Source organism: Nomascus leucogenys, chromosome 12, assembly GCF_006542625.1.
Source record: "Nomascus leucogenys isolate Asia chromosome 12, Asia_NLE_v1, whole genome shotgun sequence".
Lineage (NCBI taxonomy): Eukaryota > Metazoa > Chordata > Mammalia > Primates > Hylobatidae > Nomascus > Nomascus leucogenys.
Window position 1 is genome coordinate 89676446 of NC_044392.1, and position 144179 is coordinate 89820624.

A 144179-nucleotide genomic window follows, 5' to 3' on the forward strand; every position below is an offset into this window, starting at 1 on the left:
AAAATTGGATTCTAATATTCCCTATCATGTTTCTATTATTTTTAAATATTAAATATAATTTATATGGAAAATTACGTTTCGCATAACACAAGTTCGTGGCCATGGAGGCTGCTGTTGAGGTGGCAGCTGCTGCTGCTGTGTCAGAGCTCGAGGTGTCACTGACCTGCTGTTGCTTTTGCTACTGTCGTTGCTTTTGAAACGTTTCATTTTTTGAATCCTAAAAAACCAAAATAATTTTCAAGAATATAATAGGACACAAAATCTTTTCACAGAATTTACAGAAGTGCCACTAACAGTCTGGAAATGTTTCTCTGACACAGTTTGTGTGTACGAGTGTGGGTGTTTTATTTTTAAAGCTTGAGAATATAATCTCTTATTTTGAAGGAAGACACACTCCTCAAAAATAATTGGGGTTTATTTGATATAAGATCAAATCTTTGGGAAAGGTTTTTTGTTGCTATTTTTTTTTTTAGATTTTAAGTTCAGGGGTACATGTGCAGGATGTGCAGGTTTATTACATAGGTAAACGTGTGCCATGGTGGGTTGCTGCACGGATCATCCCGTCACCCAGCTATCAAGCCGAGCAGTCGTTAACTATTCTCTCTGATATTCTCCCTTTTATCTTCTCCACCCTCCAACAGACCCCAGTGTGTGTTGTTTCCCACAATGTATCCATGTGTTCTCATCATTCAGCTCTTACTTATAAGTGAGAACATGTGGTATTTGGCTTTCTGTCCCTGCATTAGTTTGCTGAGGATAATGGCTTCCAGCTCTACCCATGTCCGTGCAAAGGACATAATCTCTTTTTTTATGGCTGCATAGTATTCCATTGTGTATATATGTACCATATTTTCTTTATCTAGTCTATCACTGATGGGCATTTAGGTTGATTCCATTTCTTTGCTGTTGTGAATAGTGCTGCAGTGAACATATGCATGCATGTGTTTTTATAATAGAATGATTTATATTCCTTTGGGTATATACCCAGTAATGGGATTGCTGGGTCAAATGGTATTTCTGCCTCTAGGTCTTTGAGGAATTGCCACACTGTCTTCTACAATGGTTGAACTAATTTACACTCCCACCAACAGTGTAAAAGCGTTTCTTTTCTTCCACAACCTTGCCAGCATCTGTTGTTTTTTGACTTTTTAATAATAGCCATTCTGACTGGTATGAGATGGTATCTCATTGTGGTTTGGATTTGCATTTCTGCAATGATCAGTGATGTTGAGCTTCTTTTCATGTGTTTGTTGGGCACATGTATGTCTTCTTTTGAGAAGCGTCTGTTCATGTCCTTTGCCCACTTTTTAATGTTTTTTGTTGTTGTTGTTAATTTATTTAAGTTCCTTGTATACCTTTGTCAGATGGATAAATTGCAAAAATTCTCTTCCATTTTGTAGGTTGTCTATTCACTCTGATGGTAGTTTCTTTTGCTGTGCAAAAGCTCTTTAGTTTAACTGGATCCCATTTGTCGATTTTTGCTTTTGTTGCAATTGCTTGTGGAGTCTTTGTGATGAAATCTTTGCCCATGCCTATGTCCTGAATGGTATTGCCTAGATTTTGTTCTAGGGTTGTTCTAAGATTTTTATAGTTTGGGGTTTTACATGTAAGTCTTTAATCCATCTTGAGTTGATTTTTGTGTATGGTGTAAAGAAGAGGTCCAGTTTCAATTTTCTGCATATGGCTACCCAGTTCTTCCAGCACCATTTATTAAATAGGGAATCCTTTCCCCATTGCTTGTTTTTGTCAAGTTTGTTGAAAATTAGATGGTTATAGGTGTGTGACCTTATTTCTGGATTCTTTATTCTGTTCCACTGGTCTATATGTCTATTTTTGTACCAGTGCCATGCTGTTTTGGCTACTGTAGCCTTTGTAGTATAGTTTGAAGTTGGGCTATGATGCCTCCAGCTTTGTTCTTTTTGCTTAGGATTGTCTTGGCTATTAGGGTTCTTTTTTGGTTCCATATAAATTTTTAAATAGTTGTTTCTAATTCTGTGAAGAATGTCAATGGTAGTTTTATTAAAGCATTGAATATATAAATTGCTTTGGGCAGTATATGGGCATTTTCACAATATTGATTTTTCCTATCCGTGAGCATGGAATGTTTTTCCATTTGTTTGTGTCATCTCTGATTTCTTTGAGCAGTGGTTTGTAGTTCTCCTTGAAGGGGTCCTTTACTTCCCTCGTTAGCTGTATTCCTAGGTATTTTATTCTTTCTGTGGCAATTGTGAATGGGAGTTCATTCATGATTTGGTTCTCCACTTGCCTGTTGTTTGCATATAGTAATGCTAGCAATTTTTGCACATTGATTTTGCATCCTGAGACTTTGCTGAAGTTGCTTATCAGCTTACGAAGTTTTGGGGCTGAGAAAATGGGGATTTCTAGATCTAGGACCATGTCATTTGTAAACAAAGATAGTTTGGCTTCCTCTCTCCTTATTTGAATAGTCTTTCTTTCCTTCCTTCCTTCCTTCCTTCCTTCCTTCCTCCCTCCCTCCCTCCCTCCCTTCTTTCTTTCTTTCCTTCCTTCCTTCCTTCCTTCCTTCCTTCCTTCCTTCCTTCCTTCCTTCCTTCCTTCCTTCCTTCTTTCTTTCTTTTCTTTCTTCTCTTGCCTTATTGCCCTGGCCAGAACTTCCAATACTATGTTGAATAAGAGTGGTGAGAGAGGTCATCCTTGTCTTGTGTCAGTTTTCAAGGAGAATACTTCTAGCTTTTGCCCATTCAGTATGATATTGGCTGTGGGTTTCTCATATACAGCTCTTATTATTTTGAGGTATGTTTTTTCAATACTGAGTTTATTGAGAGTTGCTAACATGAAGGGATGTTGAATTTTATCAAAGTCCTTTTCTCTATCTATTGAGATAATCATGTGAGTTTTGCCTTTAGGTCTATTTATGTGATAAATCCCATTTATTCATTTGCATATGTTGAACCAACCTTGCATCCTGAGGATGAAAGCTCCTTGATTATGGTGGATAACCATTTTTTTTTTTTTTTTTTTTTAAAGACAGAGTCTCACTCTATCACCCAGGCTGGAGTGCAGTGGCGCAACCTTGGCTCACTGTAACCTCTGCCTCCTGGGTTCAAATGATTATCCTGTCTCAGCCTCTTGAGCAGCTGGGATTACAGGAGTGTGCCACCACTGGGACAGTGTCTCACTCTGTCCCCCAGGCTGGAGTTCAGTGGCACAGTCTAGGCTCACTGCTACCTCTGCCTTCCAGGAGCAAGTGATTCTCATGCCTTACCTTCTGATTAGCTGGGACTACAGGCACATGCCACCATACCCAGCTTTTTTTTTTTGTATTTTTAGTAGAGACAGGGTTTTGCTGTGTTGGCCAGACTGGTCTCGAACTCCTGGCCTCAAATGATCCACCTGATTTGGCTTCCCAAAATGCTAGGATTACAGGTATGAGCCACCACACCTGGCCTGCTTAAGCTTTTTGATGTGCTGCTGGATTTGATTAGTCAGTATTTTGTTGAAGACTATTGCATCAATGTTCATCAAGGTTATTGGCCTGAAGTTTTCTTTTTTGTTGTATCTCTGCCAGGTTTTGGTATCAGGATGATGCTGGCCTCATAGAACGAGTTAGGGAGGAGTCCCTTGTTTTCTATTTTTTGGGATAGTTTCAGTAGAAATGGCACCAGCTCTTCTTTGTACCTCTGGTAGAATTCAGGTATAAATCCATCTGGTCCTGGGCTTTTTTGGGGGCTGATAGGCTATTTATTACTGCCTCAATTTCAGAACTCATTATTGGTCTATCCGGGGATTTGATTCCTTCATGATTCAGTCTTGGGAGGGTGTATGTCTCCAGCAATTTATTATTTTTTTCTAGATTCTCTAGTTTATGTGCATAGAAGTGTTTATAAAAACAACTCTGATGGCTGTATTTTTGTAGGGTCAGTGGTGATATCTCCTTTATCATTTCTGATTGTGTCGATTTGAATCTCCTGTCTTTTCTTATTTAGTAGTCTAGCTAGTGGTCTATGTAGTTCATTAATTTTTTTTTCAAAAATTAATGGATTCATGTATTTTTTTGAAGGGCTTTTCATGTCTCTATCTCCTTCAGTTCACCTCTAATCTTTGTTCTTTCTTGTCTTCTGCTAGCTTTGGGGTTTGTTCGCTCTTGGTTCTCTTGTTCTTTTAGTTGTGATGTTAGGTTGTTAACTTAAAATCTGTCTAGCATTTTTTTGAGACAGTCCTGCTGTGTCGCTCAGGCTGGAGTGCAGTGGCACAATCTCAGCTCACTGCAACCTCCGCCTCCTGGGTTCAAGCTTTTCTCCTGCCTCAGCCTCCCGAGTAGCTGGGACTGCAGGCGCCTGCCACCATGCCTGGCTAATTTTTGTATTTTCAGTAGAGACAGGGTTTCACCATAATGGCCAGGTTGGTCTCGAACTCCTGACCTTGTGATCTGCCTGCCTCGGACTCCCAAAGTGCTGGGATTACAGGCGTGAGCCACCAAGCCCGGCCGAAATCTGTCTAGCTTTTTGATATGGGCATTTAGTGCAATAAATTTCTCTTTACCCTGCTTTAGCTGCATCCCACAGATTCTGCTATGTTGTATCTTTGTTCTCATTAGTTTCAAAGAATGTCTTGATTTCTGCCTTAATTTCATTATTTACCCAAGAGTCATTCAGAAGCAGGTTGTTCAGTTTCCATGAGTTCGCATTTGATTGTGAGAACTCAGTCTCTCAGACCAGAGAGACTGTTATGATTTCAGTTGTTTTGCATTTGCTGAGGAGTGTTTTACTTCTGATTATGTGATCAATTTTAGAGTAAGTGCTGTGTGGCAATGAGAAGAATGTATATTCTGTTGTTTCTGGGTGGAGAGTGCTATAGATATATACCAGGTCCACTTGATCCAGAGCTGGGTTCAAGTCCTGAATGTCTTTGTTAATTTTCTGTCTCAATGGTCTGTCTAATATTGTCAGTAGGGTGTTAAAGTTTCCCACTATTATTGTGTGGGAATCCAAGTCTCTTTGAAGGTCTCTAAGAACCTGCTTTATGAATCTGGGTGCTCCTGTATTGGGTGCATATATATTTAGGATAATTAGCTCTTCTTGTTACATTGAACTCTTTGCCATTATGTGATGCTCTTCTTTGTCTTTTTTGATCTTTGTTGGTTTAAAATCTCTTTGTCAGAAACTAGGATTACAACCCCTGCTTCTTCTGTTTTCCATTTGTGTGGTAAACTTTCCCCCAGCTCTTTATTTTGAGCCCATATGTGTCTTTGCATGTGAGATAGGTCTCTTGAGGGTAGCATACCAATGGGTCTTGGTTCTTTATCCAACTTGCCACGCTCTTTTAATTGGGGCATTTAGCCCATTTACACTTAAGATTAGTATTGCTATGTGTGGATTTGATTCTATCATCATGATGCAAGCTATTCGGCAGACTTGTTTATGTGGTTGCTTCATAGTGTCACTGGTCTGTGTACTTCAGTGTGTTTTTGTAGTGGCTATAATAGTTTTTCCTTTCCATATTTACTGCTTTCTTCAGGAGCTCTTGCAAGGCAGGCCTGGTGGTAACAAATACCCTCAGCATTCTCCTTTGCTTGTGAAGCTTAGTTTGGCCAGATATGAAATTCTGGGTTGGAAATTCTTTTCTTTAAAAATGTTGAATATTCTCTCCCTACTTCTTCTGGCTTGTAGAGTTTCTGCTGAGAGGTCCACTGTTAGTCTGCTGGGGTTCCCTTAGTAGGTGACCTGGTCTTTCTCTCTGGCTACGTTAAACATTTTTTTCTTTCATTTTGACCTTGGAGAATCTGGTAATTATGTGTGTTAGGGATGATCTTCTTGTGGAATATCTTACTGGGGTTCTGTGAATTTCCTGAATTTGAATGTTGGCCTGTCTTGGTAGGTTGAGGAAGTTCTCCTGGATAATATCCTTAAGTATTCCAACTTGGTTTTTCTCCCCATGTCTTTCAGGTACCCCAACCAATCATAGATTCAGTCTCTTTACATAGTATCATATTTCTAAAAGGTTTTGTTCATTCCTTTTCATTCTTTTTTTGCTATTATTGTCTACCTGTCTTATTTCAGAAAGATAGGCTTCAAGCTCTGAGATTCTTTCACCTGCTTAGTCTATTCTGCTATGAATACATTAGATTGCATTATGAAGTTAGTGTCTTTTTCAGCTCTAACAGTTCAGTTATATTCCTCTCTAAACTGGCTATTTTGGCTCTCAACTCATGTATTACCATGATTCTTACCTTCTTTGCATTGGGTTACAACATGCCTCTTTAGCTCAGTGAAGTTTGTTATTACCCACCTTCTGAAGCTTTCTTCTGTCATTTCATTCATCTCAGCCTCAGCCTAGTTCTGAGCCCTTGCTGGAGAGGTGTTGTGGTCATTTGGAGGAAAAGGGGCACTCTGGCTTTTTGAGTTTTCGGTATTTTTGCATCAATTCTTTCTCAAATTTGTGGGCTTATCTACCTTCAATCTTTGAGATTGATGACCTTTGGATGAGGTTTTTGTGGGGTTTTGTTGTTGTTGTTTTCCGTTTGTTTATCTTTTAACAGTCTGGCCACTTCTGTAGGGCTGCTGTGGTTTGCTGAGGGTCCACCCCAGACCCCAGCTGCCTGGGTTTTTCCAGTATAATGATCACATGAAGGACTCTGAAGGCAGGTAGACTCCTTTTGGAAAGCAGAGGAATTGAGCAAAACCCAGTATTGGAACCATATACAGCATGATTTGCATCATTTGGCCCAGGTTTATTTGATAAAGCCCAGTTGTTCATCCTTGCAAGGTAAGTACCTTACCATATGGTGGTTATTCACAGATTTAAGAGGATGGGAAATAGGGCCCATTTAAATTATGTATCTAATTAATGAGAACCAAATGACAAAAAATCTCTTTGGTATGGATGAAAAAAATGACATTTTTAATTGTTAATAATATGTTTGTGATCATTATTATATCAATAATAGCAACAGGTATGAAGGGAAATGTCACTCTTGTTCCTTGAGTTGCCAATATCTCAAATGTGTACTTTTATGCTAACAGAGCAAGTTAATTTTCCTGAGCAACATTCTTTTTGTGAATATAGCAGGGTCCTTCACCAGTTTATCAATGAATTTATACAACACATTTCATGTGCTGACAAGATTTCTCCTGAATAGTTCAGGGAAGAATGTGTGCCACTAGTTTACAGGAAACAGATACATCTGTGGGCTCCCTGTAGTGAAATGGGTGTGTAAGTTGTCTTAGATTTTGCAATCTATAAAAATCCCACTTGAGACTTAGGTGCAATGTCAGGTAGGGGCACAGTGGGCAAGATAGCAATGACTACTGCCCTGGACCTGACCTTGCATTACCTTGACTTCCTCAGTTACCCCAAGTTGTGAGCCTCGGAAGGACTGACTTATGCAATGGGTGAAGAACCCGGAACCGGCGCCGTCTTACTGTGCCCATGTTACCTAACATAAAGAATCCAGGCAACAGTACCAGTATTTGCCAGCTAAATATTAGCCCTGCACCTGCACTCCAATAGCTTATCTGGTCTCTTCCACAAGCCTCTCTGTAATCATCTTTTATACACCAGTCAGAATGATCTTTTAAAAATGTAAATCAGATTAAGCTACTTCTCTGCTTGAAACCTTCCAAAGGTTTTCTTCCCATTTCTCTCAGAAAAGAAAAAGATAAAAAAAATTAAATAAATGTTTAAAAATGTACTTAGGTCTTCTTTAATGTCTTTCAGTAAGTTTTAGGATTTTCTCCATAAACATTTGCACAGATAGACATGTCATATTTGTCCCTAAGTTCCACATATATTTAGCTATTATAAATAGTAGCTTTTTAATATTAATTTTATTTGTTTGTAGTGCAATTGATTTAAGTTGACTTAATATACAGCGACCTTGCTAAACTCTTACATCTAGTAATTTATTAAGGATTCTTTTATCTTTTAGGTTTTCTATATAGTTATTTTTATCTTTGGTGAATAATGACTGTTTCTTTCTTTTCAATGTTTATGCCTTTTCTTTCTTTCACTTGTGTTCGCTGGTAAGTACAATACTGATCAGAAGTGGTGATAATGAGCACCTTTACTTGTTCTTGATTTTAAGGGGAATGCTATTATGATATCCCCATTGAGTATGATGTTTACAAAATGATTTGGGTTCTTTTTCTATTGTTCCTTCTATTCTCAATTTACTAAGAATTTTTTTGGTGAACCAATACTGAATTTTATCTAATGCCTTTTCTGCATTTAAGGGATACCATGTTTCTATGTGTAGCACATACATTCATTCATTTCCATGAAGCAGAGCTGCTGGTTCATAGAGGATGTGTATCTTAAAGTTCAGTAAATAATGCCAAACTATTTTTCAAAATGATTATTTTATACTCTACCATCAGCCATGTATAAAGTTTCTGTTGTTTCACATCCTTGTCAATAGCTGGTATTACCAGTCTTTTTAATTTTAGCCATTCCAATGAGTATGTAGTGGTATCTAATTGTGGTTTTAGTTCACATTTCCCTAGTTACCAAGATTAAGCATCTTTTCATATGTTTATTGAACATACAGATATCCTCTTTTGTAAAGTGTTCTGATTTCCTAGCCATTTTCCTCTAGATTGTTTACCTTTTTCTTTTAATTTGTATGAGTTCTTTATATATTCTTCACACCAGTCCATTGTTGGTTATATATTTTACGAATAATACCTTGTTCCATACTGTGGCTTTTTACTCTCTTGTGTTTTTTGATAAACAGTTCTTGAAGATTGAGTAGCCAAATGTATTGATTTTTTCCCTTTGTAGTTAATAGTTTTCGGGCTTCATTTAAGGGTTTATTCTCTAGAGATCATGAAAATATTCTCTATATTATTTTCTAATAACTTTGTTGTTTTGCCTTTTACATTTAAGTCTAGAAATCACCTAGAGTTGTTTGTATATGGAGTGAGGTAGAGGTCAAGTTTCAGGTTTTTTCCATATTAATATCCAGTTGTCACAACATTATCTTTTTTCTGCTGCTCTGCAGTGATTCCTTTGTCATTAATCAAGTGTATACACATGGATCTGTTGTGAGTTCTCTACTCTGTGCCATTGGTTCATTCGTTTATCCTTGCACCAATAGTGAGTGGAATTTATTACTCAATCTTTTTAAGTCTTGAGAACATGTAGAAGACTTCCCACCTTGTTCTTGAGCAATGTCACAACTATTTTTATATTTTCTTATACATTTTAGAATCAGCTTGTCAAATTCCACCAAAACTAAGCAGAAAAAAGAAAAATGAAACAAAACAACAACACTCCTCCCCCAACAAATATTTCATGTTTTATTTGCTTACATCTTCTAACATTTCAATAATGTTTTATACTTTATTAAACATATACTTTTCTATGTAGAGGTCTTGCATTCTTGCACATTATATTTATTCCTAAATTTTTTATATTTTATGTAGCTATTGTAAATTTGTTATTTGCTCGATGGCATGCTACCATGAATCAACGGATCAACTAGAAGGACATACAGTGTTAGAACTGTGAATTTTTTTTTTTTTTTTGACAGAGTCTTGCTTTGTCACCCAGCCTGGAGTGCAGTGGCGCGATCTCGGCTCACAGCAACCTCCACCTCCCGGGTTCAAGCAATTCTCCTGCGTCAGTCTCCTGAGCAGCTGGGATTACAGGCATGCACCACCACACCCAGCTAATTTTTGTATTTTTAGTAGAGACAGGGTTTCCCGATATTGGCCAGGCTGGTCATGAACTCCTGACCTTGTGATCCACCCGCCTCTGCCTCCCAAAGTGCTGAGATTACAGGCGTGAGCCACCACGCCTGGCCCACGTGAATGGTTTTAATAAAACATTTAATTAAATATGGTTCAGTTGTCAAAAACAGACATTTCTGCTTTGCTTAAAAATGTTATAACACAGGGTTGGGCGCAGCAGCTCATGCCTGTAATCCCAGCACTTTGGAAGGCCAAGATGGAAGGACTTCTTGAGCACAGGAGTTCCAGACCAGCCTGAGCAACATAGCAAAACCTTGCCTCTACTAAAATAAATAAATAAATAAATAAATAAATAAATAAATAAATAAAAGCTAGGCATGGTGGCATGTGCCTGTAGTCCTAGCTACTCAGGAGGCTGAGGTGCGAGGATTACTGGACCCCAGGAGATGGAAGCTGCTGTGAGCTTGATCAAGTCACTGCACTCTAGCCTGGGTGACAGAGACCCTGTCTGGTAAAAAAAAGTGATAACACAAAACTTGCACATGAATGTTTATAGCAGCTTTATTGATAATTTTCAAAACTTGAAAGCAACCAAGATGTCCTTCAGTAGGTGAATGGATATTGACATCAGGGGTTTTTCTGGACAAATCATACAGCCCAGATCACCCTACAGTGAAATTCAAAAAAGTGATGACACAAAATCCATTCAGTAGGTGAACAGATACTGACATCAGGGGTTTTCTGGACAAATCATACACCCAGATCACCCTACAGTGAAATTCAAAGTTAAAAGCACCAGCTGTCTACTTGGAGCTTCCTCTCTTTGTACTTTTCAATTTTTACTTTTAATCATGGACAGCAACCAAGAAAATCCAATAATGTAGAAGGAAGGGACCCAAACAACAGACAAAGGAATATGGAGGAAGCAGATGTTGCAGGATTGGATTAACTGTAGTACGTCCAAACAATGAAGTATTATTCAGTGCTAAAAAGAAATGAGCAATCAAGCCATGAAGGGACATGGAGGAACCATAAATGCATATTACTAAGTGAAGGAAGCCAATCTGAAAAGCTATATACTCTAAGATTCCAACTATGTACATTCTGGAAAAGGCAAAACTATGGAGACAGTGTAAAAATCTGTGGATGCCAGTGGTTAGCAAGGAGAGAGGAATGAATAAGTAGAGCACAGATAATTTTGAGAGCAGTGAAACTATTCTGTATGATACTATAATGCTGGATACACATCATTATACATTTGTCAAAACCCATAGAATGTACAGCACCAATATAGAATTCAATACAAATATGTAGGAATTCCTCATTTGGTTAGTATGCAGAAAAGAGTTACCGTAACAGGCCTAAGACTGCTATCTTTAGAAAGGCCTGCTTCCTAAAGGTTGGCCTGTAGGTGGATTTGGGAGTGTTCCTGCTGTTCCCTGAGTCTCTAATGAGCTTCCATGGCAGACAAGCCTTCACACATGTTGTTACAACGTGATGCTTGTGCTTGGCTTCCTCCTTTTTCCTGTGCACTTTTTCCCTTTGCTGCTTTTGCTTCATATGCTTCTGCTGTAATAAATCTTAACTGTGAGTACAACTGAGTCCTATGAGTTCTTTTAGTGTATCACTGAACCTGGAGGTGATCTTAGGGATCCCCAACACAGGTAGATACGTGTTTTCTTCTGTGTCACAGAATAAAGTCTGATTCTATGAGTCAGAAGGCTCTTTTCCTTGAAAACTCGATTCAGTGCAACCATACATGTTAAAAACATACAGTTATATTTCAGTATCATGAGGGATTGGTTTCAGGACTCCCAGATACCAAAATCCATGGATGCTCAAGTCCCTTATATAAAATGGCATAATCTATGCACATCCTCTTGTACTTTAAATAATCTCTAGATTAATTATAATAATACGATGTAATGCTATGTTGACAGTGCTCTTGCCGTATTTTTAATTTGCATTTTTAAATTGCTGTATTATTTGTTATTTTTAAATACTGTTATCTGACATTGGTTAAAACCATGGATGTGGAACCTCTGGTTATGGAGGTTCAATTGTACCTTTTTTTTTGAGACAGGATCTTGTTTTGTCACCCAGGCTGGAGTGCAGTGGCATGATCATAGTTCACTTCAGCCTCAACCTCCTGGCTTCAAGCAATCCTCTCATCTCAGCCTCCCGAGCAGCTGGGACTATAAGCTTTTACCACCACACTGGCACACAGGGCTAATTTTTTGCTTTTTATTTTTTGTAGAGACAGGGTCTATGTTCCCCAGGCTGGTCTCAAACTCCTGCCCTCAAGTAATCCTCCTGCCTTGGCCTGCCAAAGTTATGTGATTGCAGGTGTGAGCCACAGTGCCTGGCCCAGCTTTTCATTCTGAAAACGTGTATTCTTCAGTCTTGGAGCCTTGATAATTACTTCTTTTCTTTTCTTTTTTTTTTTTTTTTTGAGACAGAGTCTCACTCTGTTGCTGAGGCTGGAGTGCAGTGGTGTGATCTCTGCAACCTCCACCTCCCAGGCTCAAGCGATTCTCCTGCCTCAGCCTTCCGAGTAGCTGGGATAACAGGTGTCTGCCACCATGCCCAGATAATTTTTGTATTTTTAGTAGAGATGGGGTTTCACAATGTTGGCCAGGCTGGTCTTGAACTCCTGACCTCAAGTGATCTGCCCACCTCGGCCTCCAAAGTGCTGGGATTACAGGCATGAACCACTGTGCCCAGCCCAAATTACTTATTTCTTCTTATTTGTACTACGCTTCTTCTCAAGCACCCTTAAGAATTATTTCATCCCCTCTGTACTGCGTTTTCCAATTTTCTTATCTTTCAGAGTTTTTGCTCTACATTCCTCAATGTTATCTTCTACTAATAGTTTTTTCACTTCTTTCTTATTTCCAGTAACGTTTAAAAATCCCCTACCCCTTTTATTGCACCCTGTTGTGGCTTCATCTTCTCTTATTTTTCTGGGGCTATTATGAGAATTTTTAAGTGTTCTCCCTGCAGCATCTGCTTCCTCCATATTCCTTTGTCTGTTGTTTGGGTCCCTTCTTTCTACATTATTGGATTTTTTTCGTTGCTGTCCATGATTAAAAGTAAAAATTAAAAAGTACAAAGAGAGGAAGCTCCAAGTAGATAGCTGGTGCTTTTAACTTTGAATTTCACTGTAGGGTGATCTGGGTGTATGATTTGTCCAGAAAACCCGATGTCAATATCTTTGCTCAGCCTCTTAGGTTAATCAGATAGCAAGGGGTTTCAGTTTTCAGTAGGCATAAAGCCACTTATTCTCCGTTTTAGGTGGAGTACCCACTCAGCAGAGGATTTATCCCCTCCAGGGAATTCAGCCGGGGTGGGAGCCCGTGGGTGGGAAAGAGGGGCAGCTGCCCAGAGACATGAAGCCGGAAAAAGCATCTAGAGATCAGAGTCCTTGAGCAGCCTTCCACTAATCTCCCCCTTTTCCGATTTACTTCTCATACTCATACTTGTGCTCTCCAGCTTCCAACATTTTGTCGCTGTTATGTCTTTGTCCTTGTGTTTAGGTTGTTACTTGATTTTTAACAGGAGAGTAGGCAAAATTAGATGCTTGAATTCAAACCACGATCTTAATAAGACCTGATATCCGTAAGTAAAAGTTTTTGGTATTCCAGCTTTTTTTTGAGTAGCAAAAGAAAAACTAAAAGTCTTTTGGCCACTGCAACCATGTTACTCAGTAGGCCCTTCCAAAGACACCCACTTTTCCATTTTGGGGATCCCCTTGTGCCTTCAGACTCCACAAGGAGTACCCGACCAGCCACCACAAAACGAGATGCAGACTATTGGGAGGACTATAAACGGTAAGGGTGATACCCATTTGAGTCCACGAACGGCCCTCTCGGCGCCGCAGACACTGGCTGTCCCCCAGACTCTCCAGCAGCCACTTAACTTCACCCACCCGCAGCGCCCGGAGACGCTCGAAGCCCGACCTCCCACGCCCGCCCCGGAGCCCCGCCCCTCCCCGCCCCTTCCGACCCCTCCCCGCCCCTTCCTGCCCCGACGCGCAGGAGGCCCCGCCCACCCAGGCGGTAGGAACCCACTCCCGCCCCTTCGACCTGCTGCCATGTCCCGGCCGCAGCTTCGACGCTGGGGCCTCGTCTCTAGCCCGCCGCGCGGCGTCCCGGGTCTAGCGCTGCTGGCGCTGCTTGCGCTGCGGCTTGCGGCCGGGACCGACTGCCCATGCCCGGAGCCTGAGCTTTGCCGCCCGATTCGCCACCATCCAGATTTCGAGGTCAGCGCCTTCCTCTGCTCCTCTAGGTCTGGGCCTCAGGGCACGAAGAGAAGTTAGAGAACCGAGCCCTAAGGAGAGGTGCCGTGGGCGCCGAAACCAGCTTTGACCACTCGATGAGGGCCTTCCTGTTTACGGATCCTTCAGTTTACAGATGAGGAAGCTCGGGCTCAGAGAAGTTGAGTAACTCCTCAGACCTCACAGCCTGTAAGTGCCTGCGTAGGCAGGCGAGTGTTCAAACCAGATCTGCCTCCTAAGGCAAGCTCCTTTCATTCCCCTGCTGTGCCTCTGCGGAAGCACTCTGGGTGTAAAAAGCATAAAAGGTAGGATAATCCATTTCTCGGTTTCCAAGAGAACGAGGATTTCGTTTGAAAGAATCTCAGCACTCCAACAGTACATTAGAATGCAGAGTATTTTGCTTACCTTTAGTTTTCTATACCTGCTAGCCCTTTCCTTTAAAGTACCTCAAAACCACCCATGAAAAGTGGTAAAAAAAAAAATAGCTTTCAGTACATTTTCCTTCTATCTACATAACCATTTGTAAGGCTTCTGGCAACTTTAATCAAACACCTTCTGGAGCAATATTAAAACCACCTGACTGCCCACTTCGATGACTGAAAGCAGGAATTGGATGACATCAGGAAGGTCTAAAGGCTTAATCCAAAGAACGATTCTTTTGTAGAAATAGGCATGATTCCTAGTTCTTAATCTAGTACATTAATCTGAGGCAGAACACTTAGATGCCAGTAAAAAAGTATATGTACATGACTTAGAAGAAATAAAAATGGTGAAAGTGTTTATGGAGAACCTGCCTAGTGTGGAAACCTAACATCTTAGAAAGATTTCAGACAAAGTAGGATAACCTTTTTTATTTGAGCAAAGAACAACTTATGAATCGGCAGTATTTAAACCAGAAGGGGTTCAGGGAGGTCTGCTTTAGTAGCATGGGCTTTTATAAGCTGAACAGGGAAGCAAAGGAAAATAATTACTTGGTTGGCTATGACTGTTTGCCTTATTTAGCTATGACTTTGGAAAATTCCTAGTTAGAGGTTAGTTGGCAGTTTCTGATAGGTTAAGCTTAAGTTTCCATTCACTGTTGACCTTGGGGCTGGAGTTTGCTTAAGCAGGAAATCCAAGGCAGCTGGAGCTGTTTCAGCATAATGGCCTCCCAATTAAAATGTTTTATACAATCTGAGGCCCAGCGCGGTGGCAGAGGCAGTGGGGACAGTAGCTGCAAAAGTTAAACTAGACATTTCTTAATTTTCTCAATCTCTTTTTGAGATTGAGAAGCACTTTGTGAGGCCAAGGTGGGTGGATCACCTGAGGTCAGGAATTCGAGAACAGCCTGGCCAACATGGTGAAACCCCGTCACTACTAAAAATACAAAAATTAGCTGGGCATGGTGGCGGGCACATGTAATCTGAGCTACTTGGGAGGCTGAGGCAGGAGAATCACTTGAACCTGGGAGGCGGAGCAGGAGGTGGAAGGTTGCAGTTAGCCAAGATCACGCCACTGCACTCCAGCCTGGGCGACAGAGCAAGACTATGTCTCGAAAAAGAAAAAAAAAAATCTGAAAGATTTATTGTAGTATCCAATACTTAGTGGGTTAGGCAATATCTGTGGGCACTTTGTAAAGCAACTATTCAAAGAAGCAAAATTATGCTTATTTGTGTGTTCATGGTAAATGGTCTTTTTCTCTACTGGCGTTTTCTGTTTTTCAAACACAAAAACTAGACTACATGGCATTTTCCCCTTATATTTTCAATTAGTTCACCCAGCTTTTTTTTTTTTTTTTTTTAAGGATATCTGTTATATCACAGGCTCTTAGTATTTTTTAAACAAATAGAATAGAATCTTAATTATCAGAACTAAAATAGAAGTTTTGATAGAAATATGAGTCTGAAAACAATGGGCCACTTAATTTCACATTATGAATTTTTATTATTTCAGTGGGCAATTGCTTAGCAGAAAAAATGAGTTATGCGTAATTAATTCTGAAAAGTTAAAAAAAGAGATGAAAAAAATTAAGAAATGCCTGGTTTAACTTTTACAGCTACTGTCCCCACTGCCTCTCCCTCATTCATTCCCCTCACAAGGACCCAGTGATCTCTTTTGTAATGCAAATCCCCTGAATTAAAACTCTAATTGATTCCCACTGATCGCAAGATAAAATACAACATCTTCAGTGGTCTTGGAAGTCCTACTTCATCTTTCCATTCCCGACTTTAAGGGTTTTATCCAGTTCCACATCCTTGCAGGATTTCTGTGCTCTACCTACATTGACCTTTTTCAGTTCCAGAATCTCAGAATTCTGCTGAGGTGCAGCGATCTTTGGGCTTTCCCTTCCCTCAGTTGAGAATGCAATCTTTTGTCCGTAGGTACATCTTTTCCATCATTCTGCTGATTTCAGCCCTCTCCGAAAGTGTGTAGTCCTCAGAAAAGTTTTCCTGCTCCATCTGGCTAGCAGGTCCCCTTTATTTGCTGGCATGGCCACCTGTAACCCCTACAGTCCTTAATACCGTTGTAATTAAGTAATTAACTCCTTACTGGACCTGGTCTCTCTCATTAATCTTTATCTTCTTAGAGCCTAGCAAAATAGTCTCCTTGTACCTTATTGGAAATTCAATAAATATTTGCCAAATCAATGAATTAATGCCTTGGAATAAAATAAAAATAATCAGTGAGGCTTCCGTGCTTCTTGAATTAACTGTGGGAAGAAAATATCAGAGAAACACATCATCAGGTGCCTTAGAATTTGACCTAGGTACTATTCTAAGAAGCTAGCTTCACCAAACAAACAAACAAAAAACAGTAAATGTAGTATTTATGGCTCCATCTGCAGTAGCCAGAAACTTGAGTATTATCAAACTTCTCTCCTTTGCTTACTCCTTCGATTAGTCACAAAGTCCTGTCAATTTTGCCTCCTTAGGGTCTTCCAGATCTGTTCACTTAACTCCACTGCTCCACAATTTTAGTTGAGGTCACCATCATCTCTTACTTGGATTCTTCCAATAGTTTCTGTATTTTGCCTCTACTTTTGGTCTCTCTTTAATCCTTTTCCCACTGCAGCTGAAAATATTTTTCTAAAATGCATACGTTCTCCTTTTAAAAATGCTTTTATTCTCTCCCTTTACCTCAGGATAAACAAGGTAGTACTAACTTCTCAACAGAGCTTATGAGGCCTTTCATGATTTAATCCATGCCTACCACTCTCTGGTCCTTCACTAATGCTCTCTCCCCAAATTCTAGACGTCGGCCATACTAAATATTTAGTTACGCAACCACTATGTTGTCTCGCCTCCAGGCCTTGGCACTTGCCACTCTTCCTTCCTGGCCCATCCTTCCCCTCTTTCCCAGCCTGGCTAATTACCCCTGCCACCAATTATATTGGGACCCCTATGTCTTATTCACTTGTGCTCTCACTGCCACCATAGTGTTTGGTGTATGGTGATGTTTGATGAACAGTATTTTGGACAGTCAGCATAATATTCTTGGTTTAAATGATGGTGCTTATCCTTGTTCTGGCAGGTCTTTGTGTTTGATGTTGGACAGAAAACTTGGAAATCTTATGATTGGTCACAGATTACAACTGTGGCAACATTTGGAAAATATGACTCAGAACTTATGTGCTACGCTCATTCAAAAGGAGCCAGAGTAGTACTTAAAGGTATGTTGTTTTCAGATCTATGTGTCCAGCAATTGGGAAATTTATCTGTATCACTTGCTATAGTCCTGACTTTCCAAAAAATTCCTTTTATGTTTATCTGTTTTTGTTAGGATCCTATAATTAATCTTAGATACTGTATAATTCATTTCACAAACACAGATCTTTTTAAAAGAATTAAACCACTGTATGGTTTTGAGCAAATTGTAACTGCCAAATTAGCCTGATGACCTTTACTTAATCATAGTTCACAATTTCTGCTTCTAACTTCAGAACAATTTTACTAATGATTTATAATGGTTATTCTGGAGATTCATGAGTAATGGCTTTCTGTTACTTTGGTATATTCTTTCTCCATTTGGAAAACTTCAGTTAAGGGCTTAGTCTTCCAAAATAATGAAATGTTTTTGCATACATGTTCAAAAGATATATACTTCTTCCACAGGAGATGTATCCTTAAAGGATATCATTGATCCAGCTTTCAGAGCATCCTGGATAGCTCAAAAACTTAATTTGGCCAAGACACAATATATGGATGGAATTAATATAGATATAGAGCAAGAAGTTAATTGTTTATCACCTGAATATGATGCATTAACTGCTTTAGTCAAAGAAACTACAGACTCTTTCCATCGTGAAATTGAGGGATCACAGGTAAAAACTCATTTATTTTTTGGAAACCTCGTATTTTCCATATCAGAATATACTCATGAGGGTATAACTAATATAATCTTAGTTTTATAGTAATGCAATGGGAAAGAGTTTCAGCACTTATTTCCTAAAAAATTTTTCTGGAGCCTTTGATGTTCTTATTTAAGGAATTTTAAAGCAGTAAATCTATTCTCTATTCACATCAAAATACAACACTGGGATTACCCCACTACTTGCCTTGTAGCACAGTTAGAAGTGTTAGGCAATGGAAGAACAAAAATCAAGGGGGGCCTAACCAGCTTTTACCAATGCAGGACAGAAACAACCCAGGAATAGAGGTAGTTCTGGGGAAGTGCATCACTTGCTCCACAGTCTCTGAATTACTTGCACCCAAGGCCAAGTAAAACTTAAAGGACTAACTACACAGAACTGTGACAGCTATGACAATAGGCATGTGCTTCCTCACTGCCATAATGAACATGATTAGAGCAGAAGGTAACAACACAAGCAATCTTGCCAGACAACAGACGGGTAACAGAGGATAATGTGAACCCAGATCAGTGATCCTCAAACCTGGCCACATATCAAGATAACCATAGGTCTTAAGAAAAAGTAAACATGTGTTTACTTTTACACACACATGCACACTGTGAACTCACTCCCAGAAATGATTTTTCAAAAGGTTTTGGGTAATCCCAGAGCCCACAATTTTAAAAAAGTTTCATTGGTGATTATAGTTAAGAAGTAATAGGCTAGACAATGAGTTTTTTTTGAAGACAGGGTGCAGCTCCTTGATATCTAACGGAATGGTTAAAAATGTATTCCAGTATAGAGCATTATGAGTATTATAAACCACTGATTCCTAAACCTGTCTCAGAATTACCTGAGAGTGCTTGTTTAAAATATCCTGAGTGTATTAGTTTGTTCTCACATTGCTATAAAGAAATACCTGAGACTGGGTAATTTATAGAGACAATAGGTTTAATTGGCTCACAGTTCTGCAGGCTATACAGGAAGCATAATGCTGACATCTGCTTGGCTTCTGGGAGGCCTCAGGAAAACTTACAGTCATGGTGGAAGGCAAAGCGGGATCAGCACTTCAAACAGCCGGAGAAGGAGAGAGAGAGAGAGAGAGTGGGGAGGTGCCACACACTTTGAAACAATCAGATCTCGTGAGGACTCTATCATGAGAACAGCACTGGTGGGGGAAATCTGCCCCTGTAATCCAGTTACCTCCTACCAGGCCCTGCCTCCAACATTGGGGATTACTATTCAACATGAGATTTGGGTGGGGACACAGATCCAAATCATATCACTGAGACTGACTCAGTAGGTCTGGGATAGAGCTTAGAGAACTGTATTTTTGCCAAGTGTTCTAGGTGATTCTGGTAGAGTTGGTCGTCATGAATTTGAAAATTACAGGTAAAATAATTTGAGAATTATTGGTAAAATAATAAGCAATATGAGGACTGACATTTCTGTGGTTTTATGCAAATAGGGAAGATCTGTCAGTATGGAATTCAACTTGTCAGGAGAGTACAATGTAGATTAAGAATAGCAAATACCTGGCATACAGGCCACAATACCCCTTCTTCTCCTCACACATTTTGGCCTCAGAAACTTTTCCTTCATCCTCTATGGTCATTACTAATAGGTTAGAATTGATGTGTGGAATATATGGGAAACAACCTATTTGACAATCCTGATTAAGCTGCAGTGAAAGAGCAGAGAGGAAGACATTGAGCAAAATCCTTGCAGTAGGAATATCTCTTTCTATCTCTTGAGAGGTGAGGAGAACAATTTGGGCTACATGTCAAGTTCATGTTAGGTGAATTAGTGGGAGGGACAGTTGCAAAGGTAGGCCAGATTGTGGAAGATCCAGAATGTCAGGCTGAGGACTGTGCATTTTATTCTGTGTGTAATGGGTTATGTGTGTAAAATAGTGTTTGGGGAAACTATTCTGTAGGAGTATCTAAAACTAGAAGAGAAAGGAAGATCAGTAAGGACTACTAACTGAACAATACAGTATCAAGGGATTTAGTTTGGATTTGGATGATGACATAATCCTAAATCAGCAGGTGTACAATAAATACATATTAAATGAATTAATTAATGGAAAGGAAGGGGCAGAACAACTGTGAGATGCCACCCAAAGGGAGACATGAGGTTAGATTTTGGAAGTAAGGGAAGAAAGAATCAGAAAATGGCCCCAAAGTTTTTAAACTGGTAACCAACAAAAAATGACTAGATAATCTAGAGGGGGGAATGAGTTTTGGGGATAAGATAATAACTTTAGTTTACAGAATTGTGGTCACAGAATTAAAGAGCTACAAATAAATGCCTTGAAGAGTTCTTTCTACACTCTCATTTTTATAGGTGAGAAAAATTCAGATGCTTTAATTGACAGCAGTGATACAGACCTAATTATAAGACAGCTGACACTAGCACCCAAATCTTTTGCTTTCTTGTCTAATATAATAATAGTACAATCTCAAAAATATGAGATTAACTGTGAGAGAAAATCCTGGTGAAAATACTCTTACAAAATGGATTTGAAATTTACTTGCGTAGATGTAGTCATTTATTTTTCTCTATTACTATAATATACCTCTCATTTTATAATAGGAGGCAGTGACAAAATAGGAACAAATATGTAATAATTTTACTTCATAACTTATTTTGTTGGAAAACTACTGAGCAAAGCTTATAATTGTAAAGTGCTAATACTCAGGGAATTATAAAGAGAACTTTGAAGAAGTCCTAAAAAGAGTTTTGCTAGAATTGTTCAAAGTATAAAAATGTTACCTAGAGTATCTCAGTTTTTAAAATAAACAGCGTTTATTGAGTGCCTAATTAAGGGGGGAAAACAACCTTTAATGAAGTTTTAGAACATTTGTACACATATAAAATAAGGCTAATTAATATTTGGTTAAGGCAATAAACACAGAGACACACTCTTGTTGAAGGCTGGCTCACTATTCAAAATGAAAGATAAGGCTGGGTGTGGTGGCTCACGCCTGTAAGCACTTTGGGAGGCTGAGGCCGGCAGATCAGCTGAGGTCAGGAGTTCAAGACCAGCCTGGGCAACATGGTGAAACCCTGTCTCTACTAAAAATACAAAAAAATTAGCTGGGCGTGGTGGCGCATGCCTGTAATCCCAGCTATGTGGGAGGCTGAGGCAGGAGAATCACTTGAACCCAGGAGGCAGAGGTTGCAGTGAGCTGAGATTGCGCCACTGCACTCCACCTTGGGTGACAGAGCGAGACTCCATCCCCCCCAAAAAAGAAAAATAATACTCAACATTTGAATATTTCCATAAAATAAGATCATTTAAATGATTTATTCAACATTTTGACTTGATTAATCTATACCCGTGGACCATAAGACACCACTATTGTCTAACTGTAATATTGGGCCAAATCTACCATATAAGGTGATTGTGAATCAGGGGCTGAAACTCGCAACCCAGTCAGGTTGTGCCAACAGGTGACATATTTAACCTGCACAATATTTTAAAAACTTTTGTATTTGAATTCTTTTAGTGTGCCTTTATGCTCTAGTTGCTCAGGGGCATCACCATACCTTGTTGTCATTATACCTGCTTCTTTTAATCAGCTGAGGTGCCCGCCTAGCGTTTGAAGACATTTTGAGTTTGAAGGCCATCTTCTATATAGTGTCTTGCTCCTGGTCATTGTATGTCCAAATATATGTCTGACTCAGTCAAGTGTAAGCAAAAAATATTTCTTAGAATGGTTCAAGTTCTATGTGTGTCAAACCCTACATTCATATACTGTAAGCAGTTCCTTTTCCTTGTGTAGTATAAGGTAAAAAATATATATAATTTTAAAAATCTGATATAATATGCATACTTGATCATGTTACATAAAATAGTAAGATTTTTTTCCACAGGTAACCTTTGACGTAGCTTGGTCTCCAAAGAACATAGACAGAAGATGCTATAATTATACTGGAATCGCAGATGCTTGTGACTTCCTCTTTGTGATGTCTTATGATGAACAAAGTCAGATCTGGTCAGAATGTATTGCAGCAGCCAATGCTCCCTATAATCAGACATTAACTGGTAAGACTCTAAACGTGATCATTTATTAATAATATTAATATTCTATAAATTAAAATATTAAGATGTTTTAGTATTTCTAAGTTATTTGTATACGTTTTTCAATTGTAAGGCTTGCTTCAAACATGTAAAAATCACTTAATTGACAGCTTTAAAGTTTACAAAAAGTTTTAAAGTTTTGATTTTCACTTAATTCTTCCAACAATCTTGTGGTATAGGTATATTTCTAGATGAGATAAAAAGAATTAACTGCTCATGATTGCATAACTGTTAAGTATTATACAGTTGGTGCTTAATCAGGTATTCTCATTTCTGGTCTGATATTCTTGTCATGAAATCACATGCTTATTTAGAATTTGACAGGATATTTTTGTTGAAATAAGCAGTGTTAAATAATAGCAAAGATAGTTATGGTTGGGCACCTTCATTGCATGATTAACAGGATAGGCATTAGCTTCTTTTAGTATCTGTGATAAATTAAAAATTATATTCTTATTAGAATTTGAGTACTTTTGACCTGTCATTCATATGATGTAGTCTTTGCATTATCCTCTTCAAAGTTTGGATTGGTTTGTATTCCATCAGTCAACTAAATAAAAGATTGTTTGCTCTTTTGTTTTTTTATTTTTATTTTTTTGAGCAGGGTCTCACTCCATCACCCAGGCTGGAGTGCAGTGGCATGATCAGGGCTCACTGCAGCCTCAACCTCACAAGCTCAGCCTTAGCCTCCTGAGTAGCTGGGACTACGGGTGCATGCCACCATGCCCAGCTAATATTTTCATTTTTTTGCTTTTTCTGAGACAGAGTCTTGCTTTGTTGCCCAGGCTGGAGTGCAGTGGCACTATGATGGCCCACTGTAACCTCGACCTCCTGGGCTTAAGTGATCCCCCAACCTCAGCCCCCTGAGTAGCTGGGTATACAGGGATGCACCACCATGCCCAGCTAATTTAAAAAAGATTTTTTTTTTTAAGGAAATGGAGTCATACTATGTTGCTCAGACTGGCCTCAAGTGATCCTCCCACCTCAGCCTCCCAACGAGCTTCAATTACAGGCATGAGCCATTGTGCCTAGCCACATACCTATTTAAAGTTGAAAAATAACTTATTCTGTTAAAATTACAAAGTAATTATTAATTGAGGGTTCCCAAACTGTGTTTCAGGAAAGACATTATAATTATGTTCTATCAATAAAAGGTTTAAGCCTTGGGAGGCTGAGGTGGGAAGATCACTTGAGGCCAGGAGTTCAGGCCAGCCTGAGCAACATAGTGATACTTTGTATCATAAATAAATAAAAAAACAAACTAAATAAACCAATATGTTTCGGAACTGATGCATAACCCACCCCATTTTTGGTTATTTAATAGTACATAATAACAATAAAGGCTCTAAAAAGTAATAAAGTTATTTAGCTGAACATTCTAGGTAATCTGTGAATATGTCTTGGTGGAAAAACATGCTTTGCAGCACTGGGCAAGAAAAGGACTGATAGTTCCAGGGATTTGTTCATTTTTCTCTTTGTTTCCTCCAACTATAGATGACACATTTCTTATCCCCAGCTTACTTACAGAATATTTGCAAAACATGGAACACTTGTACTTTCTAAGAAACTCTGAGACCATCACTGCTAGAAAGTTAAGATTTATAAAACTTTTTTGAAACTTTAGAATCTAGAGTATCAAGTATATCATGTCTTAGAATAGATACAATTAGCATACTTTCCTGAAATGTGTCATTCTTCCTAGAGTTAGATTTTGTGAATATTTTATTTCAATATGATCTTAATTGTTTTGAATGTTTTCTCTTATTCAAAGAGAAATGGCTTAGAAAGCAAGATATAGAATTTATGGTTCTTAAGGGATGTTTTATAACATCATATTAAACACTATTAGTGCTTTTTATAAAGTACTTGTTTTTACAAACAGATTCTGAACGGTTGCATAGCTTGTATGAACATATTGACATATGAAGAGAAACAAATATGCTTTTTCTCTCCCTGCTTGGCTAGGATATAATGACTACATCAAGATGAGCATTAATCCTAAGAAACTTGTAATGGGTGTTCCTTGGTATGGTTATGATTATACCTGCCTGAATCTGTCTGAGGTAGGAACAGTCATTTGTTACATAATTTTTATTCTCTATTATATTTTTTAGAGTCTCTCTGTTTTCATTAGAAATATATAAACTTTAGAATTTCTGAAATATAGTTTGAGATAAAAATTATTTATTTTTACTTAATTCTGTGAAAGCTTATGATTATCATACATTTTCATTTAATAATGAAATTTATTTTAACCTTTATTCTGTATAGTCAGGTTATCTATGGTATATGTTTTATTTCTAAATAATTTATATATTTTTGGTTTGGCTTTTAAGAATTGCATAATTGATAATCTGTAACATGAGCACTTTGGCATTTCTAGGATCATGTTTGTACCATTGCAAAAGTCCCTTTCCGGGGGGCTCCTTGTAGTGACGCTGCAGGACGTCAGGTGCCCTACAAAACGATCATGAAGCAAATAAATAGTTCTATTTCTGGAAACCTATGGGATAAAGATCAACAGGCTCCTTATTATAACTATAAAGTAAGACTTTTCGTAAGTTATGAGCATTTATTCTATTAGTTTTCATAATTATTTTCATAATTAGATGTTTGATATCAAGAATTTCTATCAATCAGTTTTCTTTTAGGGCATAACATGCAGACTGCTATTTACATGAGTAAACTTGTCTTTGAATCTGTAATCAGGAACTTCAGTTCCCTGGCAAGCAATTGGAGTTTTGCTAATAGTGAATCTACTCTGCTTGGGCCACTTGTCATTTAGATGATGCCATAAAAATGTGCATATCACAAACAGGATTTCTGTAACAGTTGACAATTATGTTAGGATGACTGTTGATTGTGAACGGGTTTGGGGCCAAAATAGGTTACTATCTCTGAAAGCTTCCATTTCAAAGTGGCCTACAGATCCTGATGAGACTCTTACATAGGGAGGAATGAGGCTGAGAACAGAAGAGGTGTTATAATCGACTTTACAGTGGAAAAACTATCATTTTCAATTTATTTTATAATTAAATTGTAAAGCAATGTCAAAACTTACAAAAATATTGCATAAAGGAAACCTGAAGAAATACTCTAAATGATTAGCAGTTCTGTCAAGTAGTGTTTAATAGGAATTGCTATACCAAAATGGCAAAGAAAAGTTATAGTTTTCATAATTTACCTTTAGCATTATAAAGGCTCTTCCACAGCTGAAAAATCTAATTACAAATCCTCTTTGAATTTATTTCCGATTATGTTACTTTAAAAGGAGTACTAAAATGATATAAGTGAATTTCAGCAAGAATTTATATTCTTAATTAATGGTCTGGTACCCATTTATAAAAAGATGACTGCAAACACATTACATGTCATAAATTATAATTGATATACATGTGTATGCTCCCACAGAGAGCTTTAGTGTAGCGCTTTCTAAACTTTGGAACTGAAAGTATATACCTATTAGTGAAACTAGAGTGTACTGTAATCTTATCTTTCCTAAACAGTATTTATATTAGTCTGTCCTGGGAACTGTTAATATTACACATACAGATGCACATGTGTGCAAAATATACACACGTGTGCCATGGCCAAATATATTTAGAAAAACACTATATACTGTACGCCCCTCTTGGAGATTTATAACAACGATTATATTAATGGGTTTGAGAAGTGCCATAATACATAAGGCAGTTTAACTGTTTGACATAGAATCTTGTTTCACAGCATTCTTAGAAACATGCAGTTCTTAGAAACAGTGTTTCATGGATATAGTTTGTTAAAAGTTATGGTAACCAATTACATATACAGGCATACCTTAGAGATGTTGCAGGGTCAGTTCTAGACCACCACAATAAAGTAAATATAGCAATAAAGCAAGTGACATGAATTTTTTGTTTCCCCATGCATATAAAAGTTATGTTTATACTATAGTGTAGTCTGTTAAGTGTGTAATAGCATTATGTCTAAAAAAAGTACATACCTTAATTTAAAAATACTTTGTTGCTAAAAAAATGATAACGATCACCTGAGCCTTTAGCAAGTTATAACCTGCTTGCTGGAAGAGTGTCTTGCCTTCACATTGATGGCTGCTGACTGATCAGGGTGGTGGTTGCTGAAGGTTGGGGTGGCTATGGCAATTTCTTAAAATAAGACAACAGTGAAGTTTGCCACATCAATTGACTCTTCCTTTCACGAAAGATTTCTGTGTAAAATGTGATGCTATTTGATTGCATTTTACCCACAGTAGAACTTTCAAAATTGGAGTCAATCCTATCAAACCCTGCTGCTGCTTTATTAATAAGTTTATAGAATATTCTAAATCCTTTGCTGTTATTTGAACAATGTTCGTAGCATTTTACCAGGAATAGATTCCATTCTCAAGAAACCACTTTCTTTGCGTATTCATAAGAAGTAGCTCCTCATCTATTCAAATTTTATCATGAGATTGTAGCAATTTAGTCACATATTTAGGATTCACCTCCAATTCTAATTCTCTTGCTGTTTCCACTACCTCTGCAGTTACTTCCTTCACTGAAGCCTTAAACCCCTCAGTGTCATCCATGAGGGTTATAACCCACTTCTTCCAAACTCCTGTTAATGTTGATATTTTGACCTCTTCCCATACATGAATCATGAATGTTCTTAATGGCATCTAGAATGGTGAGTCCTTTCCTCAAAGCTTTCAGTTTACTTTGTCCAGATCCATGAAGGGAGTTACTGTCTTTGGCAGTTACAGCCTTACAAAATCTATTTCTTAATTAATAAGAGTTAAAAGTTGAAATTACTCCTTGTTCCTTGGGCTGCAAAATGGATGTTGTGTTAGCAGGCATGAAAATAACACTCATCTTGTGTTCTCCATCAGAGCTCTTGGGTGACCAAGTGCATTGTCAATGAGCAGTAATATTTTAAAAGAAATCTCTTTTTTTTTCTGAGTAGTACATCTCAACAATGGGCTTAAGATATTCAGTAAACAGATGTGCTGTGAGCCAGGCTTTGTTATTCCATTTATAGATCACAGGCAGAGTCAATTTAGCATAATTCTTAAGTGCCGTAGGACTTTTGGAATGGTAAATGAACACTGGCTTCAACTTAAAGTTACCACCCTCATTAGTCCCTAACAAGAGAATCAGCCTGTACTTTGAGCTTTAAAGCCAGGTATTGACTTCTCCTGTCTAGCTAGCAAAGTCTTAAATAGCATCATCTTCTTCCAGTATAAGATTTATTTGAAGAAAGGGATCTCTGCCTTTTAAAATGTGTTTGATTATAATTTTACCCCACATGGGAGGTTTCAGAATGAAAACCCAAAGATACAGGAAAAACTGTCCATTTTTGTGCTTAGGTTGAACGAAGTATGGACAGCTATGTGGAACTGTGATCAGAATAAAGGGCATGAGCTAATGCAGATGGACCGAGTGGGAAAACTCAGCAAGGTCTGTCTGTTCGGATTTTTCTTGGCCTCTCTCTGGGAAGGATTTCTTCTCATGGGTATGGGGTAGGACCTCTCTGGAATGAGAGTCTTAATATCTTTATGGCCAGCTATTACACAGAAAGGTGGTGGTGGTGGGAAAGGTTAGAGTAACATTTTTAGACTTTATGGCTGGTTTTGGGGAAAAGAGGCTCTGGTTTCTATGACCAATTTTAGGGAAGAGGGATTCTTGTTTCTTCCTTCCTTTCTTTCTTTTTTTTTTTGGACAGTCTTGCTCTGTCGCCCAGGCTTTAGTGCAGTGGCACCCTCTGGGTTCACTGCACCCTCTGCCTCCTGGGTTCAAGCAATTCTACTCCTCAGCTTCCCACATAGCTGGGATTACAGGTGCCCACTATTAAGCCAGGCTAATTTTTATATTTTTAGTAGAGATGGGGTTTCACTATGTAGGCCAGGCTGGTCTCAAACTCCTGACCTCAAATGATCCACCTGCCTTGGCCTCCCAAAGGCCTGCGATTACACGCATGGGCCACTGCACCCTGCCAACACATTGTTTAAGGTCTTAGAATTCAGGAAACATTTTGGTGAGCCTTGAAGGCTATTTAATGTCACTTTAGAAAACAATCTAATTATAACTGTTTTCTTCCTCTTTTTTATTCATTGCAAAATTCCCATTGTAAGGTTATTGTCTAATTTCAATATCGTTATTAAGTCTTTTTTTTTTTTTTTGAGATGGAGTATCACTCCATGACTCAGGCTGGAGTGCAGTGGCATAATCTCAGCTCACTGCAACCTCCGCTCACTGCAACCTCTGCCTCCCGGGTGTAAGCGAGTCTTGTGCCTTAGCCTCCCAAGTAGCTGGGGTTACAGGGATGCCCTACCACGCCTGGCTAATTTTTTGTATTTTTAGTAGAGATGGGGTTTCACCATGTTGGCCAGGCTGGTCTGAAACTCCTGACTTCAAGTGATCCTCCCACCTCGGCCTTCCGAAGTGTTGGCATTACAGGTGTGAGCTACTGCACCCAGCCAAATATTGTTATTAAGTCTTATATGGGCAGTTCATGGTGCCGACAAACAATCACAATAGTAGCATCAAAGACCACTGATTGCAGATCACCATAACAGATATAATAATAATGAAAAAGTTTGGAATATTGTAAGAATTGCCAAAATGTGACACAGAGACACAAAATGAGCACTTGCTGTTGGAAAAATGGCACCAATAGACTTGTTCAACAGAGTTGCCATAAACCTTCAATTTGCAAAATATTTAATATCTGCAAAGCACAATAAAGCAAAGTACAATAAAATGAGGTATGCCTGTAATTTAAAAATATATAACATAGAATCTTAGGACAGTATATACTACCATATACTGTTTGTAATCCTGACTTTAGTAATCTGTTGTTTTTTCCTTAATGAATGTGAAAATTCAGGAACACATTCTTCTTTTTTTTTTAGACGAGGTTTTGCTCTGTCACCCAGGATGGAGTGCAGTGACACAATCTTGCTCACTGCAGCCTTGACCTCCTGGGCTCAAGCAATCCTCCTGCCTCAGCCTACCAAGTAGCTAGGACCATAGGCATGTGCCATCATGCCTGGCTGATTTTTTTACTTTTTGTAGAGACGGGGTCTTTCTATATTGCCCAGGCTGGTCTTGAACTCCTGGCCTTAAGTGATTCTCCCACTTTGGCCTCCCAAAATGCTGGGATTACAGGTGTGTGCCACTGTACTTGGCCTCTTTTTTTTTAATTAAAAAAAAGTTTAATGGCAGGTAAAAATTATCTGTATTTATGGTGTAGAAGATGATGTTTTGATATATCTATACGTTGTGAAATGGCTAAATCAAGTTATTTAACATATGTATTACCTCACATACCATTTTTTAAATGGTAAGAACACTTAAAATCCATTCTCTTAGGAATTTTCAACATAATACATTGTTATTAACTATAGTCACCACGGGATACAGTAGATTTCTTGTATTTATTGTTCCTGTCTAATTGAAAATTTGTGTCCTTTGAAACATCTATTCTTCCCACCCCCAGCCTCTGGTAACCACCTTTTTACTCTGTTTCTATGAAGAAACACATTCTTTAAGGTCTTAGAATTCAGGAAACATTTTGGTGAGCATTGAAGGCCATTTAATGCCACTTTAGAAAAAAATCTAGTTATAACTGTTTCCTTTCTCTTTTTTTTTTTTTTTTGAGATGGAGTCTTGCTATGTCACCCAGGCTGGTGTGCAGTGGCGTGATCTTGGCTCACTACAAGCTCCGCCTCCCGGGTTCACGCCATTCTCCTGCCTCAGCCTCCCAAGTAGCTGGGACTACAGGCATGCACCACCAAGCCCTGCTAATTGTTTTGTATTTTTAGTAGAGATGCCTACAGGCGCCTGCCACCACGCCTGGCTAATTCTTTTGTAGTTTTTTTAATAGAGACGGGGTTTCACCGTGTTAGCCAGGATAGTCTCGATCTCCTGACCTCATGATCTGCCCACCTCAGCCTCCCAAAGGGCTGGGATTACAGGTGTGAACCACTGCGCCCGGCCTCCTTCCTCTTTTTTTTTTTTTTTTGAGATGGAGTTTTGTTCTTTTCGCCCAGGCTGGAGTACAGTGGCACGATCTCGGCTCACTGTACCCTCTGCCTCCTGGGTTCAAGCAATTCTCCTGCCTCAGCCTCCTGAGTAGCTGGGATTACAGGCATACACCACACCCAGCTAATTTTTGTATTTGTAGTAGAGACGGGGTTTCACCATGTTGGCCAGGCTGGTCTCGAACTCCTGACCTCAGGTGATTCACCCATCTTGGCCTCCCAAAGTGCTGGGATTACAGGCATAAGCCACCGCACCTGGCCCCCTCTTTTTTGTTAATTGCAAAATTCTATAGCAACATGAATCAAGTTTCTGTTTTGTTTGAAGAGAATCACTCTATTGGGCTGTTTCAGCAATAGCAGCTCATCTTGGACTCAATATTCTAGAAAGCAAATATGCCTTAACCATGCATAAATTAGTCTTACATGTGCTTAGTTTTGTCCTTTGATCCTTTACAATTTTGAGACATTTGAATTTCTTAATAATATCAAAAAGGCTCAAAGTACTAGCTAGAATGATGGCAAAATTCAAAGGTATATGTCTTTGGGTTTGCCCCTGAATCTTCAATAATCTGTCATATTTAAGTACAAGTTCTACAAGTTGCCTTTTAATAATGAATCACAACTATTACTAGAGCATGCATGGCTTTGTCTAGTTCTAAAAATGTTAAAGAATGGAATATAAGATATAGACTGAGATATGCTTGATTACAATTAGTCTACTACATTTAAATATGCCACAGTGTATTCATTTACTAGGTGAATTATTTTCAAATAATTTTCACAATGGTCTTTTTTTTTTTTTTTTTTGAGCCAGAGTCTTGCTGTGTCTCCAGGCTGGAGTGCAGTGGCGTGATCTCAGCTCACTGCAACCTCCATCTCCCGGGTTCAAGCAATTCTCCTGCCTCAGCCTCCAGAGTAGCTGTGACCACAGGCATGCACCACCAAGCCCTGCTAATTGTTTTGTATTTTTAGTAGAGATGGAGTTTCATCACATGTTGGCCAGGATGCTCTTGATCTCTCAACCTCATGATCTGCCTGCCTCGGCCTCCCAAAGTGTTGGTATTACAGGCATGAGCCACTGCGCCCGGCCCCAAAGTGGTCATCTTAAGAGACTATTGTAATTCCTGGAGTGCTGCTGTAAATATTACTGGCATTAATTCAGAAATGCCTTTAAGGAGTTTCCTAGATGTATATAAAAATAAGTAAATTATTTTTAGTCACAGTTCTTTCTATTTTTTATCTCCTATCTTGTACTTTGTCTTAGATCTGCTCCCTTCCCTTTTCTTTTGTCTCTTATCCAATAGCTCATGTGCCTCCTGAGAGAGACTGTGGTAGTACTAGATAGAGGTAGTTGATTCTAGGTAGAAGGACTTTTTAGGGTGGAAGGTGAGCATAAGACCAGAATCTAATTTATGGCTCATAATCAGGTGTGTGTTAAGTCACCAATGAAGTGCAGACCTAACAGACTCTGAGAATGAATCTGTAAGACCTAGAAAAGGATGTACTTTTCTCCTCCATTGCCATTACCTTTTGATTTGGCTGATTCATCATAAACAAAATCTTCTGTAGAGCTCCTAGCTAGGCACACTTCCAGCAACTACAGAGAATACAAAAAAGCACATAAGCTGGTTTTAGAGGACCAGAGCATTGATTCTCCTTAACTTTGGTTGCATACCAGCATTAGCTAATGAAACATTAAAACACAAAACAAATATATGCCCTAGCAATAACCCTGGAGAATTTGGATTCAATAGGTTTCATGTGGTGTGGGACCCAGGAATCTGTATTTTAAAAGCTCCACAGGTGATTCAGATGTACATCTTGGCTAATAATCACTGGCCAAGGGCAAGGAAAGAATCTTAGGACATGAAAAGGAGCTCAAGTAGAATCTATTAGGAGGCTCGTTTTTGTAATCTTTGCCATTGTTAAAAGTGCCATAAGCAATAATACCTAGAAAGTACAGATGTCCTTTGATCATTTTTATGATTGTATTGTGTCCTAATAAACCCATAAACATATGATAAGTTGAAAATGAACGAAATACCCTGATAAATCCATCGTAAAGTCTAAAAATTATAAGTTGAACCATTGTTAAGTTGGGGACCATTTGTATCAAATATGGAACCATGGAATTTAGAATAGGAAAGTGTTACGCCCTAAAATTTTTATTTCATTGTATCCTTTTTGAATAATTAGATTTAGGAAACTTTTTTCCCTCTTATTATACTGTATACTTCTTCTATTTATTTTTCCCTTTCCTATGGTGCTGAATTGTACTAAGTACTTTAAAATCTCCATTTTAATTTATTTATATAGGATCCTGCTGGCCACTTTCATCAAGTATGGTATGATAACCCTCAGAGTATTTCTTTAAAGGCAACATATATACAAAACTATGGCTTGCGGGGCATTGGCATGTGGAATGCAAACTGTCTTGACTACTCTGGAGATGCTGTAGCCAAACAGCAAACTGAAGAAATGTGGGAAGTCTTAAAGCCAAAGCTGTTACAGAGATGAACATCTTTTGTCAAACCATCAAGATTTAGAAAAATGATCTGTATAAACATCTGGTTTCTTGCATTTTTGTTATGTTGCTATATACTTATTGGTATACTAAAAAAAAAAGAATAAATAAATGTTTTGATTGTTTGAACTTGAAAAATACACATGAATGTCCTCAGTATCCAGGAACATAAAGACAAGAAGCAAGTCAACTTACCTATTAAATATTCCTCTATTAGATGTTTCAACACTATAATTTAATTGGGAAAAATTGCTTTCAGAATTTTATTATGCCATATTTCCCTTCATTATAGTAAAATATATGCTTACGAATCAATGCTGATTTTTAAAATATGTATAATCTGAAGTGGAAATTGTTTGCTTAGAGTTTTTAACAACCTAGTCTTTGAAAAGCAGTTTGTGCTATACTTTTCCCGCAACCCTTCAATAAATGTTAAATTTAAAACCTACAATGCAGAGTCTCCTCTTTAGGTTCATCAAACTGATGAAAATAATTTTTCTGCTTCCTGACTCCATAGAGTGTTTATGCTCTCTGAGGTACTTGAACTAAACCTTTGGACAGTGAGTGAGAATTAAAAAGAATCCAGAAGATTAAATGTATTCACAAAATACAAGAATGTAACTGTAACATTTTGAATTGGTAAGTTAGAGCTACCTAATATTTTCCAACTACATTATTTTTATGAGGTTCATTAGTAAAATTTTTAATAATAGGAATAACTTGCAATTGAACTTGATTCTGTTCACTGTCACACTTCTAATTATTAATATTTCTTCATTTATGGACATATATAATTTATTTCTTGGCTAACTTGCTTTACATGGTTAAATTTTTCTTTCTACATCGCAATGTATCTTTTTTATTTTTATTTTTTGTAGAGACAGGGTCTTGCTATGTTGTCTAGATGGGTCTCCAACTCCTGGGCTCAAGCATTCCTCCTGCCTTGGCTTCCCAAAGAGCTGGGATTACAGGCATGAGCTGCATTGTACTTTTAATGATCTAAAGACACTGATTAGCTTCTCCACTAATTCTCTTTCTAAAAGATCAATTTTATACAAATAATTTTTATAAATGTAATAAAATCTGTTTTCTTTCTCCAGGGAATTAAGAACAACATTGTGCTGCCCTTATTAGTTCCTAATTACAGATTAAAAATCTGTGTCTTTGAACTCTAGATTTACATAAATCCTGGCTTCCCTGCACATTTTGCCCCTCTAAATTGGAATACATGATGATTGAACCATCTGTTATGAGAATATTACATTTCCTATTTACACAATTGTTTGTGACAGAGTAAAATCAACCATTTTCATAATATATGTTGGATCACTGTTGTCTTCATATTTCTAAAGTAAATGAATTAAAAACTTTAAATTCTTAGATGCTTATCTCTATCATAGCTCAGAATGCAAGTTCAATACCCCCTATTCTTTTATATTTCCAGATTTCTTTTAATTAAGATATAATGAACAAATTAAGTTAAATGAAGTCTGTATTTTCATGCAAATATATTAGTATTCATTAATACACATTTATTCTTTGCAAATAGATTTCATAGTTATATTAGCTCTTAAATTATTAAATTATTAAATCAATTATTAAATTATTGAATTATTTTATTAAATTATTAAATTATTAAAAATGAAAATTATAAAATTAGCACTGTAAAATAATATGTAAAAGACTTGGAATGTTAAAAATAACCAGTCATCATTTTGCTTTATATTACTTCTAATATTTCCTGAAACATTTTGTAATACCCACATGGAGAGTGCAGAAAGAGAAACCTTGTGCTTTATATAAAACATTGCCAAGGAGAATAATGGTTAAACAAATCTGTTCAAATACATATTTAAATTTTTTTACAAATAAAAGTTTTAAATTAACATACCTAATTGAGATTGTAGAGATGTATTATTTTTTCTTCTGTGCCAGTTCAGTTTTCAATGTTCGTAAATCTGAAACTGCTTGTTTTCTCATCTGTAAAAAGAATTACTTTTCAAAGATGAACTTCATCATACCCTTCTAAAAGTACATCATAATTGTCATGTAAACAGGGTTTTTGTAACCGCTTTAACTCTTCTCTCATTTGGCTTCAGTGCTTTCACTCCCACTGGATTACTACAGTAAATGTGTAGATTATGAATGCCATTTAATAAGCATGGTTATCTACTGGCGAGATATGCTATAAGATAACCTTGTTTGTGAGTAGATAGGGACAATACAATTGAACTGTACTAAAAACTAGAGTGAGAAAGAATTTTATGTTTTGCTTAAACTTCAAAACCTGTTGTTCTCAATGTGTAAAGAAAATAGTGAAAACAAGAAAACAAAATACAAAAAAACCCTTAATTCCTAGCCCTTAGGAACTGAATAGATATTTCAGAAATATAGTGTTTACTCTGTGGCAAGCACTCTTCTAAGTGTATTAGTCTCTTATTTTTTTTTCAAAAATTTTACAGAATCAGATACTAGTATTTATCCCCATTTTACAGTTGAAATGGAGACCTTTAGAGGCTAAGTAACTTGCTCAAGATAAAAAACTAGTAAGTGCAGTGGGTACAGCCAGGATTCAAACTCAGACCACCTGGTACCAGAGCCCTTACTATTCCAAGTGTTGTCTGTGGACAGCAGCATTAGCATCAGTTGGGAGCTTGTTAGATAGGAAGAATCTCAGGCTGCACCCAGACCTACTGAGTCAGATCCTGCATTTTTAAACAGGATCCTCAGATGATATCATATTAAACTTTGAGAAGCACTACTTATGCTATACTATCTTGAATAAATATGGTTGCAAGAGACTCAGGCTAGGTTTTTTTTGTCCCTTAGTTCTGAATCTTATAGGTAGTGCTGTTTTGGGGAGATCATTCAGAAATCAATAAAACTTCTTATATAATGTCTGTTACGTGTCAATCAGGCACTATGGTTAAATATAGGAGTTTTCCCCCCAGCCTATAAGCTGAAAACTTTGTTCTCTTTTTTTCCTCTTATTCCACTTGTCCTTACCGTTTTTGTATGAACAATTCTAATTTGGGTTCAAACCATGAGTGACATTTGTAATGTTAAAATATACAAAGCTTATAAGTAATACGCATGTTTTCCAGAAGAAAACAGCATGAGGGGAGTCATAATCCAAGCCTCTGGGGGCATTTTTATTACTCCTTCCTACCTACCCAATTATTAAGTGTGCAAGTTTACATATTGGCTTTATCTCCATATATTGAATAGACACAGTTTTCCTTCATTGAACAAATTATTTTTTGAGTGCATATTTAACTGATATTTTGTTAAAAATTAACCTCTGCTCTTTTCCTTTTCTATTTTAAGTTTTAAGCTTCTTAGTGCCAAACCAGGGCTTATTTAGCCTCGAGAATGCTGCTTGTAAAAAGAATATAGAACTGCACTGTCCAGTATAGTAGAAGCCAGTTGCCATATGTAACTACTAAACTTAAATTAACTAAAATTAAATAAAATTTAAAATTCAGTTCCTCAGTCACACAAACTACATTTCAAGTGCTCAATATCAATAGGTGGCTAGTGGCTACCAATCTGACAGTGCAGGCATAGAACGTTTCTGTCATCACATAAGTTCTATTGGACAGTACTAATTCTATTTTTTTATTTTAAGATTTTATTTTTATCTGAAATCCAGGACAGTACTTATTTTCTTTTTTCTTCTTAAAAATTTTTAAAAAGAGCTAATTCTAGAATGGAGTCATTATTCTGTGTCATAAAGCTGTTTCTGATAAAGAAATGAGAGCATTCATATAATTATCGTTCTCATTTTCCTGCCTTGCCATGGGTACTTGTGTGAAAATGTATAATCTTCTTCTGTTTTCTGTTCAACAAAAAAGCTTTTTAATACATCTGTACTTCACAGATAATTTCTATGATGTAATTAGTTGTACACAGTTCTCACCAAATAGAGCATGCCCAGAAGCCTCTACTAAGCATCTGCTATACAAAAGGTCCCATGGGAGAAACAAAGTTAACTGAGGCATAGTCTCTGCCCGGAAGGAAACTTAACATCTAGTAGAAGACACATTATTCATATTTAAATAATAGAATACATATGAAAATAACCAGAAAAAATGAAATGATTACCCATGAAAGATTAAATGTTGGTTCAGAGGAGAGGTCAGTGGTTTATCAGACTTAATAATTCTAATACAGGAAAACTACCTAAAATTTTTTTTTGAGAATATATTGACTCACAGGTTCCTTTTCCTTTAATTTTACTAAATTTTACTTTGGCTTTATTATATCATGCATCTTTTCACAGGTTTAGTTTTTCTTCTTGCATTTTTTTTTCACCCATGCTCTTTATTGTTAAGGTAACAATTTTAATACAATCAATCCTGGCTACCCTTATATTATTGACACCCAAAGTTAAAACACCAAAATATTTTATTTCAAGATAAATGTTATAATAATCTGATTAGGAAAAATGTAAATTACCTTAACTTCTACTATGAGTTTCATTTTGTCAGTATTCAGTTTTCTCTTAAGCTGGTCAATTGCATGCTGTACCTCAGTGATCTGGATTATCAGGTAATTCTGTGTGGATAGATAGACATTTATTTAGTATAACATATAAACATTTTTATTTTTAACTGCCTTGTGAACATAAACTATGAAATGATAAATATCAAAAGAGTAAATCATGAAAATAACCTATTCCATAAAGGAAATTAAATTGCTTTGGAGAAATTACTATTTGTTTCTGTTGATTTCTTGCATTTTAGGGAACACTTTCTCTAAAGTTACCATTAAATTAGCACCATAAAAACCAACAACTATTACTATGAAAAGAATACTATGAAAGGAATAATACCTTAGTTATTAGCAAGACTTTGGAAAATGGCATAATGCTTTAGCAGCTGAATCAGATTAGAATTATTTTAAAATACTTAATATTATATGATACCATATTTTATATGCAGAAACTCATTTAATACAAGAAAACCTATTTAAAATAAGAAGACTTCTTGGTTTTGTCCAGAAAAGTTTATGAGTTATAGTGGTCCTCTCTAAAGAAGTTATTTAAGAGTTTTAAACTGGCTTTGTGAAAAAATTCTTATATTGAACTGATTAAACAGTAAGATAAAGTATAAGCTATGCTAAAAAAAATTACCAACTACTGTGGACAAACCATTACTTGAGCCTATTTGGATTTTATATTAAATTTATTTAAAATAGTAAACTTTTAATATTTCATCTTGTCTAAAGTTAAATCCTTACTTTTAATCATAGTTAACATATTTTAAAGTCACTTTTGGATAAGTGGGATTGATCCAACCCAAATTAAATTGTTAAATGCCCTCTTGAATTTTTTTGTCTGTTATTTAATTATATGGTGGAATTAATAATAAAATAAACTTCATGTCTCTGATTCAAGGCTGTCTCAAAAAAAAAAAGAACTGATCAAAATTTCATAATTTCTTTAAATTCCTGGGTGTTATAAGCCCTCCCGCCACCATCACCAAATAACAGGACTATAGCAGACACTGTTTGTCCCCTGCCCTACTTCATCAGGTATTTGCCTCTTTCCCAAAGAGTCAGGAAATGGACCCTGTCCCAGGTACAGAGGTAAATCCTAATTAGTCTAAGTCAGTCAGCATATAGCATTCCTTGGCAACTATTTCTCACCCAGGGGTAGGCCTAGTTGATCCCTTACCTAGGATAAAGGGAAAGATTTATATATTCCATGATTCAGAGAGAGGTTTCTCCCTGTTTGGGGATATAAAGCCCTACTTGCCATTGACCATTCTATTGCTACCATTAGAAAAAGCAGTCTTACAATGAAATTAACACTGAAAATAATAGAAAGGAAATATCAGACCCCCTTAAAGGCAACATTAAGCTGTTGACTGTATCTCCTCAGCAATCCTCCTCCTATTACATAAGGTCATGAGTTTTTTTATTGTTTTAAGCAAGTTTAAGTCAAAGTTAGCCCAATGCATCTTGTGATACTACTAGCACTTATAAAGCATGTGTTTTGAACAGAACTTCTCTAATGGATGGGGGACACATTTAGTAATACCTTGGAGTCTGTGATGTTTGCCAGATTCTTTGGTCTCATCTTGATCTCCCTGGCTTCAAGCTGCATGAGCAGTTTTTTATAGCAGAGTTCCAAATCTTCTCGAAGTTTTGTTAAAACCTCCTCCATTGATGCTGTGACTTTCTTTGTTTCCAAGTATTTTTTCTTCCAACCATCATAGGCTATTAAAAAAAAAAAAAAAGCAAAGGCTTTCATTTGAGTATTAAAGGATTCAACTTTTCATCCTGGAAAGGACCCTAGGGCTAATGTCAATTTAAACCATTTTCCTCTTTCTCTCCTCTTCTCCTTTTTTTATATACTGAGGTCATTAGACCTGAGGAAGAAATGTTTTTTGGACAATAAGAGAACTTGTGTAGAAATATAGTAATATATATATATTTTATAGTAATATACATTACTATAAAAGTAATATATCTAAAAGTAATACATTTAATAGTAATATATATTACGAAAGCTATATACTTGTTATATATAGTAATCTATGACATATAAAACAATATAACATATATACTTACATATAACTATAAAAGTAATATATATATGTTACTTTTTCCCATTATTATGGAAAACTAATCCAAAATTAATCATTAGAAATTAAACACTACCAGTTTAACAAATTGCATTGACACCAATGAGATTCTAAATACAAACTTAATAGGAACACAAACTATATGCCAGTATACCAGAATCTGTTTAGTTTCTTTCTTTTAGATTGTCATAGAAACAAAAATCTCAAATTTAAAAATTCTACTTTATAAGGTGATTTAATTAAAATTATATAGGTATATGGAACTTTAGCTCAAGATTTTGGCTATTTATCTCATGCTCTATTATCCAATCCCTTAGCAACTTCTACCGGTATTACTGCCAAAATACTTCTAGCATCTAGCACATTCCACCTTCTTCAATGCTATGTCCTTAGTCAATATCATCTTTTACCAAGCAGTCTGCATTCTCTTTCTAATTGGTCTGTCTGCTTTCATTCTTGCCCCTGTACAGGGTATTCTATACAGCAGTCATTCTGATCTTTCTAAAATATTTTTAAAAATCATATAAATCCCTAGCTCAAAATCCTCTAGTGGCTTCCTACCTTGCTTAGAAAAAATCCAAAATCTTTGATTTGGCTCATCTATTCCTTGCTGACCTTTCTGATTTTATCACCCTCTACATTCCTCCTTACATAGTGTTTCAGCAGCACTGGTCTTATTTCAGGCCCTTAATACCACAAGGTCATTCTTATTTCTTGAACTTGATATTTAGTGTTCCCTTTGTGCCTGCCTCCCTATTAATCAAATCTTAATCTTCTCAGAAATACTTTCTCTGAAAATTCTACCTAAAGCATCTCTTCCCTGCCTCATCACTCTTTACTATGCTCTTTTTAATTGAATTCTCAGCTCTGATCAAAGCTGATATTGTCTTACTTATTTGTTTATTTTCTGTCTCTTCCCATAGGGAAGCAAGCTCCTTATGGGCATGGCCATGTCTGTCTTGTTCACTGCTGTATCCTCAGCATTTAAAACAGTGCCCAGCACATAGTAGGCTCAATAAATATTTTATGGCCAATACATACCTTTTATCTTGAAATATTCCTGTTGAAATAGGAAGTGATGGATCATTTCCATTTCATAAACAGAAAGGGTGAGGCACAAAGAGGGGAAGTAACTTGTCTAAGTAAAAGATAGATCTGGTGTTACAATCCTGGTCCTGTGATTTTCAGTCCATTGTTCAAATCTGTCTGATAAAATTGCTTTTTTAACACTACAACAAGGCTGACTCATTGCCACCACTTTCAGAATAACACATTGTAAGGCAGAATCTTGAGAAATATCTCCTGACATTGTCTATAATCTTCAGTGAGTTCTAGTGCTGAAACGATTTTGCTGTAAATTGAGAATCCTAAAACCACTTAATTCCATAGATATCTCTTATCCTTATAATCCTCAAACACAACCCAAAACGGAGGCCTCTCAAATCATTTAGCAACTCTCAAGTCACCATCATGTACTGTCTTCATCCTGCCTCATCAGTCCACCCGTCCTAACAACACTGTTTCTAATTGTACTGCAAAAAAACTTACTTAACTTCCCTCATTCATTCACTTTTAAAAGCAAGGCACACACACACACATATCAAAAAATTAAGTACAGAAGAGTCCAAGGGACTCAAAGTAGGCTTCTACAGTAAGTGATATATAAGGTGATCTTGAATGACTAATAGGAAATAGGCAGGTAAACTGGGAAGAGGGTACCTCAAGGTAAGAGGAGAAGTAGATGGCAGAGGGAAAAGCATGCCCGAAGACGTAGAACCAAGAAGCATACTTCAGATCCTAGCATATCCAACACTTTTCCTGGAAGCCTCTCTTGATCTCTTCCATCTAATTTAGGTGTTCTTCCTTTGTATTCCTATCCATAGAACTTTGTAATTCCTTTATCATAGTTTTCATCAAGTTTGTTTTTTTTTTGTTTTTTTTTTTTGAGGCAGAGTCTTGCTTTGTCACCCATGCTGGAGTGCAGTGGCACAATCTCAGCTCACTGCAACTTCCGCCTCTGGGTTCAAGCCATTCTCCTGCCTTAGCCTCTGCAGTCACTGGGACTACAGGTGCCCACCACCACACCCGGCTAGGCTAATTTTTGTATTTTTAGTAGAGATGGGAGTTTCACCATATTGGCCAGGCTGGTCTCAAACTCCTGACCTCAAATGATCCACCTGCCTTGGCCTCCTCCCAGGTTCTGGGACTACAGGCATGAACCACTGCCCCGGCAAGGATGTATCATTAATGCTTAGCTTGCTTATCATTTCCCCTCTGGACTGTAAGATCTATGTGGGCAGGGATGAGATTGTGTCTGTCTTAATAGTGTCTCCTAAGCCCCTAGAATAGTGGCCAGATTCAATAGGCATTTGATAAATGAATAGAACAATTAATAAACAAGTTAATGAGTTTCAGTTATGAAAATATTTGAGTTTTAATTTTAAAACCCTATGTAAAGCATTTATTCTATAGAGTTGAATAATAATTTCATGTTTTCTATATTGAACTTAATCACGTACCACTTAAAATAGTAAAACAGTAAATATTAATTATAACTTTTTTATTCTAAAAGGATTAATTCTGTAAAACTTAAGTTTTCTTTACAGTGATAAAAGGTATGTAATAAACTTTACCATGATATTGTTTTAATTTGCTTTGTTCAAATAGCTTTTCAACTGTTTTTACTAGTTCTTCTCTATTTCTTTCCAGATACCTTCTTTCTTCCTTTACTTGTTTCATTTGTTTGATAATCTTCTCTCCTAAAGAGATTATAACTCATATTCGTCAATGTCTCAAAGCTGAAAGATGGCTCATATCCTAAAATATGGAGTGTAAAACTTAAAAATGTCTAAAGCAGCAAGAATAAATTTTATCCCAAACTGTTTTTCTTGCTACAGTATAGCATTTACCATGTGGAAAATGCAAAGGAGTCATTTCAGTTTCCAAGAGTGATATATAAGGGGATTTATAAAATAGTGTTTTTCTGCATTTCATATATGTGTAGAAACTAGGTAAAGCTCAAGCAGTCATTCTGATATTCTTTGGTTTAACTCTTTTGGTAAATTTATCTGGGATTCAAAATTATTGTACTTAAATCTTACATAGAAAATGTATATTTTAGAATATATATATATATATATATATATATTCTAAAATATAAAACATATATTTTTTTGAGATGGAGTCTTACTCTGTTGCCCAGGCTGGAGTGTAGTGGTGTGATACTGGCTCACTCCAACCTCCACCTCCTGGGTTCAAGCGATTCTCCTGCCTCAGCCTTCTAAGTAGCTAGGACTATAGGCACCTGCCAACACGCCTAATTTTTTTTGTATTTTTAGTAGAGATGGGGTTTCACCATGTTGGCCAGGCTGGTCTTGAACTCCTGACCTTGTGATCCACCCACCTCAGCCTCCCAAAGTGTCGGATTACAGGCGTGAGCCACCATGCTTGGCCAGAATATATATTTTAAAATGAAATAATGTTGGTGACTAAACATATGTAGTAATAAATATAAAATTCCTGGGCTAGGTGCTGTGGCTCATGCCTGTAATCCCAGCACTTTGGGAGGCTGAGGTGGGTGGATCACTTGAGGCCAGGAGTTTGAGACCACCCTGGCCAACATGGTGAAATCCCGTCTCTACTAAAAATGCAAAAATTAGCCAGGCATGGTGGTGTACGCCTGTAATCCCAGCTACTCGGGAGGCTGAGGCTGGAGAATCGCTTTAACCCGAGAGGCGGAGGTTGTAGTGAGCTGAGAGTGCAGTGAGTGCCACTGCACTCTAGCCTGGGCAACAGAGTCAGACTCTGTCTAAAAAAAATAAAAATAAAAATAAAATTCCTATAATTTAACTTTTTTATTGTGGTAGAACATATTGTATAACAAAATGTAACATCTAAACTATTTTTAAATGTACAGTTCAGTGGCACAACATTCACATTGTTGTGAAACCATCACCACCACCCATCTCCAGAACTTATTTATCTTCCCAAACTGAAACTCTATACCGATTAAACAGTAACTCCCCATTAACATTATTTACTTTACCTCACAGAATCATCTGTACTTACGATTGCACTATACTTACTTTCGGTTTGTAATAAAGATATATCAGTTATTCCTGAAGAAAGAACAGGTTGACAAAGAAGTGAAGGGTAATCTAGTAGGGTGATGTACTCTTTTTCACCTATCTGTAAGCAAACATGAAAATGAGTAAGATCGGCTAGACTGTCACATTCTTTTTTCACTTGCCCGTAGGTATTTGATAATGCAAACCAGAAATGCATTCTTTTTACTTAGTGGTGATGAACTCCAAATTTTGTATTTATAGCTGCAGATTCTCTCCCATATTCCGGTCTCTGTATTCTATTACTTGGACATTATATACAAGTACTTCAAACTTAAAATAAAAAAAAAAATCTGTTATTTTTCTTTCTAAACATGATTTCCTTCCAAGATTTCTGGTCTCAGTTGCCTGTTATGATAACTTTAAATATTTTCTAAGATGCCTATTAATATTTTTTTCATCTTGAGTCAATTTTGATTATATTTGCTTAGAAAATTGGTAGTTCTGTCACATGTCAAAATTTTAGCAGATAATTTTACATTTTATTCTACCATATCTTATCTCCTCTGTGTTTGTGTTCCTATTGCCTTCATCTTTCCTAATTTTTGTGTTTCTACCTGATATGATTTGGATCTGTGTCCCCGTCCAAATATTATGTCGAATTGTAATCCCCAAGTGTTGGAAGTGGGGCCTGGTGGGAGGTGATTATATCATGGGGGCAGATTTCCCCATTGATACTGTTCTCCTGATAGTGAGTTTGTTCTTGTGAGATCTGATCATTTAAAAAGTGTGTGGCACCTCCCCCACCCCTTCCTCCTGCTCCAGCCTTGCTCCCCCTTTGCCTTCCACCGTGATTGAAAGCTCCCTGAGGCCTCCCCAGAAGCAGATGATGCCATGCTTCCTGTACAGCCTGCAGAACCATGAGCCAATTAAACCTCTTTTCTTTATAAATTACCCAGTCTCAGGTATTTTTTTATAGCAGTGTGAGAACAGACTAGTATCTACCCTTTTCTGATAAATTACCTCAAGCCTTACCATGTTGATGTTTCTCCTATTATCACTTTATCGATCTTGAATTGTTTTCAATTATGCTTTGGTACCTCATTAGTTTTCACTTTTATCTTCATCAAGCTCTCACTTCTATTTTGTTTGTCTTACAGTTATTCCCCGTTATCTGTAGTTTCACTTTCTGTGCTTTCAGTTACCCACGGTACAATACAATAAGATATTTTTAGAGAGAGGCCACATTCACATAACTTTTATTATAGTATATTGTTATAATTGTTCTATTTTATTATTAGTTATTGTTTTTGTTGTTTACTGTGCCTACTTTCTAAAGTAAACTTTGTCATAGGTATATACGTACAGGAAAAAACACAGTATATATAGTATATATAGGGTTGAGTTCTATCTGTGTTTTCAGGCATCCACGGGGGGTCTTGGAATGATAGATAAAGGGCAGAGTACTGTATTATTTTTCTAGCTTATTTATTTTGTTATGTTATAAAGTTGAGTTCCCACAGGATATCGGCAGCCACCTAAATTAGAATTGCTCCACAAATCTTCCAGACTACCATAAAAAAAGCCAAATAAAACCACCCAAATTTATGCCTACAACATAATTTGGGCACAGAATTCTTTACATAAAAGTGAGGAAATAAAGACTACTAGATCAGAGTGTGGTCAGGAGCCCACATCTGAGCAGAGAGTCAGATATGGACTATGTGTCAGCACTGTACATAAATGATAGGAAACACCAATCACGAGTTAGCCTGGAAAGAGAGGGCTCTACCTGAAGTGGAAAAACAGAGAAAAGAAAAAAAAACCTGGTAGATTCTATGAGGAATTCAAAAGAAAGGATTTGAAAAACACAGGGAGTCAGAGGCAGTAATCATGGGAAGACATAGCTTCTGGGAGAGAAGAAAATGCTTTGGAAGGGAGAGATTCCTTGGGAGCCAGTTTGGTAAGAAAAAAGAAGAAAATGGCCAAGATACGAGCTCCGCTGAACTAAGCTAGTGGGAAAGAATCCAAAGAAAACATACCCATTTCCCCCAAAAGACCCCATTTACTTAACAAAAGAAACATATATAACTGCATTTCTTGGGAGGCCAAGGCAGGCAGATCACCTGAGGTCGGGAGTTCAAGACCAGCCTGGCCAACATGGTGAAACCCCGTCTCTACTAAAAACTTAGCCGGGTGTGGTGTCACATGCCTGTAATCCCAGCTACTCGGGAGGCAGAAGAATTGCTTGAACCTGGGAGGCGGAGGTTGCAGGGAGCTGTGATTGTGCCATTGCAGTCTAGCCTGGGCGAGAGGGCGAGACTCCATCTCAAAAAAAATTAAAATTAAAATAAAAAAACCCAAAAAACAAAAAACTGCATTTCATTACAGCAGCAGAAGAGGGTGCTCCTGATTTAAGAAACACAGTAAGCCACCAAAACAACACTCCCTGTTCCTCTGTAATAACACCTGTTATTACTGATAATGGAAAAATCCAACGCAAATAAACATGAACATCTATAAAATAATCTAGCACTCACGCAGTTACTTATGAAGAAAACCTCAAAACTGAGGAGTAAAATCAAAACAAACATGCCATGAAGCAAAGAAAAACTTCACAATGCTCCCAACATAGATTAAATATAATTAAGCATTTGCAGATATTAATGAACACTATAAAACAGAAATTTTAAAATTTGTAATAAAAATGGAGAACAATAGGAAGGTGTGAAATGAAAATTGGCCAAACTCAAGAAATAAAGAAAAAGAAATTGTCTCAGAAATGAATAAATTAGCAGGTGTTCCAAGATGGAACATATATGACCAAAAATATAGTAAGAAAAACATAGAATAGAAATAAAAGGAGCCAAGAAAGTGAAACATAATGAAAAGAGTAAAATGGATCAGAATGAAAGTGGCAGATATAAAGGTAAAGAAGATCTAAGATAAGACTAATTGTTGCCCCTGAAAGAAAACAAAACAAAACAAAACAATGAAACAGATCTATTTAAAATTATAATTTTAGAAAACATTTGAAATAAAACAATTTCTGATTTTTGATTTTCATATTGAAAGGGCCCACTGTGTACCTAGAAAAATCTGTGTACCTAGAAAAATCTGACCTACAATTCTCAACTGAGATATAGCCTGCTAAAACTATTACACATTAAAGGAATTCTCTGACCTTCCAGGCAAAAATACTCAAGTCAGTTTACAAAGAAAAGAAAATCCGGCTGGCATCACACTTCTAAATAGTAACATATAAAGCAAGACATCAGTGGTTCAACGTTTACAAGAAACTCAAGGGAAATAAGCCAAGGATTTTATAGCCAGTCACGCTATCCTTCAAGTAGTAAAGTATGAAGGCTCTAGAGCAGGAATTAGCACAGTTTTTCTGTAAAGGGCCAGAGAGTAAATAAATATGTGTGGGCCACATATAGTTTCTGTCATATATTCCTCTTTTTTTCAACTCTTTAAAAACATAAAACACATTCCTAGCTCACAGGCCTTACTAAGCATGATACAGACCTTAGTCTACCCATCCTTGCTCTAGAGAAAGTTTTAAATGTGCAAGAACTAAGGGAATACTGGGCTCAGGATCTTTTCCTAGTATAGGTTGAGCTTCATCCAACCAAGAAATCACTGAAAAATCTTCTGCAAAATAATAGGCAGTTAAATGTTGAACATATTTAATTATAGTTCTGAGACTAAAACAAAAGTGAGGGGATAAGACTAAGTGAACAGTACAGAAAAAATTGTAAATCTCTCTACAAATTCCAAAAAATGTTATATCGTTTGACAAAGTAGAAATAACACAACTGAAAATAAACGAGAAGAAAAGGGAGGGAAAAAAGTGAAAGTAGGACAAGTTTTCTGATTGCCTCAAATATAACAAGGAGGAGTCAGAGCATAATTTTAGAGGTAGCAAATCAAAAGCAGAAGCATAAATTTTTAAAAAAGGAAAAAAGAGGGGCCAAAAATACTAGCTTAAGTGTATTACTATAAAGATAAATATTAGAACAAAAATACAAATCTTTCTAAATACCGAGATGAAAAAAACCCAAATAAATAGAAGACACACAGTAAATATAAAATAAAATGACAAATCTGAGACTAAACATATCAGTCATATCAATTGTATAAATGGACATAACTCATCTAACTAAATAAAAAAGACTTTCAGACTAGCTTACAAAGCAAAACCCAACTCTAGGCTGTACATAAGAGATACATCTAAAACAAAGTGACTCAGAAAGGCAGATAAAAAGGAGGGGAGTCGAGAATGGGAATATATCAAATAAATGCAAACAAAAAGAAAGCAGAGTATTTTGACATGCAGTAAGGAAGAATTCAGGCCAAAAAGGCATTAAATGAGCCGAAGAAAGATGCTTCATAATGCAAAAGTAATAATATTCACATAAGAACAACTTTGTGCCAAATAACATAGAAACACATAAAGCAGAAGCCACAGGAGGTGTAAGCATAAATAGTAACACAGTAATAAGAGGAGATTCTAACATACCATTCTCAGTCTGAGACATAGAGAATGTGGAAAAAATTAAGAATATGGAATACTTAATGTATTCAGCAAGGTAAACCATAGACAAGCCACGAAGTAGAGGAAGATATTTGCAACACACACAAACATCAAAGTACTATCTTCCAGAGCATATTAAAAACTCCTACTAACCAGAAATAAATGGCAGCCAACCCAATAGAAATACTTAAACCGGTAATCCCCCCCCACAAAATGGTTATCAAAATGGGATCCATAAAATATAAGGGTAACCAGGGAAATTAAAAAATTCAAACCACAGTTAAATAGCATTAAGCATCCACCAGAGTGCAAAACATCTTAAAGTGTGAAGACAGTATGTATTATTGAGAATGTAGTGTAACAGGAAATGTCTTGGATTCCTAGTGGGAGCGTAAATTTGTATAATCATTTTGGAATACATTTTGGCATTATTTAAGTTATAGATAGGCATTTTCCAGCAATTCTACACATAAGTATATATTCCTCTCTTGTTTGTGTGTGCTGTTTATAATAGGTAAAATTTGGAAACAATAAAAGTATCCAGCAACAATATAACAACAATTATTTGCTGAAGATGGTATGCCTTTGCTCCCAAACCCAAGGGCTTAGAGCTGTGATTCTCCTACCAGGGCTTGTACAGACTCCATTTAGCATTCCAATCTACTATACATCAAGCATCACTGGATAATCTGGACAGACATTAAAACACTAGTGGGCTGGGTGCAGTGGCTCATGCCTATAATCCCAACACTTTGGGAGGCTGAGGAGGGCCGATTGCTTGAGTCCAGGAGTTGGAGACCAGCCTGGGCAACACGGAGAAACCCCAACTCTACAAAAAATACAAAAATTAGCTGGTTGTGGTGGCATGTGTCTGTAGTCTCAGGTACTCAGGAGGCTAAGGTGGGAGGATGGATTGAGTCTGGGAGGTCAAGGCTGCAGTGAGCTGTGAGCACTCCACTGCATTCCAGCCTGGGCAACAGAATGAGACCCTGTCTCAAATCAAAACCAAAACCAAAACCAAAAACCCCACAAGTGGCAGCATTGCTTGCAATCCCTCTGGGATCACCTTACAAGCCTTCTCTTGTTTAAGTCCCACTCAAAGTTGGCTTCTGATTCACTTGGTTTAAATAAAAAATAAGAGCAGCACATCCTAATGCAGTAAATCTCTCTACAAATTCCAAAAAAGGTCCACAAAGTGCTTTGTCTCATTCTCAATGGTAGCTGGGGCAAGGGGATACCTCAACATGTTGCAGACCATGGAGCTCCCTGAAATTTCTCTGAATTGATAGACTCCTAAATTTTCTTGCAGCTTATCTCCTACCCCCTAAGAAACATACGTCTTACCTAAGGTATCTAGATTATTTGGTATTTCCTGTTTATCAGGTCCAAGGGGATCATGATATGGTCAAGTTGCCTATAAACTAGATTATGACAAGGAGCCAGAATTGACACAGCCCTTAGGCAAAACAGTGAAGGTCTACTGCTATTCCTATTTGCTACTTTTGGTTTTCTCTGCAAATTGGGATGAAGAAAAAAGCATTTTCCAGACTAAGAATGGCATAATAGGAGCATCAGGCTGTAATAATTTGTTCTAATAAAGAGATGATGTAAGGAGTAGCAGCTACAATCGTCACCACTTGACACCAAGGCCCATTAATCTTCTGCACAGACCAACTAGGTGAGTTGAATGTGGCTATGATAGGAATAACCTTTTCTGCCATTTTCAAGTTTTGATCATGGCACAAAACCCGCAATTCCTCCAGGAGGTTGGTAATGCTTTGGTTTACTGTTTTGGTAATGAATAGGCCATTCCATCATATTTCACTTGGCCCTCTCTACTATAACTTTCCTTACTGCCCATGCTGCAAGTGTCAGAGAGGCAGTATGAGGATTCTGCCATTTGCTGAGTAAGTCCTTCAAAGTATGCATTCATGAATTAAGGGAATGACTACAGGGAGAATTTGCAAAGCCATTCAGCACACCAGAAGACTGACTTAGCCAAAACTTCACTTATTATCTGACCCCTCTAAACCTCCACCCTATTAGTGGAACATGGAGTTATTCAGGTCCCCCACGATCAGAATCACATCAAAGCCATTGCCATGAATCCTGAGAAGTATGGGTACCTCCCTTTCTCCATTGTAGTCATCTGGGTAAACAACCTCTCATCCCCTTAAGGAAGGTAAAGGAAATTTAGGAAGGTAAGGAAATTTAGTCCATACTTGTGGCTGAGTGACAGGGTTCTTCCTCAAGGATACCTGGCCTCCCCTTCACTCAGTAAGTACTGGGTATGTAAACTGGCTAAGGTCTGGTAATTTAATAAGGGGATGTGAATCTTCATGTGGTTATTCAAGGTAGACGTCTATTTGTGAAGACTAAAAATAATTTTTGGTTATACAGACTAATAGCTTACTGGTATGCTTATCCACTTCAGTCTCAGGAACATCGTGATTAGTCTTAGGGACACCTTGGCAATTAACTGTTGTCAAGGATTTCTTAATCATACATCCTTATGATCACTCTGGTACTGTTTTCTCTTATATAGTAAAATGCTGTAAGTTGGCTTCTTCAGGGATACTGTCATCTCTAAGGAAATCAAGTAGGCCGGGCGTGGTGGCTCACGCCTATAATTTCAGCACTTTGGGGGGCCGATGCAGGCGGATCACGAGGTCAGGAGTCCAAGACCAGCCTGGCCAAGATGGTGAAACTCTGTCTCTACTAAAACTACAAAAATTAGCTGGGCACGGTGGCAGGTGCCTATAATCCCAGCTACTCGGGAGGCTGAGGCAGGAGAATCGCTTGAACCTGGGTGGCAGAGGTTGCAGTGAGCTGAGATGGCATCACTGCACTCCAGCCTGAGCAACAAAGTGAGACTCCGTCTCAAAAAAAAAAAAAAGGAGAAATCAAGTATAGTTCCATCTTCATTCCATGTGACACAAAACAGCCACTATAAGGTTTTTTAAAAGAATTCTGGGGTTGCCTTTCCAATATATTTCCCCAATGTCTTGTTAAAGAATTAAGTGGGCCGGGCGCAGTGACTCACGCCTGTAATCCTAGCACTTTGGGAGGCCGAGGCGGGCGGATCACGAGGTCAGGAGATCAAGACCATCCTGGCTAACACGGTGAAACCCCGTCTCTACTAAAAATACAAAAAAATTAGCCAGGCGTGGTGGCGGGCACCTGTAGTCCCAACTACTCGGGAGGCTGAGGCAGGAGAATGGCGTGAACTCCGGAGGTAGAGCTTGCAGTGAGCGGACATCGCGCCACTGCACTCCAGCCTGGGTGAGAGAGCGAGACTCCATCTCAAAAAAAAGAAAAGTGGATATAAATCTTCTCTTAACATTTTTATATCCCAAAGTGTTTGGATTTCTTGCTCTACTTTTTAACAAGAAATTCTTGGCATTCTAAATTTACTCAGTACGAACCACCATATTGTCCAGGTTTCTGTCAGCCTCACTCAATTTAGCAAAATGTTTTTTACCACTCACAGTTGCTGGCGCTAGCACATTAAATCCAGAATCTCTGATAAGTGTATCCATATTATTAAACTTGAGCCAATTTAAAGTTATATTCTTTCATTCCTGCTCTGAATCTATTCCCAATAATATTTTTCTAAGTTTCTACTAGCACAAATTAACAAAATATTGCAGTTCTTTTGCAATAACCAGTCTGAGATTCTCATTTGTAAAAGTTGTTGGCCCATATCACACTTTCTGTACCAAATACTGAATCAGTTCAGTGCAGGTTTAAGCACGAAGAAATGTAATAAAGGAAATTAAGTGTATCAGAAAGACTGGAGGAGCAGGTTCTAGATCTGGTCTCCTAAAATGATGTTTCCATTAGTGAAGTTATCATTGTTGAGGCCATCACCAGAACTACGCTGAAAGCAAGAAGCCATCATTATTATTGCCATTACAGCTTCTGACACTCAGGAAGCTGGAGGAAAAAACACTTAATTCATAACAAAAATAGAAAGAAAGAGTAAAACTATTGTTTTTCACAGATGACATGAATATGTATGTAGAAAGTCCTGAAGAATCTGCAAAAAAAACCTGATAGAACTAATTGAATTTAGCAAAATCTCAATAGATGAGTTCAATGTATAAAAATCAATTACATTTCTATAAACTAGCAACAATTCAAAAATAAAAATTTTAAAATACCATTCTATAGAAGCTTCAAAAATACCAAATATCTAAAAATAAATGTAATATTAAAAGATATAAGAGCAATACACTAAAAGCACAGACACTGCTGAAAGAAACTAGTGACATAAATAGAGAAATATACTGTGTTCATAGATTAGAAGATTCAGTATAGTTAGGATATAAGTTTTCCTCCCAAATTGATTGACAGATTCACGGTGATTTCACTCAAAATTCCAGTAGTCTTTTGGTAAGAAATTGACAAGCTGATTCTAAAATTTATATTAAAACACAAAGAATCTAGAATCACCAAAATGATCTTGAAAAAAAATTGACTTGGAAATCTTACGCTATCTGATAACAATAACTACTATAAACCCTCAGTAATGAAGATAATGTGGTATTGGCATAAGGATAAAAAAAAATCATTGAGCAGAAAGGGAGGTTAGAAGTTGTCCTAGATCTTACAGAGTCAACTGACTTTTGAATAATGCAACAGGAAAAATAAAGTGTTAACAAATGGTGTAGGAGGTGGGTATCTGAGGATCTCAACTGAACCACAACCACAACCTCATTCTGTACATAAAATTTTGAGATTCGTGGTTCTCTTCAAATTACCTCTGTTTAACAAAAATTATCACTGAGAGTGCAAGAGAAAGGAGGTCTTGATTGTTTGAGGAGAAGGTATGACACAGTTGTCTAGAAGAATAGTAATGGACCAAGAAAATGTAGTATATTTGTTGGCAGAATTAAACACTCATTTGAAGTTTGTGGTTTATTAACTATGGTTGGAATTTTGTCCAATGAGTATGAAAGACATAACCGTGGAAAAATTAATGTAACTTTCTGTGTTTTAGTTTTCTCATCTGAAAATAAGGATAATAGTTGTTGAATTAAATGAATTAACATACATAAAGCATTTAGAACAGTGATTTGCTCAATAAATGCTATCTAATTGGTTGTTGCTATGTTATTAGTAGTATTATTTAGGTAGGTAGTTATTAAAATGGTTAAGACTATGAATTCTGAAGCCAGTCTACATTATTTAGGATCTAAGCCCAGCTCTAGTACTTACTAACTATATGTATGACCTAGGAAAGACATGGAACCTCTCTGTGCCTCAGTTTCCTCATCTGTAAAACAGATGATAACCATAACCTACCTCATGGAGTTTCCTTTACGGGGATTAAATGAGTCAGTATGTGTAAAATACTTAGAATGGTGCCTGGTAGTTGATACTCATTGATAGCTATTATTAAAATTAGTATTGTTATCATTCTTAAGACTGTCCTAAATTCGTCCTGCAAATATGTGCAAAATTCTCCTAGTCTTTCCATCATTTCTTGAGAATAAACTGGTGACGTGAATAGTGTTCATTAACTCGTTTAAACCAGTGCAATTCAAATTAGGTAACATATCCAAGGTCACACAGCTAGTAACTATAACATAAGCAATTTACTATTATACTGCTTCTTAACACACTATATAATTCTGTTCTAAAGAGATAAGTTAATCAAGTACAGGTATTACTATAATAAATTACAAATTGCTATGAAAGCTGCTAGTTAAGTGTAGTTTGATGTACCTTTAAAACGAGTAATAAATTTTGAGAAGATAATCCAAAAAGGTGTCGGTGGATAACTTTTCCCCCTTCTCATTTGGGCATATTGTTACCTTATTTATAAAAACAGAAAAATTGGACTACTATTGATTATATTGATATTAGAAGTATGTTTCTGGAAAACTTAGACATTTTAATCTGCAGTTTCAGTTTAATCTTAGTAAAAATATTATAATGTTGCAATACTATGTTTAAACAAAAAATTTAAAATAGTACCTGATTGTCCTGTCTTCTACTGATAGCTGTATCATCTTCATTTTCCCAAAGACACTGACTTAAAGGAAATGACAGGTTTGAAAGTCATTAAAACATGATCCCATGAATATTAACTTTTCATATTTTATGTATTTTATTTGATGCTCTGTAAACACAAATATTGAAAATTTTCAAAGTCAGCCTGAGACCATTATCATATGTTCTTTCAGACTCATTAGTAATCCGTGTAAAGCTACATTTAGTATGAGTAATAAAATCATATTTTATTATATTATAGCTAAATTCTGGTTCAATATCTACAGCAAGATAAAATTACTTGAAATTTTAGAAACATATTTGTTTATTGTTCTTTTGTGAATAACTGTTTATAAAAACCCTTATCTTAATTTCAAAAGACTGTGTAAAACTCTTGTCTAAGTACTATAATTTTGAATGAAATGATACCAGTGTGAAAATCAAGCATATTGATTAGTTTACCTATAACCAAGAACTTAAGAGAGGCAGGATAATTAGTTCTAATGAAGGGAAACAAAGACAGAAATTTTTCTGTCATCAAGTTGTCCCAATGATAAAAGTACTACAATAGAAATAAATGTAAGTTATGAATTATCCCTCATTATCTTGGAGAGGAATGTTAGCAAAAAACAGTAAAGATCTGAATCAAGGTAATTTTAATTAAAATATCACTAATTTCACTCATATCTTTAAGTAGAAGTCTTTATAACAGTACTCTGAATATCTTACTCTTTTTCTTATTGTTTAGATTATGGCATGTGGAATCAGCATCTATACTAATTACCTTTTTTTGGTGCCAAAGCAATCATTATTTGAATCTTCCAATGATCTTGGCAACTCAGAACTTCCAATTTGATTTTTTGCAATTTGGCTTTTTTCTGCAGTGGCTTTTCCCCCAGCTGATGTTGACAGTCATCCATGGAAAATAAAGTTCAGAATGTTAAGAAAATAGTAAAATACACTTTTGTTTTTATACATATACACTATAATCTTATTCTAGATTTCAGAATCCCCATGAACTTTCCTATATAGATATATCAACAGTTTCCAAAGTGAATTTAATGAAATATTAGTTTATGTGAAAAGAAAATTATTTGGTTAATTCAGCTTGGAAAATGTTGAATTAGGCAACATCAAACAGCAACACAATCCCCTACACACACATTCACTATTCACTCCTATTAAAGGGTTTGTCTGTCTCCATGTACAACTAAATCTGCAAGAGGGGGTAGGTAAGTTGGGGGTTTCCTGAAATTTAATTGTCTTTCTTTTTTTTTTTTTTTTTTTTTGAGATAGAGACTTGCTCTGTTGCCCAGGCTGGAGTGCAGTGGTGCAATCTTGGTTCACTGCAGCCTCCACCTCCCAGGTTCAAGCGATTCTCCTGCCTCAGCCTCCCGAGTAGCTGGGATTACAGGCATGTGCCACCACGCCCAGTGAATTTTTGTATTTTTAGTATAGACAGGGTTTCACCAGGTTGGCAAGGCTCGTCTTGAACTCCTGACCTCAGGTGATATGCCCGCCTTGGCCTCCCAAAGTACTGAAATTACAGGCATAAGCCACTGCGTTGGCCTTAATTGTCTTTACAAACTGTTTGCCAAAGCAGTTTTTGAAACCGTGCTCTGAGGAACCTTCTCTGGAAAATGCTGGTAGGAATACAGAACATAAAATGTCAATTTTTATTTCACATACATTTTCATTGATAAAATCTCCCTTCATTTTAACAGAATTTCTCAATATAGGAAAACTACAGTCTATCTTTGAAATATTAACACTAATGTTCTACATGGTCTGTATAAACAAAAGATCCATGAACCTGGCAGTATTAATGCAGATTTTTTCCCTTGGAGAAATCAATTTTTTTAATTCAGAAAAGAATAAGTGAGCCAAATTGATATTTGAAAAGTCATTTTACAAGAGTTGTTGCTGTGCATGGTGGCTCATGCCTGTAAACCCAGCACTGTGGGAGGCTGGGCAGGAAGATATCTTGAGCCCAGTAGTTCAAGACCAGCCTGGGCAGCATCTCTACAAAATTAAAATAAATTAGCCAGGCATGGTGGTGCATGCCTGTGTTCCCAGCTACTTGGGAGACTGGGGTGGGAGGATGTCTTGATCCTGGAAGGTCAAAGCTGTAGTGAGCCATGATCACACCACTGCTCTCCAGCCTGGGCATCAGAGCAAGACCCTGTCTCAAAAAAAAAAAAAAATACTGCCAAAATATTGTGCAACCTGGAGCCCATATTGGTTTTTGTTTGGCTGCTACAATTTATTTCCCACCTGGCATTGAAATTGTCACTTAAGAACAACAAACAGAGGCTTGGTATGGCGGCTCACGTCTGTAATCCCAGGTCTTTGGGAGGCCGAGGCGGGTGGATCATTTGAGGTCAGGAGTTTGAGATCAGCCTGGCCAACATGGTAAAACGTTGTCTCTACTAAAAATACAAAAATTAGCCAGGTGTGGTGGCGTGCACCTGTAATCCCAGCTACTTGGGAGGCTGAGGCAGGAGAATAGCTTGAATCCAGGAGGCAGACACTTCAGTGAGCCAAGGTTGTGCCACTGCTCTCCAGCCTGGGCTGGAGACAGACCCTGTCTCAAACAAAACAAAACAAAACAAAACAAAACAAAAAAACAGATTGTCTAAAAGATCTATATAATGCAAAATGAATAAAAAATGGACGTACCAGCTGTGTAAAAGCTAATAGTGAACTACAACTCTCCCTACCCACCCATAAAAAGAAACAATAATGTAGAACTCAGTGTTTTGAGAACTCCAACAAATATATGTTTAAAATATGATAGAGTCACAGAAAAGGGAGTGATAACTGTGAAATTAAGTTTTGAACTATGAGCTGTTTGGTGGCAAAGAAGGGAGTAGGAGGAATTTAAGCAAAGAATACGGTATGTGCAAGGAGCAGAATACTAATAATGTGTGGAGCATTTTTATCCATAATGAAAAGTTCAGTATGACTCTAGCACAGTGTTATAAAGCATGGGCTTTAGTCAAACACAAAAGAGCTCAAGTCCTGGCATGGCCATAACATGTATGACTTTAGGTAAGTTATTTCTCTAACTTCTCTTTCCTTATCTCTAAAATTGCATAATGCATGTAAAGCACCTTGCACACTGTCCAATCCTGATAAGTTTCTTGACTTTAAGTTCTGATTTATATCCCATTGCCATTTTCCTAGTCCCTAAGTCTATTTTCCATCTTGTCACCTAGGCTGTTTTTCTAGAACTAAAATCCAATCATGCCAAGTTAAAAACTTCAGATTGCTTCCCATTACCTACTAAACTCTTCAGCTTTGTAAGCAAGGCTCTTGTAGTTCAAGTCGCTACCTACCTCTCCAGAAGTACCAGTTTATAGTACTTCTCTCCCTCCCTTTCCTAACCTCATACTATTAAATAGTAGTATTACTACTAATAATAATAGATAAAAATTACTGAACTAACCCCAACATTAAGTAAATCCTGAAAGCTTCATTCATATCACGATCTATGAGACGGAGGCCTTCTGGAGATAGGCAGTAAACAATCTGCATGGCCATACACTGTAGCCCTGGATTTGAAGAGTTCTCTATGCCATCTTAAGAAGCTTAGGCTCGGCCAGGCGCGGTGGCTCATGCCTGTAATCCTAGTACTTTGGGAGGCCAAGGTGGGTGGACTGCCTGTCCCAGGCGGGCGGATTGACCGAGCTCAGGAGTTTGAGACCAGCCTGGGCAACACGGTAAAACCCCATCTCTGCTAAAACACAAAAAAATTAGCCGGGTGTGGCAGCGTGTGCCTGTAGTCCCAGCTATTCGGGAGGCTGAGGCAGGAGAATCGCTTGAACCCAGGAGGCGGAAGTTGCGGTGAGGCGAGATTGTGCCACTGCACTCCAGCCTGGCTGACGGAGCGAGACTCGGTCTCCAAAAAAAATTAAAAAAAAAAAAAAGGAGTTTAGGCTTCAGCCGGGCGCAGTCGCTCATGCCTGTAATCCCAACACTTTGGGAGGCCGAGGCGGGTGGATCACCTGAGGTCAGGAGTTTGAGATCAGCCTAGCCAACATGGAGAAGCCCCGTCTCTACTAAACATACAAAAATTAGCTGGGTGTGGTGGCAGGCACCTGTAATCCCAGCTATCATGAGGCTGAGGCAGGAGAATTGCTGGAACCCGGGAGGCGGAGGTTGCAGTGAGCCGAGATCGCATCACTGCACTGCAGCCTGGCAACAGAGCGAGACTCCGTCTCAAAAAAAAAAAAAAAAAAAAAAAAAAAAATTACCAGCATTCTCCCCAAACTTTATTATTTATTATAAATTTATTCTCTAAAATGTCACATTTCAGAAGGGATAGCATCTGTTATCATTTTTGTACCATTACAGTTACTAAGAACACAGTAATTGATTACATATTATTTACTCATTGGTATGTTAAGACAGTTATTAATTTTCAACAAATATTTATTCAGGACTGTGGTCTAGGCACTGTATTTGACTCTGAGTAAGCAGCAATAAATCCTTGTCCTCAAAGAGTTTATAATATTTATAAAAATTTTTAAAAACTGGATTTTCCAACAAAATGACAAACCACAGAGGAAATAAAAGTTCAAACCAAAACTATCGAAAAGAATTACTTGTATTTGTTGGTGTGTTGATTTACAGATACAAAGCAGTTTCACATATGATATCCAATTTCGAACCTCACAATAAAGAATAACAATACTGAATGGGAAATCACCCTGCCAGATATATAAAAAATATTAATGTTAGTACTAGTTCAGAAAATGGATAAATAGAAAGTGGTCATGTATGTATAAGAATATATATAGTGTGGTAAAGGTGCCATTTGAAATCAGTGGGGAGAGAATGAATGATATTTTGGGATAACTGGAAATGCATTTGGAAGAAATCTATACTACCTCATTCTTTATTTTTTCCAGAATGTGGGGCAGAGAAACAAGGAGACAGAAAATATATGACATAATAGCAAGATTATCGTTCAACAGGAACTTTTAGACATTGCTGCTGGGTACTATCGCTTTGGAAAACACATGGATGTTGTTTAGTGAAGTTGAACATGTACATGAACATGAACAATGAACAATGCCAATTCTCTTGCACATGCACATTTAGGACTTGTGTACAAAAATGTACATAACAGGATATTTGTAATAGTCCCAAGCTGCAAACAAGCCAAATGTCCATCAGCCATAGAATAGACAAATAAATTGTAATGTAAATAAATTGTATGAGTATAAAATGGAATAGCACAACAATGAAAATAAATAGGTATGGTTGACTCTTACAATGTTGAGTAAGAGAAGCAAGTCCAAAATGATATACATAAATAAAATTCAAAACAGACATAACTAAACTATATTATCAAGGGATATATATATATCAGTTGTAATACTACAAGGAATTCCTATGATCAAAAGAATCATAGAGTAAAAAGACAAACCGCAAATTACACTTAAGAAAATAATACAAAATAAGTACTACTACCAGCGATAAAGAGAAACAAGACATGATATAGGGGTCAGTTTATCAAGAAGACATAATAATCCTAAATATGCATGCACCTAATAACAGAGCTTCAAAATACAGAAAGCAAAAGTAAAGCAAGAAAACAATTACCACAAATATCAAAGTAGTAGTTATCTCTACTGGAGAAGGAAGAAGTGTGACCAGAGAAAAACATACAAGGTTTATAAGGTTGTTACCTTAGAAATAGCAGTTAAACTTCTAAAAATAATAGTAGGACAAATGCATGAAACTGCATTTAGAAAAATGTTGCTCTGGCCTGGAGCGGTGGCTCACGCCTCTAATCCTAGCACTTTGAGAGGCCAAGGTGGGTGGATTACCTGAGGTCAGGAGTTCGAGACCACCCTAGCCAACATGGTAAAACCCCGCCTCTACTAAAAATACAAAAATTAGCTGGACATGATGGTGCGCACCTGTAGTCCCAGGTACTAGGGAGGCTGAGGCAGATTTGCTTGAACCTGGGAGGCAGAGGTTGCAGTGAGCCGAGATTGTGCCACTGCACTCCAGCCTGGGCAACAGAGCGAGACTCCATCTCAAAAAGAAAAAAAAAAAATGTTGCTCATTGCACTATACATGATAGCAAAAACATTAATAAAGGGTTGGGGAAGTAAATTATGACACAGGGAATTCTATAATGACATAGATCTATATTTTTTGATATGAAATGTTTATATTTTAATATAAAAGAGGCTTTAAGAGTCTGTGTCTTCATTTCTGAAAAGTAAAAATATATTTTATATATAAGAACTAAAAAATAATAACTGGAAGAATATACATCAGAATTCTAAGTAATAGTAATCTCTGAGTAGTAAAATTATTGTCAATCTTTATTTTCTTCTTTACATTTATTAGTAAAAGTATACTTTATACTTATTTTCTTCCTAATACTTACTGATGTTTCTAGAACTTTTAAAAATGAGCACACACTGGCCTCTCATTTAAAGCATATAAATAAAGCTGACTACAGTCTAAGAATCAATAGGAAAAAAATTAGTTAAACTTTTAACTTTTTTATCATATTACATTAAAAAATAAACTGCGAAGTAAAAGCAGATATACTAAACATTTACAAATGAAATGCATCCCCCAGATGTTGACTAAAGACATCTATTAAAGCTGTAGAATATAGTAGTTCTTAATCAGTTACATTTCTTGTATTCTAAATTTATTCTAAACCCAACAATGCTCCAAAGTTAGTACCTGCTTTCATCTTAAGTGCATTTAATATTTACTGTTTATTACTTGACATCAGTTAGATGCTCAGTGAGTTTAATTTTTATTTAAACATTTTAAATTACCTTTTTTTCCTATTGATTATTAGACTGTAGTCAGCTTTATTTATTTATGAGTTTAATTTTTATTTAAACATTTTAAATTACCTATCTTTTTTTTTTTTTTTTTTTTTTTTGAGACAAGGTCTTGCTCTGTCACCCAGACTGAAGGGTGATGGTGCGATCTCAGCTCACTGCAACCTCCCCGTCCCTGGCTAAAGCAATCCTCCCACCTCAGTCTCCTGAGTAGCTGGGACTACAGGCATGTGCCACCACACCTGGCTAACTTTTGTGTTTTTTCGTAGAGACAGGGTCTTGCCATGTTGCCCAAGCTGGTCTCAAACTCCTGGGCTCAAGTGATCCACCCACCTTGGCCTCTTAAAGTGCTTATTACAGGTATAAGCCACCACTCCTGGCCCCTATCACTTTTGAAGAATTGAGTTATTAGTAATTATTAGTAAATTGATAGGTGTAATCAGATAAAAATTTTAAAATTCTCTGAAATACATATGTTCCCCAACATTAAAGTTTTTTTGTTGTTGTTGTCTTGGTTTGATACTGTTTTCCTGATCCTTCTGGTCTCTGAGTAATACCAATGTTTTATGCAGTCATCTTTCCTTTCCCTTCCCCTGTAGCTTTACTTTTATCTAAAACTGTTTTATTAAAAAAGAAGTAAAGGAGGTAATGTTCATTTAAGTGCTGTAACTATTTTGATTTTATTTTTATTTTAACATAGTAAATTGTTTTCTTTTCCTCCCATCTGGCAAAAATATTTTTTTAGAAATCCCCAAGTGGAATTGTAGCTTTCTTTTTATACTGCCTATATTTGTAAGGCTAGGTTTGCTCAGGGTTTGCTTACAGACTTGACTGCTAAAATGTACTATAATAGCCTCTTTCTTTTTCCCATTCCAGTTTAAAATCACCTTCTTCCTGATTCTTGTTAGGAAGCTCTTTCAAAGTGTTTTCTAACAAACTGCGATCTCTTCCAGGTTCCTCCTTGAACAAAGTTACACTAATTGGTCTGTGGAATGTTCCATCAGCTTCATTAATACCATTATTAGTCTGCCACTCATCTAAAATAACTGTTGATGATGGTGAATAAACATTTCCTAAATGGTCCATTACAGGAAGCAAATATAATTCTGGTTGAAGAGCCTAAAACGTATAGGAAATTTTAAAAGTTAGTTTGTAATTAAAAGCAGTGCTCTAAGTTAACAACTAGCATAAGTTTAAAATGTCACATTACATACATATGGAGGAGCAAATGATTTGAGTTTCAGTTCTGATTCTTGCTTTTCCTTCACCTAGAAATAAGTAATGAGAAAAAATTAAAGCTTTTGCTACATTTTTTTTCAATTATTTTTTACCTCTACTTTTTTTGCAGAAGGCATGTATTTGTGGCAAATATAAAAATCAAACTTAAAAGCTAGTAACTATGGCTAGATTCTAGAAATGTAGAATATGTTACTTTTATTCACTGTATCAAACATAATAGAAATTGTATTCATTTATTAATAATAACTATGCCTATCACTTACATGGACTTACTATGTCCCTGCCACTATTTTAAGTGCTTTACACTTAGTAAAGATTGTATACCTAGGAAATTTCCAAGTCGGGATTCAAAACCAGGTCATCTGACCCCAGAGTCCAACTTAGTAAACTTTATTTTATTTCCTACATATTCAACCCATAGAGTTCATTTGTTATTTATTTATTTATTTAACAAATATTGGGGGACTGGGCGTGGTGGCTCACGCTTGTAATCCCAGCATTTTGGGAGGCCAAGGCGGGCAGATTACTTGAGGTCAGGAGTTCGAGGCCAGCCTGGCCAACATGGTGAAACCCCATCTCTACTAAAAATACAAAAATTAGCCAGGTGTGGTGGCTCCCCCAGCTACTTGGGAGGCCGAGGCAGGAGAATCACTTGAACCCGGGAGGTGGAGGCTGCAGTGAGCTGAGAGTGCACCACTGCACTCCAGCCTGGGCAACAGAGGGAGACTCTGTCTCAAAAACAAAACAAAACAAAACACAAAACAAAACACAAATACTGAAGGCATACTATCTGTCAGGCAGTGTTCTACATGGTATGGATACAATGATAAATAAGGCAAAATTTCTGCTTTCATGGAGGTTACATTCTACTTGGGAAAGCAGATATTAAATAAATAAAAACCCAATTTAGGATGGTGATACATGTTTTATGAAAAGAAAACAGAGTGATGTAATAAAGAGTAACTTGAAGAAAGAATGTCTAAAAACTAGTTGGTCAGGGAAGGCCTTTTAGTAAAGATAATACTTGAGCTAAGTCCTGAATTACGAAAAGAAACAGCCAGCTATGTGAAAATCAGGGAGAAGTGATTTCTAGACAAGTGCAAGGACCAAAAATCAGAAATGAGTCTGCCATATTTGAGAACCAAAGGAAGATTTTTTTAGCTGAAGTATGAAACCAAGGAGAAAATGGTCATAGATGAAATATGAGAGGTAGCTTGTTCCTTAGGCCCTTATTATCTCTTGCCGGAACCACTGTAAAACTTTCTTACTGAAATTCCTGCCTCCTCACTTCAATCCATCCTTCTCAGTGAGGCCCAATTAATTTTACTGAAGGCTCTGATCATGTCACTCTTCGTCAAAAACTCCATGGTTTCAAGAAAAAATCCAAACTACTAATCTGGCATTCAAGACCTTCAACAAACGACTTTATAACTTGCTCCCCACTATTTCCTTTCAATGCTCCATTAAAAAAAGTACTATTTATTATTTCTGAGTTGTCTGCATTTCTACTTCTGTGCTTAACCTATTTTCTCTGCTCAGAAAGCTTTTCTCACCCTTCATCTTTGCAAGAACAAATATTTTTCTTTTAGGATCCAAATTGAAATATTGCTTCTTTCTCAAAGTTTTGTACTTCCCCTCTTCCCCTGCTGGAAGTAATCTCCTTTTCTTTTGAATATATAAAATATGGTATTTTATTTATTTATTTTATATATTTTAATCTTCATCACTACACTAAGCACTCTTCGAAGGCAAGATCTGTATCTAGTTCTTTTTCTAGTTTTGTATATAGAAAAACATTAATAAATACTTGTTTAAAATAATAAAATATTAGAAGGATTTTAGAAATTGACCTAAATTACTTAGAAAGTCCCTTCCAATCTGGGATTCTATGATTGATATTTTGTACATTTACATATCATGAAAAAGAACAAAAAATTATGAGAGTTGTTCATTTTCTTCCCTGTTTGAGGAAAGCTACTTAATGATCAGTAAATTAATATTAATATGCCAAAAGTCATACTAAATAGAACTCTGATGACCAAAACCTCTTCAAATTTAGCTGCTGATCCCAAGAATCTTAACAGCAAATTATAGTAGTACTTTGGAAGAAAATGCCTATTTTTTCCATTATCATTCATGATTTAATTTGTTCAGTGAACATTTAAACACCTCTAGTGCAAAGCACCTTGTTAGGCACTGGTTATAAATACAATGATGAATAAAATGAAGTCCCTCCCCACAAGGAAATATTATCTAATGGTAGAGTTAGATGTTAAGCAAATATTCACACAAACACATAATAATGATATAATCTGTTAATGAGAGTGAAATAAGAATATGCTGCATTTTAAAGGGTTTAAATATAGAAAATCTTGATTAAGGAAATAAAATTTATGTAGATATGAGAGACCAGAAACTTTGAGATCTGATGGCTTGTTAGATTTGAAACTTAAGCTAGGAATACTCTCTTCTTAGAGTATCTTGCCCACTAAGTCACAGAAACTACAAATAGGAGTGTTCAGTAAATAATAGTTGACACCAGTCAGGCATGGTGGCTCACGCTTGTAATCCCAGCACTTTGGGAGGCTGAGGCAGGGAGAACACCTGAAGTCAGGAGTTTGAGACCAGCCTGGCCAACATGGTGAAACTCTGTCTCTGCTAAAAATACAAAACTTAGCCAGGCGTGGTGTTGCACACCTGTAATCCCAGCTACTCAGGAGGCAGGAGAATTGCTTGAACCTGGGAGGTGGAGGTTGCAATGAGCCAAGATCACACCACAGCACTCTAGCCAGGGCGACAGAGCAAGACTCCGTCTTGAAAAAAAAAAGAAAAAAAAGAAAGTTGACACCAAAAAAATATGTTGGAGCCAAATCATTTTCACATCAAATGAGTCTAGTTGTGGCACAAGCAATGAGAACCCCATTTTTTTCCCCAGAATTCAAGTACTTGTTTAAAACATTTAAAAACTTTCATTTAAATTTAAGAACTTATATGATCACATTTTAAATTGGTATTTCTTTACTTTGCAAGGAAATTCACACACAAACCCCAGCATTTTCATGCCCAATAACATGCCTATGCAACCTATCTTTGTTGATCTGTATGTTTAATGATATTTTCATTTCATTTTGATTGAGATTACATATCTAATAATATCTTAAGGAGCTGAGTTGATAAGCATTTAAGAAATATAATTTGAGAAGGTATGGTCTTTCTCAATCAGAAAGAAAAAAAAAAGAAAACTTACCACAGCTAAATTATTTCCAATGCATTTCAGAAATAAAAATTTTTCTGCAATAGCATCTTCACCCAGGAACTCACCAAGACGCTCCCTCAGGGCTCGTAAAGTAAGTTGAGGAGATACTCTGAAATATAAAATTGCCTTATAAAATGAAATAGATTTTGGATATACTAATGATTCAATAACTTTAGTCAGCTATCTCAAACACAAAGGTTGATTTAATGTGTCAGATATAGCTTAACAGATTATGTTTCTACATTGCCGGCATTTTGTAGGTCTTCCATAAATATCTCTTAAAATAAATAATTAAAAGTCTGCCTTTAAAATTATGCAAATAAACACTGTTTATAAATGTTTTGTACTGAAAAGGAAAATAACTGCCTCTTTGCTAATCTACTTCCAAATTTTATTGTTAAAATTTGCTGCAGAATAGATGTACTTTTATACATATATCAATGAATAATTTAGCCACAGATATTTATTTTGGAAGTTTGGCAGGAGTAGCTAGTGCTTAAAAAATTTTTAAAATAATCTAACATTGTCAGAGGCCACATCTTTGCTTATTAGGTATACTTTGCTCCTGAATATCTAAAATTTAAAGCCATCACTTACGCTATCATCTGAGTTCTTGTTTTTCTAGGACCTTATGAGAAATATTAGATAATTCATTCAATCAACACATATTTATTGAGCATCTACTATGTGTCAGACATTGTTCCAAGGGATGGGCATATGGCAGTCAACAAAATAAAAATCTCTGCCCTCATGGACTTTATAATCCAGTGGTGGCATAGAAAAATTAATGAAGTAAATAAGTAAAAAAATGTAATTCATAAGACACTACTAATTCATAAATTTAAAAAATGTAATTCATAAGACACCATCACAGAGAAAAAAAAGACAGGGAAGGGAGAAAGGGACTGTACAAATGATTTAAAATACAGTGATTAGAGAATATCCACACAAAAAGGTAATATGTGAGTAAAGACCTGAAGGAGATGGGAGAGCATATGGTTAGGGCAGAAAACTCATTCTAGACAAAAGGAACAGAAAGTACAAGGGTCCTGAGGTAGGGCTATGTGTTCCAGAAAAGAAAGAAGGCTGATGTGGTTGAAGAAAGTGATGATGAAGATTAGGAAGAGAGGTGTGCGTAAGGGGTAATAACAGGCAGTCAGATCACATAGTGTTATGTGTCTTTTTGTGAATGTGAAAATACACATCTACGTACATATAAACACATGTTCTTTGTTTATATTTTTAAACGGTTCAGAGAAATAGGCATTGTAGATATATTGCTTTAACTACTATTCTCAGATCTTCAGCATTTCTCCCTCCCTCCCTCCCTTCCTTTCCTTCCTTCCTTCCTTCCTTCCTTCCTTCCTTCCTTCCTTCCTTCCTTCTTTCCTTCCTTTTTCTCTCTCCCTCTTTCTTTTTCCCTCTTTCTCTCTCTCTCTCTTTTTTTTTTTGGCAGAGTCTCACTCTATTGCCCAGACTGGAGTGCAGTGCTGCAATCATGGCTCACTGCAGCCTTGACTTCTAGGCCTCAAAGCAAGCCTCCCACCTTAGCCTCCTGAGTAGTTTAGCAGATTTTTAATTTTAGGTAACTTCTCTCTTAATTCACTTTGTGTATGACCATAATAATACACAGGTTATATACTGTTTTGTGGGTGGTAGTATTATGGCCAAGTGAGCTATTCCTACAGAACTGATTTAATTGTTACATAGCACTACATATTGATAGTATTCATTAAGTTAGGAAATGGACCTATCACATGGACAAAATATTTTTCACTTATAGTTTTTAAATTTCCGAAAAGCATTTTTTCTCTGAAGAAAAAAGATTCTTCTTTCAGGCATATTGTTACATGACTACACAACACTTGCCTTAGAAATCCAGCTGAAATGAATTTGTTAACAACTTCTGTTGAAATGGTATTTAGCTTATAGTTCCATGATCCTTCAGGGACATAAAAAACATGAAGTTCCACCAACTGAATAAATTGAGAAGAACATCAGTTAAAATATTTTATTATTATTATTATTATTATTATTATACTTTAAGTTTTAGGGTCCATGTGCACAACGTGCAGGTTTGTTACATATGTATCCATGTGCCATGTTGGTGTGCTGAATCCATAAACTCATCATTTAGCATTAGGTATATCTCCTAATGCTGTCCCTCCCCCCTCCCCCGACTCCACAACAGTCCCCGGTGTGTGATGTTCCCCTTCCTGTGTCCATGTGTTCTCATTGTTTAATTCCTATCTATGAGTGAGAACATGCAGTGTTTGGTTTTTTGTCCTTGCGATAGTTTGCTGAGAATGATGGTTTCCAGCTTCATCCATGTCCCTACAAAGGACATGAACTCATCATTTTTTATGGCTGCACAGTATTCCATGGTGTATATGTGCCACATTTTCTTAATCCAGTCTATCATTGTTGGAAAAATATTTTTAAAGTGAAAAAAAAATCAACTGATGTCCTATAAAGTTTAATAAACACAATAGAAAAAAACATGGAATACATACATCCCTCTGAACAAACAACAAAATGAACTAAAAATTTGTTCTTAAGTTGGCCACTTGGCACTTGGAGTACATTTTCCCTTGGCAACAATGTTATAGATGTGGCTATGAGATTAGCTCAACATCTTTGGCATATGGTGTTTTTTCTGTGGGTTGCAGTAAGAATCCTAGGGCATCAAGACTAGTTTTCTTAACATCAACCTTTACCTCACCTCACTCCCCACCTATTCAGTTCTACTGGGGTGAACTTGTGGAATCTTTATCCTTTGTATATTTTCTCCCTATTACAGTTCTGATGATTGCTAGCCCTCAGCACCTGCAAAAGGTTTAATAATGTGGTTTGGGGAATGTACTTATTCCCCAGAATTCCAGGAAGAACCTATTCCTGACCAATGAGAAAGGAATGATTGTTCTTACATTGGGCATGTCTGTAAGTGTGTCTGTGCTTCTACGTAACTATCCAATTTTCCATTGATGTTTTGTTATGACCTTGATTAGACTCCTTCCACTTAAAAGAATATTTATATAAGCAAAACAGAAACAGAATGATTGCAAATATAGTCTTATATTTTAGTCAAATTAAGTCTGATACTCCCTGCATATTGTCAAAGCATTTAAATGAATATTCCCGAATGTAATATTAAATATCTGAGAAACCTTTAAAAATTTGAATATGACTTACTGTTAATATTAGTAATTTCATAGGAGATAAAAATTGTTCTTGAGCATAAGGTTTTCTTCAAGTTGTTTTTATAAATCAAGAAAATCACTTCTATGCTTTTGATGATGATTATTAACTAACAATTTAAAATGTTTGTATACATCTGATAGTGAAGTTTTCTATATGTTGCATTTTGAACACTAGAGCACTTAAAAGATTATCCCCAGCTATACTATTAAATATTTGCAAAACCTTAAGAAATTTGAAGTAAATACGACCTTATCTTTATATAAATTTATTAATATTTTAAAGGGGGAAACTATTTCTTGAACTAAATATTTATATACATGCCTCTTATAAAAGACATTTTAATGGTTTTTTTTCCAGAACAACAAAGTAGTTGAAAAAATATTGAAAAATTTTAAAGTACATATTAAATCCGACAATATTATTTTAAGGTTAAATATTCTATTTACACTCAAACCCTAATTTATTATAATCTTACTTTCCTGACTTTAATGGAAGCTACTCATCAATAACATTTTCATTAAAACCATTAGCTATTTTAAAAATACATTACAAGGTATGGCACATACTTTTTCTTTTGCCCCAGGTTTCAAAATGATTAGAGATGGCTATCTACGACAAACCCACAGCCAATATCATACTGAATGGGCAAAAACTGGAAGCATTCCCTATGAAAACTGGCACAAGACAGGGATGCCCTCTCTCACCGCTCCTATTCAACATAGTGCTGGAAGTTCTGGCCAGAGCAATCAGGCAAGAGAAGGAAATAAAGGGTATTCAATTAGGAAAAGAGGAAGTCAAACTGTCCCTGTTTGCAGATGACATGATTGTATATCTAGAAAACCCCATTGTCTCAGCCCAAAATCTCCTTAAGCTGATTAGCAACTTCAGCAAAGTCTCAGGATACAAAATCAATGTACAAAAATCACAAGCATTCTTGTACACCAATCACAGACAAACAGAGAGCCAAATCATGAGTGAACTCCCATTCACAATTGCTTCAAAGAGAATAAAATACCTAGGAATCCAACTTACAAGGGATGTGAAGGACCTCTTCAAGGAGAACTACAAACCACTGCTCAATGAAATAAAAGAGGATACAAACAAATGGAAGAACATTCCATGCTCATGGGTTGGAAGAATCAATATCGTGAAAATGGCCATACTGCCCAAGGTAATTTATAGATTCAATGCCATCCCCATCAAGCTACCAATGACTTTCTTCACAGAATTGGAAAAAACTACTTTAAAGTTCATATGGAACCAAAAGAGAGCCCGCATCGCCAAGTCAATCCTAAGCCAAAAGAACAAAGCTGGAGGCATCACGCTACCTGACTTCAAACTATACTACAAGGCTACAGTAACCAAAACAGCATGGTACTGGTACCACAACAGAGACATAGATCAATGGAACAGAACAGAGCCCTCAGAAATGATGCCGCATATCTACAACTATCTGATCTTTGACAAACCTGACAAAAATAAGAAATGGGGAAAGGATTCCCTATTTAATAAATGGTGCTTGGAAAACTGGCTAGCCATATGTAGAAAGCTGAAACTGGATCCCTTCCTTACACCTTATACAAAAATTAATTCAAGATGGATTAAAGACTTAAATGTTAGACCTGAAACCATTAAAATCCTACAAGAAAACCTAGGCAATACCATTCAGGACATAGGCGTTGGCAAGGATTTCATGTCTAAAACACCAAAAGCAATGGCAACAAAAGCCAAAATTGACAAATGGGATCTAATTAAACTAAAGAGCTTCTGCACAGCAAAAGAAACTACCATCAGAGTGAACAGGCAACCTACAGAATGGGAGAAAATTTTTGCAACCTACTCATCTGACAAAGGGCTAATATCCAGAATCTACAATGAACTCAAACAAATTTACAAGAAAAAAACAAACAACCCCATCAAAAAGTGGGCAAAGGACATGAACAGACACTTCTCAAAAGAAGACATTTACGCAGCCAAAAAACACATGAAGAAATGCTCATCATCACTGGCCATCAGAGAAATGCAAATCAAAACCACAGTGAGATATCATCTCACACCAGTTAGAATGGCCATCATTAAAAAAGCAGGAAACAATAGGTGCTGGAGAGGATGTGGAGAAATAGGAACACTTTTACACTGTTGGTGGGACTGTAAACTAGTTCAACCATTGTGGAAGTCAGTGTGGCGATTCCTCAGGGATCTAGAACTAGAAATACCATTTGACCCAGCCATCCCATTACTGGGTATATACCCAAAGGACTATAAATCATGCTGCTATAAAGACACATGCACACGTATGTTTATTGCAGCACTATTCACAATAGCAAAGAGTTGGAACCAACCCAAATGTCCAACAACGATAGACTGGATTAAGAAAATGTGGCACATATACACCATGGAATACTATGCAGCCATAAAAAATGATGAGTTCGTGTCCTTTGTAGGGACATGGATGAAACTGGAAAACATCATTCTCAGTAAACTATCGCAAGGACAAAAAACCAAACACCACATGTTCTCACTCATAGGTGGGAATTGAACAATGAGAACTCATGGACACAGGAAGGGGAACATCACACTCCGGGGACTGTTGTGGGGTGGGGGGAGGGGGGAGGGACAGCATTAGGAGATATACCTAATGCTAAATGACAAGTTAATGGGTACAGGAAATCAACATGGCACATGGATACATATGTAACAAACCTGCACATTGTGCATATGTACCCTAAAACCTAAATTATAATTAAAAAAAAAATGATTAGAGATGGCACTGTTGGATCCTGTCTCTATTTAAAATATTCATACCTTGTTCATCATGGATTTTTTTTGCATTAATTTTACTAAAAAATTTTTTTGGTAACCCCTTAAATTTTTCATCTATGGCAAGTACCTCATTTGCCTCAGACTAGTCCTGGCTCTGTGAGAAATATAGCCAATAAACAATAAATACTGACTTCTAAGAAGTAGAATTTTTAAAATTTTTTAAAAATTAAAAAAAACATAAAACACTAATAGGTAATATAGTATATTATAAAGTGGTAATTACTAGGAAAAAATAATAAGTAGGGCAGTGTAAAGAAGAATGGGAAGATATGGGACGGAGAAGTTTTCAGTTTTAAATAGTCAGGGTAGGTCTCATGGAAAAGGTGAGATCTGAGTAAAGACCTAAGGGAAAAGAAGGAATTAGCCAAGTGAAGATCTAGAGGGAAAGAGTTCCAGAAAGAGATAAGATAAAGGTATTAAGGTAAGAGCATGCCAGTATGATTGAAGCAGAGAGAGTAGGGGAGAGAGTAGAAGATAAGTTCAGAAAAATAAGAAGGTAGAGGGGAAACATATAGCACTTTCTGGGCCATTTTCACCTACAAAATGGGAAGCTAATGCATGGTTTTAAGAGAAACATTAAGATTTGACATATATTTTTATTTAATATGAAAAATTTTAAACATACATATAAATAAAAACAGTAATTCTCTCTCTCCGAATAAAGCATTCAAAGTAAATCAGACACCATGACACTATATCCCTAAATTATTTGGCATCCATATTCTAAAAATAAGGACCTCTGTAACATAATCACCATTTCATTTTCACATCTAAAAAAATTAACATTCCCTAATGTCAATTAATATCCAGTTAATATTTAAATTTTCCCAATTGTCCTCAAAATATTTTCTTAATCTAGAATTCAAACAAGGATCACACAATGCATTTGGTTGTTACGTCTTTTAAAACTTTCATCTTGAAGAGTTCCCAAACCTATTTTTTTGCTTTTTATTTTTAACATGGCATTGACTTTTTAAAAGATATTGAGCCAGTTGTCTCATAGAATGTTCTACATTCTGAATGTACTTCATTATCTCTAAGGTGTCATTTAACTTGTTTCTCCAACCTCTCTTATCTCCTGTAAACAGTTAACTATACAGCCTTCAAGTGACGCAGGTTACTACTTGGGGAAATAATATTTTATAAGTGGTGTTCTGTATTTTATATCTCATTATATCAGGATATTCATAACGCTTTACTTAATTAGTTGAGTGATGGGAATCATAGCTAGAACAGACTATAAGAGGCAAGAAAAGAGAACTTGTTATGAAGCTACTAGAATAATTACAGTCTGAGACAATGGTGACTCATGTGCTAGTAGTAAAGGTTATTAAAAAGTAGTCAGATTTTGTATATGTTTAAAAGCTAGAGTCAATCCATTGGAAGTGGAGTTTAAGAGTCAGGTAGAAGAGTCAGAGTCAATCTATTGGAAGTGGAGTTTGAAAGAGAGTCAAGTAGAAGACTCAAGTATGCAAGAAGAATCAAGTATAACTCCAAGGCATTTGGCCTCAGATACTGAAAGGATAGATTTGACATCACCTAAGATGTCGAAAGTCATGGTAGTGCAAGTTTTAGGGAAGGGAAAAAAAATCCAGTTTCAGACATATTAAGATGAGATATCTATTGGCCATCCAAGTGGCGATGTCAGTTAGTCAGCTGAATATAGGCCTACGTGAATCTGGAATTTGGGCTATAAATTTGGAAATCCTTGGCATAAAGTTGGTATTTAAATCTATTAGACTAGATGAGATCACCAAGGAATGAGCGCAGGTAGAGAAGAGAACAAAGAGCTGAACCCTGATGTATTCAAAAATTAAGAGGTCAGGAGGAAGATGAAGGCCCAGTAAAGATGACTGAGAATGAACAACCAGGGAGGTAAGAAGAAAACAAACATAATATGTATGCTAGAAGCCTAGTGAAGCCTACATCAAGGACGAGAAAGTGATTAATGGTGTCAACTGTTTTGCACACATAGATCAAGAATGTTTAGGATAAGAATCAACCAACAGATTTAGTAATGAAAAGGTGAATTTAATGAGAATAGTTTTGGTGGAATAATGGAGGTGAAATCTTGATTGCAGTTGGTTTAAGAGAAAATAGAAGGTATTGGGGGTCTGAGATGGTATGACATACTTGTTTAGAAGAGTGAAAGAGTGAATTAATGAGTGGCAGATAGTAAGACTGCCCACCAGAAAAAGATTCCACTTGAAATTCATGGTCATGAATTTAAAGTGAGAATGGTACTTATGATGGTATACATTTTTTTCTCTAGCCATGTTCAGCTGCTCAGGTGTAGGTACAGAATAGGTGGCGAAATGCATTAACCATGTTTGTTGTTTTGCCAAGCAGCACAATGAAGTGAGAGAGGGGCAAGGAGTCAAAAGTATGTGCAAAGGAGTGATCATGACTGCTCTATGGAACTTAAGCTAGATATGGAGGGTACCACCTTCAATCATACGATTGAGAAATAGTGAAAAAGGTGATAGGATCAATGCATTGGGGATCCCAATATGGTTGGGGCAGAGGAAGTGAGCTAGAGACACGAGAAGTGTTATCAGGCAATGGGATACATGAAGTTGGGATCATGGTGGAATCAATATCTAATACTTTATATAATTTATGTTTTTGCTTTTATAAAACTTTTCAAAAACAGTGAGAAGCAGGTCTTTCTTATATTTTAGTATGAAAAGATTTTCTTACCTCTGATGAGGAAGGTTGACTTGGATTGAGTGACGTATTCACTAATGTCTGAATGGGATAATTATCAGCTGGAATTTTGTTTCTTTTTTTATCTTTCTTCATTTAAGTAGTACTAAATAAAAATTATAATAGTTTTTTTTGGCTTAAGGTGGGATTCCACTCATTTCTGGTCTCTGATTTGTTCAAGAAATAAAAAGAAAAACACAAAAGCATTAAATAAACTAAAAATGAAAACTTAGAAATATATACAATCTTTATTATTCTAACTCAAAAGGACATATTACTAGTAAATAAGGCTGTGTAATGAAATGAGCATAAATCTATACAACTAAGTAATGTGACAAATTACATTATAATGGACTTGTGACCAGGACATATTTTACTATTCTAAATAATTCATCTTTTCTTGGTCGAAAATTAAGGTTAAATATATAGCATTTTACATGAAGTAGAAATACACGTTTGGAAGTAGAAAGGCAGAATTTATGATACTTGGTTAGTATCAACTACAAACTCTAAGCATGCCTAAAGTTTTAGTTAGCCTCTTGGCTAGTTAAAATGGCTATAGAATGATGAAAACTGTTTTACCATATACATTTCTTCCTGGGCTTTGATGCTTCAATAATAAAAAACGTGAACAATCATTCCAGGTGAAAATGCCAGTCTTTAAATATATCAGGCTTCATTTGTGTATTATGTCCTGTGTTTTTCCTCAGGATTTATGGCAGTTTACAAGAATGTACGATACAATTAAAAATATATAATGTATATAAGAAAAACTAAAAAATAAGGTAGCTGAATTATTACTCTAACAGGAATGATCAAAGCAGGATAATTCTTAAGGATATACTAATCATACCAACACAAGAGCTAAAGCTTTTCTAGATTTCAAAGCATTGCTCTTCCTTGATTTATGTTAAAATAAGGATTTAAATCCAACAAAACTTAAAATTCCTCTGATCTGGTACTGAATATAGCTCTACAAAACCCTAACAAGTACCAATTGTTTTAATAGTATCAAAATTAAAAGATTATTTCCTGAAATATACAATCTCCTTAAATTAGTTTTACATATTACTTTCCATATTTCTTACAATAATTAAAACTTAGAATGTGATTTGCCATTTTCACCATGTCAAACGCTATTTTAAGTACACATTAGAATTTCAAGTATTTATGTATCTATCCAAAAACTCTGTATTTGTATTAATATTAGCCTCTATTATGAACCTAAGTGAAAGATGACTCAGATACATATATGGTCACTTCACTATTAGATAAGAATTAGTTAATAATCTATAATAATTATAGCATATGGACATTCATTGATTCACTGGTATGCAAATTAGTAGGCTGAAAGTTTTAATTTGTTACATATTAAAATTTGATATTTTAATTCAGAACAGTTTTTTTTCTTTTTTTTTTGAGACAGATTCTCCCTGTGTCATCCAGGCTGGAGTGCAGTGGCGCAGTCTTGGCTCACTGCAGCCTCTGCCTCCCAGGTTCAAGCGATTCTCCTGCCTCAGCCTCCCAAGTAGCTGAGATTACAGGCATATGCCACCACTTCCAGTTAATTTTTGTATTTTTAATACAGACCGGTTTCCACCACGTTGGCCAGGCTGGTCTCAAACTCCTGACCTCAAGTGATTCACCCGTCTCGGCCTCCCAAAGTGCTGGGATTACAGGTATGAGCCATCACTGTGCCCGACCCAGAACAAATTTTTAATTAAACAAACTCAAAATAGATCAGTCAAGACCTGCTTTATTGTTGTCCTGAGGTAAACCTATACAGGACCCCACTATACATGTTGAGTATCCATAATTTTAAAATCTGAAATCTGGAATGCTCAAAAATCTGAAACTATTTGAATGCTGACATGATGCTCCAAAGAAATGCTCACTGGAGCATTTTGGATTTGGATTAGGATTGTTTAACCGATATAATGCAAATATCCCAAAATTTGAAAAAATCTGAAATCTGAAACATTTCTGACTCCAAACGTTATGGATAAGGAATACTTAACCTATAGTATCCCTTCTAAAGTAATGACAAAGAAGCCATGTTTGGGATTTTAAGAACTCCCTTTATCATTTCTGATGCGACCAATGCTGGAGACCAAATCCTGGGCTGGCCAGAAACAAACAAAATGTTCTAATGTAAAAAGATGAGCCTTTGGGAATTAGACCTGGGAAAAGAGCTCAAGATTCAAGCATTAGTAGACATTACTAATAAGAATATAGAAAAGAGAGCTAGGCACGGTGGCTCATGCCTATAATCCCAGCACTTTGGGAGGCCGAGACGGGCAGATTGCCTGAGGTCAGGAGTTTGAGACCAGTCTGGCCAACATGGTGAAATCCCGTCTCTATTAAAAAAAATACAAAAAAAATTAGCCAGGTGTGGTGGCATGCACCGGTAATCCCAGCTACTCGAGAGGCTGAGGCAGGGGAATTGCTTGAACCAGGGAGGTGGAGGTTGTGGTGAGCCAAGATCGTGCCATTGTACTCCAGCCTGGGCGACAGAGTGAGACTCCGTCTCAAAAAAAAAAAAAAAAAAAAAAAAAAAAAAATATATATATATATATATATATACATATATATATATATAAAGGAGAAGTCATGAGGTAGTATCATAGCCATGAGGCAAGCCCATGTTATGGGAAAGCTACACTTATTTATAAAGAGATAGAAAAAGATAAAGAATGGAGAAAATGACTAAGTTAACTGGTAGTGAGAAGCAAACTGAGGAAGTAACATAGCTGATTCATGTTTATAACTAAGCACTACAGAGGAATCAAGAATTCTTGGGGCTGAAGTCTCTAGCCTTGGATCTACTTCCAGTTTGGCCTACTAGTGTGACAGTTTCTGTTTTGGGATTTACAAGGGATATGTGCCTCCACTGCTGCTCTGTGTTGATCTTTACAATAATCTTCTCATTGCTTGTGCTAACTTGAGTAAGCCTTTGCTATTGAAACCATGAGAGGCTAATTAAAACTTTAGGCATGCTTGGCTGGTGTGGTGGCTCACGCCTGTAATCCCAACACTTTGGGAGGCCGAGGCAGGCAGATCACCTGTGGTTGGGAGTTCGAGACCAGCCTGACCAACATGGAGATACCCCGTCTCTACTAAAAATACAAAATTAGCTGGGCATGGTGGCACATGCCTGTAATCCCAGCTACTCCGGAAACTGAGGCAGAAGAATCCCTTGAACCCAAGAGACGGAGGTTGCAGAGAGCCAAGATTGCGCCGAGCCAAGATTGTGCCATTGCACTCTAGCCTGGGCAACAAGAGCAGAACTCTGTACCAAAAAAACAAAACAAAACAAAACAAAAAAAACTTTAGGCATGCTTAGAATTTGTAGTTGATCCTAACCAAGTCATATACTAAATCCTAACATACAACATGTGGGATTTTCACATTTTTTACCTATTACTAATTAGCTAATGAACAAAATGATGCCAACAATTCAAATGAAAGGAGACTGATATCTAAATAACCAAAAATAAAGTGACTATGAAGTTCCTGTCTAATCTTTCATTTACTGCATAATTTTGCTTCACAACTCTACTGCCAGGAATGGAAAATCAATTTTATCTTGCATGCCAATTCCCATCAACTGGTACTGACTATCTAAAAGTGAATTACTAAGTAGGATCCCAAGGCTACATCTCAGTAGGAAATAGTACAGAACTGAATTATCACAGTCAACTATGGGTTTGAGAAGGAGTAACTGTTGGTAGATGTATCACCTATCTGCCATCTCTGATCTGGTCCTTCCTTTCAAAATAGCTACCCATCATGTTTTCTCTGCACTTTTCCAAAATGATTTTCAGTGTCAGTAGCAGAGCTGAAAATCAAGCTTAAGAAATTCTGATACTTATTCAGTGTCTAGAAATAAGGATTCTAGTAATTTTTATTTCCTGTCTGATTTGATATGGCATACAAAGATTGCTCAAAATTAGGTACTGATGGGACGTATCTCAAAATAATAAGAGCTATCTACAACAAACCCATAGCCACTATCATACTGAATGGGCAAAAACTGGAAGCATTCCCTATGAAAACTGGCACAAGACAGGGATGCCCTCTCTCACCACTCCTATTCAACATAGTGCTGGAAGTTCTGGCCAGAGCAATCAGGCAAGAGAAGGAAATAAAGGGTATTCAATTAGGAAAAGAGGAAGTCAAATTGTCCCTGTTTGCAGATGACATGATTGTATATCTAGAAAACCCCATTGTCTCAGCCCAAAATCTCCTTAAGCTGATTAGCAACTTCAGCAAAGTCTCAGGATACAAAATCAATGTACAAAAATCACAAGCATTCTTGTACACCAATCACAGACAAACAGAGAGCCAAATCATGAGTGAACTCCCATTCACAACTGCTTCAAAGAGAATAAAATACCTAGGAATCCAACTTACAAGGGATGTGAAGGACCTCTTCAAGGAGAACTACAAACCACTGCTCAATGAAATAAAAGAGGATACAAACAAATGGAAGAACATTCCATGCTCATGGGTTGGAAGAATCAATATCGTGAAAATGGCCATACTGCCCAAGGTAATTTATAGATCCAATGCCATCCCCATCAAGCTACCAATGACTTTCTTCACAGAATTGGAAAAAACTACTTTAAAGTTCATATGGAACCAAAAGAGAGCCCGCATCGCCAAGTCAATCCTAAGCCAAAAGAACAAAGCTGGAGGCATCACGCTACCTGACTTCAAACTATACTACAAGGCTACAGTAACCAAAACAGCATGGTACTGGTACCACAACAGAGACATAGATCAATGGAACAGAACAGAGCCCTCAGAAATGATGCCGCATATCTACAACTATCTGATCTTTGACAAACCTGACAAAAATAAGAAATGGGGAAAGGATTCCCTATTTAATAAATGGTGCTGGGAAAACTGGCTAGCCATATGTAGAAAGCTGAAACTGGATCCCTTCCTTACACCTTATACAAAAATTAATTCAAGATGGATTAAAGACTTACATGTTAGACCTAAAACCATTAAAATCCTACAAGAAAACCTAGGCAATACCATTCAGGACATAGGCGTGGGCAAGGACTTCATGTCTAAAACACCAAAAACAATGGCAACAAAAGCCAAAATTGACAAATGGGATCTAATTAAACTAAAGAGCTTCTGCACAGCAAAAGAAACTACCATCAGAGTGAACAGGCAATCTACAGAATGGGAGAAAATCTTTGCAACCTACTCATCTGACAAAGGGCTAATATCCAGAATCTACAATGAACTCAAACAAATTTACAAGAAAAAAACAAATAACCCCATCAAAAAGTGGGCAAAGGACATGAACAGACACTTCTCAAAAGAAGACATTTACGCAGCCAAAAAACACATGAAGAAATGCTCATCATCACTGGCCATCAGAGAAATGCAAATCAAAACCACAGTGAGATACCATCTCACACCAGTTAGAATGGCCATCATTAAAAAATCAGGAAACAACAGGTGCTGGAGAGGATGTGGAGAAGTAGGAACACTTTTACACTGTTGGTGGGACTGTAAACTAGTTCAACCATTGTGGAAGTCAGTGTGGCGATTCCTCAGGGATCTAGAACTAGAAATACCATTTGACCCAGCCATCCCATTACTGGGTATATACCCAAAGGACTATAAATCATGCTGCTATAAAGACACATGCACACGTATGTTTATTGTGGCACTATTCACAATAGCAAAGAGTTGGAACCAACCCAAATGTCCAACAACGATAGACTGGATTAAGAAAATGTGGCACATATACACCATGGAATACTATGCAGCCATAAAAAATGATGAGTTCGTGTCCTTTGTAGGGACATGGATGAAACTGGAAAACATCATTCTCAGTAAACTATCGCAAGGACAAAAAACCAAACACCGCATGTTCTCACTCATAGGTGGGAATTGAACAATGAGAACTCATGGACACAGAAAGGGGAACATCACATTCCGGGGACTGTTGTGGGGTTGGGGGAGGGGGGAGGGACAGCATTAGGAGATATACCTAATGCTAAATGACGAGTTAATCGGTGCAGGAAATCAACATGGCACATGGATACATATGTAACAAACCTGCACATTGTGCACATGTACCCTAAAACCTAAAGTATAATAAAAAAAAAAAAAAGAAAATCCTAAATGCTGACATGGGCTATGTTTAAATATACCAATAAAGTAGAATCTCACACAAGGTAATCACATTGATTGGGAGCCAGAAAAGCAGATTTCTAGTCCCTTATAACCTATAAAACCATTCGTTGGTCTGAGTGTGAGTTTCTTAGTGGTAAGTGACTTGAACTCTTCAAGATCCTTTGCAGCTCTAAAATGTTTTGATTACTTGATTGCTCAAGGAATGCAACAAGTGAAAGGGAAACTTACATTCTGGAATAAAAAAATGAGAATACAGTTAACTTTATGACAGATGATGGGAGTATTTTTTGACATAATTCCTGATTCTTAAGTCACCAAGGTATGAAGTCTATTTCATCAGGATAAATTCAGGTTACATATATGTCCTGGGAGTTCTGCTTTATCTGGTTCCTGGTTAAGCTGTAAATAAAATTCTAATCAATTTAAAGGGTAGCCTGTCTTAGGTAAATAGATTAAAATGCCTGAAATGAGGCCGGGCGCGCTGGCTCACACCTATAATCCCAGCACTTTGGGAGGCCAAGGCGGGTGGATCACCTGAGGTCGGGAGTTTGAGACCAGCCTGGCCAACTATGGTGAAACCCCATCTCTGGTAAAAATACAAAATCGGCCGGGCGTGGTGGCACGTGCCTATAATCCCAGCTACTCGGGAGGCTGAGGCAGGAGACTTGCTTGAACCCAGGAGGCAGAGGTTGCAGTGAGCCGAGATCACGCCATTGCACTCTAGCCTGGGCAACAAGAGCAAAACTCTGTCTCAAAAAAAAAAAAAAAAAAAAAAAAAAAAGCCTGAAATGCCTGAGGGCACTCCGGAATCCACAAGCGTTTATAGTAGTTAGAATTCTAGAACCAATTGAGGAATGAGGTTTGTTTTCTAGACATGTCCTAGTGTAGACAAAATGGCATATTTGTCTTGATTTGAAACCTTCTCAGGATATATAAGGACATTTTAGGGAGGGGGAGGGTCTCCCAGAGAGTAACAGAATGATACAGAATTAGAATCTATGTTGGAAAAGGAATTATAGAGTTAGGTTTCTTTTACTTTGTAATTTTTGTGGGCATGTAGTAGGTGTATATATTTATGGGTACATGAAATATTTTGATACAGGCATACAACATGTGAAAGTCACATCAGGGTAAATAGGGTATCCGTGACCTCAAGCATTTATCGTTTCTTTGTGTTACAAAAAATCCAATTATACTCTTATTTTAAAATGTATAATAAATTATTGTTGACTATAATCACCCTTTTGTGCTATCAAATACTAGATTTTATTCACTTTATCTAACTTATATTTCTGTACCCATTAACCATCCCCAGTCCCCACCCCACTACCCTTCCCAGCCTCTGGTAACCATCATTCTACTATCTCCATGAGTTCAATTGTTTCAGTTTTTACTGCCAAATAAGTGAGAACATGTGAAGTTTGTGGTTCTGTGCCTGGCTTTTTCACTTAACATAATGACCTCCAGTTCTATCCATGTTGTTGCAAATGAGATGATCTCATTCTTTTTTATGGCGGAATGGTACTCCATTGTTTATTTGTACCACATTTTCTTTACTCATTCATTCATCTGTTGATAGACACTTAGGTTGCTTTTAAATCTTGGCTATGGTGAATAGTGCTGCAGTAAACAAGGGAGTGCTGATACCTTGATATACTGGTTTCTTTTGGGTCTATAGCTAGCAGTGGGATTCCTGGGACACACTGAAGCTCTATTTTTAGTTTTTTTTTTTGAGGAACCTCCAAGTTGGTCTCCATAGTGGTGGTACTAATTTACATTCTCACCAACAGTGTACAAGGGTTCCCTTTTCTCCACATCCTCACCAGCATTTGTTATTGTCTATCTTTTGCATAAAAACCACTTTAATTGGGGAGAGATGATATCTCATCGTAGTTTTGATTTGCATTTCTCCTGATGATCAGTGATGTTGAACACCTTTGCATATACCTGTTTGCCATTTTTAAGTCTTCTTTTGAAAAATGTTTATTCAGCTTTTTTGCTCATTTTTAAAGCAGATTATTAGATTTTTTTCCTATATAGTTGAGCTCCTTATATATTCTGGTTATCAATCCTTTATCAGATGGATAGCTTGCAAATATTTCTTCCCATTCTGTGAGTTGTCTCTTCACTTTGCTGATTATTTCCTTTGTAATGCAGAAGGTTTTTATTTTTATTTTTTGAGACAGGGCGTCTCTGTTGCCCACGCTGGAGTGCAGTGGCATGATCACAGCTCACTGCAGCCTTGACTTCTGCAGGTTCCCAAGTAGCTGGGACCACAGGTACATGCCACCATGCCCAGCTACTTTTTCTATTTTTGTCAAGATGGGGTTTTGGCTTTGTCATATTGCCCAGGCTGTTATACAACTCCTGGGTTCAAGAAATCCACCTGCTTCAGCCTCCCAAAGTGCTGGGATTACAAGTGTAAGCACCATGCCTGGCCCTGTGCAGGTTTTTAACTTGATGTAATTCCATTTGTTCATTTTTGCTTTGGTTGCCTGTGCTTGTAGGGCATTATTCAAAAAATCTTTACCCAATCCAATGTCCTGGAAAGTTTCTCCAATGTTTTGTTTTTTTGAGAGATGGGTCTCACTCTGTCGCCCAGGCTGGATTGCAATGGCGTGATCTCAGCTTACTGCAATCACTGCCTCCTGGATTCAAGTGATTCTCCTGCCTCAGCTTCCCAAGTAGCTGCAACTACAGGCATGTGCCACTACGCCCAGCTAATTTTTGTATTCTTAGTAGAGACAGGGTTTCACTATATGTTGGCCAGGCTGGCCTGAAACTCCTGATCTCAGGTGATCCACCTGCCTCGGCCTCCCAAAGTGCTGGGATTACAGGGGTGAGCCACCATGCCCCACCTCCAATATTTTCTTATAGACGTTTCATAGTTTGAGGTCTTAGATTTAAGTCTTTAACCCATTTTGATTTGATTTTGGTATAGGAGGAGACAGAGAGATCTAGTTTCATTCTTCTAATATGGATATTCAGTTTTCCCAGCACCATTTATTGAAGGGACTGTCCTTTCTCCAATGTATGTTCTTGGCACCTTTGTAAAAAATGAGTTCTTGTAGGTGAATGAATTTGTTTCTGGGTTCTCTATTCTGTTCTACTGGTCTACATGTCTGTTTTTATGCCAGTACCATGCTGTTTTGGTTACTATAGCTCTGTTGTACAATTTGAGGTCAGGTAACATGATTGCTGCATTTTTATTCTTTTGGCTCAGGGTAACTTTGGTGACTCTGGGTCTTTTATGGTTCTGTGTAAGTTTTAGGATTGTTTTTAATACTTCTGTGAAGAATGTCATTGGTATTTTGATAGAGATTGCATTGAATCTGTAGATTGCTTTGGGTATTAGAGACATTTTAACTATATTGAATCTTCCAATACATGAACATGGAGTATCTTCCCATTTTTTTGTGTCCTCTTCAATTTCTTGCATCAGTGTTTTATGGTTTTCATTGTAGAGATCTTTAACTTCCTTGGTTAACTCCTAAGTATTTTATTTGTAGCTATTGTATGTATTATTTGCTCCAAACCTCAATTTCCTTAGCCATTATAAAAACAGAATAAGCTCATTCTTTGAGAAAGAAGTCAGAATTGTGAAATCCCCCTTTGAAGAGATTCAGCTTTTAGTTAAACTACAAAGTACGGCATGTGAATCTTATTTTTTCAAATTCTGAATTTAGACCTAGTGAACTAAAGAACTTAGGGTACTAATTAATTGAATAAGGTGAAGATCTCAGGTAAATTTAAATTGACAGTGCTCTGCTGACAAAACATAAAGTGACAGATTACTTGGTGGTCTTTTCTTGCCATTTATTGCTAAAAGAATCCTCTTGGTGACAAATTGTTTTTACGACAGGCCAGTCTTCAACTGAACGGTGAGCATCTATGTCTGTACAGTTGGTAACATGTTTGAAATGTTTTAGATCATTGTGGAAGGTCAAAGAACATCTCCTAAACAAAAGTTTAAGAGATACAGATAGTTCATAAACTATATTTACTGGTAATCACTTCACATGCAACTGAACTTAAAGTTATCTCAATGGTTTTTTTTGTTTTTTTTTTTTGAGACGGAGTCTCGCTCTGTTGCCAGGCTGGAGTGCAGTGGCGCCATCTCGGCTCACTGCAACCTCCGCCTCCTAGGTTCAAGCGAATCTCCTGCATCAAGCCTCCTGGGTGGCGCGCACCACCACGCCCAGCTAATTTTTGTATTTTTTAGTAGAGACGAGGTTTCACCACGTTGGGCAGGATGGTCTCGATCTCTTGACCTCGTGATCTGCCCGCCTCAGCCTGCTAAAGTGCTGGGATTACAGGTGTGAGCCACCATACCCGGCCTCAATTTTTTTTTTTCTTTTGTATTCTAAATAGAATCTTTAAACACACGCTACAAAAAATAATACCTGGTGTTTGAGACAGCACTCCAGTCTGTGGTTTCCCAATGCAGCAGTTAATAAAAAAGCAACAATTTTTTTTTATGAAACTGTTTCGTCCTTATTCCTCAACAGTCTCCCTCACAGAAGTAATTATTGGACCATACATTCCCTAAAATCTCTTCCAGCATTAACATTCCACGGTTCTAAGAGTTCAGCGATATATTTTACAACTACTGTAAAATAGATCATTCTTTGAATAGATACTTGTGTTTAATCTTACAAATCTGTGAAGTATGAATGACGTTTTAGCATTATACAGTCAACAAAGCACCAAAGGTGAAATAATTACAATACCTTTTGGGAAAAGACAGTATTTACTGAGATAGCTTTCACATTCTTTTTACATATAATGTCATTTCATTCTGAAAAACAGCTTTACGAAGCTATGTAACTTATTTGGAAATAAAGCCTCAGTAATTTAAGTGGCTTGCCCAAGAATACCGTGATAAGTAGCAGAGCCAGAATTCAAACCCTGGTTTTAACCCCAATCATTACGTCCGTATGAATTAAGTAAAATGCTAAACTTACGATATACATTTTTGCGAACTGATATAAACTGTTGAGTAAATAAATTAGATTTTGTTGACCAGTGCAATTACACATGGTTCTCTAATAAAAAATTTTAAATCCATTAATGATAAAATTATTCACATTAATGGAAAACATCAGCAGATTCGGAGATTGACTACCCGAAAAGAAATAGGAAACATCTGCCCTTAGTGCTGTGACATAAACACACATATTTCCATGGATGAAAGAAAGACGTACTGGCTGAGCCTAGTTTGTTTGGTTAGATCCTACCCGCTCTCCTAAAAACTCCTTTGGTACTCAATTTCAAGCAGGAGGTAATAAATTACAACGGAAATACTAAAGAGCAAACTTTCCGGAAACACAAAAAAAAGTACAATAAGCATTAATTCTTCAGAGTAAATGGGTAACATAGTAGACAGGTGTAATCATCAGCCAGCACCTTGGCTTCTTCACAATCTCCTTCAGAAAAACCGATTCAAGAGCTAAGAAGCCAGTAAAGTCAAACCTCGAGAACATCCTTTCTCCAGCGAATCAGCGCCCCTGCTCCCCGCCCGCCCGGCTCCGCTGGGTAGGCGACAGCGACCTCCGCGCCTTGTCTCCGCCTCCCGTCAGCGGGGCTGGGGGTTGGGGGTGGAACTGAGAATGCCTGTTGGCCAAACTCGGGTCACAGAGAGACACGCCTGTACGGGGCGGGGGGTGTGCGGGTGACTCACGCCGGGTGCACAGTAGCTCCTACGCTTCAGCGGGTATCTCCCCTCACTTCCCTCAACCCTTCCCACAAACTCTGGGAGGAAAACTGAGACCTCCTGGTCACCCGCCGCCGGGCGTTTTAGAAACTCCCACAAGCTCTGCCTTCCCTCACTGGTCCTCTTCAAAACCCCTCTTAGTTCTTCGCGGCTAAAGGTAAGCTCTCTCCTTACCTCTCCCTTATCGGCCCCTCTGGAGAGGAAAGAAGAACTTAAGAGTCGGGTCGCGCTAGCCTCCCGCAGCCGCCGCGCCCACCGACTGCTCCGCCCCTTCTCTTCCGCCTCCGCCAGGCTCGCGCTCCGGGCCGAGTGTGGAGCTGGAACAGAGGGCTGGCAAGGCGCGCATGCGCACCGAGGGTGGAGCCGCTGAGCACAGAACCGGAAACTTAGAGACAAAGTTCGGAGCCCCGCCCCCGCCGCGCGCCGCTCAGTTGTCTGGCCCAGCCGACCTACGGCCCACGACCCACCGACCCACGAATCGGCCCGGCAGTCGCTTGCACCATGTCTGGCTCCTCCAGCGTCGCCGCTATGAAGAAAGTGGTTCAGCAGCTCCGGCTGGAGGCCGGACTCAACCGCGTAAAAGTGAGCGGGGGCGGGCGGCCGAGGCGGGAGGAAGGCGGCGGCGGCGGGTGGGATCCGGCGGCCCAGCTGGCGGGGGCGGGCGGGACACGCGCCGGCCCTCGCTTTCCCTGTAGAGGACGCGCGCTCGGCGGCGGTGATCCGGGAGCGGCCAGCTTTAGAGAAGGCGCCGCGTGGGTCTACGCTGTGTTTTAGGGGGACGATTAGTTCGCCCTTCCGCCCCAGGACTTTCTGAGGCGGGCTGGCCCCTTGGTTGAACCGTGGCCGGCATTCCGGTCCTCCTCCGTCTCTACCTCCCTTGGCAGCCTTCTCGGCTGGTCTCGCCAACGGCTGCGCCTCCACGCGCCGTCCGCACCCTTCCTTTCCCACTTTGCCAGCCTCCTGTTTCTCATCGGACAGGGCATTTTCCGACTTTTGATTCAGAGCAGACTTTTCTCCTCCATTTTATCTTTCCCAAACCTACTTCCTTTAGTATTAAATTTTTACCTTCAACTTCTCTTGTCCGTTGAACACATACTTTTAAGCGAATTATTGCATAACTGTGGATTAAATAAGCATTTTTCGAAACGATCCTGGAATGTAAAGTTCCGGTCAGTGCCTCGTACAACCTCGAACAAAGCGTACATTTCATACCTATGGCACAATTTGCTCGTTAGTTGACCTTGGGGATATCGACTGGTCCGCATGCCGGAGAAAATGATTATTGTGGGTAATTATTGGTCTTATTTTGGCGTCTGGTTAGTATTGGCCTTGTCTTGGGGTACTTTGGGAGAAAAAGCCTTTTGTCTGTGCTGATAGAACAACTTGACATTCAAGTGCTATTCTAAGTATTTCCTGATTTTTACAGTCCTAAATGGATTGGCTTCTTTCTGGTACAATAGGTCAGGCTACATGTGAAACACTTCTGCAGTTAAAAAAAGAAACAAGAATGTAAATCATGTGCCCTGTTAAAAGCAGCCAGTTCCTAAGATGATTTGATTTTATACTCATCAGGCTAGTCTTTATTACTTGCCGAAATGTTTTGTGGACTGAGAGAGAGGGTCTCTAAGCTTTCTTAACTAGAAGTGTCAGGGACCTAGCTTGCTCGGTTGTGGTCAACTCAGAAGGGAAGGGAAATTCTCATGCGTCTTGGTGTGGGATCCTCCTGAGAGAGAGTCTCCCATTTAGCTTTGTTAACTAGAAATGTCAGGGACCTAGCTTGCTCAGTTGTGGTCAACTCAGAAGGGAAGGGAAATTCTCATTCGTCTTGGTGTGGGATCCCCCTCACATCCAGTCCTTGAAGTGCTGTAGACCTCACTGCAGTTTGGAATCCATTTCTCTACTCTCCCAATTGTTACCTCATTACAGTGGTTTCTAGTCAGTCTTGGCTGGATTTGGCTCTGAAATTCGAAATCATTTATTTCTTAACCATTATATATCATTCAGGTGTGCCTTTATCATAGCTAGGATGGACCAAGAAAGAAAAAAATGGGGGCGGGATAGTGAAAGCAATAAATTGTACATAGTCTTCAAAGAAAATGACATGAGGTCCTCAGACTAAAATACTCCAAGAGCTTTACTTTGAAAACCCTAGCTGCTGCTCCCCCAACCCCCTAAAACTGATCCTACCTAGATCTTCAGTATGACTTCTGGTTCTGGTCGGGATCATTAAAGGCGCCAGACATGATTTGGTTTTGGAGTTACTGCCAGATGTTAAGGCTGTAGCAAGGAGGGGAGCATCCCCTTTGGTAGTTTTTAATGAGCTTTTCTTTAGACATGTTGCTAAATGTGGTTTAACATTGTGTATCTGTTTTATCAATGACTGGGCTAGGTGATTTTTTGTGAGATTTTTAAACTAGCACAATCTTACTTTTAACCTTTATGTGAGTACAATTGATAGAACTTACCATAAGTGCTTGACAAACTGTCATAGGTAGGTCAGGACATTTTTGAGAGTGAGAAGGGGCACTAATAATTAGGCCAGGATTACAGGGTTTCAATTGACCTCCTGGATGGTGATTGTTACAGTGCCTTGAGGGCTAGCAGCTTGTTCCAGTTTGAGAGTCTTTGTCTCAGCTTTCCTCAGTTTGGAATGCTGTTTCTCACTGATGGTGATTTGGCTGGATCTCTTGTCATTGAGATCTCAGCTTCAGTGTCACCTCAGACACCTTCCCTTAGGTGGGCACCCAGTCACCATCTAAAAGATTACTCATTTTACTACAGGGCACCTTGTCTGTCATTTTCTCTGAACTGTCAGCTCCATAACAACAGGGCTCTGGCTGTTCTTACGTATTCTTAGTGCCTGTAAGTATATGCGGCACATAGTGGTGCTTGAAAATTGTGAAAGGTAGTTACACTGGACCCCACCTACACTTTAAATAGAAAATTAACAGGTACTCTTTATGCTTCCTGCTGGTTAACATGAATGAAAACACTAAACACTGTTACAATATTTGGTGAAAAATGACACCACTGTTCCCCTACTTTAGCTACACTTCTTTTGGAAGGCAGGGGATGAGGGGGTGTAGTCATTTGTAAAAATACTTCTTTTATATAGGAGCTAATAAACTTATGGAACTCATTACCCTGGACTGTTGTATAAGCCACACACACAAATCGATTCGATAAGCGTTTAGAGTCATCTTAGGATGATGAATTATGGTTGGAGGTACAGCTGTAATTTGCAAGGGGTTCTTGGTATAGAGAGCATTTGTGATGCTATTAATTCTCTAAGGCCACATATCCAGCTGGATGGACTGGACACCTGCTCCCAGCCTCCTTGCGGATAAAGACTGAGAATAAAATAAATGAGTATTTCTCCCAGTTAAATCTCAGTTCAAGACTTCAGATATTAGATGCATTTGGGGCATGTTTTAGTCATTCATGTTCCACGTCTGAACGGTTCAGTTCATTGTTTTGGTATTCGTGTACCATCAACTATTTTAATGTTATTAAACTAGACAGTGACAGATTTCTGCCCAGTGTCATGTGACTGAAAGGCTGATAGCAAACTTCAATTTAACAGTTTTTCTGAGCAGCCTGCCTTTAAGAAACTATTGCCTTAAATATGGTTTAAGTGTTAATATACATATACAGAGCCACCCAAACAGGACTTAAGGAACTTCTATGGCTTTATGGTTATTTTGTTTATATCCTACATCACCTTAGCAGAATATATAGAAATAGTAGATGTCTAAGTGAATGAATGCATGCCTCTTTTTAGTTTAAATGCAAGACAGTATAAGGGTCTGATAAATTTGAGGATCAGTATACTGAATGCATTCTTACAGTGTTTGCTTTTCTAAATTATGTGCTAGTTATGCCACATTATGTTCATTCACAGTAGCATTTTTCCAGTAATACTGGTTTCAAGACAAAATAATAGTTTGCTAGAATGTTACTGCTTTTTGTTTAACCTTTAATATTTTTAATAAGAAACAAGATGTTAAGTACTCTCAGGTTTGCACTTTTAACAGCCTGTTATTAATAACCAAGATGTGCTATGCGTTGCAAAAATAAACATAATTCTACTGTTTGTACTCAGTCATCTGATGCTTCTAGTAACCAAGCAAAAGAAAACATACTTTAAATCAGTCTTATTTACAAGCATTGGTTTTAAGTATTAAGAGCTCACTAGGCTGGGCGCGGTGGCTCACGTCTGTAATCTCAGCACTTTGGGAGGCCGAGGCGGGCAGGTCACGAGGTCAAGAGATCGAGACCATCCTGGCCAACATGGGGAAACCCCGTCTGTACTAAAAATACAAAAATTAGCTGGGTGTGGTGACACCCGCCTGTAGTCCCAGCTACTCAGGAGGCTGAGGCAGGAGAATCGCTTGAACCCAGGAGGCAGAGGTTGCAGTGAGCTGAGATCTCACCACTGTACTCCAGCCTGGCAACAGAGTGAGACTCAGTCTCAAAAAAAAAAAAAAAAAAAACCTCACTATATGACTTAAGTCTTCAATTATTATATAGTATTTTCTTTTGAAGCAAGAGTAGTAGTTTTATTGTAAGTACAATATTTCCAAAGATTGAGAAAACCTTCATTAAAATGTTCTCACCATCTGGCACTTCCCCCCATCTTTGTTATGTATAGGTTTCCCAGGCAGCTGCAGACTTGAAACAATTCTGTCTGCAGAATGCTCAACATGACCCTCTGCTGACTGGAGTATCTTCAAGTACAAATCCCTTCAGACCCCAGAAAGTCTGTTCCTTCTTGTAGAAAAATGAATCTTTCAAAGGTAAGTTTCCTTAAATTAAAAACAAAAACCCACATTGTAGGAATAACAAGTCTTCTCTTTCTTTGCAGCACTTAAAAGATCATCCCATGCCCTTTCCTTTGGCCCTCCATTTCCAGTATTTTTCTCTTTTGCAAGGAAAGTGAGGATTCATGAAACTTGCTGACTTAGTAGCCATGAAGGCTAATCGTTTCTATTTTACCATAAAGGTTAAGTAGAGGATTTAATAACCATAAAGAGGGTCTAGGAGAGTTACTACAAAATCCCACTGCTATAACAAGCCATGTGCCACTTTTTAGAGCATTGGCCTAATGGCATATGTATCTTGGGAGTCCCCAAGTACTAGTTTTGTTTTTGTGTACCTGGCAAATATTTAGACAGTTTTTAAAAAATCTGCAATGTTTATGGGGATAACTTAAAGTACTAGCAACTGATTTGGATTAACTCTTGATGTTATTGCTCTAACTGAACCCAGCTGTAGAGCAGTATAGCAAAGATTGGGAATTGGAAATGCAAGAGAAAGTCAGATGTAATTGAGTAAGCCAGTGTGGTAAAGGCGTTTGGACTGAGGTAGAACAGACTTTATGTTTTGTTCTCATTTGTTGGATTAAAGATAAAACATGAAGGAAATGCAGTATATAAGTTCTTGGTGGCAAACAGTGGACTGAATTTCAGAGAATTAAAAACTAAAGACCCTGTTGGCTTTATTAAAGCATGCTTCAGTACATTAGTGCCTTCCAGATCAAATGTCATGTGTACAAAATGTATGTTAGTCTAAGAGATGTGACCAAAAACGTTTTGGATCATTTAAAATGTAACTGAAGGGTGCTGCCTTTTATAAATTCTTAGTACTTTAGTTAGGGAATGTACTCATTAGTATTGACCTATGAGAAGCAAACTTAAACAAATAGTACTTTTTTAAAAAAGATGTTGTATATGGCACACACCCCTTACTAACATTCTGACTCTCTAAAGTCCAGGAAGCTGCTTCCTAAAATACCTTGTTACATAGTTGTGCCCTCCTTAATTAAGCTTTGTACACCTGGGAGTGTCCAGGAAGTCTGTATAAGTACGTTTCCAGTAAATACAATGATTGGTTAAGATGTTTAAGTTTTTTGAAATACCAGGGGGAAAAAAAGCCCTTTGAAAACAGGTGTCATGTGCACAAAAATGCACATGAAGAAGTAATTCATTTTCATATTTAACAGTTTATTATAATATCCTTTGTTTCTGCCACTATTCATTTAATTCTTCATGATAGTTTTTGGAAGTTTCATATTTTTATGGTTTATTAATGATTTTTTTTAACCTCAGTTCTTGTATTCACTTTACAGTGGTTTATTTTCATTTGAGTAAAATACTGGGCAGCTGTTAATAGTTTTACTTCCTAGGAATCTACAGATAAGTGTTTAAATGAATTGCTCAAGTTTAAAAATATGGCTGGGGTAAGAACCCAGAAGGTAAAATAATGTCTATTAATCCCAGCAGTATAAGAAAACAGCTTTGTGGATATTAAGATTTGAAGCAGTTTGGGCTAGGAGAAGAATAACTGGGCATCAAAGCATTGCTTCTCAAGCTTGAATATATGCAAATCACTTTGTTAAAATGCAAATTCTAATTCAGAAGGTCCGAGGCGAGTCCCTAGAACTTGCATTTCTTACAACTGCCCACTTAAACTGACGCTGATAGTACTAGACCTACACTGAGTGGCATGAATATAAAGAATCTACATTGGAGTTCTGTATATAAATATAGTTTTTAAAAACTATGTTCTTTGATACTTTACCCTAACTCACTTTTTTTTTCCATCTTAGGTTTCCCAAACGACTCCTTATGATCCAGTGAATATTCAAGAGAGCTACATTTGAAGCCTGTACAAAAGCTTACCCCTGTAACACATGTGCCATAATATACAAACTTCTACTTTTGTCAGTCCTTAACATCTACCTCTCTGAATTTTCATGAATTTCTATTTCACAAGGGTAATTGTTTTATATACACTGGCAGCAGCATACAATAAAACTTAGTATGAAACTTTTATTTTGCATTATTATTGGTATTAAATACATAGTATATTAATCTGTTCTGAACACCTGAAGGGGTTAAGTTTGTACAGTTTGTTCCACCTACTCTTCTCACATGACTTTATGCAATACATCTGGCAAGAATGCTAGGCAATTAAAGGTACACTGTGAACCTTTATTCTTTTAAGGTCAGGAGGAGGCTGTTAAGTTCTACAGGTTTCCATCCATGAGTTACTTACAGGGTTAACTTTGTTTCAGTGCCTGAATGGAGTACTACAGCACCATGTAATGAGGTGAAAAAGAGCTCCCCCCAACCTAGCCACAAAAAACCAAAAACCTCAAAATCAGGAAGCAAGGATTAGCTTCAGTAATTTGCAACTTTGCTTTAAACCCTGGTAGATAATTTTGCTTTAAATTTTTTACCCTTCTGAAAGCTTAAGAGAATGTTAAAACATCCAGAAAACTGGCCTCCATTTAAGCTATTAAAACTGTGCCAGACACTGGGAATCCAACATTAATCTAGTATAAAAATCAAGGGTTAGCCAATATTTACCAACCATTTTATTCCTCTCATGTGTTCTATGCAAATAGGAAAGTTAATCTTTCCTATTTAATTCCAACTTAATTATTCACAGTTACCCAAAAACAAGAGAACGAAGTTTAAGGAAACCTAAGCCATCAAAATAACTTTTATTTGTATTTTCTACATAAACACACAGTGGCAATTCATGGCATTTGGTAATTCGTCCAGACGTGAAAGGTTTATGAAATCAGCAAATGCCATTTTAAAAAGTATTGTCAAAAATAATTTACCAAAGTTCAAGATAGGCCTGTTCAGCAAAATCAAATATTATTCTCTCAGTACTTTATAAATGGAATTTTCTTCTACTTGTATCCATTTCCCGGGGCTGAAAGTGGAAGCAGGGGAGTGGAGGAAGAAAACAAAAATATAATTAACAATTCAGGGAAGATAGTAAAAGTTAACAACATCCCTAGATCTTTACAGGTAACGCTAGCGCTGAAAAACTGGGTTTGTGTGAGACCCTGAATAGTCAGTCTTTGGTCTAATATAAAAGATGTTGGCAGTTACTCTGTGTGTGTGATTTTAAGATAAAATGTTACTAAGTGAAGTACTGCTTATACTAGATAGAAAAGGATGTTTTAGGCTGCACGCGGTGGCTCACACCTGTAATCCCAGCACTTTGGGAGGCCAAGGCAGGCGGATCATGAGGTCAGGAGATCAAGACCATCCTGGCTAACATGGGGAAACCTCATCTCTACTAAAAATACAAAAGATCATTAGCCAGTGTGGTGGTGCACACTTGTAATCCTAGCTACTCGGGAGGCCGCAGCAGGAGAATAGCTTGAACCCGGGAGGCGGAGGTTGCAGTGAGTCGAGATGGCGTCCCTGCACTCCAGCCTGGGCAACAGAGCTGAGACTCGTCTCAAACACAAAAAAATATTGAAAGTTTTCATTGTTTTCATTTATGATTTAAGATGATCTCCAACCTTCTAAGAAAACTATCAATAGTTCTCAAGAAACATGTAGTAGAGTCACATATAACACAGGCTTATAAGCAGATTGCTGCTGGGTCCCACCCCCGAAGTTGCTGATTGAGTAGGTCTGCGGGCCAAAGAATTTTCATTCCTAACAGGTTCCTAGGTAACAGTGCTGGTCCCACTTTGAGAACCACTGATGTTTATACTTCAGATGAACCAAGGTTAATCACCAGACCCAGATATTGTAGCTTTTTTTTTTTTTTTTAGTTCAGGGGTATATTTGCAGGATGTGCAGGTTTGTTACATAGTTAAACATGTGCTATAGTGGTTTGCTGCACAGTTCATTTCATCACCTGGGTATTAAGCCCAGCATCCATTAGCTATTCCTGACGCTGTCTCTCCTCCCACCCTCTTATCCCATACTTTAAAAATTAGTTTTTTTAAATAAGCACATACCTTATGGACCCATTCATACTCTCCATATTTAGAATCAAAGGTTCCTTTCTGAAGAGACCTTAATTTTAAGGTAAAACGTGGTCCAAGTTCCTGAATTCCCACTTTCTTTTCACTCCTGAATATGTATCTTCAAAGACAAAAAGAGTTAAATTAGTCTGTTTACAGGCTTCAAAAGATAATTCATTTTATCTTGTATGATGCTTGCTACAATATGTTGGACAATTAGTTCATGTTGAAAATATATTTCATCATTGAAATCAAAGTTCAACGAGTTTACCTTCCTTACCTGTGAAATCTGAAGAATATATAATCCCGTTGATTGTGGAATGTGGCAACCTGCCTTCCGATAAATTGAGGATTATGAGGAAAGAGAGATGCAAACATACGTCCAATTGAATGACCCAGCCGTGTTGTAAAATTATTCAGAATTATTTCAGGTATGTGTTCTGTGGGGTCCTTGCCTCTTCTCTAGAAAAATAATGAAAAGTAAATATCACAATGAGCTAAGCTAATTGGCAATACCTCCCAATGCAATTTCAAGTATCAAAATTTACATGACAAATTTGCAAAATTTATCATTTTAGTGACAAACTACCACAGATGGCTTATTAAACCCATGACATGTATCTAAAATTATTTTAATATGCACTGAATGCAACAAAAAAAAATCCTATTAGAAAATCAACGTGCTTCATAGTAATGAAGACTGTTGCCTGCCGGCTGTAACTTAACCACGGTCTCCCAAGAAAACTGATAGATAAAGACTGCTCTAATCAGGAGAACAAATGCCATTATTAAATTAGAGCTATAAGATATAGCATCTGTTAATCAAATAAATACTGTGAAGAGATCAATGCCAATCAAGGAAATGTATAAAACTTACCTTAATTTCTTTACGAAGACGAACACTGCTCATTTTAAAATGAGCAGTTGGGCCATTTGGCAAGTGACTCAAAATAAGTCCATCTGTTCATAAAAGTTAAGAAAAACACATTGAACTCTGTAATCTAAATCTAATTGTTTAACTGGCCCTCTACATCCAAAGGCCCCTAAAATCTGTACCCAAGTGAATAGGCAGATGTACATATTCCTCTGACGTGACATTTTCCTACCATATCAAAAGCTCAAAATCAGTCAAAATCTTTCAAGAAAATAGACTAACCTAGAGTAGTCCTTTTTTTCTCTTTTTACAATATAATAGTTAATCATCACCCTCAATAGGGTATCTTAAGGTACACTAAACTAAAGTAGGTGAAAAAAAGCTATGTAATTGACCACTACTGTTAGGAGTAAAATAGGATGGGATTCTACAATCATGTAATACTGCAAATAGAGTATGAGTTTACCTCCATGTTCTGAATATGTATAACCCCAAAATGTCACTTTTATATATTTGTATGGTCAGGATATGCTGTCAACTTTGAATAACATCCCATGAGACCAGACTCCTAAACTTTCTTCTATGAAATTAAGGTTATTAGTATTTTGCAAGAGATCACCCCTTACTTAGGATTACTGTACCACAAATTATAATCAACGAACCAATTAATAGCCATTCACTGACTGTCATTTCCCATGAACTGAGAATTATGCTAGACACGCTAAACTACAAATGAAATGTAAGATCACCTACCTACAACCAGCAGGACTAGCAGCCCAAGGACTCTAGAAGTCCTGGGTGCTGCAAACTAAGGTTGCTACCTATATAATATTCTTCAAGTTGTTGTGGCACAATCTGACCTTCACTTGAAACACCTTTACTTTTCATGAGTAATTCTTGGCTATTGCTTAATGGCATTACAAGCAGGCATATTAATGGCAATGGACAGGGCTTTCACTTTCTATTATGCTTTTCTAGTTTAGGAGAAATTTTCAAACACATTTCATCTGATTCAACAACATAAATAGGCCAGAATCACATGGTTTCAAGTCTATCTGCATATAATATGTATCTTTCAAAGCAGATGTTGCCATCGTTTTACAATGGCATCAACACTCATTCCTCCAGATTAGAAGCTATGGTATCCTCAACTTCTCCCTCTCCCACCAAATCTTAACTGCTTTTACCTTCAACAGTTCTCACTTAGCATCCTCTTTACCCTTACTGTCTTAGTGAGGTCCTCGAGATTTTCCACCGAGATTATTAAAGTAGTATTGTGGTTGGTCTGACCTTTTTCTCAACATCTCACATACATCTCCTAATGCAGATTGTAAAATCAAGTCTGGACTTAGGCCTTGGTTCTATAAGTAACCAGCTATGGGACTTGGCTGTTTGATTATATCTGTACCATAGTTTCTCACGCGCTTAGTGAAAAACAAACTAGATACCTTCACAGTCTTCACAGCTGTAGCTAATTTCATACTACTCTCATCACAGACTCATCTACAAAAAAAAGATATTAGTATCAGACTCATAATGTGGCCACAAATTACCTTTTCAACCTATTTACCCTATGCCCATACCAAGCCTGTTTCCTAACTGGTAGGCACTCACAGTCATGTACTATATATGTGAATCCTAGCATGCATTTTTTGCTTTTGCTATTTTGAATACCTGCAACGTTTTACTCATCTATTATGGTCTACTTCAAATGTCACCTTTTTATGTAGTCAGAATTAAGATCTAAATCTTCTCAGTTCTGTTACCACAGCACTCATCACTTATTTGAGTTACAATCAGGAAAACACCTTTCTTCCCAACTAATCTGTTAACACTTAGGTAGGGATGGGAATTTTTTTCTTTTGTTTTTCTTTGAGACGGTCTCACTCTGCAGCCCAGGCTGAAGCACAGTGGCACAACCATGGGTCACTGCAGCCTCAACCTCTCAGGCTCAAGCAATCCTCCCACCTCAACCTCCCAAGTAAATGGGACTACAGGCATCATGCCCAGCTAATTTTTGTAGAGAAGGGTATTGCCATGTTGCCCAGGCTGGTCTCAAGCGATCCACCTGCCTTAGCCTCCCAAAGTGCCGGGACTGCAGGCAGATCTTTTTTTTTTTTTTTTTTTTGATAGTAGTGCCTACCATGTATCAGATTACCAGCAAACGTTTGAATTCTATCATTTTAAAAGATTCACCACAGGCTAAACTTCATGAAATACAGCCAAAAGTATTTATTAAGGGGTCTAGGAGATATAAAAGTCATTTCTTCCAACACCCAAATCAAGGCTTAAATCCTTTCTAGAACATTCCCACTAAATTGTGGTCTGTGTCAAAAGCAACGTACAAAACCAAAACTTACCGTTTCTAAATAACTTTTCCCATGTACCTGCATTGTGCAAGAGGCTTTATTTACATTACTGCTAATCCCTAACACAACTCACATAAAACAGGAGTCATCATGCCTATTTCAGTGATGAGGAAAAGAGGCTGAAGAGGGTCAAGTAAATTAGCCTAAGTAAATCAGACCAAGGCAACTGTGGATCTCAACCAGGGTGGGAATGTACCTAGCTTAAGCCCTTGGCTGACAGCTGCTCACATTTGGAAATGTACAGAGGCATTTTGTTTGTCAGTATGACTGAGGTGTTACTGGCATTTAGAATCCAAAGGCCAGGAATGCAAACCATCTTAGAATCTGCCAAGAGTGTAGCACAAATAATTACCCTACCTCAAATGCCAGTAGTTCCCCATTTAGAAATAATGAATAGAGGATGTAGGTCTGTACAGATAAAGCTTACATGCTTCTCACTATACCACGTTTACTAAAATGCCTACCATGTGCCAGACACTAGGCTTTATAAACATAATACATTTAATGTGATCTTTGTGGGAACTCTAAAGATAGGTATTATTTCCTACATTTAAAAAATGAGGAAACTGAGTGGCTAAGAAACTTGACTAAAATCACAGAACTAGAAAATAATTGAATCTGTATTTGGTATCACAGCTACCCTGACTCAAAGCCACTACTAGGTTTCTACGGTTTATAGACAGCTGATGAAGTTCTATTTTAGAATAAGTCAAAAAAGTATATCCCTTTAAGTTTCACCATTCAGCACTACTCTTCCACACAGTAGCCCCTCCAATGTCTTTAGAAAGACACCATGTTCCTAGAATCTACTTTCCCACAGGCTAAATCCTGTTTTCTCAACTTTTCCCCCATGTGTCATCATTAGGAGTTGTGATTTTTATTCCTGAACCCATGCTAAGTCTCTAGGAATCACTACTTTTTTTTTTTTTGACAGTCTTGCCCTGTCACCCAGGCTGGAGTGCAGTGGCACTCTTGGCCTCCCAGGTTCAAGTAATTCTAGTGCCTCAGCCTCCCAAGTAGGTGGGATTACAGGCATGCACCACCACGCCCAACAATTTTTGTATTTTTAGTAGAGATGGGATTTTGCCATGTTGGCCAGGCTGGTCTCAAACTCCTGACCTCAAGCAATCTGCTGGCCTAGGCCTCCCAAAGTGCTGGGACTACAGGTGTGAGCCACTGCACCCGGCCAGAAAATGTAAACTTTTTAAAGGCAATAGATGGTGTAAGTGAAATTTGTATGACTATATAAAACACCCTGGATAAAATAAGGATAGAACATTTACTGAATTGATGAATGCCTGCTTCTTAGCAGAGTTACTAGCGGCCTCAAAGTGATGACAGTTGTTTTTTAACTGCCAAAAATAAAAAGAGGAAAACAGACCTTGCCACTTTGTGGAGGCAGTTTAAAAAAAGAAAAGGAGGCAGCAACTACCTTAAAAAATAATTTTTTTCTCGAGTAGTTAAGTATTCAAGAGATTTTAGACATTTTGGTACATTAATCCAGTTAAGCCAAATTATAATATGGCCAACAAAACACATTACAAAGCTTGTTATGTAGTTTCTGGAAAGCTACTAGTACAAGTGGATACAGTAAGTTATATTGAAAACAAAGTCATAAAAGTTAGATTTTTAAAAAACAGCCTTTTAAACCACTAATTTAAAAAGAAGAGTGTTCACTGATATTAGAAATAAAATGTTATTCTGGCAGCACAGAGTCTTGTCCCTATTTTTTTGGTAAATTCTTTATAATTTTATTTTAATGAAATTAAAAATCATAAAGATGACTCATTCAATTGGTTATCTTTAAAGTTATTGAACTCACAGCCATCATTCAATAAATAAATAAAACAACAGCAACAATAGTAACAAACCTAGATATCCTTTATCAAATCTCTTATCTCAACGGGAAGAAATACCTTGGGTTCAGATGACACATTCATCTCAGATCTGAGACTCACAGACAAAGTTTTAGACTGGAACATACACATAATATGGGCTCAAGTCTCTACCTCAAAAACTTAATCCTGTGATACCACCTCTGGCAATATAAAATCTAGCCATAACAAACCATATGCAGATCCCCAACCAGGTCAGCCCTTTCCTTCCTCTCTTTCCAAATGGTAGTCCCCCTGCACTGAGCGCTTTTCTCTGCCTTATTCCCCTCCCCTCATCCATCTAGATCCAGCTTCAGCATCTCTTTCTATGGGAAGTCCTTCCTCCCAGGGCAGATTTTTTACCAGTCACAGGGTCCCCACTATATTCTGCATTTCTCTATTTAATTGTACCATCCACACTATATTTTGTCAGTTTACATATCCATTTACTCCACTTATGAATTTCCTGAAGTTTGTTTTATCTCTGCATCTTTTACTAAGAGTTAAAACAATCTCTTGGCTGTAGCATGTGCCTGATAAATGGTGAATGCAAACGAAAAATCAGTTTATAGACTCTTGGAAAGAGATATAATTTTCTGATAAAAAAATTATTTTCTGAAAGTTATAGGCAATATTTCCTTATTCTTTTAAATATATTTTTAAGCGGGCTGAGGGAGAGGACAGGAAAACCTCCTTAAAAAAAAAAAAAGGATACTTGGGGTTTTACGATCTTCATTAACAACAATGAGGTCTGTGAAATCTCTTGCGATGCACTGTGGAATAATTTTTTTCAGAGCCAGTCCTCTTCTGTAATAAACATGTGAGTTTGGTATAACTGTGGAGAGCTGTTCACAGAGTCGTACTGTTCTCTGCAGAACAAAATAACACAAATTTTGAATAGTTTTCAAAAAAGAATAAAAATCTATGTGGTACATATTCATAAGGAAAGAAATAATGATTATTATGATTAATAGAAAGCAACATTGAAGAAAGCATGAAACTCGAACAGTGTGTCCTCTTTTATCAAAGGCTGATCATCCTAAAGCAGTGGTTCTCAATTAGGGGCGATTCTGCTCCATCAGAGAACACATTTGGCAATGTCTGGAGACATTTTTGATGGTTATGACTGATGGTAGTGGTAGTGGTGTGTGGTTGCTACTGGCACCTAAAGCATAGAGGCCAGGGAAGCTTCTAAACATCCTATAATGAACAGGATACCTCGCCATAACAAAGAATTCTCCAGCTAAAATGTCAACAATGTTGAGGCTGAGAAATCCTATCTTGAAGAATCATGTTTAGTAAACCTACATCATATTACCAGTGCTACGTTTTATTTACTTAGTCACAGGCATTCTTTAAGGCAATTAACTAATGGTTTAACTCTTCTGAACAGAGTACTTTAAATAGAAGTAATAAGAAAATTAAGAATTCAAGAACTAAATTAATCAGTGTGTTTACCCCATGAGGTCTATCTGATGTTGTGATGAGAATCTTGGGAGAAGTCTGTTTGTTGAAGTAAGAAGCAAATTCATCTGTAGCTTCATCATAAGCAACCTGAGAACAGAGAAGAGGGATAATTTTACATCAAACAAATACTCTACCAGGCCAGAATTCTAAAAGTAGCATCAGCAGGACTGTTGGACACTGAGTACCTAGCTGACAGGGGATTTAAAGACAGACTAGGAAGGGCTGACATTAATGGACACATGAAGAGGATGGATGAGTGGATTTCTCCTGTGTAAAATACAAGTACAAAACTGAATAAAATTGTCAGAAATCACTTCAGGGCAGAAACTGAGATATGTTTACTCTTGAACTACTTTCATTTCCCTCATCAACTTGGTTAGTAAAAACAATAACCACAAAAAAACAAAACAAACAAACAAAAAAAGAAGCAAAAAAAACTAATGAAATTACGAGAAGACAAATCTTCCGTTGAGAGACACTCAGATTTAAACATTAATGAAAGTAGTACCTTTTAAAATTTGTGGAATATACCAAAAGTGGTAGTCTGAAAGAGTTTTACGGCTATACCTGCTCATATTAGAAAATATATATATATTGAGCAAATCAATAAATACAGAATAAACTCAAAGGAAGCAGAAGAAAATAATAAAGATAAAAGGAGATATAAATGAATTAGAAAACAAAGATTCAATAGGATCAAAGAAGAAAGTACTCAGAAAAGACTAAGAGAATAGATACCTTGGTAAAAACTGATTTAAAAAAGAGAAAAAGCCAAAATAAAATAATATTAGGAATGAAAGGTGGACATCACTGTAGTCTCACTCATGAACACAGATATAATTAATTCTAAGCAAAGAATTAATAAACCCAATTTGGTTATGATGTTTAATGCAGTAAGAGAAAAGCCACATAATCACCTCAACATTTGCAAAGAGAACATCTAATAACATTCTACATTCATTCACGACAAACAAAACAAAAAAATAGCATAAGAGTAAGTAAAATTTACTTAACCCTTAACTCATAATAATCTATCTCTAGTGACACAAATATTAATGATGACTCATTAGAAGTATTCTTTTGAAAATCAGGAACACGGCAAAGATGGCACTATTGATTTTTCTATTTATTTGACATTAGGCTAGAAGTTCTAGAAGGCACAAAAGTGGGAGAAAAATACGTCAAAATAAGAAAACTGTCATTTGCAGAAATGATTATCTAAACAGAAAAATGAAAACGATATCCCAACAAATTAGGAATGAATTTAGGTAGGCTACTGGTTAGAACATCACTATTCAAAAATCCATTGCATTTTTATAAATTGGCAAACAAAACAATTTTCAAAGATATGCAGTTTACACCAACAAAAACCGTAAGATACCCAGGAATAGCTCTAGCAAGATTTATGTGTCAACTTGCATGAAGAGAATTACAAAATACATGAAATACATTTCACTACTTAAAGGAGACCTAAGTAAAGAAATATATATTATATACATACATACGTATCCCCAAATTGATCTGATTTAGTGCCATTTATAATTTATATGGAGGAGCAAAGGCCTAGGAAAAGCCAAAACACATCTGAAGAGAGGGGATTTAGCGGCAGGAGTGAAAGAAGCATTTTGCCCTTATAGATATAAAGACTTATTATGAAGCTAAATAATTAAGAAAGTAATGATGCAGTGACAAACTGACCAAGCAAACAGCCCAGAAAAAGACCAAGCATATATAGATATTTGATATATATCATGGCATTACAATTCATTGTGGGGAAAGGCTGCACTACTCCAAAAATGGTACTGGATAAACTGGTTATATATAAATGAACTGTTAAGAAGTAGAATACAGAACTGTAAGAGTACATTAAACCTAATTCAAAATACATATATGCAAAAGGACAGGTTGGAGTGGGAGACAGGAAGGAAAGTAACTGGTTTTCGTTCTCACACCAAACAGAAAAAAATTCCTGACAATTAAGTAAATAAATATGAGAGGGAACTCTTTAATTATTTTAGAAAGAAGAACTTATGATCACAGGAAAGAGAAAAGTTTCTTAAATATGACATAAAAAGCTTTAAATGCTAATTTTTCAAAAACTCAACTACATCAAGAACTTCTGGTCCTAGTCCTCAAAAGACACCATAGAAAATGAAAAGAGAATCCACGAATTGGAAGATTCCTTTAATATGTATGAAGGACTGGTATCCAAATTATATAGAGAAGTTCTACAAATGCGTAAAATATACTACATGATAGAAAACTGGGCAAAAGACATGAACTGGCTCATCTCTAAAGAAAACAACTTATATTAAATGATGCTCAACATTAGAAAACAAGGAAATACAAATTCAAACCACAATGAGACAGCCTTTTATCATTAGTCTGAACATACCAGGAGTTGGTTAGAATGTGGATGAGCAGGAACACTACTCTTGTACCACAAAAGTACAAAATGATACAACCACTACTTTGAAAAATATTTTGGTACAATCATGTAAAGTTAAACATTTACACATCCCATGACTCAAAATTATCCTACTGTAGGTAAACATTCTAGGGAAACCTTTATGTACACATACCCTCGATATGCCTGTTACCCCCAAATTTATCTCCAGTCAAGACCTCTTCCCTGAATTCCAAGCTCACATCCCAACTACCTGCTTGACATCTCTTCTAAAAACTCTTGAATCATCTCAAACATAATATATGCAAAACTGAACTCTTGATTGCTCCTTAAATCTCCTTCACTCAGTCTTCCACATCTAGTCAATGACCATTTCATCCTTCTAATTTGCTCAGTCTAAAACCTTAATACCATCTCTGAATCCTCTATTTATCTCATATTCCACATCCAATTTGTCAGGAAATTGAAGCAGCTCTGATTTCAAAATATACCCAGGGGAAAAAATATTTAGAATCAGATCAATTCTCACCACTTTCATTGTAACTACCCTGACCCAGGTCATGATGAAAGCCCATCATTTCTTTCCTGGATTTGTTTAGTAGCTTCCTTTGTCTACTTACCTCTCCAGTTATATTCTCAGTAAAGCAGCCAAGTACTTTTAAAAATCAAGTCTGATCACAACATTCTTCTATTCTTTTTTTTTTTTTTTTTGAGACGGTGTCTCGCTCTGTCGCCCAGGCTGGAGTGCAGTGGCGCAATCTCGGCTCACTGAAAGCTCCGCCTCCTGGGTTCATGCCATTTTCCTGCCTCAGCCTCTGGAGTAGCTGGGACTACAGGTGCCCACCACCACGCCTGGCTAATTTTTTTGTATTTTTAGTAGAGATGGGGTTTCACCGTGTTAGCCAGGATGGTCTTGATCTCCTGACCTCGTGATCCGCCCGTCTTGGCCTCCCAAAGTGCTGGGATTACAGGCGTGAGCCACCGTGCCCAGCACATCATTCTTCTATTCTAACCCACCCAATGGCTCTTCATTTCACTAAGTATAAAACCGAAGTCCTCATACTGGCCAACAAAGTCACTGATCTGGTCTTTCCTCTTCATCATACTTTCCTAGGACCTCTCCTACAATCCTCTCCCTTGCTTGATTTCAGTCACAATGGCCTCCTTGTTATTCTTAAAAAGCATATACGATACACTCCTGCCTTGGAGCTTGTACACTGGGTGTTCTCTCATTCTGGGGCTCTTTTTGCCCAAAGATGGCTAATTTCCTCACATCCTTCAAGTCTTTGCTAAATGGTCAATTTCTCAATAAAGCCTACCCTGACTTTCCTATATAAAATCACTACCCGGAGAAAAATGGGCAAGAGACACAATCAATTGATCAAGGGGAAAAAAATATGAAAAGATGTTCAACATTCGAAATGAGAACTGCAAATTAAAACTACAGTGATATACAATTTCTCACTTATCAAACTGGAAAAATGATTTACAATGAGTGTAAGTTGAGGAGTAACATTCAACTATCTCCTCCCCAAATACTTACTAATTATCATACAAAGGGAAAAACAGTAAATTCAGAGTCAAGAAACCTGGCAGGCACCACTTTAACCAAGTGATCAAGGTAAACATAACCAGTATGAGAAAATCATCAGGTGATTCTTGATAACAAGTACTGAAAAAGGACTTAACATATCATTCATGGCACAGGTTAGCCTCCCTAATCCAAAAACCCAAAACCTGAAATATTCCAAAATTCAAAACTTTTTGATAAAGCACCAACATGGCACCACAAGTGGGGAATTCCACATCTGACCTGATGTGATGTGGTCACAGTCAAAAGTTTGTTTCATGCACAAAATCATTAAAAATATTGTATAAAAGTTACCTTTAGGTCAGGCGGGGTGGCTCATGCCTGTAATCCAAACAGTTTGGGAGGCCAAGGTGGGAGGATTGCCTGAGCTCAGGGGTTCAAGACCAGCCTGGGCAACATGGTGAAACCCCGTCTCTACTAAAATACAAAAAATTAGCTGGGTGTGGCGGCGTAAGCCTGTAGCCCCAGCTATTCCAGAGGCAGGAGAATTGCTTGAACCAGGGAAGTGGAGGTTGCAGTGAGTAGAGATTGTGCCACTGCACTCCAGCCTGGGCAACACAGCGAGACTCCATCTCCAAAAATAAAAAAGTTACCTTTAGGCTATGTGTATAAGATGTATATGAAACATAAATAAATGCTGTGTTCAGACTTGGGTCCAATCATCAAGATACCTCATTATCCATCACAAATATTCCAAAATCTGAAATCCAAAAACACTTCTGCTCCGGCTGAGTGTGGTGGCTCATGCCTGTAATCCCAGCACTTTGGGAGCCTGAGGCGAGTGGATCACGAGGTCAGGAGTTTGAGACCAACCTGGGTAACATGGTGAAACTCTGTCTCTACTAAAATACAAAAATTAGCTGGGTGCCTGTAATCCTAGCTACTTGAGAGGCTGAGGCAGGAGAATCGCTTGAACCTGGGAGGCAGAGGTTGCAGTGAGCCGGATCGTGCCACTGCACTCCAGCCTGGGTAACAGGGCAAGTCTCCATCTCGGAGAAAAAAAAAACAAAAAAGACTTCTGGTCCCAAGCATTTCAGGCAAGGGACACTCATCCTGTATTTCTGTTGAAAGTACATAAACTGAATATAATCAGAGGAAACCCCAGGTGAACTCACATTAAGGTACATTCTACAGAATATCTGGTCTGTACTATTCAAAAAATCTCAGTGTCACAAAAAGCAAATGACTGAGGAATTGTTCTAAATTTAAGGAAGTTAAAGAGCAATTACAATGGAATGTATGACCTGGGACTTTTCTTTTGCTAAAAAGGACATTATTGGAACAGCTAGTGACATCTGAGTAAGATCTATAGAATAGATAATATTGAATACCAATGTCAATGTCTGATTTTGCTAACTGTGCTCATAACAAAATGAGATATATAGGAATAAAGGGTCACCATGTCTGCCACTTACTCGCATTTAAGAGGGAATATTTAGGAAGTCTGGGTGAAGGGTATGTACAAATTCCTGCTTTTCTATTAAGTCTGAAATAATGTCAAAATAAATTAAAATGCATACACACACACACATCTTACTTACATAAAATTGCAAACCCTCTCTACTCCAGGTAGTCCCGAATCTCCTTTATCCTACTATTTTCCCTTAGTAACCTATCACTGGCTAAATGTCTAACTTATTTATTTCATTATGTTTACTGTTTGTCTCCCTTCCTAGAATGTAATAAGCTCTGGGTGGGCAGAAGTTGTGTGTGTGTATGTGTGTGTGAGTATTCTGTGTACTGATGGATCTCAAATCCCTAAAACGGATCCCAGTACGGTGCAGGCAAATCCACAAACATCTGCTGAAAGAATGACAGAAATCAGTGAATGACTATACCAGGAGATACGTGAAAGAATGTTGACAGCAGCACTGTTTCAAAGCAAACAGACATTCAAAACCAAGTTTCCTTTATAAAACTTTTAAAAATATAGTTTTAAAATCTTGCTTCTTTTACTGCACTGTTGCAAACTATCTAAGGAGAATGTGCAAAGTGAAAGATTATCTTGAAACTAAGATTTATGAGAATACAAAAAATACCATCAAAGTTATTCTTAGGTATCAAAATGTCTAACAAATACTACAAAAGTCTATAGTATGAGGAATTCTCTTAAAACCACCAGGCCAGGCACAGTGGCTCACGCCTGTAATCCCAGCACTTTTGGAGGCCAAGGCGGGCAGATCACCTGTGGTCAGGAGTTCGAGACCAGCCTGGCCAACATGGTGAAACCCCATCTCTACGAAAAATACAAAAATCAGCCAGGCGTGGTGGCAGGTGCCTGTAATCCCATCTACTCAGGAGACTGAGGTAGGAGAATTGCTTGAACCTGGGAGGCAGAGGGTGCACTGAGCCAAAATCACACCACTGCACTCCAGCGTGGGCGACACAGCAAGACTCTGTCTCAACAAAATCAAAAACAAAAACAAAAAAACCCCTCCAAAATACCATTCAGGGATTATATGACAAATGTAAAAGTTTACCTAGATATAAAATAGATTATAGAATTTTTCTATAGCATTATTGGGAAATTCAATTTTGAAATAATCTACACCAAATAATAAGATAATATGCCAACATTTTAGCTGAATCAGTCCATTACACAACTTTGCCAGCCAGCACTTTAAATATCAACATAAAAACATATAATTTATCAATTATATGCTATCATTCAAACTAATTTAAGACTTCTAACATTACCTCTTCATCATTAGGGTCTACTGTGGTTTCATCATACACTCGCTGGTTGTCAATGGTCTTCGGTACAGGCTTTGGTGGAGCCTAAGTAAAAGAGAAGGTATTATATTTTAGAAGGATTTTACATTAATTATATTATGGTTGGAGAAATATAACAAAAAGCTACAAATAACTCCAAACTCAATCTGTTCCCCATACCAATCCACTTCTATTGCTACATCAATCCTAATAACAATATTGAATAAGAGGCTTTTTTTTTTTTTTAACAATCTGGGCAGAGACACACTAGAAGAATGGTCAACACTGAATGAAAAGGCTTAAAACTGTGCAAAAGTAACAAGGAGAAGAAATGGGGATCAAGATAATTATCTACCGGGGGAAACACACCAAACAGGAGAAAAATACAAGAAAAAAATAAAGCAACATCTGTACATGACTTTGTTCCAATACTTTCGGGAAGCTACTCAGAAATATTTAACAAAAGTCTAGTTGTTATCCATTGAGCTAGTAATTTTACTTTGGGGTATTTATGTTCAGGAATGTAAATGGGGGAGAAATGTGTACAAAGAAATATGTAGTATCCCTATTTATAATGAAAATAAACAGCAAACAGGGCAAATGTTCAACAAGGTAATGACTAAACATACCATGGTACATCAACATTATGGAATACTGTTAGGATCAGCAATCATGCATACTCAGCTTAGACCAAGAAATGGTGTAAATGAATTGGTAAGAAGTAGAATACAGAATTCTAAGAGTACATTAAAACTAATTCAAAATATATGTACACTAGCAGAGCTATGAAGAAAATATAAACTGAAACTAGCATCTATTACTCTATGAAACAAATACTACATTTTAAGCATTTTTTAAAGGAGGCAGTTTTAAGAAGTCAACTTTCATCTCAAAAAACAAGAATGGTGTATTTTCAAATGGTGATCATAACATTAATTTGCTGTAATAGACTGATTACGAAAGAGTTAAAAAGAGACTAACATGCTTGACATACTAGGATACTGCAGGTCAAAACAGTCTACTACTGACAATTTTCTATGGTTTAACCTAATACTATTCAAAGAATGCATGAAATAGTAGAGTGTTTAGTTTGTATACAGTCTTTACATTTTTTTCCCTTCCTCAAACACCCTTATTTGGTAACTTACTTGATATCTTAAGAAATGGGAGGGGGAGATATGAATGTTTTCAAAATTTTGCAAAAATAAATCATAACCTAGGAGTAACTATAAATACACTGAAAATAAAAATAACTTAGCTATGCAATAATGTACGAGTATTTAGTTGTTTAAAAATGTTTTTCAATAAAGATTTCACTTCTTATGAGTACCACAAATACAGCCAAATTCTTTCTTGATGCATTATCTGCTCTTTTTTTTGCCATAATCCTCACCCTCCTCCCACTCCCCATTCTCACTTTTCACAGGTTCATATCCTCTGTACCAGCTCTAAAGCTTAACACACTCTTATCACCCTACTCCAGAAGAGGCTCTGTCCTGCCTTTCCCCAGCCTTGCCTGACCAAAAACCTTTGCTTCACATCACAAGAGCCAAGCTCCAGGCCTAACCTGGGGAGCTTCCCCATTTCCAAAGTCAGGGAGAGGTGTTGACCTCTGAAACACAAAGTTATATGCAAAACACCACCACTGTGTTACTGTATAGGTACACAAACATACATAGTAAAGATACAAGAAGTGCATGGAAAAAATAATCAAAAATTTCACGAGTGGTTATCTTTGGAGGGAAAAGCAATTATGAAAAAGCAGACAAGGGGCTTCCAACATTCTTTGCTAATGCATTATTTCTTAAGCTGTGGTTAAATGATACAAAAGAGGTTTATTATATTACTTTTGTATTTCTTCATACATCTGAAATATGTAATAATAAATTTTAAAAGAAAGTAATTCAACTTAAATATCAGGAAGGATTCCCTAATATAAGATAGAAAGCAAACAGCTAAAAATTGTATTTACCTTATCACCAAGAGCCTCTCTCTCTTTTTTAAGTTTTTTCTTAGCTGCCAACTTTTCCTAAAGGGTTAAGAAAAAAGAGAACAATATTGAGAAACAACCAGTTATATCACAAACACATACTGAAACTACAAATTACTAATGCTATGAATACTCGCACTGGGCGATCCTTGTAACCTACTGAAATAAGCATCTGGACATGGATTTTTCCACCTAAATTACTGTAAGCCAAATGAGCTGGCCAATCAATAAGATTTCTTTAACAAAGACCTGCTCCTTTAAAAAAATCTAAACTGGCAAGTTTGAACATTTAAAATTTGAGTAGCTTAATCTTTTTCCATAAAGCCTCAAATTAATTAAAGTACAAAATGTGATGGTTTCCGTTGTGTTTTGTTTTGCCTAACTGGTTGCATCCTAAAGACGACCATGGTTATGCTGCTTGCTTCTCTTGAAAAGCACTGACAATAGGAATGGGAGATGAGTTTTCAGGTTGTTTTCCATAAAACCATCACCAGTTACTCACATATTTTATAATCAAAATATACTTTTAAAATTTAGTAAGAGCTTGCAAGGTGGATTAAGATTATCTGTATTTGTACTGTCGATCTATATATTCTTCTGGAGATTTCTAGATAGAATGCTTGACAAAATAAAAAATATTCTTTTTTCCCCAGCACCTACTGATTCTCAATCCACCAGGTTTCAGATTAGAAATCACAGCTCCGATAAGTCTTCTAGGACATCCCTCCCCAATACGTGCATACCAGAATGAGTTAAACGCCCCTTGTATGTACTCGAAGAGCACCTTGACACTGAACATGAGTAAGAACCAGTCCCAGGCCTCAGAAGGGCCAGTAAGAGGAGACAGACACATAATAATAATATTGTGTGAACTTCTACGATGTGCAAGAATAAGCAAACCTTTTCTTCCAATCGCAATTTAACCAGAAATGGACACTGCGACCTTGGCAAGTCGTTTAAACCTCTTTACGTTCCAGTTTGTTTGCCTACCAGAAACGTGTAAGGATAAGGCTGTAAAGAACAAATACAATTACCAGAAACTTCACAGTACTAATTTCGGTAAGGAGCTGCTGCAGGAATCAGAGAAGCAGTATTTTGGATTTATTACGTATTGCCTCCATTTCGGATTCTGCAAATTAACCAACGCTACCTAGACGGACCAAAGGCCTGAGACTTTTGCCTTCTGGGCCAGGAGGGCGTAGTTTTCACTACTAAGCCAACTAGCCTTCCAGCTTTCCTTGTGAATCCAGCGTCCTAAGAAAGAGCCTATCAAGAAAATCTTCCACCTTGACGCTCAGGCAAAAGGCTGAACCTAGAGTCTCCAAACTAGGGCGAGGGGACTAGAACACGTGGACCGCGGCGCCACCCTTCCCACTGAGCCACAGAGAACACTTTTAGACCAGCTGACAACCACAGCTGTGCGCCCCGCGACCGCCCTACGCGTCAGGAACACCGCGCAAGCGCCCGGCAGCCCCCGCCCCTCGCGTACCTTCCGCTGCTGTTGTTTCCACCGCGTGAACATTAAGTGTCGCCGCTGTTTGTTTTTAATCTCCGAAATGCTAAAGCCTGGCGGAAAGGCAGCCGCTTTCGGGGGTTGGACCCCGCTTTCCGTCGCCACATCCCCAGCGCCTGCGGCCTCCTGAAGTTCTTCGGCAGGGGCTTTCCGTTTTAGACTTTTTTTAGCGCTGCCGCTGCTCTTATCCCCGGCTTTCGCCATGCTGTCGGCTCCTTTGCTTCCGTACGGAAACGGAAATAGCCTTCTCCTGTGAACCCCCCTTCCTTAACCTTTTACTTCCGGGGTCGCAAAGTTTTTAAAACTGGATGTCTTTTGTGAGTTTTAGCCATTTAAGAAAATAGTAAAGCTGAGGCTTGAGGAAACTTTAGGCAGTTTGCCCAGCTGTATAAAAAGTGAGATGATGAGTTTGGGCACTCCTTGTGCATCTGTGTGCCCAGCCCTCAAAATAATGGAACAACAACAACAAAAACCGTGCCTGGATTAGTTTACGTTTTACTTGAGGGAAACCTAAAATGAGCACACAAATAAATTATGGTGAACTACAGAGTAACACATGGTATGGAAAAAAAATAGAACAGGATAAAAGAAGATGAAGAGACATTCATCTTTTTGAGACGGAGCCTTGCTTTAACGCCTAGGCTGGAGTGCAGTGGTGTGATCTCCGATCACTGCAAACAACTCCTCCTGAGTAGCTGGGACTACAAACACGTGCCACCATGCCCGGCTAATTTTTGTATTTTTGCAGAGATGGAGTTTCACCATGTTGGCCAGGCTGGTCTTGTACTCTTCATTTCAGGTGGTCTGTCTGCCCTGGACTCCCAAAGTACGTTGCAATTTTAAATAGGTTTCTCAGAGTAGGCTTCGTTGTTGAAAACGTTACATTGAGCCAAGATTTGAAGGAGGTAATGGGATAAACTAGTTATCTGAGGGAAGAGCTGTTAATCTGAGAAAAGCTGGTTATCAAGGAGAAATGCTCTCCTGGCAAAGCAAACAGCCAGCTCCAATGCTCCTAGTCAGTAGCAAGCCAGGAAAGGCAAGAAGTGTTGAGATTGGACAGGTGGTGTAGAGTTTTGTAAGGACTTTGGCTTTTATTTTATATGAGATGCAGATCTCTTATAGAATTTTGAGGAAAAGAATGGTATGATCTTAACATCTTAAAAGTACCAGGCTGGTGCAGTGGCCTCCTTTAGTACTTTGGGAGGCCAAGGCAGGAGGATAGCTTGAACCCAGGAGTTCAAGACCAGCTTGGGCAACACTGTGAGACCCCATATCTACAAAAAGTAAAATATATATATATATAAATATATATTTGGGCATGGTGTACATCTGTGGTCCCAGCTACTCAGGAGGCTGAGGCAGTAGGATTCATTGAGCTTGGAAGGCTAGGTTGCAATGAGTAGCTTAATCTTTTTCCATAAAGCCTCAAATTAATTAAAGTACAAAATGTGATGGTTTCCATTGTGTTTTGTTTTGCCTAACTGGTTGCATCCTAAAGACGACCATGGTTATGCTGGTGAGACCCTCTCAAAAAAATAAATAAAAATAAAGTAAAAGCATCATTCAGAATCTTCTTTTGAGAAGAGCCTATGCAGGGGTGGGGTGTGTGGAAGAAGGGAAGAAATGATAGTGGCCTGAATCAGGGTAAGTCTTGTGTAGGCGGTTGAGAAGTGATTCTTCTGGAAGGTGAAGTTACTGATGGAACTGAATGGAGGACATGAAAGAGTCAAGGATGACTCCAAGACTTTTGACCTGAGTGATTGAAAGGATGGAGTTACCATCAGGTGAAATGCGGGAAAGTTCAGATGGAACAAATCTGAGAGGTGAGATCAAGATTTCAGTTTTGGAAATGTTAAGTTTGAGATACTTTTTAGTGATCTGATTGGTGTTGTCAACTAGTCAGTTGGGATGTATGATTCTGCAGCAGGACAGAGAGGTGTGGGCTAAAGATCAAACTTTGGAAGTAATTGGCACATAGATAGTATTTCAAACTATTAGAATGAATGTAGATAGAAAATTGAAAAAAGAAGATCAAGGACTGAACCCTGGAGAAGTCCTGCATGAAGAGATGGAAAGAAAAGGAGGACCCAAAAAAGGAGAAGGAGAAGAGAAAATCAAGAGAGTAGAATGTTGTGGAAGGCAAGTGAAGGAAGTGTTTTCCTAGTGGTTAAATTTGCTGTATTCTTCATTTTAATTTTATGAAAATGCTTTCCAAATAGCAACAAAAAGTCCCTTTTGATTTACTGTTAGGAGTCAGTTTTCCAGAATCTGCCTTAATTTCAAATTTTATGTACCAATATCTATATTTAGTGTTTTGAGAATCCAGTATGTTTTTGTCCATATTTCATTTTTCACCCATTCAAGTTCTATTTAACAGTAGCAGGATATTAAAAGCATCAAAACCGTGTCTTCCAGAACACAAGCCCCATCCAAACCTGCTATTAGACCACAAATTGAAAATTGTTGTTAAAAAACTTAAAATCATTATGTTTAGATCCAAAATTGGATTTAAGTTATATAATACAAAAAAAAAGAAAAAAATAGCGTTGAGTTTTAAAATCACTGACATATAGATTTGGCTGCAGTAAATCATAAAATTTTGCTGGACATGGTGGCTCACGCCTGTAATCCCAGCACTTTGGGAGGCTGAGGTGGGTAGATCACTTGAGGTCAGGAGTTTGAGACCAGCCTGGCCAACATGGTGAAACCCCATCTCTACTAAAAATAGAAAAATTAGCTAGGTGTGGTGATGGTTGCCTGTAATCCCAACTACTCAGGAGGCTGAGACAGGAGAATCGCTTGAACCTAGGAGGTGGAGGTTGTAGTGAGCCGAGATGGTGCCATTGCACTCCAGCCTGGGTGACAGAGTGAGACTCCATCTCAAAAACAAAACAACAACAACAACAACAACAAAACAAAAACCATAAAATTTCATATACAGTTTATTTAAAGGGGGATAATCAAGTCAAAAAGGAAGAGGAGGCTTGGGGCTGTGGCTCATGGCTGTAATCCCAACACTTTGATAGGCCAAGGTGGGAGAATAGCTTAAGCCTAGGAGTTCAAGATTGCAGTGAGCTGTGATTGCATTACGGCACTCCAGCCTGGGCGACAGAAGGACCCTGTCTTGAAAATAAATAAATAAATAAATAAGAGAACAAGAGGAGGGGGAGAAGAAGAAGGAGGGGAATAAGTAAATCTCCATCCTGGAAACACAGACTGAAAAAATATTTTGAAAGTCTCTTCTAACCGTAACATTTTATCTCCCTACATATAATATTTCCTTTTCTCATAAGAATACAAAATAATTCTGAAATAGATTTAGATAACAGTGTTAAATTTATTTAGAAGCACCATACAAATGAGATCATTAACTCTTTAACTTAGACTTCCTTTTTTTTCTTCATGCCAATTTATAATAACAATTGTATGAGTTGAATGAAAGGATTCCTATAATCAGAATAAGTCCTTATTCTTAAGTCACAAAAACATTGAGTAATTCAACAAATATGTATTAAATGCTACTCTGTAAATGAATAGGGTGGGTTGTGTTCAGATCTTGGCTCAATCACTTAGATGCTATAAAATCGGTTAAATCATAAAATGTCTGTGGGTCTCAATTTATCTGTAAATTGGGGCTAATTATACTGCCACATAGGATGTATAGAGAGGAGTAAAGATAATGTATATTAAAGAACCAGACACGCTCAATAAATGCTAGCTAGCTATTTTTACAATTTGTTGGTGTCAGAGACTGTTCTAACTAGTGTGGAAGAAAAGGGCATCGTGTTTGCCATTAAGTAGTGTACAATTTTAGAAGAAGATGAAACACAAGAATAGAGGTCACTGTAGAGTGCTTTACAAGGTTCATTTCAGCCATTTGCTTTCTCTCACCAATTCTTTCATTGCCTATTATTTTCCAGGCCCACTTCCAATAGAGTATATGTTATTTTAAAATAAAGCACTTATTTTTAATACTTAATAAAATTTTTGCCTATTTGTTTTGATTCTGACATTTGGGGCACGCTGGAATACAACTCTTAGGCACCAGGTGAGTTCAGTGATCCAAATCAAGATTCTCTTCAGAAAATGTGACCTGTTGTTTTACAGTATGACTTAAGCTTTTTACATCATGGAAACCATTCCAAAGGCACAAAATATGAATCCATTGCATCAGAATAAGGAATAACCAGTTTGGCGGTTGGCAAATTTTTTATTTACAATGTTGTATAGACCTTTGACAAACATAAAGTAAATTAAAGTATTTTACTTTGGGTATTTATCCAAAGGAACTGAAATCTGGATCTTAAAGCGATAACCACACTCTCATTTATTGCAGCATTATTCACAATAGCCAAGATTTCGGAACAACCTAAATGTTCATCAATGGATGAATTGAATTATGCCCTACACTCTTCTGGCGGGAATAACAGAACTATTATAGAACTAACCTCTCATCTGTGCATGCTTCACTAGTACCCAAGAGCTGTTGTTGGCATTTAAACCACTTACCCTAAGAAGTTCTGAGAGTTCTTTTTTTGTTTATTGTATTATTTAAGTTATCTTAATGACTAACAAGGTTTGTTTCTCAGGGTTTACTGACCCAGGAAGTATGTTGAAATGTTATTACAGGGATTCATAGTGTCAGTTAGATTCTCACAATGTCAGCTCTCCTTTGAAATAGACACATAGACTGATAAAACAGAATAGAGAGCCTAGAAAGAAACCCTAGGGTCAACTAATCTTCAACAAGGGTGCCAAGAATATGCAATGGAGAAAAGATAGTCTCTTCAATAAACCGTGTTGGGAAAACTGAAATCCACATGCAAAAGAATGAAATTGGACCTTTTTCTTACACAATACACAAAAACCAACTCAAAATGGATTACAGAATTAAACATAAGACCTGAAACTACAAAGGTTCCAGAAGAAAACCTAGAGAAAAAGCTCCTTGACGTTGATCTTGACAGTAGTTTTCTGGATATGATGCCAAAAACACAGGTAATAAAAGCAAAAATAACTAAATGGGACTATTTCAAACCAAAAACTTCTGCACAGCAAAGGAAAACTACCAAGAAAAAAAGCAACCAAAGGGATGGGAGAAAATATTTGTAAATCATATTATCTGATAAGGGGTAAATATCCAAAATATATAAGGAACTCATACAATTCAATAGCAAAAACCAAATACAGTAGTCCCCTGTTAGCCACGGTTTCCTTAAGTTGCCCTCAGTCAACTACAGTTGAAAATATTAAATGGAAAATTCTGGAAATAAACTATTTTTTAAAACGGAGTCTCTCTCTTTCACCCAGGCTGGAGTGCAGTGGCCTGATCTCAGCTCGCTGCAAGCTCTTCCTTGCAGGTTCAAGCAATTATCCTGCCTCAGCCTCCCAAGTAGCTGGGATTACAGGCGTGTGCCACCACACCTGGCTAATTTTTGTATTTTTAGTAGAGATAGGGTTTCACCATGTTGGCCAGGCTGGTCTCGAACTCCTGACTTCGTGATCCACCCGCCTTGGCCTCCCAAAGTGCTGGGATTACAGGCACGAGCCACCGCGCCCAGCCATAAACAATTTATGTTTTAAATTTTGCAGCATTTTGAGTAGTATGATGAAATATCGTGCCATCCTGCCCTGCCTGATGAAATAGCCATTTCGGTTATTAAGTGGACTGGCATAGTGTACATAGGGTTGGATACCATCTGCAGTTTCAGCTATCAAGTGGAAGTCTTGGAAGGTATCCCCCTCAGGTAAGAGGGGACTGTTATAATCTGTCTAAAAAGCAGGAAAACTACCTGAAAAGATATTTTCCCAAAACAGACATACAGATGGCCACCAGGCACATGAAAAGGTGCTCAGCATCACTAATCATTAAGGAAATGCAATCAAAACCACAATGAGATATCACCTTACACCTGTTATGGATGGTTATTATTAAAACAAAAGGTAACAAATATTGGCGAGGATGTGGAGAAAAGGGAACACTGGTACACTGTTGGTGGGAAGAAAACTGGTATAGCCAGTATGGAAAACAGTATGGAGGTTTCTCAAAAAATTAAAAATGAAACTACCATATTATCCAGTAATTCTACTTCTGGGTATTTATCCAAAGGAACTGAAATCTGGATCTTAAAGAGATAACCACACTCTCATTTATTGCAGCATTATTCACAATAGCCAAGATCTCAGAATGACCTAAATGTTCATCAATGGATGAACTGACAAACAAAATGTGGTATATACATTCAATGGAATATTATTCAGCCTTAAAAATAAGGAGACCCTGTCCTTTGGGATAACACGGATGGACCTGGAGCACATTATGCTGAGTAAAATAAGCCAGATACAGAAAGACAAATATTGTATGATTTTACTTCTGTATGGACTCAAAAAGTCAAACTCATAGAAGCAGAAAGTAGACTGGTGGTTGAGTAGTAGAGGTTGAGGTGAGAGAAAAATAGGGATATTTTGAGCAAAGATATGGATTCTCCGTTATGAGATGAGTAAGTTCCAGGGATCTAATTATAGCGTGATGACTATAGGTAAAAATGCTGTACTGTAAACTTGTAATTGGCTAAGAAGATAGAAGCATTCCTTTTTTTTTTTTTTTTTTTTTTTTTGAGATGGAGTCTCACTGTGTCACCCAGGCTGGAGTGCAGTGGCTCGATCTTGGCTCACCACAACCTCCACCTCCCAGGTTCAAGTGATTCTCCTGCCTCAGCCTCCCTAGTAGGTGAGATTACAGGCATACGCCACCATATCCGGCTCATTTTTGTATTTTTTTAGTAGAAATGGGGTTTCACCACATTGGCCAGGCTGGTCTCGAACTCCTGACCACCTGATCCTCCTGCCTGGGCCTCCCTAAGTGCTGGGATTACAGGTGTGAGTCACCAGCCTGGCCAAGAAGGTAGAAGCATTCTTAATGTAGGGGGATAAAAAAGTAGCTGTGTGAGGTGATGGATATGTTAATTAGCTTCATTATGATGGTTATTTCACTATATATGTATATTAAATCATCAAGGTGTATATATAACCTTCAATATATACAATTTAAAAAGTTAAAGTTGGCTGGGCATGGGAGTTCATGCTTTGCCATCATGGTGAAACCCCATCTTTACTAAAAATACAAAAATTAGCCAGGCATGGTGGCACATGGCTGTGATCCCAGCTAATCGGGAGTCTGAGGCACCAGAATCGCTTGAACCCAGGAGGCAGAGGTTGCAGTGAGCCTAGATTGCGCCTTGCACTCCAGCCTGGCTGATAGAGTGAGATTCTGTCTCAAAAGAACAAACAAACAAAAAAAGTGAAGTCAACAATAGTAGAATTAATACAGTTTTATGAGGAGGCATTGGAGCCACACAACCTCCCACCTAAAGCTGAGTTGGAGTGCTATTCAGATATTGAAAACCTGGGGAATAATTGTATGCTGAATACAGTTATCTCTATATACTCCATGCTATGAAACAGACATAATACATGTGCTGGCTTTTTAGAAACCAAAATTATATTGGCAAACCAACAGGTCTTCAGATTATGTCTTTGGTATACTTTCCAATCATTTCCTTCAGGCGTTTTACTTATTTCAGGAGACCCTAAACTTGGCCATGGTGGTAAAGGATGCAAGGACAATCCTGCAAATATTTTCCAGGTAGCTTGATTGCTACCAATAAGGTGAGCCATTTAGATAAATGGGAATTTTTATGCCTGTTAATATTTCCAGAAAGTGCATAGTTCCACATGAGTCTTTTCAGGTGATCCAAATTTCTGAGCAGAGAAAGAGCAGGGCAACAATCAAATTGCAATTTCACTAAAATATCATCTCTTAAAAGAATTTCTGGTTGTATAAGTCCATCAAAGGAGCTTCTATTTATATCTTTGGAATGTATGTGGTGCCTCTGGCTGGTGTTTCTGACTATACGACTATAGACCAACCATAAATATAATTTAAATATCAGTCTGGAATGGCTTTTTGGTGTCTAAGTATTTATTTTGTTGATTTATTCATTAAACAAATATTTCAGTCATTCTTGTTCTCTGGGTATAGCGGTCAAAAAGGCACCACTCCCTGCCCCCAAGGAACTCCAGTACACTAGCAAGTGCAAAAAAGAGGTTATTTAACTGCCATCTTGTTGTATAATCAAGAACAAATTTAGAATTACAACCTTCTAGTGCCTTCTTCAAAGAGCCAGAGTAGGTATATTTGTAAGTTCCTTTTTGGTAGTTCAGTTGTATATTTTCCATAGAAATTCACCTGTGTGTAGTGATTAGATCATCCAGTCCAGAGACACAAATATTTAAAACACAAGGTAATAAAGCATAGTCCTTAGCTTAGTCTAGTAGTCCTCAAATTTTTGTCTTGTAACCTCTGCACATTATTAAAAATTATTGAGGACCCCCAAAGAGCTTTTGTTTGTGTGGGTTATATCTGTTAATATTTGCCATGTGGAACTTAAAACTGAGAAAAAATTAAATATGCATTTATTTAAATATAATCAAATAAAACCATTATAAAACTTATATACTTTGTGAAAATTCCTGTATTTTCTTTTTCAATTTGTTCTGCCCTCTGTAAACAGTGAAAATGACTATATTTTCCAAAGTAAAAAAATGAGAAAAATAGCATTAAAAATATCTCAAGTCTCTTTTATAATTAATAGAAGGTAGCTGGATTTATATCTGTGTCAGCATTTAATCTGTTGTGATATACCATTTTGGTTGAAGTATATGAAGAAACTCTGACGTCAGACAAGTATGTGGTAGGACAAAGGAGGAGTATTTAAGAGTTTTTTCAGATAGTTGTGAATATTCTTCTTTGATACTGCATCAAAATGTGAGAAATGGTAAGTTTCTTAGATGTGAGTTGTAATGTGGAATATGAAATAATGTCAATGAGCTTTCCCTGTTCTATTACATTAAAATCTGTTGGTCTATCTTGCATTTTGAATGGACCTTTTACCCATGTATAGTTTTATAACAACATGCCTTTGGCCGGGCGCGGTGGCTCATGCCTGTAATCCCAGCACTTTGGGAGGCCAAGGCAGGCGGATCACGAGGTCAGGAGATCAAGACCATCCTGGCTAACACAGTGAAACCCCATCTCTACTAAAAATACAAAAAAAATTAGCCAGGCGTGGTGGCGGGCGCCTGTAGTCCCAGCTACTCAGGAGGCTGAGGCAGGAGAATGGCGTGAACCCCGGGGGACGGAGCCTGCAGTGAGCCAAGATCGCGCCACTGCACTCCAGCCTGGGCGACAGCGAGACTCTGTCTCAAAAAAAAAAAAAAAATGCATTCTTTGGTTATTTGGAAAATATTGGTTCGCAGAGTTTTATGTATCTTCTAAAAGTTGGCACATTCATTATATAGTTTCAAGAAATCACATTAAAAAATTACTACTAATTTTATCAGGGAAGTCTGGAAGTGCTGGTAAATTTTCAAGCTCACAGTGATGGATACAGTTTTTCTTACTTTAATCCCTAGGTTGCTTAGAGATTTTCACTTGAATAAGGGCTTTCTTGGCTCCAGGTCACTGATAGTGGTTCTCTGCAATGCAGGGTGTGGAGGTAGGAATCTAAGGGACTGAGGAGTTTGGGGTGGTAAGGGCCTCTTGTTGATGTAAACTTTCCAGGGCTATTTTTCAGGCTAGGCCATCTCCCAATTATCTATCCCTGAAAACTGGGATACTTACTTTTCCATTACTACCCATTAGTTAACAAGAGCAACCTTACATAAAACCTTAATATATTCTGGGAGATTGTTCAGGGAGGCAGTCTGAGGAATGCTTTGTGGCGGTCCTTCCACTCTACTCAGTTGTGCAGGATGGAAGCCACCATCTCACTGTATGATTGATCCTAGGGCAGCATCTTGGGAGAGTCAAAGTTTATATACCGTTTGTTGCTTCTGGCCAAGGTTTTTCTTTTTTCCTGACCCACTATAGAAAAGAATGTTTTCTCAAGGCCTCTCCTCTTATCCTTGAGGCAATCAATAAACTTTTTCATTTTTTTCTGAAGTTTTTTTTTTCCTGTAAGACAAACAGATGAAATAAAGTAAAAAGGCTCCTCATCCCTTATCTCTTTATACTCTAATAGTGATAAGGTCCTATACAATGTGGATCTTTGACTCCACAAAAAATTTGAAAAAAAGTTAAGCTTCATTTAAGGGGAATAATGAAAGTTAATAGCTTTCTTGGAATTCCCATCACAAGAGCCAAGAGGGCTTCCTTGGCAAAGGGAAAGGTAAGGAGAGGAAGAGCAGTCTAAGGAACTGAAGATGTTTATTGGATCAGCATTAACAGTAGTGATACCGTCAGAATACAGAATTGGATGACTCTATTTTTTTCCCTATGTTACTGTTAGTAGACTGATACTAGAGTGAAGAAGTAGGGATTATATAAAGGACTTCTCAGTAAGTGATTAGGTTCTAAAAGTTTCTATTATATTCCAGTACACTCCAGGAAGATTTTGTTGATTTAGTTTCCCTAAAATTATTCCTTTTTTATTCTAAAGCCTAGAGTTCAAGATAGAGACCAGCATATCCCAAAATCTGCCTTGGTCAAAGGCATTAAATGATACCCATAACTGAGACATGGTAGAAAGTTCCAGACATCACTAGGTGCTAGAAGATCTTGCACTTGCTAAAATCTTGCCAAAGCCGTATAGAGCTGTTTTAAGTATGATCCGTGGAGGAACAGTAACGGCATCATCTGGAATTTTAGTAGAAATGCAAAATCCTGGGGCTCACCCCCAGACCAACTGAAAGATCCCCAGGTGGTTCATAAACACATTAAAGTTTGAGAAGCATTGTTGAAGAAGATGTGTCTTACATCCCTTATCCCCACGAATTACTGTTTATCAATCAGAAGCCTTGTTTTGGTCCAAACATTTGTGATTGATTTTAAACTATAGTTATTTTATTGTTGTTAAAAATGGTATTTTATTATTTTAAATATGATTGCATTACCTAAAAGGAAGACAGACTGGTAAAACTATTGTGAGAAGCTAAGATATTTGTTTTGTTTTTTCATTTACTCCTTGCACAGATTTGGAATGAGATTTAACAGATCCCTTATCTAACTGGTAGGCAACATTTCGATTCATGGACCTGTGATTATACCTTGTAAGAAAAATGGCTTTATTTTTCTTTCAGTCAATTGTCCATGAAGGTTAACTTAGGGAAGTTCTAGAATAGTGACCCTCAAAGTGTAGTCCTTGGATCAGCAGCATCCGCATCACCTGGGAATTTGCTAGAAGTGCAGATGCCTGGGCTCTATGGAATCAGAGGCTCTGGGGATGGGACTTATAAATCTGGATTTTAATAAGGCCTCCAGGTGATCTTGATGTGTGCTCAATGGTCTTGATCCATTTTTATCTTCCAATATCCATAAGCTGACCATTTAGGGCTTTGTTTCTGTAGTGTGTGGGGTAAGCTTTCCTAATGGGCAGATTTCATAACCAAATCAGCCTCTTTTCATGTATTTATGTGGGAAAATCTAGATGTTCACACTGGTTCACACTACTCTAACAATGGTGATAGAGCTTGATATAATCAGCACCTTTAACTAAATAAAGTAGACATTAATGACTGATTACAAAATCATGTTAATTTTCCCTGAAGTTAGTTAAAAATCTGACACTATGGTATGCCTAGGTGGCTCTTGGACTGTTATTCAAATTTATTCCTGCTCATATTTATATCTAACACTGATTAGTTGCATTGTCCAGAAATAGCTGATTTTTAAATCTTAGCAAAAAGACATTAGAGTCTTTTCCTCCCAAATGCAATGCGGTATCCTAGATTGAATCCTGGAACAGAAAAAAAAAAAAAAAAAACAGTAGTAGAAAATGGATGAAATCAGAATAAAGTCCAAAGTTTATCTAATAGTAATGTACCAATGTTGATTCTTAGTGTTGAAAAATGTACTTTGGCCATATAAGATGTTGGCATTAGAGGGAAATGAGTGAGAGTGTATAGGAACTCTTTGTATTATTTTTGCAACTTTTCTGTAAATGTAAAATTATTCCAAAATAAAAAAATTATTTAAAAAAGTCTCTTCCTGATTCTTCGCTTAACAAAGCCCTTGACACATTACCAGGTAAAAGAAGTTAAAGAACTGCCTTACATCAACTCAGGCTGCCTATTTGTAGGTAGACCAACAGTTGTTTAATTTGTTTTGTTGGAGTGCTTGCAAACCTATTAACAATCACAAAACACATTTGCTAAATATATAGGGCTGGCAATTAAAGCAGGGTTGGTGCTTTCTTTACCCTTCATTCCTTGTACTTTCATGTATAGAGTTTCTACTGAAATACTTTGTTCTTGGTGATATGTTGTTTTAATAATAATCCTTAAATCATTTTATGGGTGACTGTTCCCATCCACCCCCGTCCTCCTCCAGAGCACTTAATGCAGTGTGCTGCAGGAAGTAGATATTCACAGAGCTCAGATCTCTCTGACTAACTGACTGACTCAATGTGCTACCTGTAATTATATTTTAAAATTTAATCAGGGCAGGTCTAGGAACTCAAGGGGATAAAGTCAAAATCAACTATTCAAGTTAGGTGTGCATAAATTGTCTAGAATGAATAGGCTTCATCAAAACTTGTCAAAATGCAGAGTTTGTCAGTGGAAACCAGAATATAAAAAATTTAAATCATGCTTGTGAAATACACTCAAGACTGAAGGTGAATAGTTCGTGGTGAAGTTAACATTTCTAGAATAAATTTTGGGCTAAACACAAAGTTACCAGTCTTACTTCTTTCATGCTTTTTATTTTATTTCATTTTGTTTTTTTTTGATAATCAAGAATCATAAATATGTCTTGCTGTGGTTGTTGCCATGTCTTGAGAAATTCTGCAAAGAGCTGTAATAGAAAGGACCATGTATCTCTCTTATCTTCCTCTGTAGTATTATGTGAACTAAAGCCAAAGCTCTGTAAAGATATCCAGAATTGGACTGAGTTCTGTGTAAAACAGAAAAATAAAAATAGAAAAGATACCAAGAATTTGATACATCTAACATTACAGATTCTCAAAGTGTTTCTAATATATCATCTCAATCTTTCTAAAATTCCTATAAAATAGATGCAAGGCAGGAATTATCATCATTTGCCAGTGGGAAAATGGAAATTCAAAGAGATTAAAAATAGTACCCATATTAAACTACAAATTGTAATTTTTACTCATTACTTTTTAAACTAATGATGTAGCATGTCTTTAGATCCGTATTACTTAAATTATTAAATGAATACAACCCCATACATGTGCATATAACTCATTTTCTTAACTCTGTTAATGAAGAAAGCTCAGCTCTGTGCCATATGGATCCTTTAAAAGAGACAGGTGCATGAAGTTTGGAGTAGTGAACGTAAGAGCAATATTTGTTTTTCATTTAATGATTTTGATTTTTTATTGTAGAGACAGTAGAGCTTGATATAGTTTTGGCAAAATGAATTTAAGAAAAAGATTATATATTTGATCTATCATTTCCTATTTCTATAATTAAACTAGGGAGATTTACCTCAGGGGTTTCCAATTATAAAAAGTGGGAAAATTATCTTTGATTTCCTCTGGGGAATTAATAAATTCGAAATTATTTGGTTGACACAATTACAATATTTTTGGTCAGAGGCCAGAAAAATTATTGATTTTTCTTCCAGGTTTCCTTCTCAGGAATAAAATAGTTTTCGAATACTTGAGTAAGATTATACATTCAAATCACTCACAGGAAGGTTTAATATTTGAGCTGATAAAAGGAGGTTACCATTTGAGTTACATTGAACTGCCAGAAAACTGTGCCTTCTAGCCTTCTACAAAGTGAAGATGTAACCTAACATACTTTACATATCTGATAAAATATACCATCTATTTTATATTCTGTCTCAAATCTAACGTGAACATTTCTGCATTTGTTGTGAAACCAACATTTAACATAAAGAGGTCGTAAGGTTTGTTGTTCTAGATAAGGAGATATAGTGTGTAATCATTTCCAGGGGCACATTGTATTATTATATTCCATATTAAAATAGGAGTCACGGTATTGATCCACAGGCATCTTCATTAAAAATGGAAATCTCCCTAAACCTGGAATTGTGTTTAATGAATATAGCATATTTCATCCATATAAACTATTAAGTGAGATTGTTCTGGTACTCATATATTGATTCATACTACAAATATTTTTGAGCACTCAAACCAGAAATGGACCTTATAAGGAAACCAAAGATGCACAGCACAGTAAAGACCCCTTTCTGCAAAGAACTTAACATCTAATGAAGAACCAAAATATACAAACATTAAATCTTCGATCTCAGTCCAGGCATTGAATGGCATTGGAAAAGAAAAGTGCTGTGAGAGTCAGAAAATTGTCTCTACCAGTAAATGCTGAGTAAGTGCTGTGATCTTAAGTAAAGAGAGATCCCCCTGTGTTTTGGAAGCTGTGTTTTATAATGGTTAAGAACATAGGTTTTAGAGTCAGCCAGATCTGGGTTCTAGTCCCAGATCATCCTCAGTAGCTGTGTCATCTTGGGCAAGTCCCTTAACTTCTCTAGGTCCCTGTTTCTTTCTTCTGTAAAAATGTAGATAACAAAATCACCTAGCCTATGGGGTCGTTGTGATGAATAGACGAGATCAACAATGCACAGAAACGCTCTTAGCATAATCTATCTAGCACTCATATGCTCTCACTAAATACCTCCAATGTATTTAGTGTAGGGCAAGCCCTACCTCATTCGTTGCTGATACTCAGGATAAGAGAAGATCAGTGATGCCTCAGTTGGAGACCTACTCATGACTTTGAGTAAATGCATGTAATTTCATTTATATATTTATTCATCAAATATTTATTGTGTGCATTCTCATTGATGGCTCATGTGGTATTTACCAGGAATACAAAGGTAAGTAAAAACACTTGGAGTCTTACTTCAGACTACTGGAAAAGACAGACATCTGAAAAATAATTATATAAAGATGTATCATTATTACAATTGGTATTATGAAGGAGAATGCTGTGTCTTCAGAGTCTTTTATAAGGAAGCACCTGCTTAGTTCAGGGAAGACTTTCCTGAGAAAGTGATTTATGAGCTGAAATCAAATGGACTGGATAGGATGGGAGGATAGGCAAGGATGTTTTGGCAGGTGGAACAGCATATATGAAGGCTCAATTTGGTATGCCTGAGGCCCTGAGAAACCAGTGTGGATGGAGTACAGAGAGAGTGGAGGCAGATCCACGAGTCTGTAAGCAGAGCTTTGGGGTAGTGGAAGGATTGAGATCTTTATCCTAGGTATGTAAATGGTATACCATTTAAAGAGTTTAAGTAGGGGCATGACATGGTCAGATCTGTGTCTGAAAGAGCACTCTAGCTGTAGTATGGGCAGGACCAATAGTACTATTAGAGAGGTGTCTCTGTGATTGATTGTGTAACCAAGTGATTGAAGGGACTGAACTCAGTGGAGTTTAAACAGCTTTTGTTGCTGACCACAATCTTCAAATGTGCTGATAATATTTCCCTTCAAATTCCTTAAAATCTTCAGCAGATTATCGTAGCTTCCATATTACTTTCTGTTATTAAAAGTCCAGTCTGACCTAGTCCAATCTTATATGTCCAACTTAAACCTTTCCCTTCTCTCAGTGTCCTTCCAGTCCAATCATGTGTCAAGGACTGAGGGACATCCTTGGAAGTGGAGTTGGCAGATGGTCTGTGCTTTTACTTTTCTCTATTATAAATAGGTTTTGCTTTGTTCCCTGGCCTGTGGAGCTGAGTGTAGGACTGGGGACAAGTCACAAACGTCTCCCACTTAATGTGAGCTGCTGTTGATATACTTGGTTTGGTAGGCATCCCCATGCTGCCTCTGATGAGGCATTCTTCAGGAAGCCATACAAGGGCCTCTGCACAGTTCCCTTATGCGGGACAGGCCACCTCTTCTGGTACCTTCCTTAGCAATGTGCTCCCTAGCCTCTTGGTGTTGGGGTCCCATCACTTGGTGCACAGCCCCCTTGGGCAGGTACCAGCAATTAACTTCAAGCTTGGCTTTCTTCTTCAGTGTCTTCTGGAAAATCCAAGCATCTTGCTCCAATTCAAGTGGCACTTCAACTGGTGCCACTTCTTTTTGTTCTCCAATACTTGTTTTTCTCCTGTTTGGGTTAGTGCTGAGAGCCGGTTAGCAACTCCACTGCCTACACAGATGTCCAACCCAACAATAAGATGCTTTTGTCTCCTTCTTATGGGTATATCTAGTCCTTACAAGTAATTTTACTGGGTTCTTTAACTTGGCTTTGAGGGAAAGGAAGAGCCACATTACCTGTCACCAGTGACTCCCATATGTTCCTCTAGTCTACATGCAACACATAATATGTAGATAACGCAGTTGGAAGGAGGAAAGGATGGGAGACTGATGCTTGGAGGAGGAATGCCAGTTCTGTTGCCTCTCAGTAGCCCACTGGTTCTCTTTAAATGATGGGGGTTCCTTGATGTATATTGTCTTCAGCTTTGGAGCATTGATGGCAATTCTGAAAACATGGGAAGAGAACAGTTTACTATACTGAATTATTAAATGTGGGAGAAGAGAGTCAATGATGATTCCCCATTTCTGACCGAGAAGATGGAAGGATGGTGAGATAGGGAAAAGTCAAGAGGATTAAGTTGTTAGGATAGAAGGGAAGCCCTGAATTTGATTTTGTACAATTCAAGTGTGAGGTACCTTTTGAACATATAACTAAAATTATAAATAGGCACTTGGCCATGTAGCCTGGAGCTCCAAGAAGTCTGAGCTAGAGGTATAACTGTAGGAGTTATTGGTGTATAGATAATAATCAAGGGCATCAATAGGCATATAACTCCCTAAGGAGGGCATAGAGTAAGAAGAATAGTAGGTCTAGTATTAAGGAATTCCAACAATTAAAGGCTGAAGAGAAGAGGAAAAGTTGGCAAAAGAAACTAAGAAAGAATGGTAGAAGGTAAACAAGGAAGGTGCTGAAAGGTCAGGTAAGCTGAGGACTAAGTATCCATCAGATTTAACAACCTGGAGACCATGTGGCCATCTTAGTGACAGTCAGTTCAGGCAAGTGGAAATGGAAGTTAGATCAAAGTGAATTTAAAAAGAAATGTGGGCCAGGCGCGTGGCTCACGCCTGTAATCTCAGCACTTCGGGAGGCCGAGGAGGGTGGATCACGAGGTCAGAAGTTTGAGACCAGCCTGGCCAACATGGTGAAACCCCATCGCTACTAAAAATACAAAAATAAGCCGGGTGTGGTGGCACACGCCTGTAATTGCAGTGGTGGCGCATGCCTGTAATTGCAGCTACTTGGGAGGCTGAGGCAGGAGAACTGCTTGAATCCTGGAGGCAGAGATTACAGTGAGCTGAGATCACGCCACTGCACTCCAGCCTGGGTGGCAGAGCGAGACTCTGTCTCAAAAATTAAAAAAAAAAAAAAATTAAAAAAAGTGTAGTGAGAAAAAGAAGGCAGAGAGTAGACACATTCTTTATGGTTGTCTGTGGAGGGGAGGGCAGAGATAGGGTGGTAGCAAAAGGAGGAAGTGGGGTTAGGGAGTATCTTTATGGAACTGAATATGTTTGAAAGCTGATAGGAAGGATCCAGTATGGGGGGCCAGGAGGAGCAGGAATTGAACATTCAAGAGAGAAGACAGGTGGGGTGGAATCCGGAGCACGTCAGGAGAAACTGGACTTAGGGAAAAAGGAAAGCAGGCAAGGGTGGGTACAATTTTATGTAGATGTGTAGGTTTCAGTTTGTGGAAACAGGGAGTTTCTGACCCATTTGTATAGTAGAGGTGAAGTTTTAGGGAGAGATTTTAGCTACACTAAAAACAAAGAGCATTATTACTGCTTTATGGTCATCTTAAAAACCTTCAGATTTCAAATTCCATTTGACCTATGACATTTTCCAAGGTAACATGTCTCTTTCCCCATGTACTGTTCCAAATTTGCTGAAATAGGCCAGGTGCAGTGGCTCACACCTGCAATCACAGCACTTTGGGAGGCCAAGGCAGGAGGATCACTTGAGGCTGAGAGTGCAAGACCAGCTTCAAGTGAGGCTGTGTCTACCACAATATAGCGAGACCCTGTGTCTACCAAAACAAAATTTTTTTTAGCTGGGTGTGGTGGTTTACACCTGTTGTCCTAGCTACTCAGGAGGTTGAGGCAGGAGGATGGCTTGAGTTTGAGGCTGCAGTGAGCTATGATCACACCACTGCACTCCAGCCTGGGCAACAGAGAAATATCCTGTTTTAAACATAAATGAAGATTTAAAACATTTTAAATGCTAAAACAGAAGGTTTTTTTTTTGTAGTCAGTATTAGTTTACTCATTAGTACACATCCCAACAAAAGCTAACCCTATGAGATTAGGAAGGAGGGCGAAGTATTTCAGTGATCTCAGTAGTTTAAAGGCTTGGTTCTAAGATCACTTTATCTTTGACCATAGACTTTAGTGCCAGGGCTTATTTTCATGACTACCATAAAATACAATGTCCTTAGTCAACTCCTTATAAGCAAAAACTACAGAATAAGTTTGGATTTTTAAACATCTTCCCATAGAAATAAAGTTGGAAACTCCTGAATAACTATAACATATCTCATTACTAAACATCAAAGTGACCAGCATGCCTAGAAAACCAGGACAGTGAGTTTTGTATGGCTGCAATATCAACTGGACTTACAGACCTAGTGGTGAAAAGACAAATTGTTTAAATTTTCTTAACAGAAGTCAGTTTCTGAGAACAGCAGTCTCCTCTTGTCTGTGATTTTGCTTTCTACACTTTCATTTACCTAAAGTCAACCATGGTCCGAAAATGGGTGAATACAGCCTAAGATATTTTGAGAGAGAGGGAGACCGCATTCTCATTACTTTTATTATAGTATATTGTTATAATTGTTCTATCTTGTTAGTTATTGTTGTTAATCTCTTACTGTGCCTAATTTATAAATTAAACTTTACCAAAGTTATGTATGAATTTTTAAAACCAGTATATATAGGGTTTGGTACTATCTGCAGTTTCAGGCATTCACTAGGGGTCTTGGAACGTATCCCCAATATAAGGGGGGGACTATTATAAATGAGATGGGACTCTCTGACATATATCTGATTAGTAAACCTTGTAGTTATGATCCCAAGAAATAAGACTGACTGAGAACATAAATAATAATTCATGAAGTAAGTGGACTCATTAATTAGTTCTAATTCCCCAAGCTAAGTGGGGCAAAATTGTTTTTCACAGAGTTCAAGACTAGTTTTTTTTGTGGGGGAGGGGGTGGGGAAGATGGAGTCTCGCTCTGTTGCCCAGGCTGGAGTACAGTGGTGCGATCTGTCTCAGCTCAGTGCAGCCTCGACCTTGCAAGCTCAAGCAATCCTCCCACCTCAGTGGAGTAGTCAGTACTACAAGTGCACGCCACCATGCCCTGCTAATTATTTTTCCCCCACAGAGACAGGGTTCCGCCATGTTGGCCAGGCTGGTCTTGAGCTCCCAAGCTCAAATGATCTGCCCACCTCAGCATCCCAAAGTGCTGGGATTACAGGCGTAAGCCATTGCTCCCAGCCAAGACTCTTTTAACTGCTGCTTTCCTCCTAAACTAATGGGCAGTTTCCTTCCTCTCTCGTTACTTCAAATTAGGTAACCTCTTTGGAATCATATGTAATTATTTCCCCCATACTAACCTCTTGCACAAAAAGGTATGTTGAAATGTTGCTGGGTAGACTGGTGTTCCCTTTATCCTATTTCCCTCATTCATTTGTTGATTCCTTAAGGGTCATTCTCTATTGCAGTGGTTTTGAATTGTTTCTTATGTCCCGAAAATTACTTCACTAAAGAGCTTGGATCCTGCTATGGTGGCAACAAATAAAACTCCTGCTTACATACATTCTGTTATTATGCTTCTCATTTGCTGGATTATTGTAATGATTAAAAAAATTGTGATACTATGGTAAGGAGTACATTTTATTGGAATAATAATGACAGCTAGCATTTATTTAGCTATTTTTAAAGTCAAACAATGTTGTATGTGCTTTCCATCTATGACTGTTTTAATCCTCTCACCAATCTAATGGTTTGGGTACTATTATGGGCCTCATTTTTATAGATTAGGTATCTGAGGCACAGAGAGGTTAAATATCTTGTGGAGTCACGCAACAAGAGCCCGTATCCACACCCAGGCCATCTGGCTCCTGAGCCCATATTCTTAGGGGCTATGCTATGAAATGATTCACTATATAAAACCAAGTATTTCATTAGTAATTAAACATATAATATTTTGGAGTATAGATTTTATTACTACAGATCTGAAATGAAGATAGATAAAAATTTGCAGAAACAATATGGGCAAATAAGGGAGGCAGAGGAATAATGGTACATTATGCTTGCAAGTGAACATGGGGATTAAGGACAGTGAATACTTGGAAATTTTAATGAAACCATGTGTCCCTCCCCACTGATGATCTGCCTACCCCTGGTAGTGAACTACTGCTTTAGTAAACATTCTTCCTTACTACACCTGCTGTGTATGATTCCAGGCAAAGTGGGCCCTTAGGGAATGTTGATATCTGCTATAACTTGGTTTATCTGACTCCTTCAAACATCTGGTTGAAACTGGATTCTCAGGGTTGGAGGTGGGGCCTATTGGGAGGTGTTTGGGTCATTGGGATAGATCCCTTATGCATGGCTTGGTGCTATCTTCATGGTAATGAATGAGTCCTCACTTCCTTAGTTTCCAGGAGAGCTGGTTGTTGAACATGGCCTCTCCCTTTCCTCTCTCTTGCTTCCTTTCTTGCTTCTCTCAACATGTGATCTCTGCACAGCCGGCTCCCCTTTACCTTCTACTATGAGTGTAAAACAGCCTGAAGCCCTCACCAGAAACAGACACCATCACCATGCTTCTTGTACAACCTGCAGAACCATGAGGCAAATAAACTTCTTTTTAAAATAAATTACCCAGGCCGGGTGCGATGGCTCATGCCTGTAATGCCAACATTTTGGGAGGCTGAGGTGGGCAGATGACTTGAGGTCAGGAGTTTGAGACCAGCCTGGCCAACCTGGTGAAACCCTGTCTCTGCTAAAAATACTAAAATTAGCTGAGTGTGGTGGTGGGTGCCTGTAGTCCCAGCTACTCGGGAAGCTGAGGCAGGAAGATGGCTTGAACCTGGGGGGTAGAGGTTGCAGTGAGCCGAGATCATGCCACTGTGCTCCAGCCTGGGCAACAGAGCCAGACTCTGTCTCAAAAATAAATAAATAAAATAAAATAAATTACCCAGCCTCAGATATTCCTTTATAGTAACCAAAATGGACTAAGACAGTGTCTGATTTGAAAGTTCATTAGTTCTTTCACTCACTTAACACCCATGTTTTCAGAACCTGTCCCTAAAAGCTCACAGACTTGTAGGGGAGACAAACATATAAACAAATAATTACAACACAGTAAAATAAAAAATAGAGGCATGTGCAAGATATACAGTGGGGAAACTGAGATGAAGAAAAAAAGTGGTGGGGGAAAGAGTGTTAGGGAGAAAAGGGTACCCTAGAAGTTTCCCTAAGGAGGAGGTGTTTGGATTAAGTTCTCCAGGAAGACAAGGAATAGGGAGGGAGATTCCAAACAGAGAGAGAAGCATGTGTAAAGAGTCATAGATATGAAACAGGATAATGTGTTCAAGGAAATGCAAATCGCTTAATATTATGGGGACATAGGTGCAGGGAAGGAAGAGAATTAAAGTTGAGAAGGGCTGACTAGGAGAGACTAGAAGAATATGAAGGAATTTGGAGCTTTACTGGAGGTAATGGTGAGCCAATAAATAGTTAGAAGCAGGAATGACACAATGAATTTGGTGTTCAGACAAATTGAACTCCAACTTCTTCCAGTTGATTATCACACATAAGCAATGTATTAAAAAGTAATTAAATATATGAGATTTTTATATCTCTAAAGTGGCCATTTGCAGTGAGCATATGTTTTTATGCCTACCTAGAATCCATTCTTCTTCTTTTTTTTTTTTTGTAATAGCATCTGATTTTCTTTTGGGGACTTACCCACCCCCAATGCCTACAGTGTCCTGCCACTATGAAATAAATTGTTTTACCCTCCTTGGCTGAAGGTTGGGCAAGGGATCTAAGAAAGGGCCCTCCAACTCCTTCAGAAATTTAAATTGTGTGAGTGGTTACTCAAGGATAGGACAAGATTAGATTTGATCCATCTGGTATCAGCACCCCCAGGGGATGGTGCTGCACTTTTGGTTATCCAGGTTACCAAAGTGATTTCACTTTCTGAAGCTAGGTGTTCCCAGATTGCCTTTGATTTCCTGAACTTCTCCATAATCTTCCAGTAAATTCCATGTTTGCTTGAGGTAACAAATTCTGCTCAAGTCAGGTGCAGTTTGCTTCTAAGCCAAGAACCTTAATTTATATGTCACCTAGGAGGATGATCAGCTTACTTTTATCTGCTGAAAATTGCTGGAAGATTTGTACTAAGGTTGTTGTACTCCTATCAGCGTAGACACAGCAGGCAGCCTTTCTCTCTCTGGGTCTTGGTGCTGAACCTGTGTGCTGGCAAGAAATGGGCTCACATTTGCTTTGCTCTCAGAACCTGCAGACCTTCTTCACTCTCCTTCTCTTCTCCCCTCGGCCACCAACCTGAAACAGGAGGAATCTCTACTTGTGAAAGTCCTTTTAAGTTTATATTTCTGATCATGACACTTTTTAATGTTTAGTATAGAACATCTCCTTCACAAAAACACCTATGTTATCCCAAGACTTTGGAAGAATAATGAAAAAGACTTGCAGCCCTCTTCTGCTTTCCATCCTGCCCCAAAGCTACTCAGAGGCCATAAACACATAATTATCTGTGCTTGAATGTTGGAGGGTGGGAGGTGCAGGTTGAAGATAGAACAAAAATGAAAAGGCACAAGGAAAGAAAATAAAGCAAGTTAAATTCACAATACCTCAGTAGCTTAGTAATAAAAATAATGGTGTCTTTCAACATATCTTTATTATCATTCTTTATAATCATTTTGTTTTTATGTTTTGTCTTATATTTTACCCACAGATGGAGAGTATAAATTTACTACTTCATATATTGGGTTGCTTTCCTGGGTACATAGTAGCTCTTTTAGTCACTGTAATATCAGCAATGATGATGCTTGTATCTGAAGATGAACAATATTCATGCATTTTCCAAATCATCTGAAAGAGCTATTGGAAGCCACACTTCCCATCACACAGCCTGTCCATCTTCAACACTGGCTTTTCAGTCACTGGCTAGGGGTTATTTAGTCAACTTTTTCATGCACACCTTCGACTTCTGGCATGCAAAGCTTTCTGCACGCTTTTATGTAATGTGAATCCAGATGGTGGATTGTATGTGGGTGCAATAAATGACTGAATGTTTTAACATGTTTCTTGGCTGGAATTTATAATGGTGGAGTTTCTTTCCTAAGCCTCCATGACTGTCACATTCTGCAATAATTTTCACCAGGTTACATAGATGTTCTGATAGAATCAGGGACCAAGGAAGCTAAAATGGTTCTTCCCCTAATCCTGATCACACTGTCTTTCCCTCTCCTCACCTAGTTTATTTCTCTGCTACAGAAACTTGGAACTTTGCAGTACAGAGAAGACTGAGGCAAACAGGGAGAATAAAGGCACTGAAAGGAAGGGAAAGCCAGTAAAGGAAGTTGGAGAGAGAATTGAAAATTTTAAAGAGAAGGTGGAATCAATACCCTTAAAATATTTTTAAGTATTCAAAAGCAAACAATTAGAATTAGTGAATACTAATAAATACTACAATAAAATACTAAAAAAGGGGGCACTTATGCCTCCTCTCCTCATACACCTGCACCCCCGTTCCCCCATCCATTTCCCTTTCCCAAGCCATTCTGATACATGATGTTTCAGCTGCATTTTGTGTTAGAGGCCATTTCACAAAAGTCACAATGGTCTTGAATGTTATTTTAATATGCATCTTAGAGCTACTTCTCATTATTACAGTATTTAGATTCCTCTAATAAACAGAGAACTGCTTTGAACTGCTTTGTCATTACTAAGTAGTGAAGTTATCCCTCTTACAGGGGACTGCTTGAGAAGATAACCAAAGACGGGAATCAAGATTTTGACCTACCTCTTACTACTCTCCTCATGATGGAGGTAGCTTATGTTCTGGACGCTATAGAACCACTTTGTATTCTTGTTCATGTTTGTAGTTTACTTGCTGTGATTTCTTTTGTGAGATGAGGTCTCACTCTGTCACCCAGGTTGGAGTGGAGTGGTTTGATAATGGCTTACTGCAGCCTTGACCCCTGGGCTCAAGCAATCCTTCTGCCTCAGCCTCCTCCTGAGTAGATGGGACTACAGGCACATGCCACCATGCCTGGCTAAATTTTTTTTTCCTTAAAAGACTGGGTTTCCCAGTGTTACCCAGGCTGGTCTCAAACTCCTGGGTTCAAGTCGATCCTCTCAGCTTGGCCTCCCAATGTGCTGGGATTACAGGTGCAAGCCACTGCTCCCAGCCTGTGATTTTTTTTTTTTACCTGTATATCCTTGGTAGTATTTGAAAACTTGTGTTTGACTTCATCTGTTTTCTTTGGATATGAATGTAGCTGGTAGTAATATAAATGGTAGTTTGCTTGAGTGATGGCAAAGGAAGCCTATTTCATTCGTTTTATTATAGGTTTGCCTTCTAAGTGGAAGCTACCTTGAGATGAATTTAGCATTATTTTTGCTAGCAAATGCTTGTGTCATTCTGATATTTCTTTTTTCTCTCTCTTTTTTTGATTTTGTGATAAAATAATAAATCTCTTTATTCTTTCATCCAGTCAGCTTAGAAGGGGAATGTGAAAGATGACTTCATCCATTTTTTTTTTTCCTTTGGAGATTTGCTTTACTAATTACCCAGGCTTTGATGTCCACATTTCCACATTTGCTACCATTCCTTGATGCTATAGTGGATTTCTCTCATAATCTCTTATCCTTTTAACTTTACTTCCCAGAGGCAAAGGACTTGCTCTGTACCTGACTGCATTACGAAACACCTGTTTGCCTGACCCACCCCTCCTCAGGCTGCAATACCCAGGACACTATGAAAATGAAGTTGCCACTGACTGGAAGTCAGCAGTACTGCACTGGGTGCAGATGAACGTAAACCAACATGGAATCCCCAAGGCCATGCTCTAGAGGGTCAGCTCTTAACCTCCTTGAAGTAAGTGTTCAGCCAGGTTATTGATCCGTTTAGTGTTGGTTTTTGAATTGCTACTTTATTGGGTCTTTAAAAATTTGATGCTTGGCATAGAGGACAAGGTCTCTAAATATAGGACTTCACTGAATGAAGGTGATCACTACCAGGCTCTCTTCTTTTCTGTTTATAAGGGCCTCTTTCTCTTTTGTTGGCTTTTATTTTTTTTATTTTTATTTTTTGACGGAGTCTCGCCCTGTCACCCAGGCTGGAGTGCAATGGTGTGATCTTGACTCACTGCCACCTCCACTTCCCGGGTTCAAATGATTCTTCTGCCTCAGCCTCCCAAGTAGCTGGGATTACAGGTGCCCACCACCATGCCCAGCTAATTTTTGTATTTTAGTAGGGACGGGATTTCACCATGTTAGCCAGGCTGGTCTCAAACTCCTGACCTCATGATCTGCCCGCCTTGGCCTCCCAAAGTGCTGGGATTACAGGCGTGAGCCACTGTGACCGGCCTTGTTGATATTTTATACTCTGTACCTTGGAAGAAATACTTCCTAGGTAATTATTTTGTTTTGCAGCAGGCTGGCAAAAATGAAAAAGAGACTTGACAGGAAATTGAGGTAAAAATTCAAGGATTAATTAAATTCATACGTTTTGTCTTAGATTTTATATGGCTCACAGACAATCTGTATAACTTGTCTGATTCTCACAGATTATCCCAAATATTATTTATTATTCATTCAATAAGCATTTATTTATTTATTTATTTATTTATTTTTGAGATGGAGTTTTGCTCTTGTTACCCAGGCTGGAGTACAGTGGAGTGATCTCAGCTCACCGCAACCTCCGCCTTCCGGGTTCAAGCGATTCTCCTCCCTCAGCCTCCCAAGTAGCTGGAACTGCAGGCGCATGCCACCACGCCCAGCTAATTTTTTTATTTTTAGTAGAGACAGGGTTTCTCTATGTTGGTCAGGCTGGTCTCAAACTCCCAACCTCGGGTGATCTGCCCGCCTCGGCCTCCCAAAGTGCTGGCATTACAGGCGTGAGCCACTGCGCCTGGGCTAACAAGCATTTATGAAATTGAGCACTTTGTATGCCCTGCCCAGAGAGGAGGAATCTAGAGAGACAGTCTGACTATAATGGCTTTGCCCAGCTGCAGTGGGCTCCACCCAGTTCAAACTTCCTGGTGGCTTTGTTTACACTGTGAGGGGAAAACTGCCTACTCAGGCCTCAGTAATGGCAGACGCTTCTCCACCTGCCAAGCTCAAGCATTCCCATATTGACTTCAGACTGCTGTGCTGGCAGCGGGAATTTCAAGCTAGTGGATATTAGCTTGCTGGGCTTCATGGGGGTGGGATCTGCTGAGCTAGACCAGTTGGCTTCCTGGCCTCAGCCCCCTTTCCAGGGGAGCGAATGGTTCTGTCTTGCTGGCATTCCAGGCACCACTGGAGTGTGAAAAAAATCTCCTGCAGCTAGCTTGGTTTCTGCCCAAACAGCCACCCAGTTTTGTGCTTGAAACCCAGGGCCCTGGTGGTGTAGGCACCGAAGGGGATCTCCTGGTCTGCGGGTTGTGAAGACCATGGGAAAATAATAATATCTGGGCCGGAGTGCACCATCCCTCATGGCACAGTCCCTCATGGCTTCCCTTGGCTAGGGGAGGGACTTCCCCCACCCTTTATGCTCCCTGGATGAGGTAATGCCCCACCCTGCCTTGGCACGCCCTCCATGGGCTACACCCGCTGTCTAACCAGTCCCAATGAGATGAGCCAGGTACTTCAGTTGGAAATGCAGAAATCACCCACCTTCTGCGTTGATCTCGCTGGGAGCTGCAGACTGGAGCTGTTACTATTTGGCCATCTTGCCAGCCACCCAAAAGTTGTAGAATTTAAATGGTGATAGGAAACCATCACTTTTTTACATTTAAAGTTACCTTCTTAAAAGCTTTTGCAAAGAAAATCTTATGGAAGTTCCTACAGAAGGCAAAATCTTGACCTGAAGCAAGATTGCATTGTTAGTGCATATTCACACAGAATACCCTCCAGTGGGGTTTTATAAATGCATCTGTGTTGGGTTTCTTGCAACATCAACTTTAATTGAGAAGATAATTTTGGAGAAGTTGTACCAATAGTCATATGGAAAATTGTGCTGTTTTTTTTCTAGTGGTTTTGGGTTGATGGTGATGATTCATGTCTGTGACTTAGCTAAGGAAGTAGAATCTTTGGTTTTTCTGCACAACACTGCCTCCTTGTGTAATGAGAATTATCTTCTAGTCTGTGAGTGTGTATATATATGTGTATGTGTATATACACACATACATATATATATGTATATCCATTGTAATTCAGTGGCTTCAGCAACTGAAACCAGATAGGGTGTCTCTTTAAAGAAAATTTGTGGTGTGCCCACACTTGATAATTTCCATTGATAAGACAAAATGTCTTTTTTTCGGAGATTGTTTGCCCAACTTGACATTATCTATGTTTTTTGCTCTTACTCCTAATCTCTCTTACTGTACCTTTAAGTTGGTGGTGAGGAATAGACACAGTGGATGAAAAGCAAAGCACTACTTTTGCTATTTACTACATCATCTTTGGGAGGTTTTGTGGAATAGAAGATAGAAACCTTTGGATAAATGAAAAAATCCACGAATCAGAGGATGTGATTTATATAAGTGTTTTAATTTTATCAAAAGCAATTGGTTGGCCAGGTGTGGTGGCTCATGCCTGCATTCCTAGCACTTTGGGAGGCCAAGGCAGGAGGACCACTTGAGGCCAGGAGTTTGAGACTAGCCTGGGCAACATAGTGAGAACTTGTCTCTACAAAACTAAAACATTACCAAGGCACAGTGGCACGTGCCTGTAGTCCTAGCTTCTCGGGAGGCTGAGGTGAGAGGATTGCTTGAGCCCAGGAATTCAAGGCTGCGGTGAGCTATGATTGTGTCAGTGCACTCTTGCCTGGGTAACAGAGAGAGACCCTGTCAAAAAAAAAAAAAAATGGCATGGGCAAGGACTTCATGGCTAAAACACCAAAAGCAATGGCAACGAAAGCCAAAATTGACAAATGGGATCTAATTAAACTAAAGAGCGTCTGCACAGCAAAAGAAACTACCATCAGAGTGAACAGGCAACCTACAGAATGGGAGAAAATGTTTGCAATCTACTCATCTGACAAAGGGCTAACATCCAGAATCTACGATGAACTCAAACAAATTTACAAGAAAAAAAACAAACAACCCCATCAAAAAGTGGGCGAAGGATATGAACAGACACTTCTCAAAAGAAGACATTTATGCAGCCAAAAGACACATGAAAAAATGTTCATCATCTCTGGCCATCAGAGAAATGCAAATCAAAACCACAATGAGATACCATCTCACACCAGTTAGAATGGCAATCATTAAAAAGTCAGGAAACAACAGGTGCTGGAGAGGATGTGGAGAAATAGGAACAATTTTACACTGTTGGTGGGACTGTAAACTAGTTCAACCATTGTGAAAGTCAGTGTGGCAATTCCTCAGGGATCTAGAACTAGAAATACCATTTGACCCAGCCATCCCATTACTGGGTATATACCCAAAGGATTATAAATCAGGCTGCTATAAAGACACATGCACACGTATGTTTATTGAGGCACTATTCACAATAGCAAAGACTTGGACCAACCCAAATGTCTAACAATGATAGACTGGATTAAGAAAATACGGCACATATACACCATGGAATACTATGCAGCCATAAAAAATGATGAGTTCATGTCCTTTGTAGGGACATGGATGAAGCTGGAAACCATCATTCTCAGCAAACTATTGCAAGGACAAAAAACCAAACACTGCAGGTTCTCACTCTTAGGTGGGAATTGAACAATGAGAACACATGGACACAGGAAGGGGAACATCACACACCGGGGCCTGTTGTGGGGTGGGGGGAGGGAGGAGGGATAGCGTTAGGAGATATACCTAATGTAAATGACGAGTTAATGGGTGCAGTAGTACACCAACATGGCACACGTATACATATGTAACTAACCTGCATGTTGTGCATATGTACCCTAAAACTTAAAGTATAATTAAAAAAAAAAGCAGTTGGTACAAAGTAGTAAAGCTTAATGAATTTGTTACATATTTTTTCACTTTTTCCTATTTATGTTTGGTTCAGGCAGTTGGTGCTATTTGGCTTCATTCAATTCATTCAACAAATATTTGTACCTGTTTAGGTACTCTTTTACTGCAGAGAACAAAATAGAAACACCCTGCCCTCATATAGCTTATTTTCTAGATGGGAGGACTGACAAAGATACTAAAGTAAAATATATATTATGTAAGATGGTGATAAGTGCTAAGGAGAAAAAATAAAACAGAGAAAGGGGAGAGGTAATGTCCATAGCGGGGAGTAATACTATAGTGTTAGATAGAGTGGCAGGAAATCCCTTACCTAAGAGGTGAAATATTTGAGTGAAATTGTTGAGGAGTCGGAGAGCAAACTATGGGGATATATGGAAGAAGAATGTTCCATGCACAGTTAATAGCACTTGCAAAGATCCTGACTAGAAAATATCTGTTGACAAGAAACAATGTTAAAAGATGCTTTCTTTACTTTTATATATAGAAACTCACACCAGTCACACAGCTGGTGTGAAACTTATGCCAGCTTTTACACCAGTCCTACTTTCCAGAAAAGTCTTTATTTACATTGCACTGTTTGTGTTTTCCTAGAGTTACATTAAATGCACTTGACTGCACTGCATTGCTATCGTACTGAATTCACTTTATTTTTTGTAATTAATGCTTGGAAAACTTTAACATTGTTACTTCCCAAACTAGTCCCTGACAGCAGACTGCAGTTTCTATATATACTGTAAGAGGTTTAGCATATTTTTTTAATTTGCAGAGATTCCTTATGGCACCCTTCCACACAGGTATCATTAATTTGAGTCTTAAAATCAATAATAGTGTTGAAGATATTCCACTAACACTGATATGAGAGCTCCCAAGGATCCACCTTCCCCCACCACCCACTGCCAAGAGACTCTATCCCATGGCTTGATACTCACAAAAATCTTTCATTATTTGTTCATTCAACATACATCTGTTGAACACTTACTACACATGCAGGCTGCTGTGGGAGGATGAAGATTTTCAAGAGTCAAAAGAAATCGCCTAGTGAATGTATAGATTGCCTTCAATTTATACTTTTCTACTAATAGCATATGTCCTTAGGTGTTATTAGTCATAAACTAAAAATGAATCCTAGCTTAATAAAATATTACAAATATGTGTAGAACATCACCTTTTCTTTATTGACCATGGATCTGAGTATCACTGTCTTCTCTCTTCCTCAGGCTTAGAATAGACAAGGATCTATTTTCATTTATCCTTCTACTTCCCATCCATTTCCAAAGTTCTTAAACATTTATTTCACCTTGTCTTCTTATAGATGCTAATTCCCTATCATTAGCCAAGCTTGTTAGTTTGACACAAACCCAGTATTCAGACCTTGAGGAATAGCTCTGTCAATTCTAGGAAGGATTTTCACCTGTGTTTCCTTAATTATGTTTCCCTTGATACCAGAAAGAATCCCAGCTTTTTGCCTACTCTGGGTTTAGGGCCAGTTTTAGTTGCAGTGTGGAATTTTCCTAAGCACTCTATAGTCTTGTTCAAGGCCCTTCTCCTTTACAGGCCCTCAGGGCCCCCCTGACTGCCCTTTGACTCCTTGAGTTCCCTCAGGATCACTTGACAGACCCCCTTCATCCCAAGAGCACTCTGGGTCTCTCCTAGCCACCTTTCCTTCTTCAATCCTCCATCTAGAATTTTACAGGATAGATTTTTGAGCAAACAGATCCTTATGGGTCTCCTTAAACCATGGCAAATATCAACGTTCCACCTTTAGGGTAGCTGCTTCATAGAATTATGATCATAGCATATTTTTAGAACTAGAAAGAACGTTGGAGCTTATCTGTGTTTTTTTGTTTGTTTTGCTTAATCAGCACGATCTTTGCTTAAAAGAAACCTTATTTGGATATCTAGTTTATAAAACAAGTAAGAGTGGAGCTGTGCTGGATGGACGGGCAGTGGGTCCCCACTGTCCCTCAACTTCTCACCCCTGAATTCCCAGAACAGCCTACACATGCCATCAACATATTACTCTACAGAAGACCTCCGAAAACTGCCTGATTTGCTAGATGAAGATTGCCAAAGAGTTTCACTTTGTACTTCCTCCTGCCCCTTGGAGGTCTGATCTCTGTTCTCATGAACTTCAGACTATTGTCTGCCTGCCTCCAACCTACGTAGAGGGTCTCACGCCAGCTCCCTGGCAGTCACAGGCTTAACAACACTTTGCAGCAGTGAGTGTCATGAGGGTAGGTTTGATTGATGAGGGTCCTTGAAAATATTCCAAGAGCCTGTACACAAGTGCTAAGTTTTCTCTTATTATAACATTACACTCTTAAAAATATTTAGCAAAAATAGAGACTTGCGAAAATGTTCTCCTTTCCAGTGACTGTGGTGAGAAAGTACTTCCCTGTGAGTCTGCAAAGACACAAAACATTTCTTGTTCTCACTTCAGCTTTTGACCAGCAAAATCCAGCTGAATTTTCTTTCATATCAATTGTTTCTGTCCTCAGAGGAATCTAGATGCATTTGCATTACTTAGTGGAAGCAGAGGGAGGATTGGCATGAAACTGATAGTTGTGATAGTTTCTGGAGAGGTCCATGTTAGAGAAGAACAGATTGTTTTATTTACGTGCTCCATATGACAATTTAGGACAGATAGAAGATAACCAGGAAGGCTTGATGTAGAAATCTTAATTTAGCTTAGGCTCTGATTTAAAAATAAAATCTATGTGAATGGTGGGGGAAGAAGAAGGGAGCAATTGGAGGACTTCTTCATGTTTTACAGCTGGTAATTAAATTTTGCCATCCTGTTAGACCATGTATTTTGAGAAGGCAAGGGAATATAGAAGAAAGCATGTGGGCTGTCAAGTCCTTCCTTCCTTCCTCTATTCATTTTTTTGTAAGTAATTTATGATTTATTTTTCTTCCTTCTTTCTTTTCTTTCTTGAAAATTTTTTTAGGCTCCTAAAATGTGCTTGGCCTTGTTTGCTGCTAAGGACACAAGACTGAACTACACAGTATGGAGCCTACAGCCTGGGGAACATTATCATTCTACCTTTGTCATTTACTAGCTGAGTGACCTTGGGAAAAGAATAACTTAATCTCTCTGAGCTTCAGTTTCATCTTCTGTAAAATGGGAATAATACTGACTTCTCACATGAGGGCAACAAATAAATGAGAATTGAATGAGATAATGTGCAGATTACTCCCACAGTATGCCAGGTACATAGTAGGGGCTTAAAAAATTGGATCCTATTCCCCTCTTACGGTCATTGTAAGCTGATATTTAGGTTCATCTTCCCACATTCTACAAGGGTTAGGGCATCAG

General features: G+C 37.8%; 4 protein-coding genes across 7 annotated transcripts; 2 read left to right on the forward strand and 2 right to left on the reverse strand.

Annotated features, from left to right (window-relative positions):
- The first annotated feature begins 13718 nt into the window (after nt 1-13718).
- On the forward strand, nt 13719-42616 carry CTBS (chitobiase). Of its 4 annotated transcripts, XR_004032730.1 has the most exons (9): nt 13719-13929; nt 17455-17593; nt 18036-18244; nt 22151-22322; nt 24324-24421; nt 24742-24903; nt 26880-27020; nt 27700-27790; nt 32692-32779. XR_004032730.1 is itself a non-coding variant. In XM_030825131.1 (7 exons), the coding sequence occupies exons 1-7, from the start codon at nt 13762-13764 to the stop codon at nt 42250-42252; spliced, it is 1002 nt and encodes a 333-aa protein (XP_030680991.1). In that variant the 5' UTR covers nt 13719-13761; the 3' UTR covers nt 42253-42616. The 4 variants fall into 4 exon arrangements, 2 of the variants coding, with proteins under 2 accessions (XP_030680991.1, XP_003260311.2); XR_004032729.1 differs by lacking the exon at nt 27700-27790 and having other exon boundaries at nt 32692-32780; XM_030825131.1 differs by lacking the exons at nt 26880-27020; nt 27700-27790; nt 32692-32779 and adding an exon at nt 42199-42616.
- On the reverse strand, nt 31724-86385 carry SPATA1 (spermatogenesis associated 1). Its single transcript, XM_003260266.3, is given in 15 exon segments — nt 31724-31972; nt 34791-34816; nt 34819-34879; nt 37358-37456; nt 38943-39121; nt 42123-42248; nt 43575-43677; nt 54073-54130; nt 54872-54986; nt 61799-62030; nt 62126-62179; nt 65398-65515; nt 67276-67382; nt 74131-74303; nt 86186-86385. Coding segments are annotated over 13 exon segments (1380 nt in total). The 5' UTR covers nt 74233-74303; nt 86186-86385; the 3' UTR covers nt 31724-31972.
- On the forward strand, nt 86058-92844 carry GNG5 (G protein subunit gamma 5). Its single transcript, XM_030825132.1, has 3 exons — nt 86058-86593; nt 90663-90807; nt 92619-92844. Exons 1-2 carry the CDS (start codon nt 86513-86515, stop codon nt 90786-90788), a joined length of 207 nt encoding a protein of 68 aa, XP_030680992.1. The 5' UTR covers nt 86058-86512; the 3' UTR covers nt 90789-90807; nt 92619-92844.
- RPF1 (ribosome production factor 1 homolog) lies at nt 92828-111816 on the reverse strand. Its single transcript, XM_003260262.4, has 9 exons — nt 111564-111816; nt 110057-110113; nt 108070-108150; nt 101366-101461; nt 100623-100776; nt 95668-95750; nt 95071-95252; nt 94785-94911; nt 92828-93736 (listed from the first exon to the last, which is right to left on the reverse strand). Exons 1-9 carry the CDS (start codon nt 111789-111791, stop codon nt 93695-93697), a joined length of 1050 nt encoding a protein of 349 aa, XP_003260310.4. The 5' UTR covers nt 111792-111816; the 3' UTR covers nt 92828-93694.
- Nucleotides 111817-144179: the final 32363 nt, after the last annotated feature.

Excerpts from the sequence above, each read along its gene's own strand:
- CTBS (XM_003260263.2), top strand. The coding sequence starts at position 13,762 with ATGTCCCGGCCGCAGCTTCGACGCTGGGGCCTCGTCTCTAGCCCGCCG. Across the intron at positions 13,930-17,454 it reads GCCACCATCCAGATTTCGAG|GTCTTTGTGTTTGATGTTGG; the intron begins GTCAGCGCCTTC and ends TTGTTCTGGCAG. Across the intron at positions 24,422-24,741 it reads CCTGCCTGAATCTGTCTGAG|GATCATGTTTGTACCATTGC; the intron begins GTAGGAACAGTC and ends TGGCATTTCTAG.
- GNG5 (XM_030825132.1), top strand. The coding sequence starts at position 86,513 with ATGTCTGGCTCCTCCAGCGTCGCCGCTATGAAGAAAGTGGTTCAGCAG. Across the intron at positions 86,594-90,662 it reads CCGGACTCAACCGCGTAAAA|GTTTCCCAGGCAGCTGCAGA; the intron begins GTGAGCGGGGGC and ends TGTTATGTATAG.
- RPF1 (XM_003260262.4), bottom strand. The coding sequence starts at position 111,791 with ATGGCGAAAGCCGGGGATAAGAGCAGCGGCAGCGCTAAAAAAAGTCTA. Across the intron at positions 108,151-110,056 it reads GAGAGGCTCTTGGTGATAAG|GCTCCACCAAAGCCTGTACC; the intron begins GTAAATACAATT and ends TCTTTTACTTAG. Across the intron at positions 95,253-95,667 it reads GTCTTCGTAAAGAAATTAAG|AGAAGAGGCAAGGACCCCAC; the intron begins GTAAGTTTTATA and ends TTATTTTTCTAG.